At 37.1% G+C, this 116,130-nt stretch overlaps 1 protein-coding gene across 6 annotated transcripts; it reads right to left on the bottom strand.

The window, feature by feature from the left end:
- Nucleotides 1–2,812: 2,812 nt before the first annotated feature.
- Nucleotides 2,813–95,333, bottom strand: LOC126765212 (homeotic protein proboscipedia). Of its 6 annotated transcripts, none has more exons than XM_050482835.1 (8): nucleotides 95,017–95,333; nucleotides 87,701–88,434; nucleotides 55,252–55,266; nucleotides 7,890–8,047; nucleotides 7,699–7,813; nucleotides 5,383–5,514; nucleotides 5,139–5,308; nucleotides 2,813–5,068 (listed from the first exon to the last, which is right to left on the bottom strand). In XM_050482835.1, exons 2-8 carry the CDS (start codon nucleotides 88,218–88,220, stop codon nucleotides 3,542–3,544), a joined length of 2,637 nt encoding a protein of 878 aa, XP_050338792.1. In that variant the 5' UTR covers nucleotides 88,221–88,434; nucleotides 95,017–95,333; the 3' UTR covers nucleotides 2,813–3,541. The 6 variants fall into 6 exon arrangements, with proteins under 6 accessions (XP_050338792.1, XP_050338825.1, XP_050338809.1 ...); XM_050482868.1 differs by having other exon boundaries at nucleotides 7,723–7,813; XM_050482852.1 differs by having other exon boundaries at nucleotides 7,890–8,032.
- Between the last annotated feature and the right edge of the window lie 20,797 nt (nucleotides 95,334–116,130).

Below are 116,130 nucleotides of genomic sequence, written 5' to 3'. Positions count from 1 at the left end.
AGCGGGACCACGCCCACTTTTCCAACTTTTTACTGTGATCCCAGAGTGCTTAGTTATGGCACTTTATAGGTTTTCGCTTAATAGCGTTTTGTGGGCGTGGCAGTGAACCAATTATGGCCAACTACGAACGCGTATTTTTTTATTTTACTGAGAAACGCCCATTCCAAGCTTCATTAAGATATCTTAAGTTACAGCTTGCACGGACGGCCAGACAGACAGTCACCCGGATTTCAACTTTTTTGTCACCCTGATTATTTTAACAGAATTATTTATTCTTTCTATTTAAGGCATGCCAATTGCTGCGTATTTTTAACGACTTTTGAACAGCTTTTTTTCTTAGCAAAATTCTAAGAAATTTGGGAAATGGAATATATCCGATATATTAATGCAATCCGCGAGCACTATAGACATAGATATTGAAAGAGGATTAAATGATAAAAGATTCCTTAGAACACTCGGTGTCATGCCAATATATTCGTTGCAGCTGCATTGTCTTTCTTTAACAAAAATGCTACCAGAGCGCAAAATCTTTGACCATCAATATTCAAGTATATAGGCTCGAGTTTTTGAATTAGAAATCTTGATATTGGATCGCTGCATGTAATGGATTCACTTATGTCTATGGAATAGCTTAGTTCTTTCAGTCAAATTTATGCAAGAATATTACATATTCGGGATAAATTTGGGAGAAGATTCTCACAAATCTCTGAGCGGCCTGCTTTGCGAAATATTATTGCTTTTGGCATTATTTTACTATTATTTTACTTTTGCAAACATTTACAGTTAATAATTATTTAGGTCTGAAACAACGCAGGCAGTTTATTATTCAAAATAAATCTCTACAATTTAGGCATTTTTCTCTATAAAATGTTTTGAAAGTTGGAAGAATGGTTTGACAAGACCTCAAATATATACATATATTTTTGAAATTTAACTCAATTCAATGAGCTGCTGATTTTTTTAAAAATGCTAAATTGCCAGTTTTAATAGAAAACAAATACAAATACAAAACTTGTTTTACATATAGGATCCCTCGTAATATGGCAAGAATGCAAAGTAATGGGTGAAATTGAGCAAAATCCCTTGCCTTAGGACAGCAAAAGCTCCTCTAAATATCAAAAATCACTAGCTCAAAAAAAAATTTTAATATGTATTAGAGGGAACAAAAAACGAACTATAAAAGTTGTGGATTTAAATTAACATAAATACATAGAGTAAGGTTTGTGCAAGGCAGGATTTATAGGCTATTTTTAATAAGATTCGCTGATCATTAAAACTTCCCATATAAATAACACGTCAAAAAAAAACTTACATTATAAATATTATAATTATTAAATCATTTATCAGGTTTATTAAAATCTACTAAAAATCGAACTCGGATTTTTTTTTTTCAATTAACATGTTCATATATTAAAAAGCTTTGAAAAATACCAGAATATGTAGTTTGAGTGCTTTTTGCTCAAAAATGTTCACATTTAACAAAATATTGGATAAAATAGTTAAAATTATTGTTTATGATATATATTTGTCACCAAAAAATTGGTTAAAAAATTGTTTAAGTGTTATTTATTTTATCTTTTTAGGAATTTCTGTGTAATGTATTATATAAAAATTTACGATTTAAAAAAATTGATCCTTAATGGTTAAATAATCATGCTATTTGTAATGAAAAAAGTTTTTGTATGGGAAACTTTAAAATTAAGCTAAAAATTCTGTCTTGCAGCGAGGTTCAATTTGATGTATGTATAATTTCAATAACTGTAAAAACAGTTTTTTTTGATTCCTCCAATGAGTATGCACCATGGAATTTTTACATAATTTTCAAAAGTACATTCATACATACATACAAATATATATATACACATATATACAAGGTCTGTCGCAAAAGAAACAGGACTGTTAAAAAAAAAAAACAACAAAAAATTAATATTTTTCAAAAGTTATATTTTTTTTATTCAAAGTAGTTTCCTTGTGCTTCGATACAGCGTTTAGCCCGGTCAATTAGCATTTCAACTGAGTGTTTAAGGACATTTTTCGGAATGCTCTTGAGAATTTGGATAGCTGAAATGTCCTGAAACCCGTGTCCTTTCATGGGCAAATGAAGTTTTCCAAATAGGTAAAAATCACAGGGTGCCAGATCAGGTGAGTAGGGTGAGTGATTAATAGTTAATATGGAGTTTTTTGTCAAAAAATCAGTGACAAGCGTCGACCGATGACACGGCGCATTATCGTGCAACAGGCGCCAGGACCCTGCCTCACGGTATTGTGGTCGAGCACGATGAATGCGTGACAAAAGACGCTTCATAACACCAAGGTAAAACACAGCATTAATCGTTTGGCCAGGTGGGATGAACTCTCGGTGTACAATACCCTCGGAATCGTAAAAACAAATCAGCATTGTCTTTATTTTTGACTTCTGAAGACGACCGACCGACCGACCGACTGATCGTCACAGAGGTCCTCACGACCTTCTTGGAATCGCTTAAACCACTCATGCACATTACTACGGGATAGGCACTGATCACCATAAACTTTTTTCATCATTTGAAATGTTTCAGTAAACGGTTTTCCCAAGTTTAAAACAAAATTTAATATTTACTCTTTGTTCAAAATTTTACGACCGATGACCAAAAGCTGCTGTCACTTTTTGATCGATAACATCGATTGTAGTTATCCAATTGTCTTAAAATTTTTACGAAATGTCAACAAGAGATCAAACTTTTTATTTTATATACCCACCAATAGGTGGCGCCACCAGAAACAGTTATATTTAAAAAGTTCTGTTTCTTTTGCGACAGACCTTGTATATGTATTGATTTTTATTAAATTTATTTACAAACATACATATATACAGCTATAGAACTATTAGCATATCTTAACACTAACAACAATTGCTGAACATTATTTATTTATGTTTTTCTTATTTTCTTTTTCATTTGAGCAAAACTAACTAAATTTTGCTAATTAGCATTTCACAGGGCTACTACTCTAATTAGCGCTTACATAGTATGCCATATACAACAATTTAAAGATGCATACAGACATATACTCGTATTATATCGATTTTACATTGTTTTGACTTGCTGCTTGATCGATCTAACGTACTATCAACTTTTGTACATATGTACATGGAGTTTTTTCAGATTTTTTTTTTATTCAAAGGTTAACAATTTAATTTTTACTTACAAGAGAAGAAAACAGTATTTTTAAAGGATTCAAATTACGAGAAAACACTGAGGGAATGATAATTAAGTTCAGCGGGATGAAATAATAACTAATTGATAGGAAATATTTGCAAGTTTTAAAACATATACTAAGGAAAATAACTGGTTTCAAAATACAATGAAGCAAACAAAAAGGACATAACTAGAAACTCATTTTTATAACTACTTAACATACATAAGTACATATGTAAGTGGATATGTGCACAAAAAATAATATTATTTTGGATAACACCAAAATAAAACATCAAATGAAGACATTTCTCCAAACAAAAAAATCAAAGTGTACCGCAAAACACCCTTTATTTGCCTTAGATGAACTAACTCAGCTGGTAGTACTCGGGCGCAAAGTCATTTGCCAGATTGCTGAGGAAGTTGAAGTCCGATGAGCTGTTTGAATTCTCCATGCCGGTAAGATTTCCAGCAGCCGCCGCGACGGGTCCACCATTACCTGCCATCGGATAAGCGGCGGCATTTGCCGGCGCACTACCATTCATAGCGAAATTATTTGCGCCGATATTCATATGGCCGCCCGTTGGCTGATGGTGCGCGTGTGAATGCGGTGGATGGTGATGTGTTTGCGGATGATGTGGTGGCATGCTGCCAGGTTGCTGCTGCAGCTGAGCTTGGCCATTCTCGTAAAAAGTGGCGAAATTGCCGTAGCTGCCATCACAGTTCTCCATTTGCACGCCCAGAGCGCTGGCATTGGGCGGCATGTACACATCTGCTGACGTCACTGGCGGCGCTGCGCCGGCGCCAATCTTCATATGCGGCGTGCCATCCACCATGAACTCGGCTGGTATGCCACCAATGTGCTGTTGTTGTTGTTGTAGTTGTTGCACGTCGTGTGCTTGTTGGTGTTGGTGAAAGTCGGGGTGGATTTGTTGTTGGTGCTGTTGCTGTTGGAAATTCAAGTGTTCGTAATAGGCAGCGGTTTGTGACTTGGCTTCGTAGTAATTGCCGGTCGCGTTCAGAGATGTCGCTTCGAACTCAGCGCCAGCATGATGGTGGGGATGCATGTACACACCACCATTGTCCACCGCGTGGTGATTATAGTTCATGTACTGGCCAGCGGCACCTGGCGGCATCGGCTCGCCACCATGATTGTAGAAAACCTGCTGGTGTGGTGGTGGCTGTGGCTGGTGGTGAGTTTGCGCGTGTTGGAATGCATTAACGGCTGCTGTCTTGGCTGCTTGGAATTCATGTTGAAGTTTCGCATTGTGCAGGTCGGGCGAGAGTTTGCTAATGAAGTCCGGTTTGGAGCTGGGATATTCACCATTTGACTGGTGTTGCAGTTGGTTGTTGTTTGGCATTTGCTGCAGCTTGTGGTGTGGTGGCATTGGCAACGTCGCTTGCGGCCCGTGTTGTGGCGAACTTGAGGCGGCGAATTCAATGTCGTACTTGCCGTAGTAATCGTGTGGCGATTGTAGCTGCGTCGACGGCAGCTGCGACTGTGGCGGTGGCGGCTGCAGTTGCGACTGCTGCGCATGGTGTAAGTGTGGCCGTTGCTCGTGTTGGTTGTGTTTCGGGTAGTAGCCACCGTGGAAGTACGCGGCCATGCCGGCACGCCCACTGCTCTCATTATTTGCCGCGTTCGCGTTGTTGCCATTTTGGAAACGTTTTCTGCGCGAACCACTTTCGGTGTTGGGGCCACAGTTCGAATTCACCGCCGATTGTGCATTGTGTGGCAAGGTGTCTGAGTTCCGACGGAATCCACCGCCACCCGACAGCATTGCAGCGGCGTTGCCAGTGACGTTGTTGTTGTTGCTGCCACCATTTCCGACCGGTGAATCATAGGGGAATGGCGACGCTTTGGTGGATGTCGAAACGGCCTCATTCTTAACAACCTGCTCAATGCGTAAGCAAAAGGGGGGTTAACTGGTGAATCAGTAACAACAATTTATTTTGGGCACTTACTTGACTGTCATCTTTTTTCTTCACTTTGATGGGACTGTCGTCAATGTCTTCGTCAAGACTGACGCTGGAAGCCACACTGGAGTCGGCGCTGATCATATTCGACGCGGATACAGTTGAGCTACCAAGCAGATTTGAGGATATGCCTGATTCCAAGGTCGAGTTCGGCGTCACTTTAGAATGGAGGGTACAAAATTTAAATATTTTTTAATAAGATTAAGGGTTTCCTTCCCAGAGTTTTACTTACAACTTCCTGCGCTCGCGTTGTTATTGGTCGCACTGGGTGTATTGTTGTTGTGCCCCCGTGAATTCGAAGTGGAATCTGGTATATCATCCGACGGCAGCTCACAGCCTTGACAAGATTTCTTCGAGTTGGAGTCTATATGAGAGGTTAAGTGGAGAAATGTTAGTTAAGATAAAAAAATGCAAGCGAGGGAAAGTGAATGCGAGGAATAAGGGGGTTTCTAAAGTTATGAGTTGAGTTTACTAATGAAAGATTTTAATTCATTTGCAATTTTTGATTTGATATGAGATTAGCGTTGCATTTGATAAAGGGGGTTTGCGAAGCCTGGGCTCGATGACCATTTTCGTAATATCCGCATGTATAAATCTATGATAGAGGTCCATAAAAAGTATAAGGTCTTTAAATATGAACAAAGAGTGATTGGGGTCAATTCGATTTTGCATAATGTTGACATATCCCTTTTTTAAACTTCAAAGATCGAATTTCCATTTGCGAATAGTCGCTGAAACGAAAGAAATCGATCCATTTCCAAAGCAGGAGATGGATGGTAAGGAAAAGTAGTCGAATCGCGGTGATCCGGCGCAAAACGTTGGTAAAGCCAGGATTGGCATTGAGGAAGGATTGGCAGGTAATCATATACTATGAGTTGCTTCTGTTGTTGTTGTAATGGTTATATAGTCTTCGGTTGGATGTAAGTTTCAGTTAAGTTGTCGTTGAGGTTTTCCAACAGTAGGTCCAGGAACCGTGCTGTTTCGTCGGGGTCGAACCATAGGGAGAGGGGTGTCAGATGTCTAGGGTTAGCAGGATATGCAAAGAGGTGGTTAGAGTCAGACGGGAACTCGTTGCATGCTGGATATATGTCTGTTATAACGGGATCAGTAGGATAATAAGGAGTTTAACCTGCTACAGTATCCAGAACGAAACTGCATAAAAGTCACTTTCGATTCTCGCGGAAACTCGAGCTCTTCGTCTGCAATGGGTGGTGGTTTGACTCCAAGTACGTCATTTACTGAGAGAGGGTCGGTGAAAGCGTTTATGGTTTCACTGTGCATGGCAGTCAGTGCATGTCTGAAGTTAGTTGCGTCCGAAGTCTGGTCGGAGAAATGCGGGCCTCACTGTGCAGATGTTCGATAGGAGACATCAAGAGGCTTCCCGTAACAGTCCAGAGTGCAGTATTCTGACATGTCTGAAGCTTCCTCGTCTGCATTTCACTGCATCCCGACGACCATATTAGGGTGGCATAGTTAAGGATCGTCCGGTCGATTGTCTTGTATGCTGCCAACAACGTGTTTTGAATTGCTCCTGCTCCTCTACGGCTAAACCTTTGGTTCGGACCTGTACTGACAACAATTGGATCGTCTAAAAGAAACAATTGCTCAGAAGCAGCAAGCTTGGACAGATAGGAGAGAAATTATGTTCTGTCAGGACAACGGCAGGAGTCGATAGGGACTCGACAGAATCTTAAGGAGATTGGTTGGAAGGTTCTTATATTAAAGGTGGATAGTCCGGACCCGATACCAAGTTATTCAAGAGAAGATTGTGAATATACCACTTCTTCACTAGAAAATATGATTTTTTGAGTTGAAATAATGGATTTATTTTTACTAGACTAAGTCACTTTATAAAAACTGTTTTCGGTTGAGAATGTTTGATAATTTTTTGGCGACTGCTGGGTCGTCTTGCATTATGATTTCAGGATCATAAAATGTCAATTATGGCATTTCATCCGATATTAATGTATTTGGAACATTTTAGGAACTCTTCCAAACTATTCCATCAAGTTAGTTGGGTGCAAGCAAATATCATGCTTTGCGCTAACAGCCCACCCTGTATTTAAAGTCTTACATGTTTTTAGAAGAAGTTCTGAAAGTGTGTGCTTAATTTTCATTAAAAGGGTTGTAGTGTACGAGGAACCACAGAAAACATTTCGCCAAATGTGATGGCATAAAACGCAGCAGCGAAGTGTCAACGGCATAGAAAAGAAGACGCGGAGCCAATGACAATGATTGATAAGATTATTTTCCATTTCGCCGATTTTGTTACAAGTTGTTCAAGTACCTCTGTACATACATACATATATACATGAGAATATAAATATCTGGTGATAGCAGAAAAGCTGATTTACTGTAGCGGTTTCGCGCTTAAAACTATTCTACGATGGTTTGGGTTGTCTTAAATGATAACTGTGCTTTATGACATTAACATTTTTTTCATGCTAGAAATACATGTGCATGTATGGGTTTGTGCTCGTTACACTAAAGTGCGAAACTAAGTGGAAAACCAATTATCCAAAAGAGAAATTAAGGATAAAGCACTTACTACTATCAGACTGATCATCATCACCTTTTAGACTGTCTTTGTTGTCTTCATCGTCCGTCTTCGATAATGTTTGACGCTTATGCTTCATTCGTCTATTCTGAAACCACACCTTGACCTGCAAAGAGAAAATAAGATTTCACTTTTTACATATGGATACAACATCGAAGAAGTGTAAGTAGAAATGCGCTCACCTGTCGCTCGGTCAGATCTAAGCTCGCTGCAATTTCGATTCGTCGCGGTCGGCACAGATACTTGTTGAAATGGAACTCCTTTTCGAGTTCCAGCAGCTGTGTGTTGGTGTAGGCAGTACGCAGGCGTCGGGGGAGACCATTTTCTGGAACGAATTCAGCTGCAATTGAAAATTGCATTTCCTTGATACTTGAGTAAATGTGATTTTGAATTGAGTGTGTGTACATATTAAAGTAGGGCTCTCGCGTCTAAATGGCGTAGAGAGCGAAATTATGTATTCGGTTGTGGAATAATTTGCATTCGTTTTGTGTGAGGGCATTATATAATGTTATAGTAAATTATTTTTATGAAAATATAATATAAAACATTTTGAAATGCATAATTGGGAGCACAGAATTTACCAAACGTTGTTATTAATAGAATAACGGGAATTATTTAGGACGATGTTGATTTAATAAAAAACAAAATTCCATTTTCTTTTGCGTTACTAAAGCCGCCAATCTTGCCACAAATGAAGTTGTTAAGTAAGTTAGGGGAATAAGTAAGCAGCGCCCAACTCGCACTGCAAAGTAATTAACAAAATTCTAATCAATCAATCAAAAAACGCCAAGCAAGTGCCAAGACGCTCGCAATGTGATGCTCGCAACGTGGCTTTGTGGGCTGTTGCAACATTTTGGGAAGAATGTGTGACAAAATTGAAGGTTACAAAATAACAAACCTCATTTTCAGCTTTCAATTTGAGTAAAATAATCAATAATCCATGGAGGAGAAGGCTCTTCTTCATTCTAAGAATCATACAGGGCTTTTCAATAACTGTTAAGGAAATTCAAACATTTATAATTTAATAATTACAGGGGATACTATAAAAGTAGACCGATAGGAACGAGTCGAAGTTATTAAAATTTACTACCGAAATTCAGAGTCAGTTGACTCAACTTTAAGAACATCAAGAGAAAGCAAGACCCAAATCAGTCTCTCACACGTCGTTCTTATGCCTATCTCTGACGTCGTTGTGGCAAATTTTGCGAAAAGATCTTGGCCTACATCCTTACAAGATCAAATTGACTTAAGAACTGAAGCCGCTTGACCACCAGAATCGCCGTATGTTCGTGAATTGTGCTGAGCAACAAATTGAAAATGATCCGGATTTTCATCAAAAAATCATCTTCAGCGATGAGGCTCATTTCTGGCTGAATGGCTTCGTCAACAAAGAAAATATGCGTTATTTTTTTAGGCAGGAATCCACATGTACTCCATGAGTCACGATTGCATCCCGAAAAAATTACGGTTAGGTGCGGTTTATGGACCTGCGGTGTCATTGGGCCGTACTTCTTCCGTGATGATCAAGATTGGCACGTTACTGTGAATGGGAATCGCTACCGCTCATATGATAACCGAATATTTTTGGTCCGAATTGGATGATGTGGACTTAGACAATATGTGGTTCCAACATGATGGCGCTGCAAGCCACACAGCGAACGTCACAATCGATTTATTGAAGACCAAGTTTGGTGAACGTGTTATCTCACGAAATCGCCTAGTCAATTGGCCGCCTCGGTCACACACACAAACTTCTTGGGGCTCATTCAATGCAACAATTTCTTGGAATAATCGAATCTCCAAACTTTTCTCGCGATAAATCGGTTGTAGCACGTGTTATGTGGCAAGTAGCCCCGTCTTGTTGGAGCGAGATGTTGTCAAGATCAACTTCTTCCAAATGCAGCCATAAAAAGGTGGTTATCATTGATCTATACGCTCTCCATTGACAGTAACGGTGTCACCAGCTTTATTTCGAAAAAAGTACCGAACCGATGATTCCACCAGACCAACAACCACACCAAACTGTCAATTTAGCTGAATGTAGTGGTTGTTCATGAATGATTTGTGGATTTTCTTCGCACCAGGATCGACAGATGATCGACGGGTGAAAGTGAGCTTCATCGGTGAAGATGATTTCTTTAAAAAGATCGTTATCGTTTTCACGTTGTTCCAAAGCAAAATCAGCAAATTCACGACGTTTACGGTGGTTTAGTGGTTTTAGTTCTTGAATGAGATCAGTTTTATATGGATGCAAGCCCAAATTCGTTTCTCAAAATACGCCAGATTGTGGTTTGAGACAGTCCCTATTCTTGAGAACGTCTTGGAATCGACAAATTGCGGTCTTTGGCCACACTTGCCTGAACGGCAGCAATATTTTCATTACTTCGAGCGGTTCTTCATCTTATTGGCACTTGAATTATGAAAAGAAAATTTCCGCTCGAATTTTCAAAATTCAACGAAAAGCGAGCACAGGAGAACGCTTATTACGACCATAAAATGGCAAAAGCCTACAAAAATTTGCAATTGGAGAACGAATGATTTGATAATAAAATTAAATAATTTGTGAATTTTGTTCTGGCGTATATCCTACCATGATGAAATTGCAAGCATTACTGGATACAATTAAAGAAAAATTACACGTCATGACATATTAAAAATGACTGAAACGACACTTAGAAATCATATCATGCTTATTGGAAAACCCGGTTTTACCATGGCTTGAATATGAGTAGTTACGAGCAAATATCTTGAATAACAAAAAAATTGTTTTGAATTATTGAATGCTGCCAAATGAACTTCTTCATCAAAAGAGCGGATACCATAAACCAAAGTTGGCAGTTTTACTGTTGTTGCACTCGTTCACAGCCGATATGCAGCAAGTGTCCTTTGTAGCCGGAACTCGTTCGAAGCACATAAATAGTTGCGAACAAGCTTGAAGTCATCAAGTGCGGAAAGTTGCACAGTTGCATTTGCATTGAATGCTAGCTGCAACAGCACCCCCCCACACACACACACATATCAACTGAAAGCGCCTATTTGTATGCTTAGCAAAGCAGCAGCGCCGCCCTTCAAACACACATACACACAGCCGCAGCAGCACAAAACCAAAAAGGTAAAGTGCACAAAAGCAGAAAATATGATTTCCTTTTTGGCGACGAGTGAAAAGATAATTTTCTAAATATGCCTTCGAGCAGCAGCAGAGCACGTCGTACGAGCGCATGAAGCTTGTGACTTTTGTAAAGCAGAGAATACATAACCTGAAAGGAAGTACATATTTTCCGGCACAAAAGCAAGGATTCACCTGACATCGTGCAAAATTATGGCTTAAAACGACAGAGTTCTCAATAGTTGGCAGTTGGGTGGGGAAATTGAAAAATAAATGATTTGTATGGCAAGACTACAACTGTGCAGATTTGTTGTGAAATGTGCTTGCTGAGGGTCATATATGTACATATATGTACAGAGTTATGTATCTCCTTATGTACTACATATATGTATATCCAGAGGTTAAGCGTTTACATTTGGTGTTGATCTAAAGAGGTTTGACGTTGGAAAATCAAGCAAATAAATTTCAAATGCCAATGCAATATTTGTTGAGCAGCATTCAAGCAAAACGTTCCGGGATAATTGCAAGTGAAAATTGGGTAATCATTAAAATAAGCTAATATTAACTAAAATGTTTATACGATAAATTAATTTTAATTAAATTCTTGTATTTTCCGAGAGATAAACCTAGTTTGAGTAATAGGCAATCCAGTCATTATTCCTACAAAAACACATTATCGTAATATCAATAAATCTATAAATGCATATAGTGGGAAGGGCTTCTCTAAACTTCTATAGCAGGCCTTGTGATCTATGCTCAATTAACCCGGTAAGAAAAAAAATTGGAATTTTATGTGTTTACTGGAATCATGGCTACGAAGTCATTGAAAATGTTGTGGAAATGTTACTTTATCATGAAAACAAGCATTCAGTGAAAATTACGAGGTCACTGGAAACTTGCTTCATTGCAGAGGATCTCAACAGCCCTTTTGAATCGACTCAACCACTTTGATTCATGTTTTGGGTAAGATGCTAGGCTTGTACCATAAAACCTAAATCTTTTGCAAAAACGACTCGGGTAGAGGAAGAAAGAGATGCTCAACAACATAGCTGAGGACCCTGCATTAAACAAACGCATCTTATGAGGTTATATTTGTTTACAGGTTTCAAAAAATTGATTTCTTGTTTGTCTTATTAAATTCCATAATACCTCTAAAATATTATCCTAAATTTTCGAGTTAATTCGAGTAATGGTTTCGGAGATACAGCCTTGAGATTGATTTTAAACAGGTCTTTGAGATACAATACATGTCTTAAAGACATGGATGAAGGTTTTTTTTCGATTACAGCTATTTTGAAAAAAGAAAATGTCGCTAAATTTTCACTGAAATTTTAATTTTTTTGTAAAAATCTCTGCAAAAAATGCAATTTTCATATTATATATATTATTTATATTATTTTTTCACTTTAGATGATCATGTAAGGAGTTATGCTGCCAACGCGGACTCATATTTTTTCCGAGAGGTCATCGGAAATGGCGTCACATTGGCCGAGTTTAAAATATTTATTTTCAAAAATTTCAGAATTTCTTTGTTAGTAGTGTATGTTGATAACAATAAAAAGTTCTTATAAAATACTGCATTTCTTATATGAGAAAAAAATTCTGGAAAAAGGCTGTTTCTACCCGAGGAAACCTATGTAACTAACCCCTTACTTGGTGACGAGACTTGGGTTTATGAATTTGACATCAAAACTGTCCAACGAAGTACAAATGTGAGCCGAAAACGAAAAAACCAAAATTCGCTGAGGGCACTGAAGACCATCAGTTCAGTTCGGGTTCAGTGGTCTATATCTAGGCGATAATAAAGATTTATATTAAAATAACTGAAAAGTTTGTTTCTTCTGTCAGTCCGGATCAAATTTGATATGTTTATGTGATTAATAATTATAATTAATATTCAACAATTTTTCTTGCTAACCGAAAATATCCGATTTTTATCACATGGAATTTTTTTCTGGCAATAAAATGGTGGTAAAAAGTCTCTCATATAATAAAGGACAATGCCTTAAACAAGCTACAGTATTATGTTGGAATATTTAAAGGGTGTCCCAAAGTGAACGCAAGGTTTAAATTTTCTACCAATTATGTAGTAAAGTATAACCTTAAAAAAACACAAATCGGCAGCTGACAGCTTAGGCTTAGTAAAAGTAGGGCCTTACACAATAGAACTACGTGTCTTCAGTATTGAAGAATATTGCAAAAATAATTAAATCTTGTCACTGTTAAATGGTACAATGTCACTGTTTGAGTATGGATTTTGAGCTCGGCCATGCTTTTTTGAGAATGAGGTGATTTAACACAATTAGACTTTTCTATGGGCTCATTTAAAATCACAGGTCTATTGCAACAAGCCCACAACCACACGTGCATTAAAGGAGGAGTGTGTATGTGAATATGGAAAGCCGTGGAGGCCATTATGTTATTCCATAAATAACCTTATCGTAGGTACTTTATGATTCAATAAAAATATTTAAATCGAAAGATTAAAAAGTGTATTTTCTATTTAATTCCAATTTTGCGTTAAATTTGAGGCACCCTTTATATTCATTCATTGAAAATGTCAACCAGGTGGTTAAAAATTTAATTACTGTATAAGGGTCTGATGCTGTAATACCACACACTGTATTGGTGCGACACTCAGCGCAAACAAATTATGGATCGAATTTGCATCTGCGACTAGCACCAAAATAGTTCTATGTCTGAAGCTGATGGTTATTGGTGATGAAAAGCGGGTCACTTAGGACAGCATAAAGCGAACACGTTCCTAATCGAATGGTGGTGAGCCGACTCAATCGGGGGTCAGGCTATAATTTACGTTCAGAAAATGTATGCTATTTGGTTTAGTTTAGTGGGATTTATCTACAATGACTTGTTCCCTTACGGAAACTAAATGTTAAATCTGATCTGTAGTGTCAAAAAATTGAACATCCATTGTGACACGCAAGAAACGTGATTATGTACATAAATGATCTTGGATCTTTAAACCACGCTCACATCTACGAAAAAAGTCTAGCCGCAACATAAAACTTGTGCACCTTTCTTTTCCTACAGGGCATTTTGAAGAATGAGGCACTAATTCACATGTTAACACTTGCGCTTAGTTGCTGGAAGCCCCTCTTTTTATCTACATAACAGTATTTTGCACTTATTAAAAAGCACCCAAAAATAATTTACGACTAAATTTGAACAAACGTGGAGCATGGCAGTTATTTAATTCTTTTTGTAGCTGCGTTAAACATACCATATACTTGACCGTTAACCCAAGTGCACTTTCCAGCCAACACCACTCGACTATAAGTGCAAGTTTAGCATTAAATGCAAAAAACTGTGAGGAGCATATACCTTTTATGGCAAAAAAGAAGACAGAAAGCTTGGTAAAAATGTTGCACGAAATTGAATTGCACGAAGAGGCACACACAACAAGCCACAAACCGAACTCGAACGCTACCTGCCTGTTTGCAGATGCCCAACGCCATCTTCGAGGCCTGATTTTAATGTGAGCCGCAATTCTGTTAACACGCATTGCAAACTACATGTGGAGATAGATGAGCCACGCAACAGCAGGAGGCGATTAAAGTTGCAGCCAGCGCCACAGAAAGGACCCGGGATGCGCACATTAAGGACATGTGCGGAAAATTAGCGTGCATGTGTGTGTGTGCGTGGTTAGCGGTCAGCAAAATGCTGGCGTCCCATGCGCGACTTGCCACTGCAACAGACTGACCTAACCTAAATCTACTACACTTGCGGCTGGGTGTTTGTTGGGTGTGTGGGCCAACAAAGCGGACACTTTGTAATTGTAACAGTGTCAAAGTGGTAGCCACACCTTGGACATAGAAGATATGACCCCAATTTATCTTCCGAATTTTTTTGCTCAACTTACCATTAAGAGTTTTCGAAAACGGCACAGCAGTGCTGGTAAAATATATAAGTATGAGTAAAATATCTAAGTATGCGTATGTTTGTGTGTGTGTATGTTTATGTATGTGGCGCACACGTGTGTTCCATCATAGCTTGTTGGTAATTGTGCGGCAGTCTGTCCGTCTGTCCACTCATTGCCGCCGCTGTGCCACAGTTGGGCGAAATTTGTTGTTGTGGCTTAAATTATGCTTAACTTTGTGGTTTTCAAGACTAACCCCGTTGACAATAATTTAGGTGATGACAGACGGCCCAACAAATAAACGGTAAAGACACACTCTTCGAGCATAAAGCATTTCCTCAGCAAATTTAAGCTGCAGCCCGCTGTGTTGAATTAAATTTTGCGCATTAAATTTATTTGAAAATAAAAACAACCGTTACTGTGAGTAGGGAGAGCGTAGCCCCAGCAGAATGCTGTAAGCTTTGATTGACGGTTGATCAAAATATTAAAATCAATTCAAAAACAACTGATGCAAGTGAAGAAGAAGAAATAAGGAAATATAAATAACAAATTCAAAATCGATTGAAAAATCAAAAAAAAAAAATGTTGAAGAACAAGGAAAAAGTGGAATTCGTTATATAATGCGCAGCGGTAGCAGCTATAAGTCTACACTCGCACAACACTGAAAACATGTGGCAGCGCTTTTGTAATGCCAATTTGACGCTGCCACTTGTGTGCCTCACTCGCCCGTTCAATTTTGCTGCAGTGCGCGCCACATGCCACATTGTGCTCACATGCGGCAGCGGATGTTACAACTTACTGCCGTCGCTGCCACCATAATCCCAGCCAGCCGCAGCGCTGCCACTCCAAGCTGCTTAACTTGGCTTTGTTTCGAAGCGTTCGCGCTGCCGCTTCGCGTGAGATTGCAATACAATGTGACGGACAGATTCGTTGCAGCGGCAGCTCCATCAAGGACCTATCATCGCGGCAAAGCGCATAAAAAAATGAAATAAAGTACAACTGCAGCAGCCCGCCTCCGCGTGTGTGACGGCGCGGCTTCGTCAATGCGCGCAGCGGAGTGTTGTTGCAGTGTTGCTCGCATTGAAGCGGCAAAAACGAGCGAAACCATTAATCATACGCTTTAGGTAAAAGTCGATTTCTCATGAAAATATTTGCCGCTCAAATTGTGTATGCACAATTGCTTATGTATTTGACGGCTGTGTGTATGTATATATACATGTGTACGAAGGTGTGAATGAGTGTGTTCTAATGTTTATAGATATTCTTGTTCATTGTTGTCGGCTTTTTGTTACGCTTTTGTGATATTGCTACCGTCGGGAAGCAACGGCAGCCAAACCAAAACGAATCAAATTGGATTTTCTCCGATTGTCTGAGACTCTTTGATATCTTCAAACTGCTGTTTGACTTTGTTTATACTTGTAGAAGTAGTCACAAAAAGTGTACGTGTTTTTACATATACATATGTATGTGTGTATGTGTTTATGTTTTTAAAGAAGTCAAGTGAAAGCTTCATTTATAAATGTAATGCATATATACATACATATATTAGAGCGGGTCGATTTTTTTTTTAACATAGCAGAAAAATGTTCTCTGATCATGCGGAACAACTTTGCAAAAGCTACTATGTGTCTAAAACCGGTTTCGAGCCAGCGATTTTTAAGGTGAAAATTATCTTTTAGGGATTATAAAAACTGTTTGGTTAGTTTTTGAGATATTCGACTGAAATTTAATATAAAGCTGCATAGAATATTTCACGTATATGCAATTTGTCTGTATTTTTTGGCTTCCTGTAAATCAATCCGCTTTAATATGCATACATATCATCACCTGAAATGCAACATTTTCGGAAATTTACAGTGGTATGAATGAAACACGAAATAAAATGGAACATGAGTGAAACAAAATTTTAATATTGGTTAAAACTGGTTTATATCTGACCGCAGAACCAGGAAATGTTGAACATATGTAGTATTATGTATGTAATTTGAAGTAGTGAAGCGTAATCAATAAGACACTCAATTTCGAATTTTTTGATGATACGTTATTTTGCATTTCAGGTGACGATATATAACTGCACTCTGGAACAAAAAAGAACGTATATCGTAAATTTGTTTGGAAACCTGTCAATTTTTCTACTAATCTTCGAAGGAACAAGATTTTTTGTAACTAATTCGATTTTTTAAGAAGTTACATGGGTTTTCATGGGTAAAAACAGCCTTTTTTCAACAAAAACATTTTAAACTCGACCATTGCGACGCCATTTCTGAAGACCCTTGGAAAAAGTTGCGCTGGCGTTGGCAGGATAACTTCTCATAGGATCATATAAAGTTATGTGTTTTAGTTAAAACCTTAACTAAGAACTTGGACGAAAAAAAACTGAAAATTGGATTTTTGGCAGACATTTTTACAAAAAAAAAAATTAAAATTTCCCAAATTTTTTTTTTCAATTATTTGTAATTGGAAAAGTCCTTCGTCTAAGCTCTTAAGCATGTATCTCAAAGACCTGTGCAAAATTTCATTAAGATCGGTTGAGTAGTTCTCAAAAAATCTTGCCGACTGACTTCAAAAACACAGTTTCGTTTAATGAGGGCGCACTTAGCCTAACTAGCCTTGAGCGCACAAGTTCACAAGGCTGTATCTCCGAAACTATTACTCGGATCACGTTAAAAATTTAGGACAATATTCTAGAAGTATTGTAGAACTTAATAAGGCAATAAAATAAAATTTTGAAACCGGGAAACCCATTTAACCCCTGAAACCGTTTTGAAATTTCAATTTTCGCACAAAAAACGACTTTTTTAGGAAATCGCCATTTTGTAAAGAAAATCAGAATATAATTCGATTAATTTATATTATATATATAATAATAATATTTTTCTTGTGTTTTGCATTTCATATAGTTTTAAGCAGTAAAATTTCTCCCACTGCCAGACACCTTTTTTCGGTGGTCCTCCTGCAGATTGGCTACGGGAACCAGGAAATCGAAATTCTTTCAAAATTTTTGACTCACAAGTGGTTAAAACTGCTTCATGTAAATTAGACAACAATTAAAATATGGAAGGAAAAAGTTTGAACGACATTGATGATTTGTTATATAGTACATTCTCTCAAATTTTTGAAAAAAAATTTACCGAAATTTCATTTTGAAATAATTTTAAGTAATTCATATGTATTGGCTTTTGAAATTTGGTAGTGGAGCATAAGTATGCCAGCTTTTTATCAAAAAAAAATTTATTTCGTAGGAAGTTATAGGTGCCTGCCTAAGTTCTGAAGATCAGAGAAAATTTTATGGAACCCACGAAAGAGATTTTAAAATTTTTAAGATTTTTATTAAATTTTCAAAAAAAAATTACTTCTTAAATTTATTTTCTGAACATTTTTTAGTCTTTAGAAGTTAGCTTCGAAAATTGGAAATTTGTTCCTCCTTTGCTCAATATTACACTACCTATTTTACCGATTTTCTATATTGCGGTTAAATCATCTCAACACTTCGTTCTTAAATGTATCGCTTTTGCCAGCTCAAGGCAAAAGCACTTAGGATCTCATACTTTAAAACATCCAAGTGAAATAGCGGAAATAGAAATAAACCACCTTAGTAGATTTGTGCTTGGTTCAGGGCGCTTTTGCCAATAGCTGATATTCAACTTCAAGAGTTTTCGTTTGGCATCACAAAGGACTGCACATAGCAGTCTAAAAGTGATCCCCCACGCTGAGAGATCAGTCATCCAATTTAACCTATTCTTATTAACTTGATGTTATGTAAATTATTATTTTTTTATTGTTAAACTGTTTCACATATTGTAAAGAGTCTAAAGTTGTATTTCAAATTTATTCCGGGATATAACACTTACATGCATCGCTTAGAAATGTTCTTTCTAACCTCAATTGCAGCTTGTAACCCGCCCAACCGCTTAGCTTCAATGCAAAGGCCAACTCTTCTATGGCAAACTGATTAAATTTAATGCAGCTATTTGCTCGGCTATGAAGCAGTCCACTTTCCAGAGCAAACGAGCAACTTGCATCCCTTACAGTTAACCACAAACATCCCTTAACCCTTTCAATCTGTCAATGCGAAAGATTGAGACAAATTCTCCTTATCACTCACGGTTTTTTTTACTGTTACTGTGCTTTCTTGGGTTTTCTTGTTGATGACTCAATTTTAATGAAAGCCTGAGTACTGGGATTAGCACACTTTTGTAGCACAGAGAGGTTGGTAAGTATGTATGTATAGTAATATGTATTCAATCAATTAATTTGTGGAAGATGTTTGACATTTATGAGAAAAGTGCTTTAGGGAAGCACACTTTTCTCGAAAGTGGGGTAACGGTACAAAACTTGTATGCACAAACAAAGACTTGCTTTTTTATATATCTATTTGTGTATGTATTTTCGATTTACATATATTAGAGTTGCTATAAATAAAGCAACAAGGCGTGTCTGCTGCAGAGCAACTCAAGCCGAACTAAGTATTTTAGAGCAAAAATCTTTTTATGTCGACTATTTTCAACCATTTTGATAATATTAAGAGTTAAATGTGAACAAAAATATAGCGTTAAAACATTTTATTTTTATTTACTTGGCTGCGTCTCTTAGTGTTTGCGCGGCACACAATTCCATTTGACCTGTAAATAGCGCCCGACAAATGTCAACTGTGCTGTTAGAAAGACGAAAAATAGTTTTTTTGAGCAAATGAATTTTAACTCAAGCAAGTATGTAAATCAGCTTGAACATGAAAGGAGCGTGAAAAAATTATGATTAATGTTCGTCAGTGGCGGTGCAGGCAAAGTGGCACCACTTCAGACGCGAGGTCGGACAGTCAGTCAGCCCAAAGCTGCCACGCAGTGCCACAAACGGTAGCATGTTGAAGTTTATTTACAAAATGTTTACATAATTCTCAAGAATTCATTTATAATATATATATTTACCTATGAATATGCAGCAATGGCGATAAGTTAATGGCGCTGAAGAGATTGTAATGAATGTGTGAAATGCTTACATACATATGAGATTGTGTGTGTATGCATTCAGCTCTCCGTAAGTATTTGTGTAAAAGCACGGAGTAATATATTTATTTTTGAAGATTTTTATACCCTAAATCGTGTATATTAAGTTTGCCAGGAAGCTTGCTGGAGACGGAGACCCAATGAAATCGATTTAGCCGGGTCCTTTGTGTATACGTCAACTATAGCCACATTTGTTGAGATATATATCTGAAAGTTTTCCCATGTCTTTTTCTCATCATAAAGCTGCTCATATGCCGGATCTGCTGATATTGGATCCCTACTGCATATAGCTGCCATACAAACCGAGTGATCGGTATCAGGTGCTTGTATGGGAAACTTTTTCATTTGGCAAGATATCTTTACCAAATTTAGCACATTTTATTGTAGAAAGCAAATCTATGATCTCCGTTCATATTGTGCAGATCGGACCACTATAAGATATATGTGCCATACAAACCGATCGATCAAATTCAAAATCTTCTATGAAAACTTTTTTGTTTGCCAAGTTATCATCATGAAATTTTACACAGACTATTATTCAAGGCATTGCTACGATTTTTGTTCATATTGTTTAGATCGAACTACTATAAGATATAGCTGCCATACAAACCGACCGATCAAACTCAAGTCCTTGTATGAAAACTCTTTTACTTGTTAAGATATCTTCATGAAGTTTTGCACAGATTATTATTTAAGGCGTTGCTATGATACTCGTTGATATTGTTCCGATCGAACCACTATAACATATAGCTGCCATATAAACCGATCGATCAAACTCAAGTACTTCTATGAAAACTCTTTTATTTGTCAAGGTATCTTCACGAAATTTTGCATAGATTATTATTCGAGGCATTGCTACGATATCTGTTCGTATTATTTAGATTGAACAACTATAAGATATAGCTGCCATACAAACCGACCAATCAAACTCAAGTCCTTCTATGAAAACTCTTTTGTTTGTCAATATATCTTTATGAAATTTTGCACAGATTATAATTCGGAGCATTGCTACGATTTCTGCTTATAATGTTCAGATCGCACCACTATAACATGTAGCTGTCATACAAACCGATCAAAATCGAGTTAAAGATGTTCTTATACCATTTGAAGCCATAACAAATGCTTTTGTGCAGAGTATAATAGCTTCGTTGAAGCCGAAGTTAACAATTTTTCTTGTTTTATTTTGTTTTTGTTTTTGCAACTACCAATAATGGCATTAACCGCTGTGATATAACTGCAAAACAACTTTTACTTTAATTCTCTTGCATTTATTATAAACAAATTGTTTTTGCACACAAACACAACTGCATAAGCACAAATAAATATTAAGCTTTGCCACGAGCAAAAGCCGCCAACACACACATACGTGCATATATGCTTTATGCACACATTCCTACATACAATACATGTAATGGCGCGCTTTATAGCCACAAATAATGCCAGGAATGCAATTTGCCTCAAAAGAACTCAGCAATTTATCAGTGCAACTATGCTGTTATTAAATTAAAATCTTGCGTGTTTTAAGCCGTCAAAAGGGTAACTTGTAATTTAATGCAATTACTTCTTGACTATTATGCAGTCCATACTGCATGCTCACTAATACATATTAGCGCATGTTTAATAGTCAGTCATTTTGCATGCATCTACGTGTATATATTTGGAATATTTTTGTTGTTTTTGCATGCAAAGCAAACGCCGGGCAGTGCATGTCGTGCCAGAGTGCATAATAAATTAAATTGCCGTTGCACTTTTTCATTGCTCTGTGCGCAATTTCGCTGCCCGTTTGGCTTTGGCCCCAAAGTGTGGCCATTTTCTCATACACAAGCTAGCTTATACTATTTATATACATATGTATGTACATACATACATATAAATGGATTAAACGTTTTGCATGCCGCTGATTTCTTATGCAGTAAAAAGTTATTTGGAATAAATCACATCAATTTTTCCACGCTTGGAATGTGGACTTGAAAGGCGTTATACTCATGTACTGGATTGGCGTAACGGTACGCTAGCCACGCCCAGAAAATTATGAAATTGAAAAATATTAACTTTTTACAAAGAAAGCTAGAGGCTGTCTTGACTTCTTATGAACAGCCAGCTAGATATGACTAGAGGTTTTTTGAGCTATTTTTCTTTAAAATAATAACTAACAAGTCAATTGAAAAGTCCCGGCCTGACACATAGCTGGTGCTACTTAGAATTAAACCCGCATATTTTTGTTTTTAATTTATAAACACGGATATGACCGCATTAGCAGTTTCTTCGCCTGTAAAGAAGAATAAGAAGAATTTATAGTTAACTTCAACCTAACTTTCAAAATCCGTGGATGCCGGATCATTAGTTTTTGATTTACTATGATTAAAAAAAAGAAATTTCGCGTGTTGATAAAATATTGCTTTTTAAAGAAAATAATACAGTTGAAACAAAAACTTATACTTAACTGATGACTTGGAGGAGATGGTTGAGTTTCCGGACACTGCCCCAGGAAAAGCAACCATCAAGGATTAGTATGCTATGTTCAGACGCAGTGAAATGAGTACCGAGCTCGGTGATAGCAGTGAACGCCTAAAAGAAGTTGTTACCGATGAAAACATCAAAAAAGTCCACAAAATAATTTTGGATGACAGCGAAATGAACTTGTTCGAGATAGAAGACACTCTAAAGATACAAACCGAACGTCTACATCATATCGTTCACGAATATTTGGGTATGAGAAAGCTCCATGCAAAGTGAGTGCCGAAATGAAGAAAGCGGCTAAGGAAAAAAACGAATATTTTCTGTCTTCAAGCCTCCAGAAAATGCTGGCTGAAAAAAGACTGAGGCCTATTTTGAACCAAAACACAAATCATACTACAAAGCTGATTCAAACAACGCTGAATTTCGCTAAAATTATATTTTACACTACTCGACGTGGATTAACTCAGCAGCGATGAAAAATTTTTGGCGATGAAACTCCATTAAGGACCTGTATTTATCGATGGTATGGTGAATCCAATCGAGGTCGTAGATCGCTACAAGACGAATTTGGTGAAGGTCGTCCAAAATCAGTTATTGTTTCGAAAACTATTGATGCTGTCACAAACTGAAATTGCAAGATCGTCATGTAACTCAACGTGAGATAGAGACAACTACAGGCATTTTTGGTACCAGCACATCAATATTACATGAACATTTGACTGTACAAAACATTTGTTCTCGTTGGATCCCACGCAATTTGCCAATCACTTAAAAACAGGGTTGTATCGTTGATCGAGCGAAATGTTAAAAAAATACAAGCGAAACAGGTCTATGTAATCGTGATGGATGACGAATGAATTGTATGGTAGTTGCAAAATGAGCCGAATCCAAGAAAAGTTGTTCCTGGACGAAGCACTTCTAAGAAAATGGTTGCCTATTTTTTGGAAAAACTGAACACGTCGCAAACATAACACTAGAACAACGCAGAACAGTAAATTCTGAGTGATGCACAACCATCATTTCACCAGTTTGTCTCTCAAGAAATCACGAAAACCAGCCACTTAAGGCGGATCACTTTATTACGACTGCATTTTTGAGCACTGAAAACATCGATTTGATGAGTTATCCACTATAGTCTTGACTAGGCAACAAATGACCTTTTTTTTTATTTCCGTATGTAAAAGTTAAACCTAGAGGTCAACCCTGAAGAGGTAGTTGATGTGTTCAGAAGGCATGTTTTGGAGATACCTCCAGCAGAGTGGCGAACGTGCTTCGACAATTGGTTCAAACGCATATAAAAATATACTTATAGATCTTAATGGAAAATATTTTGAAAAGAAATAAAGAGATTTTCGCTGATTAATTAATTTTTTTTCTCTTATCTCGAAATATACATATACATATGTAAAAGGCTACTCTGGAAATAAGGAATCCGCATATTCTCTTATAACATTTCAACTTAGTAACTTGTGATGCAGCCTTGAGAACTTGTGCGTTCGAGGTTAGCTAAGCTAAGTGCACCGTCTTTAAACGCGTTTTTCTCAAAAACTATGTTTTTGAAGTCGGTTGGCAAGATTTCTCGAGAACTACACAACCGATCTTCATGAATTTTTACACAGATCTTTGAGATTCTTAAAGGCCTTGGACGAAGGATTTTTTTTCGATTACAACTATTTGAAAAAAAAAATGTTGCGAAATTTTAATTTTTTTTTGTAAAAATGTCTGGCAAAAATCCAATTTTCAGTTTTTTTTTTCCTTGGTCCAAGTTCTAAGTTAAGGTTTTAACTAAACGCCCTATTTTCCTACTTTAGATTATCCTGTAAGGAGTTTTCCTGCTAACGCGAGCGCATATTTTTTCCAATGTTTAAAATATTTTTTTCCAAAAATTTCAGAATTTCTTTTTTAATAGTGTATGTTTGCAACAATGAAAAGTTCTAATAAAATATTTAATTTTTTATATGAGAAAAATATTTGAAAAAATGCTGTTTTTTATATCCGAGGAAACTCATGTAACGCCTTAAAGAATTCCCAAATTTTACTTGGAGTTAAGTCCTTATTGGATTGTCTCAAAGCCATTTCAACTCACAACTCTCAAGTGGCTCCAGTTGACAGCAGAGAAGTCTTATATTAGTCTGCTGCTTTTCAAAGCTTTTCTCAAAATTTGAGTGAAAACCGTTATTCACTCAAATATATTTTATAAAAGTGCTGTAAAAGGAAAGTCATACATTACTTGAAAACTTTTCAAAAAAAAATTGTACAGTTATTTTAAATATTTTTAGTAGTAAGTATTTATGTACATTTGTATGTAGCGATCTCATCGACTATAACTATCTGATGCAATTAAATATTTACGTTGAATGAGTTTTAAAACGGTAATCATTAAACAACAGAAGCTTGTTAAGATAACAAGCAGATAAAAATGAGCTTCAAACACTTTTAACAATGCGCGCAAAAGCACACACACACACACTTTTATTATATATAAGTATATATAGAGATTACGGTATACGCTGATTATAAGCCGACTACCGCACTCGGATTTTTCCCACATTTAAATTTGACTAAAAAACCAAATTTTTTGAAGCATTGTGATTAAATAAGTGTCGTCAATTTCAGCATATTTTTTGCGTTGCTCTCCCAGGTGGGAACCTGTCTCAATGCCACTTCGTGTGTTTTATTAAAAACCCATTAAGTGGGTTGCGGCACATCGGTGGCGATTGCTAAAAGTAGAACCCCAACATCCGAAGCAAAAAAGTCAACACAACTCAACTTATTGCATACTTTCCCCACAGAGACGGACATTTTTTGCTTTTCGCTTGATTTTCTTGAAACTCGTTTAAAACATAACAGCCACTTGCAACGGCTCTGGTGCTTGATACTCGAATGGAAAGTTTTAAAATTTAAAGCGGATGATAAAACTTGCAAGCCGTGTGAAATTGAAAAAGTTACCAACAAATTGGCTTTAAATGCGTGTATGTGTGTGTATATGTAGCCAGAGTGCCTATATTTATTTATGAGTATATGTATATATGTATGTACATATATATAAGTAAATAAATTGGAAATGCTATGAGCAAAGTTGAAGTAGCCAGCCAGCGCTTCTGCTTATATTAAATCATTTACATTTATATACGTTATATAAAAATGGCTAAAAAATATATCGAAACGCTGTATGTGTTTGTGTATGCAAATTCACTTGCATTTAAATTATGATAGAAATGTTAAAAAAAAACACAAATTCGGTAGCTACACACCCAGCGCAGCTTATATTGTCTCTTTATTTCATAATTTTTTCCACCCATATTTGACGTTGTCACTTTCAGATTGACGGGAGATGCTTTGAAAATATGAAATCCATCAGGGATGCATGCTGAACTGTCAATCAAAATGAGGGAAGCTTTATGTACTCATTTTTTTGTAAGTATATAATATGCTAAATAGATTATAAGCGTCTGCTTGTGGGAAGCGAAATGTACAAAACACAATTTTCAATGGCGTAATCCACGCTTTAGGGTTGGTTTCCATGTGAAAGCGTTACAAAAGCTGCATTGTGTGGGCTGTTGATACTGAAAGTTTTTAAAGTGCTTCAGTTTTATATTGAGTGAAAATAAACAAATTTATGAAAATATATTTTTTATGTATTATAAAGTTGTTTCTAGGGTTATTTATTTAATTTTTTATTAAAAGAATTGCTAATAAAAATCGTAAATAAAATTTTTTCGCATAGAGCTGCTAATGAATTTCGGAAATACTATAAAAAAGTATACTAAAAGTTGTGTCATAATGAAAATATTTTTTACTCAATTAGTTGGCATTATGAAAAATGGAATCAAAAATTATCAAAACTACCAAAATTCTCATTTCAGCTAAAGTTCATTTGTGAATATAGGGCTGAGACTAGTGCAGAAGCCTTTGAAAATTATAAAAAAAGAAAGAAATTCAGAGTATGTTGAAACTAATTGGAATCGAAACATAAAATGACATAAACAAAAACAAAAAAGGGGAATTTTGATATTTTGACTTGAATTTTTTTTTTGAAAATTACTGATTTTTCGATATAAGATCAAAATAAATTCAAAATTTCGTGACAGAAAAAAAAATTGTGCTAGTATTAATAAATATACTAAAAACAAAAAACTTAAAAAGTGGAGTATGTACAGTTTTCACATAAATTTTACGGTTATGTGTAAAAAGTCCTCTTAAAAATTCAGCCAAAATCTTCCCTTTTCCCAAACTCAGACCGCCCGTAAATTATTTTTCCTTTTAACAAGATTTTTTATTATCTTATTTAATGCTACAAAACTACTTGAATATTGTCCTAAATTGCCAAGTTGATCCGAGTAATAGTTTCGGAGATACAGCTTTGAGAACTTGTGCGCTCGAGGCTAGCTAGGCTCAGTGCGAAGTCTTTAAACGCGTTTTCCTCGAAACTGTGGTTTTGAAGTCGGTTGACAAGATTTCCCTAAAACTACTTAACCGATCGTCTTGAAATTTTACACAGGGCTTTGAGCTACAATTCTTAAAGACTTGGACGAAGAACTCCAAACACTTGTTGTTATTGTTATAGCAATATGTTTATACCTTCTTGTGCCAATGGAAACACATGAGAAGTGCAGCAATTCTGAGCTCTTGAAAAAAAAAAAAACGATTTTTGACGCTTTTATTTTTACTAATTATTTTTTAAATGAATAATTTTAAATATATTTTGCAAATTCTAGTACCACATATGCACAAATTCCTGGTGAACATGTGTAAAAAATTTAATGGCGATTGCGCAATTTTTCCACCCCATTGACCTTGCCCCAAACTCGAAAAATGTGGCCGCGCGGATCAGCGCGCTTGACCACCCTACACCAAACAGTCGATAACTTTCGTTATAACACATTTCAAATCGAAATTTTGGTACGGAATTTGTGAAACATGTATCTTTCTGAATATGGAAAAGAATAAAAAGCTATTTTGGATTTCACGAGGTAGAAAACCCCTTCAATGATCTATTGACACGCATCTTCATCATTTGAAATAAGCACTTCGAGATCTTCAGTTTGGGAGTCCCTGGAACAATCCAGAACACATTTGTAATAAGCACATCGAAATATATAGTTTGGAAATCTCAGGAACAATCCCTATATTTTACATAACGAAAAAGTTGTTTGAATGTTTCATTTCGGACTTTTTAGTGCACTTCAATATTTATTGATAAATTTTCCATACAATTTCAAAATAATAAATCATCTGATTTAAAAAAAAAAAATATTTTTAGTTCACCCATATTCTCAAATGGCTGTAGTCCGTGACTCATCCAGTGATCTTTGAAAGCTTTAAGCCGAAAGTTCTGCTAATGGAATGAAGGCAACTCTAGCATACATATGTATACAAGTATGTAAATATCAAGTGTGAAAATCAGTTAAAAGCCAATAAAACGTCGAAATATTTTTCATTATTTATTCGCGACACATTTGGAGCGTCTGTTTGCACATTCATTGGCTAATTCGCCGTAAGTACCTCAAGCGGAATGACAAGAATTCGCAATGGTTACTTTAAAATTACGTGACTTTGAGTTCAACGCTTGAATGCGATTACACGCATATTTCGCGGGACTAAAGCGATTCCAAATGCTTGTTCCAATAAGCAGTTATTGTTACGCTGTGGCCATCGATGCGCTTAGAAGGCCAAACTCAGATCGAGCACTAAACATACATACAAACAAAGCACATGAAGACTTAGGAAGCAGCTTTTCTACAAAGTTGAACAATTGAAATTGTACAATTGTAGCGGAAAGCTGATGAAAAATGATCGCGCTTCAAACACAAGCTACAGTCAAGGCTTTAAGCGCGGAAGACAGCTTAAAAATGCGCGTGGCATTCATGAAGCAATATAAAAGTGAATGTCTTTCAACATCAAAGAGAAGTTGTAGTACAAGCCATTGTGGCAACACCTGAAGAAGCGCGCTAGGCCCGCGCAATGATCAGCGGTTGGCCACTGTCCGCTCTTCATTGTCCATTGTTTATTGTTGCCGGCATTGTGTGTCAGTTACTACCGATCATTCGTCGATGTTGTTAACAACAATAAAACTGCTACATATTGTATTAAAAATGGCGTCTTTGATGGCAGAGAAATGCAGCAGTTTTGAAAGCTTTTTGTTTTTGTTTTAATCCGTCAAGCAACATTTGACAAGCGCACAGGCGTTGACAGCAATTTAACAATTGCGCTTACAAATACATACACATTTTTCAGGTATTCATTTTTATGGACAAAGATAAGCTTTGTTGTTGCTACTTGTTTCCTTATGCGTTAAAAAAATAAAAGTAAAATAATTAATGATCGTTTTTTGGAGCGGCGCACTTTGGCATTTTTCTCGTTTTTCACCCTCTCATCACGTTTGTCGCCGTTGCAGTCGCGAGTGTAAAGATTTTGTTCAAATCTCCAATGTTGTGAGCTCACTCGGAGTGATAGCTTAACTATCAAATACAAAGTTATGTAGGATACAAAGTATACCTACATAGAGTCTTTTGGAGTTCACTTGTATACTACAAAAACCTACACGGCTTCGGAATCATTTAAAACGTTGCAAAGCTGTTTTGGAGATTCCTCTTTTCTCGAACACAAGCATTTGAAGGGCACGAATATATCAGTGAAAACCATGAAATCATCGAAAACTGACCTCATACGATTCGTGTACCCACGTCTGTTAATGACGATAACACCAAACAGGTTGAAGAAAAGGTTTTGGAAATCAACTTCTCCTACGGGTCAACTCCACATATTTTGGTTAAAGTTTGGGGTATAATACGTACCAATGCTAGACTCGTACCAAAACATCTGAATCTTTTACAAAAACAACAAGTAGTAGCGGTTATAAAATAGTATATGCTTGAGAACCCTACATTCAGCAAACGCATCATTGCTAGTGACATGACGTAGGTGTGGGTGTATGATAATGACGTTAAAACAAACGTGCGAATAGCGATCCAAAAATTTGCCGAAATCGAAAAAAACAAAGTTCGTTGAAAACATTGAAGGCTATCCTAGTCGAGTCTCAGAACAGGTATGGTATATGGAAGATTCGAATTGGTTCAAAGTTTTTGAAAGCATTGAAGGCTATCCTAGTAAAATCTGCAATCCAAAAAATACACGAAAACAAAGTTTTTCAGGTGATCCCTGTCGAGTCTCAAACAAGTATTATATGGAAGATTGCCGGAATTAAACAGGAGCCAATTTTGAAGGCGATAAATAAAAATATAAATATTTTCTATGGATATTTTACTAAATTACAATTAATTTCTACACTATCTAGCTTTGATTTGTGCTACTCTATATAAATTATGTCAGTTGGTTGCTTTCCAAATTTTGACAACATAGAGACCGCAAATGTATCGTTATGCTGCCATTATCAACATCAACCTCGACAACTAATCGCCCAAAAAGCACTTTGCAGTTTTTATGTCACCCTTTGGCGGCCATTAGTGCCTTAGCAGTGTGCACTGGATGACAGAAATTATATAAAAAAGGTGGTCACACATGAGCATGTTAGTTAGAGACACCAACCACCGATATAGGTTGAGGTTCGTAAGGTTCAAATTGCTCGTAATAAACTTCCACCTTGACCAAAAGCACAAAACACCGGAATATTGGTGGTGTCAAGACTAGAAGTGTCATGATTTACCCGTGTCCATAGATCGGATATTGTTTTCTAAAAAATCACGTATGCAGACAATGTTCTACGGATCGTTCTGAATAACTTTGCCAAACGTACTATAGGTATAAAACCAGTTTCGAGCCATCGATTTTCAAGACGAAGCTTAAACAATCTGAATATTTGGTTATATGGGAGCTATGTGATATAGTTGTCCGTACTGACTGATTCCGACCACTGATCAATATATGTAATATCAAAATGTACCTACGTATTAAATTTCGTTCGGTTATCTAAAAAACTGACGAACAAGTTTGTATGATCACTAAAAATTTCAACTTAAAAATCGATGACAGAACTGGATAACTGACGTATGGAACGACTTGGTGTATTTTACGTCGATATCTTGAATTGAACGCATACGAAATAAAGCTTGTGCAAGAACTGAAGCCGCTCGACCTTCCCAAGCGACATTGCTTCAACCTATGGGCTCTTGAAAATTTCCAAGAAGTTGTTTTCGTGCAAAACTTCCTTCAGCGATGAGGCCTATTTCTGGCTTAATAGGTAAATATGTACACATTCAAAATTGCCACATTTAGGAAGACATTCAAGAGCTGCCGTTTCATCTAGAAGAAACAACGTTATGGTGTGGTTTGTGATGAAATCATCGGTATAGATTTCTTCAAAAATCATGTCGGTGAAAACGTAACCAATGGCGACCGTTATCGCGCCATGATAAGCGACTAATTGAAGCCTAAAATTGAAGCTCGTGATCTCGGCGTCATTTGGTTTCAACAAGATGGCGCCACTTCCCACACATCGCATCAATTAATGGATTTATTGAGAGAACACTTCGGTGAGCAGATAATTTCACGTTCTGAGCCGGTCGATTGGTCACCAAAATCATGTGATATCACACCGTTAGACTTTTTCCTGTGGGCATATGTAAAGTCTAAAGTCTATGCGGACAATTCCGCTTCAATTCAGGCCTTGTAGCAAAACATCACTTGTGTCATTCGCCAGTTACCAGTCGAAATGCTCAAACAAGTCATCGAAAATTGTACTCAACGGATGGACCATCTGAGACCTAGCTATGACTAACATTTTAAAGAGGGAATCTTTAAAATATTAGTACCAAAAAATGTTTTTTTTCGAATGATAATAAACATTCTCCATTAAATTTGAAGTTTCTGTGTTTTTTTTATTGAAAAGTGTAGAGAAGCTAGAAATGGGTCCTCCTTTAGTATATAGGAAGTGCATATGAAATTACGTCAGCGAAATTTTTCAAATTCAATTATATTTTTCTGCCTGCATAATAAGAATGAGCTTAAATCTCGAAGACAACAATCATATGCTTATATAGACATAAATAATTTGAGTCTTAACTCTCCGCTCCTTAAAACAAGTCACATCGCCTTTCGAATTCCCCTCAACACAACTTTGACTTAAATGTTTTTGTCAAATTATAATTAGAAACTCGGTTTAATGTTGTCTAGCCCGCCATTTTTTCAACCGTCTGTCCAGCGCCGGAAATGACGCTTTGTTTTTGCTTTTTTCGCCACAATTTTATGACTGCTGATGTAATTGTTGCTGTTAGTTGTTGTTTTAATTCCCTCACTGCATTCACGCTTATTTAAAATAAAAGCAAGACCTTAGCTTATTCTCAGCAAAAAAAGAAAGGAATAATAATAATAAGTAAATAGCAAAGAGTCTTCTTAAATTGTTTAGCTCTTTTTATTTTGCATTGCGTGTTCATGCGCCCTTGTGGCTGGAGGGAGAGCAAGTGGCCGCTGGGCAGTGCAGATGTTTAGCCTCTTCGCTGCCCGCCGAGTTGGGTGGGCTTCGCCACTGGCGTCGCTTTAGATCGCAACTTTTCTTGGTCCATCAACAATCGCTCCCATCGCACCACCGCAACAGCGCAATCGCAAACATATCTACACGATGGCCACCTTTGCTGCCAACAACAACAACAATTATGAGCATCTTGCATGCTACGTCAGCGACACCGGCGTCGATGTTGTTGCTGCTGTTGCCGTTTGATGCCGCTGAATGGTGAAGTGACGTTGCAGAACTGACAGTGCGCTCTTTTAAACCGAACTGGCCCTCGGCCCAGGCAGACGGTCCTTGTGCGGCCCTTCCCACTTGGCGGTTGACGCGAATGTCTGAGGGCGAATTTGTAGCGAGACAAATGGAAATGAAGCGTTTATTTTGGTTTATTGCATGCGATAAGAAAAGATGAAGCATTTATTTGTACTTTTTTCCAGTTTCTGTATTTGAATTTTTTCCACATAAAGTGGAGAATTTTATATCGTGTTCGGTGGGGGCATTTTCTGCATTTTTTTCTTAAGGTTACAGGCGTTTACGTTTTTATTTATTTCTATTGAGTTTTGCTTTGAGCATTTCTTCGGTGGAAGTTCTGTAATGATGCTGCGATAATCGCAAGCCGAAGGTTTGCGCGTTGCATCAGCAGGCGCAGCAGTGGGGGAGCGAGGTGTTGCGGCAGTGGACGGCAAACGAAAACGTAGGTATTTCCTACGCCGTCATTCATGTTGTTTTTTTTTTGTTCCGTGAAACTTTGCGGTTGCTGCTATCTTAGGCGCAACTTATTGTTGAATGAGTGCGCGTTTTACGCTTATCCCATCGCTGAGTATTTGAATTCTTTGCGATTTAATAGCCACATTACTTGCAAATCAAATATTTGTTAATGGAAACGTAATCGAGCTGAAAAATCGTGTTTCTGGTAATTTAAAAACCGCAAAAAAAGTGTTTGAACGTCTATTCTACGTAGAAAGCAGCAATATTTTTGTTATATAATGAAACAAAAAATATTTAATTTCAAATTAACTTTACGAAAAAAAACGTGAAAGCTATGCTTTTCTAATGTAGTTATTAGATGCTTACATCATTGCGATAAGTTTATTTGTGAATAAAAATAGTAAATATATAAATTATTTCTATAGTTATAACGATCATAATTGGCCTGAAGATTTGAAAAAGGATCGGCACTCAAAGAAATTGTATTGAGATATGAAGTATGTATTGAGATTGAAGATATTTTTGAATTTTCCACTATTTAGAGCTAAATTTTAAGAATCTTACGCTTTGAAACATAATGAAACGCAGAACAAATTACGTTTAGTTACATATTATAGTTTTTTTTTGTTTTTTTACCCGAACATTTTGATTTTCTGAAAAAGAATATTAGCTAGTGATCACTTATAAAAAGAAAATTTAATTCAAATTGATGTTTTTTTGTAATCCCAAAAATCTTAAATAAAATCTCTAAAAATAATTTAAAACCTATAATCACAAATACCAGATTTTAAAAAATAAAAATATATGTTTCCCCTTAAAAATTGGATTAAAAATCAATAAAATTTAAGCCCTAAATACCAGATTAAAAAATACAAAGTTCTGAATGTCAAATTTTTAGTTAATATTATATTTAATATGGTTAAATATCAACACAGCACTTTTTTCTTATTTACAGTTATTTATTCCATTTTATAGTTTTAGAAATATGGAATTCCATTTTTCTTTCAACTTTTGACATGAAAAATAATATTGCTCCAATATTTGACTTTAAAAGAATTTATTTGTTACAACAATTTTTATTTAATTAACATTTATTGTGTTTTTTCCGATTTTGGTTTCAAAAATTTTAAGCTTTTAATCAAGAAAAATCCAATTTTGCTTATAAACATACTTTATATATGTATGTACACTGCTGGTCATTAGGTTAGATACACGCTTACTTGCATTACAATTGTTTTAAATATATTATTTGAATGATGATTGAAAAAAAGTTGGCATGCAAAAACATTGGATACTTGATACTTTAAATATAATATTCAAATGATTAAACTTAACAAAATTGTGTTTTCAAAAATTTTTCTAAAGCTACACAAAAAAAGGTGCCTTTTTCTTGATCATTAGAATCATTAGAATAATTTTTAAACTTAAATTTTTAGTTCGTTTTAATATTTGCTTTATTAGAAATTAAAATAATAATAATATCAGTAATGAAAACTGCATCCTTTTTGGTAATAACTACATATGTATGTATATACGGTTCTTCATAGCATGATTATGTAGGTCAACGAAATCTCGCTCCAAGCACGTTTAATAGCTGCATTAATACTTCCTTATCTTCGTATAAATAACTTTACTACTCGAGCGCTATGAATAGGAGCATTGCCTTGTTGAAAAATCCAATGAATTGGTTCAAAAAGACTACTTAGTTTTGGTAATACCGACTCCAACAATGTTTTGAAGCAATCACCGTTCATCTTCTGATCGAAAAAAATCAATTCAATTGTTTCTTAAAACGTGATGGCACCCCGCACCATGACTCCACCTTCTCGGCTGTGGTGATGACTTATATAGCTCATCTTTCCGCAAATCGTGACAATAGTATCCATCAGGGCCATCTAAATTAAAACGTTTTTCATCAGTAAAGAACGCCAATCATTAAGTCGAGTGTCAAATTGAACAGTCCATGTCATGTATTCTTCCACGAAGCAAAACTGTTTTCCTTTGCGTAATTCATTCAGAGGTGGTTTTTTCTTGGTTTTCAGACGCTTTAGGTGTTCTGCATTTCTGAATGTACGTTGAACAGTTGAAAGACTTGCTTTTACTTCGACTAAATCCTTAATCTTAGCTGCAGGCTTAGACTTTTAAAGTGTTTTCCATGTGCCTCTGGATCTTTCAAATATCTATTAATTGTTCTGGAACTGCGTTTTATCTGTTTGGCAATGTTTCGATGGGATAGTCCTTGCGAGTGAAAAAAGTGTATTTTTTTACTTTTCAATAAGCTCAGAATAGTAGATTTTCCCATTACTTTAAATGTAACTCGAAAACAATAGAAAAACATCACTTGTTTGTGCAAGACAGAGAAATGTAAGGTGCGTCTATTTCAATGACCAACCGAAAACACACGTGATTGCCATAGACATTTGTGGAATCTTCCAATGTACGGTTATTTTTCCGCAAATTAACCAACTATGAGCAAATATCTTTCGGACAAGATTCCAACTTTGATAAGAAAAACATTTTGGACAATAAGAGCACGCATGTTTATAAATAGAACAATTTATTCTAACCTTAGACCAGCAGTGTAGTTAAAAATTACATTTCACGTTGTTTGTCCGGGGTAAACTTTTTAACCACCAAACGGATTTTCATAAAATAAAGCACACTGTGTTCAGTTTGATCCGACTTAAAAGATAAGATAGTTTGTATCTCCATTATGTTAAAAGAAGACAATTCATGAATAAAAAACGTAATATTTTAATACAACAGCATGTTTTCAAAATTCAAAAATAAATAATAAAATAAATTAAAAAATCAAAAAAAAAGACAAAAAAATTTCGATTGATTGATGTTGATGAAAATGATGGCATACATATTCAAACTGAATTCTTAAATTTGGTAGATATATTCGGAATGCTACCAAATAATTTTTGAATAAAGAACATTGTGCAGCAAATAGTCAAAAATTCAATTAAATTAAAAATTTTTATATTTTTGTTACAAATTAAGAACGATCTGACCAACCTACCTCATTCTTAATATGAAATGTTTTTAACTAAAAACTTTGCGAATTACTCATTTGTTGCAAATATTAATATAAAATTAATAAAATAAAAAATGCAATATTTTATGTTGATTTGTGCTTAAAATCAACTCAAACAAAATTTGTATCCATCATTTTCAAAGTTCGATATTTTTACATCCCCTAGAATATATTCTTCTTATATCATAAATAATACTATTACTCTGCTCCGCTAACTATAATATTATTTAATTACACCTTAGCCACGGCGTGGCTGAGGTCATCTATTATAAAATACATATGTATTTCCTAATTAAAAATATATGCATGTGTGTGCCTATAACACATTTTCAGTTGCGAAATTGTTGTGTAATTATTTTGACATCTTGGCACGTTTGTAAATATATTTGTATCCATATACATAAGTATATACTACATAGGTACATATTTCTGCAATCAAGTCCGTCAATAAATTATTTCAAAGATTTCGAAATTTGCATACATACATGTCTAAGACGTACAAACACTTGCACCACCAGTTTGCTTTGACGGTGACATTTTGACTGTGCCACCTGCTCATAACGGGCGGCTAACAACTTATCCTTAGCAAAGACTTCAACTTTTATTTCATCCAATGGCAAAATTTGTGCGCCACATGACAGGCTGACTGCGACATGTAGGAAAGTTTTAGTTAGGCAAATAATATACCAAACATATCGCACACTACATAAATACAAAAAAGTCACAACTCAAAAATGTTCAAAAACAATTATTTTTTGATATAAAAATTCGAAATACACCTAACTACCTCAACGTTAGGTTTACTTTTGTCTTAATTGCGTCCACTACCTCGTGAACATTTGCCATTTTCCGGGTTGTGACTCATTTGTAAAGTCCTTAAAAAGTCCTTGACAGAGATTCTAACAATTGACATAAAGTCAAAAATAGGGCTGCCATAATTTTGGTTTATAAAAAATGTTGCTTATCAGATTTTTCCTACCGGCACATAGTGCAAATTTTACTGGTCACATACAAAACTATAAAATTGCTTGAAAGTGCGCCATTCGCAGCAAATCGTTCCACAGTCCGTAAGAAGCCGAAGAAAATTCGAAGAAAAATCGCATGTGAAACATTTGGCAGGCAACGATTTATTTAATGTCTTAGCACGCGGGCGCATTTGCTTAGATTCACATAAGCTCACTCATATATGCATATCCTACGATTTCATAGTTATGTGCCTGTGTGTACGTGTGTGCATGTTTAAGTGATTTAGATGATTTATGCTTGACGACTTGGGGGCTCGAGGGTTAATATTAGCTTAGTGCATGTACATAGTGACAACATACTTGTACATTGCTCACCCATTTGTCTATATGGTGTATGCTAAAATGCGCAAAGACAAGCATATGTTCCAAGTCAATAAGTTTTTACACTGAAGTAGTAAGTTTGATAAAGTAGTAACACTTGTAACATGCTTGGGTTGGTAATTTCATTACCTCAGCCCCACATTTCTATTCCTTTTATACCTAAATCTTTATAAAAAAATATATTAAAGAAAAAAATATTAAAAGAAGTGTATTCAAAACACAAAACAAAAAATATTTAGCGTTTTAAGAGTCGTAGTAGTCGAACAGAGGATTTGGCGTATAATCGTTTTTTAAATCGCAAGATATTATATTTACTTTTATTATTATATATTTTATATTTTTTATTATATTTTATATTTTTTATATATAGATACATATGTAATCTAAAATCAGCTACTTATATCTAGCCATTGGAATCCTATCAAACATATATTCGCGCGTCTTTCCATCGATCGTTCTATCTATTAGTTCAACGGATAAAAATATTCATGAATCTTGTCTCTAGGTATTATCCTTAGCATTCGGATTCAGACAAATTCAATCTACAAAATAGATTCATCCTTTTTCAAACGCATCTAACTTCTTATAAATCCGATGAAAGATGGTTTAATCGCAGACATTTAAATAGAACAAAAGCGGAACAAAGTGCTAAACTTGAAAAAAAAATGTAGTACAATTTTATGAAAATATTTATGAAGTTTATACCTGGTTTACTTGAATTAAAAAAAATGGTAGTGAGGATTTAAATGACGACCAAAAGCCGGGTCGTCCAGAAATTGTTATTAATGCTGAGTTGGAAAAGGTCCGTGAAATTGGTAACGATGCTACGTGACTTTTGGCTGAGGAATACGCATAGAAACACAATTTAGATGATTTTAACTGAAAGCCCGTTGAAAACGGATTTCGCTCAACCACCCTTCGTATTCGCCTAATCTATCATCATGTGACTATTTTCTGGAACCCACATAAAAGGTGCGTTTTATAATGATACCCAAGCCATTTAGCAGCCGTAAGCGAGGTGCTGAAGAACATTCCTACAAATGACATAAAACAATACACTAAATGCATATGCTGGTTGATCGTTCCAAACATTGTATTGAGTCTATGCAATGAGACCCCCACACATTGTATGTAGAATTATAGTTCGGTAGTGCTTATAATATACATAGGTAATTATAATCTTGTTCTCACTTTCACGTTGCTCTTTAGACATTACCAAAAAAACAATTATTTTTTAGCCAAGTTTACAGTCACTTGCTTGAGATAATTGATGTTGCATGTGTGAAGTACTTTATAGAACGTTTCATTGAGTCCGCGTCTATCATAAAATCTGAGCACGGAAAATGATTTCAATTCAAATTGAGTAAAATTAACAAAGTATCATCAATATTAAAAATATATTGGAAGGTAATTATTTTCTGAAGAACACACGGAAAGATAGGCTGCGTCCGCCACTGATCGGCAAGATAGTAGATCATTTAATTCTACTACCCTCCACGTGAAAAATATCTTATGAAATATTAATCATATTGTGTAATCCCCGTTAGGTTGGTAAGGATTAGATAAGTTTTAATGGAGGTCATCCAACGCTAGGCACAGGAAACATGCTGTTTCGACGGAGTCGAACCATATGGGCAGGGATGTCAGTTATGTGGGTTTATCAGGGCATGCAAAGAGGTGGTTAGTGTCATGCTGGGACTCGTAGCACGCTGAACTTATGTTTGATATATCAGGGTCGATTCTGGATAAGTAGGAGTTTAACCTGCTACAGTATCCTGAACGAAGCTGTATAAGGGTCACACGGCAACTCGAGCTCTTCGTCTGCACTGGGTGGTTGTTTGGCTCCAAGTCCGCCATTCACTGAGAGGGAGTTGGTGAAGGTGTTAGTGGCTTCACTGTAAATGGCGGTCAGTGCACATCTGAAATTTGTTGCGTCCGAAGTCTGGTCGATGTATTTTCCTATATCATCGTCGTAGTTAGGAAAGGACTTCCTGATGCTCTTAGGAGGCGGTTCCGCTCCACGCAGGTGACTACAGAGATAATTTCTGCGAAAGCACCCCAGCAGAAACTGTCTGCTTCTTCTTCTTAATTGGCGTAGACACCGCTTACGCGATTATAGCCGAGTTAACAACAGCGCGCCAGTCATTTCTTCTTTTCGCTACGTGGCGCCAACTGCTTGCAGAGGAGTTAATTATGCTCCTAAACTGGGAGCATACGGGCGCCACTGTGCAGATGTTCGATGGGAAACATCAAGAGGCATCCTGCTGTTGTCCGGAGTGCTGTGCTCTGACACGTCTGCAGCTTCCTCGTCTCCGAGACTGCCTTGTATGTTGTTGATAACGTTTCTTTGTCTTTTCCTCATATGCTGCCGTCTAGCGCCTTGAGGATTTTGTTGCGGCTCTGTACTTTGGCAATAATCGCGGTCGCGGTCGAGGAGTGAAGAAGCACAGAAGCACAGGCTTCGCCATCGACTGAAATATTAAGGTAAAGTCTGTCTGTGTGTCAGTAAGTGGATGTGGTCGCTGTAGATCGATTTCATTGCCAACATCATTACCGTACAATTATCAGTGTACGAGTTGATAGAAAATCCCTCTGGCGGTTAGGGAGTTTCGAGATGTAGAAGTTAAGCCCCAACAGTGAGATAACTTCACCCTGCAGAACCCCCTGTTGAATTCTTCTCAATTTAGATTTTTTACCTCAAAAGAGTTCATAGTTCATATCTTTATTCTTGGAAGGAGCGTAGATTTCGATGCTTCATATAGTCACGGTCATGGAAACTGCACTTAGACTTTGGTCTGCATTTGGTTTTCGTTGTAGCTCTGTTCTTAAAACAAAAAGTTGGCTCTTGCTAAAATGATATTTCTACAAATCAAATCGCCACTTTCTAACAAGTTTCCGATGATAATTTAAATAATTTGTTAATGCATTCCAACACAATAAAACAAAGAGAATATAACACCACAAAATGTATTTTCTAATGAGATGTTTTTTTGTGAATTTTTTTGATGCTTGCATACCATTTGTATTAAGTAACTCGTTGCTAGTCGCGAATTCCATGTAACAGTTTACATTCTCCGGGAGCTACACGTGAAATTGCTTAATTGAAAGCGTTTAAATTGTCATTAATCACTTTGTATCAGCAAGCAGCGCAGTTGTTGCTGAACGGCGAAACGAATATCCATCTGGCAGGGCCCCGAACTCCAACACCTTGCCACCACAGCCGGGAGAAAAAAGGCGCAGCATCGAATGTAACGTAAACAATTGAATAGACGCGTATGTAGATATGTATGTATGTATGTATCGCATCCATACCCAAATAGGCAGCATCCTTTTCCCAATTGAAATAAACTCATTGCTGCAAATAGCTGAGGCCGGGAGTGGCGCCATCCGCGAGCAACTTTCATGCGGTTGAGCAATTATGCATACAACAGTGTCACCAGAGCTTCTAATTTTATCCTTTCGCCGTAATACCGTGGTGCTTTGTTTTGGTTACGTCAGGCCAGCTCAACACCGGAGCCAGTAGTCATTCAACCAATTTAACTGAAATTAAGAGTTCACCGAAAAGCCTCCTTTTTGTTGTTATGCATTCTTTCCACTCTTCATTTGCGTTTAATGTATGGCTCAGCGGGAATAATTGCGTGGCAACCACAAACACAACAAAAATGCACACACATTCAAATGTAAGAGCGCTCTATGAAATGAGAGCGCACGAGCGGGGAGGGAGAGCAAGCAGAATTACTTAATCGCTTTCGACATGCAGATTTAAGTTCTTAAGCGCGCGTTTGCTGCTTTTTGATTAAAAACGACGGAGCCACAAGCAAAATCCCTCTCCCGGTTTTTCGCTCGCCATAAAATCTCTCTTTTTGAGGTTAAATTCGAAGCCTGGTTTGCGTCACTGATAATTGGAGTTATGCTTGGAGCAGCCGCTTTACTTATCGCAAGCGGCGTCGGGTGGGCGTGACAGCGGGAAATGGTGGGGGTCGGTGTCGAAGTGGTGAAGTAACGTTTCCTTTGGCGATAACATCCTTGCGGGTAGTGAGAATCCAATACGCCGTCAAGGCATTGCGCCACATTTTTTATCAAACGCGTCTTTCATTCTTCTTTTTCTTGTTCTTATTCTTATATTGAGTGCGAATAAATTAAAAATGGGTGGAATTTCATTTTGCGGCAAATAATGTGAAGTGCAAGTTATCTCCTTCTCTCGCAGCTAGATTCCGCATTCTTGGTAGTCGATACCAATTACCTACTCGATACTCATGCATATAACATATAAACACACACATATATGTATACTATAAATGTATTGTATAAAGATACATAATTGGTAAACGACTTTATAGGAGCAGTGCATGTGTGTGTGTATATAGTGGCGGTCACACACACACCAATACGTGCGAGTAAAGTATATTCATGAATGGAAGGTGCACAAATAGAAATCTCCGCTTTGCTGCGGCTGCTGCAGCTGCCGCTGAGCTGCAAAAGTTTTTCTATCCTTCTGCGGCAAACTGGTTTTTCTGCGACTGCGACGACGCGCAGCTTGGATAACAAGTTCAACTTTGAAATGCGAATTTGATTAGGACATTTGCATAAAAATCTGCTTAAATTCTCGGCGAAGGTGTCGGTGTGCGTAAATACATATCCACATGTATGTATGTATGTATATATGTACTCCTCTAGAAGTTTGCAATTGTGTGTGTGTGAGCTGAAGTGAATTTAAAATGTATGTATCTCTGCCGGAAACGGAAGTATATAAGTCAACCCAGATTTAGCGGAATATTCCTTTTGGCACAAGGACAAATGGGCTTTTGACAGCATTAAAAGTTTGCAACTTGGAAAGTACACGGCTCAAAGGTACGAACAGCGTCTTTAAATCAATGAAGATTTGTTAGCTTAAAAAAATTCGGTATTTTGCTTGCCTTAAGCTGTAATTTGGGCTTACAGGTATTTAAAATTTTATTTTTAGTCATGAATAACGGTTTTTCGGCTTAAGCGATATACATAAGAGTAATAAATACTTTTCATGATATAACAAACGAAGTTTGCTGCTTTCATAAATTTACTCATCATGCATCAATTATCACATTTTACGTTAAAATATTTATACATAATACTATGATCAAATTGAAAGGTGAATTTTGTCCATTTCATCACCTTCAGATATTCTTATGCCAACGAATTTTCCAGTTATCATAGGCTTTGGAAAAATCCTCCGTCGTGATGGCCATTTTCTATTCAGCTTTTATATCCTCATTTGATTCGAAACGGTGCCCTCGGAGTGGTCATGTAAATTTGCGGAATGATCAGAAGTTACACGAAGGTAAATCAGGCGAATGAGGCACGATATTAATTGAAAATGTAGCGAAATGATCACGAATAACCAATGCAGTATGAGATGGTGCATTATCGCAGTTCTTATCTAACTTATGCAACCATGTCACCAATAGGTGATTGCTTTCAGATTCTTCCTACCAAAAAGAAATTTGAAATTTGTTTTGTCTTGCTCTTGTTCCACAAATGGATCAAAGAATGTATTGTGCAGAAAGTAAAACATGTTTAAGCTAAGAAGAGCACGAATTCTGCCATGAAAGCCAAGGAGTCTATAATAATGAATGCCATATAATTGGAGGAAAAGGTATTGGAAGAACGTGGAACACACCATAATCCAGTTGCTTACTTCGAGCTGGTTCAGGATATTGCTATGCCCATACCTTTTGATGTTTCAACTTCCAATCTACTTGATCCTTAAAGCAGAGAATGTTGCTACTTTTCATTTCAAAATATCTATGTTCAGCTGATGTAGGAGCATATTAAGCGCAGCAGTCGGGCATGACTTAAATGCCCCAGTAACCACTGAACAAGTTGCCCTCCGCATTCCATTTAATTTTTTATACTTTCGCAACAAAGTTGCTAAGGAGAGTACTATAGTTTTGTTTTTGTTCACATAACGGTTGTTTGTAAGTCCTAAAACTAAAAGAGTCAGATATAGAGTTATATATACCAAAGTGATCAGGGTGACGAGTAGAGTCGAAATGTCTGTCTGTCCGTCCGTTCGTCTGTCCGTCCGTCCGTGCACGCTGTAACTTGAGTAAAAATTGAAATATCATGATGAAACTTGGTACACGTATTTCCTTGGCTCCATAAGAAGGTTAAGTTCGAAGATGAGCAAAATCGGCCCATTGCCACGCCCACAAAATGGCGAAAACGGAAAACCTATAAAGTGTCATAACTAAGCCATAAATAAAGATATTAAAGTGAAATTTGGCACAAAGGATCGCATTAGGGAGGGGCATATTTGGAAGTAATTTTTTTGGAAAAGTGGGCGTGGCCCCGTCCCCTACTAAGTTTTTTGTACATATCTCGGAAACTACTATAGCTATGTCAACCAAACTCTACAGAGTCGTCTTCTTCAGGCATTTCCATATACAGTTCAAAAATGGAAGAAATCGGATAATAACCACGCCCACCTCCCATACAAAGGTTATGTTGAAAATCACTAAAACTGTGTTAACCGATTAACAAAAAACGTCAGAAACACTAAATTTTGCGGAAGAAATGGCAGAAGGAAGCTGCATCCAGGCTTTGTTTAAAAATTAAAAATGGGCGTGGCGTCGCCCACTTATGGACCAAAAACCATATCTCAGGAACTACTTCACCGATTTCAATGAAATTCGGTATGCAACATTTTCTTAACACCCTGATGACATGTACAAAATATGGGTGAAATCGGTTCACAACCACGCCTTCTTCCAATATAACGCTATTTTGAATTCCATCTGATGCCTTCTCTCTATGATATATACATTAGGAACCAATAATGATAGCGGAATAAAACTTTACACAAATACGGTATTTTAAAAATATGTAAATAACGGATAATGAAATCTCGATTATCACTTTATCATGCGAGAGTATAAAATTTTCGGTGAGACACGAACTTAGCCCTTCCTTACTTGTCCAGTTTAGTTTGGTTTCGATCTCGACCTCTTGATGTTTTGCCGTATGTGATAGCGAATTTGTTCTACTTTCGAGTGAGGGACGATGAAATTGAAGTATTTTGGTTTTATAAGTGAATATCATCATTACTGACTTACTAGAGTTAACACGTAGTCAGTTATTTGGAACCCATAGGTGCAAACTTCATAAGGCTCTTTTCATTACCTCACTGATTGTGGATGGAAACAGTCCTAATACCATTAACACTAAATCGTTTGCATAAGTCACTGCTTTAACGCTTCCTCCATTGAGTTGGATGGGTATTTCGTTCAGTGCCACCTCCTGTAAAAGCAGAGAAAGGACACCTCCCTGCAGAGTGCCTCTGCTTACATAACCAGTTCATTCAGTAAGCATCAATTGTAACCCTTTACACGCCATGTGACCTAAGTCGCCATGTGTTGGAGACTCAATGGGCGTGCTTAATTCTACTGGTATATTGTTAAAAGCTCTCTCTATATCATGAAAGGAAACCATTGTATCCTGTTTGAGATAAAACGAATTTTCTATTACATTTATTACCTCATGTAGGGCAGTTTTTGTTGAATGACCCTTTATGTATGTACCGTATGTTGTACAGTCAATAAGTTGTCCGCTACAATTGATCTGATGTGTATGTCTATTAGCCTTTCTGGGATCTTCAGCATGAAGGAGGCATTTACATTTTCGAGTGTTCTTCTACATGACTTTGGTAGGAATATTACTTTGATTCTTTTCCAGCTTCTTGTGTTATAAGGTAATCGGATACGTGCCTTTTAGATCCTTACAAGCCTTAGAATCATTGGTTCCTTTAGGTTCTGCAGCATTAAGGGAATGTTCCCATTCAGGACCCAATCAGTTTGCATGAAAGCTACATACGTATATACTATAGTGGTCCTATCTGTAGTACATATTCGGAAATTGTAGAGCTCTCTAGGATAAGAATCTGTGTTAAAGGCCCTTGGACCCATGTTTCCAAATAGGGGTCACATCGCTTCGCTAGCACCCAGATTTTGGAGAGGCCACAGTAGGCATAAGGTCGCTGTGCAATTCTTGTCTTTTTATCTAAGCCAATCTAATCTCAATAATACTTGGATCTTGGTGAGGGATATCATAATCAACCCCAGTATTCACTTTCTGTCCCTTCTTTTTGCCAAAACTTAAGAGATTCGTCGAACGAAGAGTATTCACTATAACTGATGGCATAAAAAATTCCAATTGTTCAACTAACTAAACTAACTTAAATTTTTTAAAATGGGTGTTTTCCCGTACCCAATAGGTGAACCAAATTTAATGGGGATTTTGCTTGTATGCCTCAACCTATAGAGTAAATATAGACTGATTCGGATAATAACCATAACCAACTCCCATATGATTGTTACGCTGGAAACTAACTATATTCGAGTAGTTTGCCAAGAAATGGCGTAACTTGATTATTCTTCTATTGTTCTAATATTCCGATCATGCGCGGAAAAGCCATTGTCTTACGTGTCTGAACTCAATGTGGCATCCCAAAGGACCAAAACTGGTCTATGAGGCACGCCTTTGGCCTACCAGACTAACCAAACATGTACTTATGTCTTTTTCAGTATACCATATACCATTCATCTGAAGCGTAAAAAACAAACGCCAAAGGTGCTGGTCGCGCGTGAAAAAAGTGTTTTGCGATTTCATCATTCAAAAGACGAAGAACGACCTGGACTGACAAAAAAGTGTGAAAACTCCGAGCCGGAGGCATTACTAAATGAATACTGTTGGCATCACAAGAAGAGCTCGCAGAAGCTATGGTAGTCACTCAATCAAACATTTCAAAACGTCTAAGATGACAAGGTAATTCTCTGTATCGTGGGATCTGAAGGGCGTGCGGTATTATTAGCTTCTAAAACCCCGTCAAACCATTAGTGGGGATCGCTAGCAACAACAACTTATCGAATTGAAGCGAACGATTGTTGAAAACGTCCGGAATTCGCGCCTGGCACGAGATAATTATTTTCCATCCCGACAACAGTAGTCCGCATGTTGCTAGACTGGTTAAAAACTGTTTGGAACTCAGCGTCTTTAGACGCTTTGTCTCATCCGCCTTAAAGCACCGAACTTGCTTTGCCTTCTTCTTAAATAAAAGTTAAAATTTTAACCAAAAACTACACCTATATATAGTTATTAACCGAAAATTTTCGAAAATTCGAAATGGTGTCTTTTCTTACTTTGAGGAAAAATATAATTCATCATAAATTACGATACCGATTCAAACCAAATTAATATTTTGATTTCTGTTCCTCCGATAAGGTCACTTATACCGTGTATATTGATGAGACTCCAAGATATCTTAATAAGGTTAAGCAATAAATATGAGTAATTACTAATAGCTAATGATCCGGTCGACTTTAGCGTGAGCATTTCGGCTAGTCAGCAAAATATACAAGTGAAATTAAGTGATTACGTAATGTTAAGTGTGGGTACTATAATGAGCGCAATCGGTTCAAACAATCGATAATAATTTATATAAAACGCAATAATATTTAATTTCCTTTCCCTTCCTTATTCATTAAATTTGTAACTTATTTTTGAGAATATGGCTTTTTGAAGTTTTGTTGGATATAAAAACCGTAACATATGCCTTCATTCAATTTTGTATATTCTCAGATGTGAGCAAATTACCCTTTTCCTCTAGTGGAACTGGGATAAGACTTTAAATCAAAGCGCTGGTCTATGTGAATAATTTTCTTCGTCGTTTTTTTGCCCGTGTCCAGCTAACCTAACACCTTATTACTAGCACAATAAGGCCTAATTAAATTTATCTTCGAAAATTGTAGTAATCACATGACAAATGTTGTTCGCTACCTTTTCTTTGAATGCGGATTGTGCTGTGAGCAAATTTATCTTGTCTCTGCAAGTGTGTGTGACTGTTTGTTGTTACTGCAGCCTTCGGGCCTGTTGCAGCAATTCTAGCACCAGAAAAAAAAAGAATACCGAAAAAATTGCTTTCATTCCGACGTCTCAGTGATGCGCCGCTGATCGGCCACTGCTGTCAGTCTTGAAATGTCATGATTAATGATGTTAACATGTGGGCTTGAACCGTCTGCGTCTATCCGCCAACCTATCTCGATGCATACAACGATGCGCATGTGAAAAAGTACACAACTTATAGTTGAGGGTTTCCTCTCGCTAGCCACATGCATAGTAGGTCTACGGCTTGAGGCAAAAATAAAAAAATAGAAACAAACGAAAAAATACACCAACAACAATAGGGTATACGAAATTGCCGGCGATACACAAACTTGTGGACAAATGACCGAAGAAATGAAGAAATGGACTGAGGGTTGGACGAGCTTAAACACGCGCACACAGCCACACATACATGCATGCAACCATACATATATACGTGTGTATGTACATAAACGAATAGTAGGTGGAGTGGTAGAGAGGCGGAGTGCACTCCATCAAGGTAAATTAAACCGCAACCGTCGCCAATGCCTGTAATGTCCTGCCATCGATAAACAAAGGGAAGTGGGTAAGGAAAAAATGTAAACATAAACGTTGATATGAACTCGTTTTGTACTACAAGAGTATTATTTGAAATTAGAAATTAATCCACACATCAGAGCATTGTGATTAATACACATGTAGAAAGGTCTTCAGCGCTGGTGTGCACCTTTGCAAATATATATGTATATACATATGTATGTATGTATGTGTGTAATATTTTTAACTATAGAGTCTACACAAAACATATGCTTTATATAACTACAATTATCCGAAATAAATAATTTTTATGTACACTTTGATTGAAAGTAAGACATTACATATTTTATCATTATTATTGTTGCGTCCAAAGTGGAGTTACCAATGATTTCTGCTCAAGTTAACATCTTTAAACGGGAAATCCCAAAGATAATATAATACACAGTACACTGGTTAACACTTCGCATAATTTATTTGTATTTCAAACAACATGGATGTAGGATTATATTGTGAAAAAGTGTTCTCAGATTTTTTTTTTTATCAAAAAGACTACTCAAAAGCCTTTGAAAATCATAAAAAAAGAAATTCGTAGTAGGTTGAAACTTATCGGAAATGAAAGTTAAAATAGCAAAATATAAGAGAAGTATGATTTACGGTTGATCTGTGGACGGAAAGAGGAATAGGAAGGAGAGGGAGTGGTTGAATTTTTAAAAATTAATATTGGCTTCTCTCGATTTCCGGCAAAACCACTAGTCCTATAGAAAAGCGTTATAAAGCAAAGTTGTAGGTAAGGCAAGGATCTAAAAACTTTGGATACAGATTTTTTTAGCATAACGTCAAAATTTAAATCAATAACTATATATGACAGAGGCATAAAATTACACACTTGAGATGGTATTAGGGATCATTATGAGAACCGGTGTAAAAATTGGACAATAGACGTGACACCGCCCACTTTTAGGTAAACTAAAATATCTCGGGACCACACCTATTGATTTCGACTAAATTTGGTACGTGGCATTCTTCTCATATTTTTATGCTACAATGGAAAACTGAACAAAATAGGGATACAACCACACCTACTTCCCATAAATTCCACTTGATTCTTTCACTTTCCAGTATACAAATCAAAAAGCAGTTGATATACCGGAATATAACTTTGCACGAATAATTTCTTGAGAGAATAACACCTTATGATCAAAAATTGTCTAAATCCAACCAAAATTGTTGAAGCTCCCAAATACCGGAAATGAGGACTCCAGTATCTACAGTTGACTTTTTCCGCAAATATCGGTCCACTTATGATAATAATATATCTGTGTATTAAAAAAGGGTTGAATAGGGTCAATGCTTTCCTGAGAACCCATTTATATAACTTTATAATGCATATATCGACCAATATTTGAGTTATCTCTCTTTGTGCCTAAAATGAATAAAATTGAATAAAAACTTGACCTAGCCTTCATATAACTAATATCACGATTTTCCAACATCCGGTTGACTTTACTCCATAAGATTAGTAATTGTACCTTAATGAAACTCTGGGAACATTTTTTAAGTATGAAAATGCAAAACTTTGCCACACTAAACAGCTAATAGTTCGAAATAACACATAAATGAAATAAAAAATAAGAAAAAACGTTCACTTCTTTTACACCAAGTTTAAAGAAATACAAAATATCCCTTACAAGGACTTGATTCCGGTTGTTCAGTTTGTTTGACATAGCTACATATACGCTATAGTTATCCCACTCGAACAATATCTTCGGAGATTACATTATTGTCTTAGACAATAACTCTTTAAAAGTTCGTGAAAATATCTCGGCAAATGAAAAGGATTTACATACCAACACTTGTCCCGATCATTCAGTTTATATGGCAGCTATAAGTTATATTGGTCCAATGTATATACAAGGTCTGTCGCAAAAGAAACAGGATTGTTAAAAAAAAAACAAGAAAAAATTACTATTTTTCAAAAGTTATATTTTTTTATTCAAAGTAGTTTCCTTGTGCTTCGATACAGCGTTTAGCACGGTCAATTAGCATTTCAACTGAGTGTTTAAGGACATTTTTCGGAATGCTCTTGAGAATATCGGTCGTCGCCTTTTGAATAGCTGAAATGTCCTGAAATCCGTGTCCTTTCATGGGCAAATGAAGTTTTCCAAATAGGTAAAAATCACAGGGTGCCAGATCAGGTGAGTAGGGTGAGTGATTAATGAATATGGAGTTTTTTGTCAAAAAATCAGTGACAAGAGTCGAACGAGGACACGGCGCATTATCGTGCAACAGGGGCCAGGACCCTGCCTCACGGTATTGTGGTCGAGCACGACGAATGCGTGACAAAAGACGCCTCATAACACCATGGCAAAACACAGCATTAATCGTTTGGCCAGGTGGGATGAACTCTCGGTGTACAATACCCTCGGAATCGTGAAAACAAATCAGCATTGTCTTTATTTTTGACTTCCTCACGACCTTCTTGGAATCGCTTAAACCACTCATGCACATTACTACGGGATAGACACTGATCACCATAAACTTTTTTCATCATTTGAAATGTTTCAGTAAACGTTTTCCCCAAGTTTAAAACAAAATTTAATATTTGCTCTTTGCATTTTACGACCGATGACCGAAAGCTGCTGTCACTTTCTGATCGATAACATCGATTGTAGTTATCCAATTTTCTTAAAATTTTTACGAAATGTCAACAAGAGATCAAACTTTTTATTTCATATACCCACCAATAGGTGGCGCCACCAGAAACAGTTATATTTAAAAAGTTCTATTTCTTTTGCGATAGACCTTGTAAATTCTATCTAAAATTTTTTCCTCGTCCTTTTTCTCCAACTATCCATTTGTCGGAATCACCGATATTGGACCACTAACGGATATATGTATGTTGCTACTATACAAACTCATCAACATTCAACATCAACTCATTATTATATATGTATGTATATGTTGCCTTTGACTTAACATACCAATAATAAAATGAATAAGTCCATAAATTCGCCTTATAACATTAGTTGGTTTCACAATTGTTTCACCATTCAAGGTGCATTTATCATTTTATTCTTGTTAAAATTATGAAATATAAGTTTTATACGCCAAATGAGGCCAATAATGAAAAAACGATTTACCTTGCCAAGGAAATATTACCAAGTAGAATTCTAAGTAAACCAATAAAGCAAGTAAGACTTGATCTGATTCCCTTAAATTAATACATAATCTTCTTTCAAAGCATATCAGTGCACCATTTTGCGGTTTTGCAACGCTCTTACTGCCACCATTGCTGTCTAAAGCCTGCCAGGAACTACAGCCACGCTTTACTTTACCTGAATCGATCAAAGTAACCAAACAGAAGACACGAAAGTTTGTGCATATTCATTTTTCCACGGATTATAACATAAGTAGGAACTTTCATACATATACATATGTATGTATTATATATTTGCCTTCGCCTTCATTCCGCGCTTTTGTTCAAACAATTATACTTTTTTGGCTCTGAACGGGCAATGGAAGTGCTCGCACACGAAAGCTTATGAAAGTGAGTAAAGATATATCAAAACACGCTAGAATCCTCCTATTATTAAACACACATGTATGTATGCACAATTGTGTATATTCGGACCCTACTTTGGACATACATATGTGCTTGTACATACAAACATGCATATGTATTTATATGTCTGAATCTAGATATATGGTTGAATGTTGATATATGCCATTCATTGCGCTGTTCTTTGGTTGGCATCAGCTTTTGACGGTAGTTGTTGTATCGTTGTAATGTTGTTGTTGGTGACAATGGTGGTCGAGGCGTAGCGAAGTGGTTGAGGCACTCAGAGGAAATAATTACATGATTGAGGTACGAATAGCAACCACTTTTTACAAGTGCCCCGCTTTTTGTTGCTATTCTGCCAGCGCAGTTCAGTTCTTCGCTGGTCATGTCATTATTGTTGTTACTTGGTATGTGTAACATACATACATAAATGTACGTCAATGGTGGACAAGCAGGCAATTCAAAAGCGCACATCCGCCGCAACCGTGTTGGCTGCACCGTTGAAGATGACGAAATTGTCGGCCATAAGTATATAATATGTATGTATGTATGTATATACTTATGTATCCATGAGAGCGTTATGCTCCGTGTCTCGGATATGGTGTGTCAGCGGTTGTTATATGCTTGTATGTGCTACCGTCGACCGACCAACCGACCGCCGGACACTTCGATTGCATGACAGAGCGCGCTTTTTAAGAATTCATGATAAAAACACAATCGGACCACAACAAAGGCACCACATAAAAAACCTATGCGCTTATATGCATACATACATATGTATGAACAAAACTTCACAACAACAAAAGCAGCATGCAGTAGCAATTGTTGTCGGGCCGGGAACGACATTGACGTGTTTAGCTTTTCATTTGTTGTTGGGGTTTTGCTTTCGTCGCTTTTTTTCGTATGACCGTCGTGTAGCGTTGTTGTGCTTAGCGCTGACGCCGATTATGGCGCTGGTGATGGCGATGGCGACGATGATGGCAATGGCTACGGGCAATTATTGTATCATTTGTTGTAGGGCACAACTTCTGAGTGAGCGGCTTGGCACGACATGTTGTGTTCGTAGATTCGCGTCGATATTGCCAGGGCTCGTATGTGAAGTTTTTTTTTGTTGCTAACGATTTTATTCTTTATTCTTAATCTTGCCTCCAATACAATGTTGTCATGTTTTTATTGTTTGATAATTTTTTTAGATGTTATAACATGTTTGATATATGTGTATATACGTACATATGTGTATATATGTATGTACATGAGTATGTACTATGTATGTGCAGGTACGTTAGTGGCAAGTTGTGTTCGTAAATGCATTATTGCCATGAATCGCGAATTTTTTATAAGTTTTGTACTAAACAAATACATATCTACATACATACATATGTACATATATGCGGCTTAGATAATTGTTTACGCCCTACCCTTTACCTCTCTCCATTGATTAAACATAAGCGCAATTTTTCCGATGAATAGTATTCTGAAAGATTTGCTATACTACTATACTGTGACAAAAAAAGTATCCCGGAAATTTTAATTTAAATTCCCCGGGTAAATGAATTTTGAAAAATATGTATTTTGCTAAATTGGTAGGACTGTCCTTAATTATGATGGTAAATGATGGTATGTATGAGCGCGATCTGTCAACCAGTACGCTTTCAGAAGCTGTTTAAGTCGGTACACCTCAGTAGAGCGTTGAGATGGATAAATATATCGAACAAAGAATTTGTCTCAAATTTTAAATTTCTAACCAAATTTCATGTGCGTAATCAGTGCAAATGTTGAAAACGGCTTACGGTGATTCAGCTTCACAAAACACAAGCCTATGAGTGCTACAAAGCCTTCAAAGACGGTCGAGAGATCGTTTAAGACGTACGTCGTTCTGAACGACTTTCGGCCCCTTCAACTGATAAATATATTAAAAAATTTACCTATGGTGCTTGAAAATCGTCAGGCATGTGTTAGAGAGATGGCAAGAGAGTTCAACACCTCTCGCGAGTTCGTTTGAATGATTTTGGTGGATGCTTTGGGTATGAAACTCGTTCATCAATAAGAGATTGAATGAATTTAAAGCCAACAAGTAAGGAAGGGCTAAGTTCGGGTGTCACCGAACATTTTATACTCTCGCATGATAAAGTGATAATCGAGATACTGTTATTAGCAACTTTTTTGCGAGAGTATAAAAATGATGACCTCTGAATTACATGAAAATGTCTGAGAGATTTACCGATATTTTCGGTGAAAAATTAGGTTACGTTAGGTTAGGCACTGAGTTCTTCGTGTTCGATATCAGGGACCTTGAAAAGTTATAGTCCGATCACGACAATTTTTCCAAAAGGGTTACCTCAGCTCAAATACTATATTTGTGTAAAGTTTTATTCCGCTATCATCATTGGTTCCTAATGTATATATTATACAGAGAAGGCATCAGATGGAATTCAAAATAGCGTTATATTGGAAGAAGGCGTAGTTGTGAACCGATTTCACCCATTTTCAATTTTTAAAAAAAGCCTGGGTGCAGCTTTCTTCTGCCATTTCTTTTGTAAAATTTAGTGTTTCTGACGTGTTTTGTTAGTCGGTTAAGGCACTTTTAGTGATTTTCAACATAACCTTTGTATGGGAGGTGGGCGTGGTTAATATCCGATTTCTTCCATTTTTGAACTGTATATGGAAATGGCTGAAGAAAACGACTCTGTAGAGTTTGGTTGACATAGCTATAGTAAATTCCGAGATATGTATAAAAAACTTAGTAGGGGGCGGGGCCACGCCCACTTTTCCAAAAAAAATTACTTCCAAATATGCCCCTTCCTAATGCGATTCTTTGTGCCAAATTTCACTTTAATATCTTTATTTATGGCTTAGTTATGGCACTTTATAGGTTTTCGGTTTTCGCCATTTTGTGGGCGTGGTAGTGGGCCGATTTTGCTCATCTTCGAACTTAACCTTCTTATGGAGCCAAGAAATACGTGTGTCAAGTTTCATCATGATATCTCAATTTTTACTCAAGTTACAGCTTGCACGGACGGACGGACAGACAGACATCCGGATTTCAACTCTACTCGTCACCCTGATCACTTTGGTATGCATAACCCTATATCTGACTCTTTTAGTTTTAGGACTTACAAACAACCGTTATGTGAACAAAACTATAGTACTCTCTTTGGCAACTTTGTTGCGAGAGTATAAAAACGCATTGAATATCATAATATCAACCATCGCATTCAGCAGATTTGTCTCCGTGTGATTTTCTCTTGCTCCCAAAAGTGAAATAGCCACTCCGTGGAACACGTTTTCAGTCGATCGAAGAGATAAAACAAAATTCGTTGAAGGAGCTAAAGGCTATTCCAAAACGTGCTTATGAAAAGTGTTTCGAGGACTGGAAAAGTCATTGGATTAAGGGGTTACTGGGTTAGTATTTATTATTATTTTATTACATTTTACAAAACCTCTTGAATATTGCACTAAATTTTCCAATTGATCTGAGAAATAGTTTGGGAGATACAGCCTTGAGTACTTGTGCGCTCGAGGCTAGCTAGGCTGTGTTTTCAAAGTCGGTTGGCAAAATTTCTTGAGAACTACTCAACCGATCTTTATTCAAGGTTATAACTAAAACACGTATTTTTTTTACTTTGTATGATCATATAAGGAGTTATCGCGGACGCATCTTTTTTCCCAGGGGTCGTCGCAATTGCTGTGTTTAAAATATTTTTTTTCCAAAAATTTCAGAATTTCTTTTATAATAGTGTGTGTTTGTTAGAATAAAAAATTCTAATAAAATATTTAATTTTCTATATGAGAAAAAAATTGTTGAAAAAAGCTGTTTTTTACCCGAGAAAACGCATGTAACCCCTTAATGATTATTGCATCAACAATTATACACTTTCAGTTTCCATTATAATTTAATACTAATTATTTTTTATCGCAATAGACCAAATATTTCTCATTCTATCTGTTTCCATTCAAATCGGAAGTACAGCAAACGTTGCATAGGTTAGTTAAGAAATAAATTATACGACTATTTCTCTCTCTCTTGGTCTATATGCCCACTCTCACTAAATGCTATTTTTTCGGAAATAAAAAGGCTAAGTATTTTTATTTATTGCTAACGAAAAGACCAAACCACGAAGCATTCTTGAACGGACTTAAATTTATATTTTCCTTTACGCCGACCAAAAAGTAAATAAGTAAAATGTAGAAAATGTGAAAAGCAAGACGAAAATTAAAAATTGATTATATCAAGTGTAGTTAAGTCTCTATTTGCCTACACTCCCCAGTTATATAAGCTGAAAAATTTGTGAAAGGTTTGCGCAAGTGCTCGAACTGAAATGGGTGTTATAACCGCCCCTGAGCGCGCGGTATAAAGTGTTTTATTGTTTCTTGCATTCCACACAAATTTGCTTGAGACCATAAATGAGTTGGTAAAAACTGCAAGAGACAGGCCAATTCGCCCAAAACGAATGCAAATTATTTATTATTTTACTATACAGACATACTTAGTTAAGTGCTTATTAGTGGTTGCCAATTGGTTGCTTATATTAAATAATCAAGTGTACTTACTTATAGCATTATCGGCTGCAAAAGAGAAAACAAAATTTGATATTAAAATATAATATATTTTTATGCTAGAATAATAATATTTATATTTATGTTATACAAGAAATATATTTTCGTATTCTTAAAAATATTTCCGCAGCTTTAAAGTAATGCAAACGAAACACTTTCAAGTAAGCTCGCTCGCAGCTATTAATAACCAAGAGCACTAAAATTATCACCAACTCTCTTCAAAGCGGGGTAAAGCTGCAGCCACGCCTTCAGTGTCTACGACTTTCTTATCTGCAACATTTCGAAGTGCCGCTGAAATCAATAAATTTTGTATTTTATAGAGTCTCACACCTCTCAGCAATCAGTGCGTAGCGCTATCGAGTTGACATTGCGGAACACAAGTAGATGCAGCCATAAAATTTACAATTTTTTAAGACACCTTTGCATAAAGTTTATGTATCGAAAGGTGTAAGTGCGATTTTTTGCGCCAACTTCAACTTCAACAGGAATGCTAAGAAGTTACTGGTTACTTAACAGATTTAATATAGTCGTTGAAGGAATTTTATGATTATTGGTTATTTGTGTTTACAGATATTGATAAGCAAAGTCAGTTGATAGATAGAGAGATTTTAAACAGCTAAGTTCTAAGTTAAGGAAAAATACTTTAAGAGAACTTTTGCTGATAATTCTCTTTTAATGAAATATGTAATTGAAATATCCACATGTAAGCCTTTTAATATAATCGACCGAATAGACTACGTCCAGTGAAGGAAATATAGGTAGTAGAGAGAGTTCATGAAGACCGTGGAGAGTCGATTCGACTCCGTGCGTAGCAGCTCGTACTGACGTGTGGAATGACTAGGCGCGTTTTACTTTGAGATCTTAAACTGAAAGCTTACAAATATAGCTTGTGCAAGAACTGAAGCCGCTCGATCTTCACACGCGATATCGCATCGCTCTATGGACTCTTGAAAAGGTCCAGGAAGATTTAGTTCAGCGATGAAGCCTGACACAATGGGTATCTAAACCAGCAAAATTGCCGCATTTGGAACGAAGAGCAACCGGAAGATATTCAAAAGCTGCCATTTCATCGAGAAAACAACGATTTGATGTGACTTGTGAGCCAGTGCAATCCATATTTCTTCAAGAATGATGCCGGTGAGATCGTAATCGTCAATGGTGACTGTTATCGCGCCATGGTAACCGACTATTTGATGCCTGAAGTGATCTTGGCGCCACTTTCCACACATCGCATCAATCAATGGGTTTATTGAGAGAACACCTCGGTAAGCCGATAATTTCACGTTCTGGAATGGTCATTTAGTCACCAAAATCACGTGATATCACACCGTTAGACTTTTTCTGGTGTGGATATGTAAAGTCCAAAGTCTATGCGGACAATCTCGCTTTCGATTCAGGCCTTGGAGCAAAACATCACTCGTGTCATTCGCCAGTTACCAGTCGAAATGCTCGAACGAGTCACCAAAAATTGGACTCACGGATGAACCATCTGAGACGTAGCCGCGGCCAACATGTGGAAGAGATAATATTCAAACGATAAAAGACAAGCAATGTTTCTTCAAATGTTGATAAACATTCCTCATTAAATTTTAAGTTTCTGTGTTTTTTATTGAAAAATTGTGTTTTTATCTATATTACATCAGTATAAAGAGAAAAAATAAATATTAAAAAAAAAAATGCATTTGGTACATAAGGAGGTAAACCATGTACACCAAGTTCCTTGAAGAACACAATTTTTAGTTGTTAGTAAATAAAAAAACCGCAAAAACTTGGTTTTTTGAATTTTTCACATAAATCTCGAGGTTAAGTGAAAAAAGTCTGTACACAAAAGTTATAGCTCTTTTCATTACCTAGAACATTTCCATATAACTTCTTTCTAATGGACGCGTAGTTTTGCCGGAAATTAAGATAAACCGTTTTTAACCCATAAATATTCAATCACGCCTCTCCACTTCCATTTCTCGACCACAAATCGCTCGTAAATTATTTTTTGCCTAATCTTTCTTATTTTATCTTTCGTTTGGGTTAGGTTTTAGCAAATTGTGATTTTTTTGTTTTTAAAAGTTATCTACCCTGCTCTATGAGAAATCAAAATATTAATGGTACGATAGATTTATATTGAAATTTTAGTTACATTTTCTAAGAGTTAATATATAAAAATGGAGTTACCTATCGACCCGAGTTTATAACTTTGTTCGCTAAACATTATATCTTATTTTATATATTCTAGATAGCTTCACTCATATATACTACTGTATGTATGTATGTACATCACACAGGTGGCGCTATGCACTTTTTTCTAAGGAAACTCGCTCAGCTATTCTGCATATTCCACTTGGCGAGCGCACATAAATAAATACATATTGCAACCGCAAGTACCGTTAATATTCTTGTGTTAGATAAACATACAGAAGCAGAGAATGGCAGTGTGAAGAAAACGAATTTCCGTTTTTCCTGTCGTTTCAGCAAAGGTTTCCTTGGCGGAAGCGTTGCTGTTTGAGGGTGAAACATAAATTCCGTTGGCGCAAGGTAAACGAGTAGTCGTGGAAAGTCTTTAAAGAGCAGCAGAACTGTCACTGGCGTAGTAAGAAACTTTTTGGAAAGGGAACTTGGTAATTTTTTATTTTTAGCTGAATTTTGAAATTAATTTGGGAGGTGTGTGTGATATAAATATATGTATAACTGAAGTATTTAACTGCTGGTAACTTGGATTTTAGAAATGTTAAAATTTTTGATTTTTCCAAAGGAGGGGGCAAAGATTATGTGTATAGTTTTTTCGATTTAAAAATTTGTTAAATTAATTTCAAGTTCCTTAAGTCGTGTTGTTCCAGGCATATTTAGACCATATCGTATATTTACTGTAATATTGAATAGTTTTTTCCAAAAAACTGGGAAAAAATGCACATCGTGCGTTATACGATGTTATACGATTGAGTATTCAATATTGAATTGATGTAAGGCTATATTAATGTTTCTCAATGCAAATTAGTAGACGCTCGTGTCTTTTCATCAAATTTAAAATACTTTAAAGAACAAACTATCAAGTAATACCCACATTGTCCTTATAACTTAACCCTTTCTTAACTTCAGCTTTAGGTATACCCTCCACACATATGTAGCATGTATAACCAAGTTTATCGAGTAAAGTTTATTGAAGAAGCGCACAAATTGTTCACTGAAAGTTTTACGATCTCCGGCCTTTGAGTGGAAAATCATTAACCCCCGACACGGATACAATTTTCCGCCGCAAATATGTGCATCTCTTTGCACATATGTATGTCCATACAGCGGTGTGAATCGAAGACTTGGGCAAGTGCACTGGTCAGTAATTTCTTTACTCAAAAATATTTACGTGAAGTTTATGAAAATTTAGCTACAACCAACAAAAACTAACCTTTTTGGCAAGAATTTGATGCAGAAAGTACCGAAAAGTTTTTGGTTAGTAGTTCATATACAAATCCCTTAGTTTTTGTAAGTTAAAGCAAGCTCAAGTAAATACGAAGAAAAGTGTGCTTAAAAAGCAACGGATTTTTTGGACACGTGGTATGAGTGTCGATGACGGTGTCGTTGTCGTTGTGTGGTCGACATGACGCTGTCTGTCAGTCTGGCAACTACAACATTATTTGCACAAAAACGGAAATCAAATTTACTGTCGGAGGCGCTGAAGTGAAATATCATGAGTAATCATCCATAGTATAAAAACGAAAGCAAGACCACCATGCCTTCCACACAGAGAGAGCGTGACCGAAAATCATGCTAATGGAAATAATAGTGTCTGCTGGCAAAATTATAAACGCAGCAATAATAATGAAGGGTAATCTGTGGTTGGGATTGATATTTGAATTTGGCCAAGGAAGTGAAATAAATTCGCCGAATGATTAGCAACTATTTCAGCTTATTTATTAACCACTAAAATGGCGTGAGGATAAAACCGTGACTGGACAATGATGGTTAAAGTTTTGGTTAAAGTTTTGGTTAAAGTATAGTTAAAGTTTTAGTTAAAGTTTTGGTTAAGGTCTGGTTAAGTTTTGTTAAAGTTTAGGTTAAAGTTTTAGTTAAAGTTTTGGTTAAGGTATGGTTAAAGTTTCCATTAAAGTTTAGGTTAAAGTTTTAGTTAAAGTTTTGGTTAAGGTATGGTTAAAGTTTTATTAAAGTTTCGGTTAATGTTTTGGTTGAAGTTTTGGCTAAGGTTTTGGTTAAAGTTATTGTTAAAGTAGAGTTAAAATAAGGTTAAAGTTTTGGGTAAAGTAGAGTTAAAGTTGTAGTTAAGTTTTGGTTAAAGTTATGGTTAAAGTTTTTGGTAAAGTTATGGTAAAAATTTTGGATAAAGTTTTAGTTAAAGTTTTGATTAAAATTTTGGTTAAAGTTTTAGTAAAATAAAAATTAGAAGCAGAAACTTTGCGAAAAAATTTAAGAATTTCATTCAAGTAAGCGCTCTTAACTTAATTATTTCGCAGAAACAGAATTTCTTAAAAGTAATATATGTGTATATGTGTGCATGCATGTGTAGGTGACGCATTTTTTTGCTTTTCTCATTTAACGCTCCTTACACACAATGCTTCTTCGTTTATTGTCGAATGTGCCGTTGACTGGCAGTGGGTGTGTCCATGCCTTTCATTCATTCTGACAGTTTCTCCACCCACTCGCCGCCATGGCGTGCGTTCTTCCAAACAAAACGAAATGGCACATTCGCTCGATGGGTTGGTGAGCCCGCCAAGTGCCTTAAAGCATTTTAAGGTAAAAACTGATACCCGCATGAAATGTGTATGTGCAAATGTTTGTCTGTATGCTAAGCATATATTATGTATTACAAACTTGTATATAGGCAGTAGTATGTATGTACTTTCCGTTGAACCAGCACTTGTAGGACAATTGTACGAGGCACTCCGCCTTGTTTTCCGGGGTCGTGGGTTCAAGTTATCGACGTATATGGCGAGTTAAATGCGAATTCGTCACAGAGTGCTGAATATTTTGTGGCGCCAAGTGTGCCATGTTAAACAACACACACCTACAAATATTTTTTGAGACGTCACGTGGGTTACGGAGCCAAATGTGAATACACAAAAATGTGAAAAAGCGAGAAAATATGTTAACTTCGGCTACACCCTGCACAGGTACATTGCTTGTGGCATGTAAAGGTATTTGTACTATAGTACTCCGATCCGTGCAATTTGTTCGGAAATTGTAGCGCTGCTTTGGACAATATTATTTTTCAAATTTTGTCTAGAAAATCTGTAAAATGAAAAATTTTTCATACAAAAACTTCATTCTGATCGACGAGTTTGTATGGTAGATGTCGTTTTTGTTGTTGTTGTTGTAGCGGTACAAAATATTCCTGAAGTAATTTCGAAGAGTTGCCGAGTTGTCAGTCCTTAGCCAAATAAATATCCGGGTCTCTTTCGATTACTTCGACCCAACTGACGTTGGAACGGATGGTAGCTGTATTTTATTCAAGATGGCGACAAATGACCATCTTCTTGAGAGTCATTGTTTCAAAAAGAGGACCGAAGAGTTTGCTAAATCAACTCACCTCGCCACACTGATCATTTATGTATATATTTACATATATAATGCGCCTCCGACTGTTTTTCTGGGTATTAGGAACTTCGTGGCACCCTTTGTATACCCTATTCAGTTTATAAAATCACAAATTATTAGCCGAGCTTATTTTAATAGAGCTTTAAATAGGTCATTCAGTTTTCCAACAGAATTAGCAATATTAGCTAACACCTTTCCTCTTCTAACCCCAAATATTTAACCCTTTCCAACAGTCAAGTACTTTTCTGGTATATTACCAGTTATTAAAACGCTAATACTTCATATGCTTATATAAAATATTTGTCGTGAATAAATACATATAATTACACGCGATGATTGAATGACCTTGCAACTGTCAAGTCCCTAGATGATGAGATGTCAGAAACACTTGTCATTTTTAAACACGTTTTGGAATTTCGAATGGCACTTTTAACTAATATAGTTATTATGTCCGCCCATTACAAACAATTACTATGTAATGACGTTAATGATCATGGCTATAAATATAACAACAATAATAATAGCAAACACGGCGGAAAAATGTTTTCCTTTTGTGCAATTAGATTATGAAAAATACGCAATAAATACTATAATTAAGGAATTTCCATAATATGTGGACAGAATATCAATTCATCGCAAACGAAGCGCTCCGCTCTGGTGCGGGAACGCAAAGTGTGAAAAGAGTTTGCACTAAACTCCCGTGAATGCAGCTATTAACACACCCAATGGCTGACTACTAGCCGAGCAAGAGAGGCGAAGTGACATTCGCTGCGAGGAAGTAAAAATTTTGAATCGCGCTGATATACAAAATTTTAATAATGAAATATAAATACAGTTTATCCTATTACATGCGAATATGATCGATATGAAAGTGTCATTTATGAAGCGGTGCGGGGGTAACGGGGGAAGTAAGCTAAACTTCATGCATGAACGCAGATACAAATTGTAATCGGGCTTTTATAAAGCACAGACATTACTTAAAATAGTTAAATGTACATAAATTTCTATGTACAGTTGTGGGGGAAATTTTAGCAGTAATTGAAATAAAGTTATTTTCCATTTCACGTTGAAGAATTTTAGCTCTACCTTTTTCCATCAAACATTCTTCATTAAAACTTAAAAAATAAAGATAAAAAAATATTATAAAAATATTCACACTTAAAATAGAGTTTTCCTTGATTTTTTCAATATATATTTCTAATTAAATTAATGGCTATATCTTGAGAATTTCAAAAAACCACAACATTTTTATCTCAATATATCGAATGTACTACATATACAGTACATATGTATATATTTCGGAGATATGAGCGTAGTTGTCGGCATTTTTTAACTTTTATTCGGCTCCCAAAACTATAAACGCGTCTCTCTCTAAAATATATTTTTAGAGTCAGTGGAAAAATTTTCTCCGAAACGACTAAAATTTTACCTAAACTTTACGCACCACTCCTTATATATAAGATTTTTAAAATGATTTCGAAAATTATAAATTTTTATAATAATTTTCTAAATTATAAATTAAAAAAAACCGACCTTTTTCATGGGATTCCGGCATCTTGTCAAAAAATAAAATTTCGATTCCTTCGAAGTTTAACTGTATTAATCTATCGTAATAGTACAATTTTTTTGTTTTAAGATCATTTTAAGCAGAAAAATCTTGTTCCACTAGTAACTTTTTTTCGTAACTCCCTCTGAAGATCGACATCAAGAATATCAAACATTTTTCAAAATTAATCACCGATAAAAAAACATTCAATATAATTCAAATCGCACTTGAAAAAAAAAAGGAACATAAAGGCGGCCAATTGTAACGGGGATAAGAACCTAGAAGAGTTTCAGATAACATATCAATGAAACTTTTATTCTTAAATCTATTGTGACATTCGCATGACCACCACGGGCATCCTTGGAACCACATATTGTCCAAGTCCATATCATCCAATTCGAGCGAAAAATATTCGCCAGCTTTAGCGATTCCCATTTATAGTAACGTGCCGATCTTGATCATTATGGAAAAGTATGTCTCAATGACGCCACCGGCCCATATACCGCACCAAACCGAATTTTTTCGGGATGCAAATGGCTCGTGGAGTTCAAATTGTCGCATAACTTTTTAGCCTTCAGAAATGAGGCTCATCTCTGAAGATTATTTTTCGATGAAAATCTGGATATTTTCAAGTTTTTGCTCAGCCCAATCAGCCCAATCAGCCCAATTCACGAAACACCGACGATTCTGGTGGTCAAGCGGCTTTAGTTTTTGCGCCAATTTGATTCGTATGGATGTTGGCTAAGATCTTTTCAAAATTCGCCACAACCACGTCACATAGATGCCCAACGCTTGAGAACGACGTGTGAGTGACTGATTTGGGTCCTTCTCAATTGATGAGCTAGCGGCAGCAATATTCTCGACACTACAGGCACTTCTTTGTCTCACTGGCACCGGAACATATTGCACTGTGCCTGTGGATTCAAATTGTTCCACTAGACGCTCAATTGTTGATCTGACAGGATGATTATGGCGACCATAAATTGGACGTGGCGCCACTGACTCCGAATTTCGGTAGTAAATTTTAATAATTTCGACACGTTGTTGAATCATATATCTTTACATGATGAAATGGCAAGCCCTACTAAAGAGTGAAGTCGAAATAGCGAAAAATATGACGTCGTTTGCTGTCCCTATCGGTCCACTTTTGTTGCGTTCCTACTGAACAACCCGTTAGTTCCAATTAATGAATTAGCAGCAGATGGATTCCGACTTCTAGATGTTGTTAACCGAGTAATTCTCCCTATAATTTTTTATGAAAAGTCCCAGCTCCAGGAGTAAAGGTTGATGGAACTCTGCGAAACTTCGAATCTTGGAAGCAGCTCAACTTGAGTTTAAAAAAAGAAATGAAAAATACCTTGAGAGTCTTCAAATAGCTGAAATATTCTAAATGTTTTAAATATGGTTCACGAAATTGTATGTGAGTTTCTATACTCAGTTTTGCTATATGTAACCCTTTACATAAAGTGCTAAAAATTTGCGCAATACTGTGCGCTTATAAAAACATGAAATCCGCGCAAAAAATTAAACGCTAAAAGAGTGTAATTCGTGTGCATTTGAATTCAATAAACGTTTTAAAACGCGGGATGTAAAAACAATTACAGCTGTACAATGGCTATTACAGTTACGGAGCGTGCATAATAACAACGATTAAAATATTTGTTGCAATGTAATGAATTGTATTAAAAAAATATTTAATAATAAATAACTGCCGCTACAGCGGGGTGGCGTTATTGAATATTTTATGCGCAATATGCGCGTCAATACATATTTCAATATTATATAACAATATGCACAACGAAATGAGCTCAAAAATAAAAATCATTTGCAAATCGTGCAGGGGAGCGTTGAGCCACAAATCAACCAATTGCAAATCCAATAACTGAATAGACTGCTATATATGCAGACGATTTGTTTTTAATATTTTTAAATGAATTTCGCAAAACGTTTAAGCACCTACCAACACATTCAAATTTGCGCTGCCCTCCGCCTCGGCAATTGCGGGTGCAGCTGCTTGACTTGGCGTTGGCGAGTGGTTGGCGCACACACCCGTTTCCGTATTGCAAATTTGCATTGAAAAATAATTTGTCAACACATTAAAGGCATGCCAGGGCGACCAACATCTGATGGCGTCGAGCGGTGAGAATGATTCCGCCGCTGGGAGTGCTAACCGTAGCGCCATAACCGTGCATTTTTTCTCCCCGCTGAATTTTATTTTTGCTGTCATTGCTGATGTCGCCGCCTCGCAGCGTCGCGTTTTCTTCACAGTCAACAACTGCTGCGTTTAATGTGTTTTCGATGCAAATGAAATTTTATCGCACTTTTGTTTTTAATAAGACTTATAAGTGCCAAGAGACAATTTAAAGTTTTCTTTTTGAATGCGACAGCGTCAGCAGAAAAATGCTGTAAATATGTTTTTGTTCAAAGCGCATCGGGAAATTCAAGTAAGCTTGCATACTACTCACTAACGATTGTTGAACTTTTGCTAACAGTAATATCTGAAATTTTCGATAATTTCGCGTTCTACAATCGCCGCTATCGGACGTAACTAATATCGACTTTTATGCATTATTTTTCACTGGAATTCAGAACCACCTATCACTTTTCATTACAAGCATTGAGCTTATTGTATTATCAGTCAAAAACCTTATGTAATAATAATAATAGTTGTGTTCGATTCGCCATTTCTCTGCTCGCCATCTTTGCGTGCTGCTCCCTTGTCGAAAAAATTTGCACTTCAAACACACGATAAAGTTATCTAGTTCGTTTTTCTAACAAACCTTAAGTATCTGTCAGCATATAAGTTATATATAGTATATGTCTATATAGAATTGCTTGTATTCCGATCCTCTGGTTGACATTTTACACCTTAACGTATTTCCCTGGCTTTGATTCCTGCAAGTTTCAAGCGTATAAAATGTTCGGTTGTACCCCAACTTAGCCCTTCCTTACTTGTATTCATGTATTTTTAAATTTTAAGACTTAAAATCGGCTGTAGTAGTTTACAGAAAAGAAAAATAATATATTCTCCACTAAAAAAGAATCATAACACTATTGCGCATGCGTTGGAAGACAAGTGCAGCCCGTTCGTTTAAGTATTTGATACAGCTTGTTACTCAGCTTAAACCCTTGAATACCGAAACCGCAATAAACAAAGAGTTGGATATGCGGCAAGCTTGCGAGAAAAGACAGATCTTGCCGTTTAAACAGTTGATTTGAAGATTTTTTCAATAAATACTCGAACATGTCCTTGTAACTTCAAGCTGTTAGCGATTCCTGGACGAATTAATTATGTAGGCGGCGTTATCACAAAAACGGTCGATGAGAAACTGATATGCATAACCGGATATCCAAAAGGAGCGCTGATTTCGACAGGTTGAATAAAAATTGTTTTCCCCGACTTTCCCGTTTACTGCGCTGAGCCGCCAGTTTCTACACTTTTCTATAGATTTCTCTTCTGCCGCCAATTTTGGCTGATATACTCTTGTTTCGATGAGTTTTGAGTAGCCCGGGCTTCTTCGGTGTTGGCAGCTGGCATGCTTTTCCCTTCTCCTTGTTTTGCGGAACCTGCTTGTTAAGCTGAAGTTTCTCTTAAGGCTGTCTTTTCTCCAGTTTGGTCCGATCGTGTTGGAGTAGTGGTTAGTATAGGGGATCTAAATATCCTACTTCTCTTACGGAAGACGGTCCCATATTTCTCACCTTGACCATCTTTGTTTATTTCTGTTCTTGAGGTCTATTCATTTTGTTCTGCCGTGTCTCCGCTTCATGCCGCTATTTTCGCGCATTGTAACAGTTGCGCTATATGAACCCCGTGTTGATGTATGCAAGCAGGGAGGCCTTGAGGGGATTACCATAAGTCTTTATTGGAGCTTATATACATAGTCTAGTTCGGGTACTAATGAGGAGTTCGTCTCAATTGAACCTGTACTACCAAAAATGTGGCGACATGCATTGAACGTAGTTACAGACCTACCAAAGTTTCAACGAAACGGAGATGACAACAGCGTTAGCCAACCAGGCATTTCGGTGAGATATCACTCTTACCTATTGAGGTGACAGAATGCTGTTCTCACCAGCCCTTTGTCATAACAGATCCATTCCGTCTTTCCAATACACCATAAACAGAATCTTGCTGGTGTCTATTCTAATTGGTCCTTGCCCAGGGTTTTGTTGACTTTGCATTCACAATCCGCCAACCGTGACTCCGGTAGTAGCTTGAGCTCAGCCTAACACTTAAATGGCGCTAATAAAATTAAATCCATATAATTTTCGCCATATACTTCTAAAAACACCTGTCGCATCATTAGATTGTGAATTATATCATTGAGCTTGAGTGAAACAACTTTTGTTATTGTGAAAAATATGGAAAAAGGAATTTCGCGTTTGATAAAATATTGCTTTTTGAAGGGAAAAGGAACAGTTGAAACGAAAATTCGGCTTGATGACGAGTTTCCGAACAATTCGCCAGACAAATCAACCATCAAGGATTTGTATGCTAAGTTTAGACGTGGTGAAATGAGCCCAAAAGAGGTTGCTATCGACGAAAATCATAAAAAATTCCAAAGTAGTTTTGGAAGACCCTGAAGTGAAGTTGTTCGAAATAGCAAGCGATCTAAAGATATCAACTGAACGTGTACATTATATCTTTTACGAAGATTAGGGTATGAGAAAGTTCTGTGCAAAGTGGGTGCCGCGCGAGCTCCATTTTGGCCAAAAATAACGACGAGGTGATGATTCGGAGCAGTGTTTGGAGATAATCAAGCATAATTAACTCGAGTTTTGCGCCGCCGATATGTGATAAAGCATAAAACATTGAAGTCCCAAGCCAAATCAGCAGTCATCCGAGTGGACTGCACACGATCAACCCGTTCCAAGACGTGGGAAAACGCCACAGTCGGCTGACAAGGTTATGGCGTCTGCATTTTGGCATGCGCATAGAATACTTTTTATCAATAATGAAAAAGCAATGATCATCAGCAGCGACTTTTACATAGAATTATTGCATCGTTTAAACGACAAAATCACCGAAAGAGGGCCGCATTTAAAAAATAAAGAAAGTGGTGTTTCTCCACCGTGACCCAAGTTAGTGAAAATGATGGCAAAAATCCATAAACTATGCTTCCAATTTCTTCCGCATCAACCGTATACTCTAGATCTGGCTCTCACCGGCTATTTCCTGTTCTCAGATCTCAAAAGAATGTTCGCTTGGAAGAAGATTGCGGACTGGCTCGAACGGAAATTAGAAAGAGAATTGGAATCCAAATTAGTTAATTTTTTTAAGGTTATTACTGAACATTTTTCAGTTTGCCTACTAAATCTTTCTCTTTACCCCTTGAATTGAACCCAACCACGAGCTAAGTAATTTAAGTTTCACAGCTTTTAAATCATTTTAAATATGTAGTGCATTCTTACATATACATATCTATGTATATAACATATGTACATATGTATGTATATCTATTTAAACAAGGAAGGGATGAAGTAAAGTTTTTGAATCGTGAAAACATTTATCGCTGCTTAAAAGAGCATGAAAAGTCAACAGCACCGCAAACACATGCTTAGCGACAACGGCGATATGGCAATCCTTGTGCCTTCCTGTGGGTACCCCACACAAACACACATGTGTGTGGTTGTGTTTGTGTGATTGTTGAGTGTTTATGTGACTTTCGAATGATTCCAATGTGATTGTGAATATGCTTCGGATTTTCCGTTTGTCATCGTGCTCAACGAATGAATCCATTCACTATGTTTGTTTGTTGTAGAAACTTTAAATATATTTATTTTCGTGTGTGTTGGTGTGTTAGCGCTGCATTCGAATATGCGAATATGCTTAGTGTGGCGCCGCTCATTTTATATTCAAACATGAAACCGCAGCACAAGGACTTTTTTATTTAAATTTCAAAACAGATTTTAGAATATCCGATCTATGCAAAAGGATGCGGCCAAAGGGGAAAGTTAGGAGGGGGGTTTTTGTCGCGTCATGCATCATATCTACATAAGGTGCGGCACACGGAAGCGCTTTGACTGCTGGTCTTGGTGCTTGGTGTTGGTGTTGGGGTGCAGCGCGTGGTTCGCACGTGATTCGGAGATCATAAATTTTCGCTGGATTTTAAGTGTTTGTAGTTTTTGTATTTAGTGCGCGTTGAAAGTTTGATGAAATTTATAACCGCTCGTGCAAAGGTATCACATTTCCGCAAGCGGTTGCGCGCTACTTGCGGTACTTGAGTGCGCCGAGGTCGCTGAGGTCGCGTGTGAACAAATCAGCGAACTTCTTGCAGCGTTTTGGCACGGCAATTTTCGAATGGGATACAAATTTGCGCTGGAGATAGGCTTGCAGAGAAATAAATAAATAATGAAGCACGATGCGCTGGTGATACATAAATCTGCATATATGTATGTATGTGTATGCAAATATATATTTTGTGTGCTAAAATTAAAATTTGGTTTCTGGCATGGAAGACTTCACTACAAATTTGATTATATACATATGTACATACTTATGTATGTGTGTATATATGCATTTTTAGTACAGCTATCTCTGTTAGCAATGTCACTCAACCAAATCATTTTGCTATCAGTCGTTTAATGTGTTACACCAGCGTCAACACCGCAACTGTTGCCGCCGCATCATCAAAGTCTTCAAACGCTTTCACATATTCGTCGATGCTGTCTGGGTCGCTGTCTGCTTAACGGCAAATGTCGAAACAGCATCATCCATCATTCTGGACTTGACCTTTTTCCCCTGCACACATATGCACATTGGCCTTACATAAGCGCGCGCACAAGCGTGTAAAGCAACGTGTAAGCTTTGACGTGGCATGAGGAATCTTGCATTTCATACCTTCAACTCCTGTGAGCGATGCTAAAAAAAATCTGTATGTTGTTAAACAAACATGGAATAGGCCGAATTAAGATTATAATAAGCGCTACGCTATGTATGTATATGTGTGTGTGTCGCTGTGACCAACAAGTCAGATTGTAATAAAGAGATTGTCGACTCGCTAAACGATTGCACTGTCAGCAAGGCATCATCTAATACACAGAAGCTTACAACATAAATACATATATACATACATATGTACATATGTATAAGTATGTATATTACATACACACATTTATTTATAAGTAAAGTGTTTTGTTTGACATTGTCTTTTGGGGTCTACCAAAACGCTGAACATCAAAGCAAAAGGTGTTTTAAGTTGTATAAATTGGATGTAAGAAGTCGTCCATTTATATATTTGCAATTGTAAAATGATCCCTAATATTGCAGTGCGTACGGCTTTCGCTTCGTTTTCGTCTGTTGTTGTTTTTGTCTTATTAGACTTGTGTACTTTTGGTGTCAGGCGAGTTAAAAATGAATTTGTCATCGCTAAAAATGTCACATGCCTGCTGGTTTTTTTTTTTTTTTTTGTTTTCACCGGCAACTCTCATAGTCTCATCATAGTCAGAACAATACATCAAATCGTTGTGTCATTGCTGATTGATTTGCATTCAAAATTTCATTATATATGACATGATTGAATTGGCCTCTGGTGACTGCTGCATAATGTGACGTCTTTGTGTTTACCCTCCAATATTAAGTTGCTATCTATATGCTAGGTTATTTATACATATATTTATACATAGAAATAGCAGATAAATGCTTCTAAGATTTTTTTTTTTCACACATGAACTGCAACTACAAAATATAGTCGCAGCATATTGACTTTTCTTAGTTTTTAAGCTTTGCTGGGCAGTAGTATTGCTAGTAGATGCCTGCTCTAAGCGAATTTTACCATAAATTAGTATAAAGTAAAAGTCGTAGAACGGATGACAGATCAATTTGTAAAGCATTTTGTCTTAACTGCAATGAATATGCAAATCACTTAGAAACTTGTTCTTGATTTGAAAAAAAAAATCGGTAAATTTATTATGCAGCACATATATATATGCTTATACATATGTATGTAAGTAAAATATAATGAAAATTTATGTGACTGGATTTTTATATTTTACACAAGCCTTTCTAACACTAATTACCGTTAGTTTGCTTGTTTGCTACCTAAAGGTCGGTGTCATTGTTTACCCGGGTTACATGAAAATTATGTATTGAAAAAATTAAATGATTTAATGCTGTTATATAACTAACGTTATGAGGTTGTGGTATCTCTTGATGGATCTTTAATTATTCTACTATTATTAAAAATTATAAATATTGATATATAATAAATAACTATACTATGCAGAAAGAGTTTTTGAAACTACCGTCAGTACCAAAAAGTCGAGTTTGCATGAAAACTAAGTATTAGTTTTTGTTTTACTTAGCTCTCTTGCTTTAACTCAAAACTACACCCTTTGACTGGAGAATTAAAAACAAAGCTCTATTAGCTACGCGCTACACTCTAAACATCTATGTATATGGATGGCTCGAAAACAGACGATGGAGTTGGTTGTGGAATACTCCGTACAGAGTTAGGCATAAGGCAGCCGTTAAAGTTGCCGGACCAATGCAGTATACATATTTCAAGCTGAGGTCTTTACTATAGCGAAAACCGTGTAGCTGGGCTCTATTGCTCCTGCAGGCATTTCCAGTGTCAACACCTACGTAGACTACTGCCAAGCAGCAATCTTACTGACTATCACATATCGGCCAGAAGTGTCTTGGGAAGCAGGGCAGCAGTGGAAAGTGTTGCCAGAAGTAAGAAAATTCACTTCTACTGAGTGCCAGGTCACAAAGACATCTGAAAACGTGATCAACATTGGGAAACCCATGCATTGTATATACGTCGATCTCGGCAGAAGCATGGTCAAGAAAATCAAAAGCCGAAGGGACGAGTTACCTGGGTGCAAAACTGCAAAAGTCAGGTGCAAAACGGTGGATCGGAAGTGCACAAATTTGCTATTGACACTCGATAGAAGAGACTGTTGGAACATGATGGAAATACTAACTGGTTACTGTCTGGCGGCGATATACGCCTGAAGGAAAGAGCTAACAGTTCGAGAAGACTTCAGGAAATATCTAAAGCAGGGCACCAGGGAAACATTGGTGCATTTCTTGTGCACTAGTTCCGCATTGGCAAGACTACGCTAGAAGCGTGACGGATCCCCTTGGTATGATACACTGGAAGAGGTATCGATAGTGTGGCCGCCAAGTCTGTTAAAATTCGAGTCAAACACAGGCATCATAAAGCATAACTACTCCTCTTCCTCCATCTAGTATCGCAAAGAACCAAAGCTGGTCTATGCGTGTCTTATAGGCCTACCAGATTAACTTAAACTAACATTTTCATTTGGATATATATATATTCTAATTCTGATGTTTAAAATATTATGTACTTAGTATTGTCATAAATTCTGTTATAAAATTTACAATTCATACAGTGAAGACACATTCGCGGAAAAAGTGCAGTTTTTTTTATTAAAATTTATATGCTGTGTGTCTAATAACATATAATAGTCACCAGCTATGCTACAAGTATAATGGTTTTGTGCGGCGTTACATCTCTTTACTTTTGTGAAAAAAGGGTAAAAGCGGCAAACAATATAATCTTCGACGGAGAGTATGAGATCTTCAAGCAAGATTCTGCTCCAGCACACGAGGGAAAACCGGCAGTAGCTTAAAAGCAATACTCCTGTTTTCATAGCTGCAGCTGACGGGCCGTCTGTAGTCATCCATATTCGAATCTATTGGACTGCACTTTATGCTCATGGCTGGAGGTCTGTCACAAACCGCACCGAAACTTGAAGGGTTCCAAAAAATCTTTCGTTATAGAAAAATTAAATATTGATTTACACATTTACCGCTGATGATGTCCAGAAATCTATTATTCGTAAACATAGTTTACCATATTTCTAGTGGTTTCGTCTTAGATCTACTCAACTGCTCTGTGTTGTGCGAAAAGCAATGGTCTCTTACTGGCACATGTGCCTGAAAAACAGCTTTTGCAAAAAGCTCTGCTTCTTTACTTTAATATGAAGAAAGCCCGCAACTAGAAACGAGAAACGAGACGGTTAAAAACTATTTAGAAACCAGCGGCTGGGAAGATTTGCTTCACCTGCCTGTAACTTCGCTCATTTTGAGTACTTTACTGGAATACAGTGCACATGAGAACAAGGTATGGAAAATTTGTTTGATTCATTTTTGGTCATCAAGCCCCTTTCTTCTGCTAAAGTGTCCACAAATTGCCAGAAATATCGGAAAATGGTACCAACTTTCTATTAGTAATAATTTGAATAAGACGTTTGTAGATGTTTTTCTTAAGGGTTTACATGGGTTTACGAGTTTCCAAAAATCGAATTTTTTATTGTCTTATTAAATTCTATCTCTAGAATATTGTTCCAAGTTTTCAAGTAATAGTATCAGAGATACAGCCTTGAGAAATTGTGCACTCGATGCTAGCTGGGCTAAGTGCGCCGTCTTTAAATGCGTTTTTCTCGAAACTGTGTTTTTGAAGCCGGTTGACAAGATTTCTCGGGAACTACTCAACCTTACTTAAAGACTTGGGTCAAAATTTTTTTTTTCGTTTTTTCGATTACAACTACTTGAAAAAAAAAAAATGTCGCCAAATTTTCACTGAAATCTGAGGGGTCACCGGATATGGCGTCGCAACGGCCGAGTTTGAAATATTTGTTTCCAAAGTTATGAAGCGTCTAAAAATTCAATTTCAACTCATACCCACTGCTCATCCACCATGAAAATAGTCACTTTCTAAAACTGCAAATCCGACGAGTTCGTTCTTAACCACTTAATGTTAACAAATCACTTAAGAAACGATGTTCTCACATTGCTCACTCACGAAATTAAGTAGTAAACAGTGACAGAAAAGCCCGTGCAGAGATGGAGAGTGCAGTAAACATAAAAGTAAATCGTGTACAAATTGAAAATTATTTCAGATTTGGTTCGTTCTTTTCATTTACGGTTATTACACTAAACGTTTTACTACAAAATCTACCAACAAAATGCAGGCGGTGACGCTCGTAAAATTCAACGACAATGAAGCCCGCACAGCGCACAGCGAGTGCCAGCGTGGCAAGTGCAAATACAAGTCGCCGAGGCGGTTGGAGAGTGTCCAACGACGCGTTGGCTGGACGCACCGAGTGCCAAATAATAAAATATGCGGAATGTTTGCGGTAAAATCCACTTAATTCTGGCGAAGTATGAGTTTAAGTCCCACACTACTTCATTAGAACAGCGCCAGCGGGCGAGGGTTGCTTAAGAACAACATTTAAATATACTCCACTACTGTGCAATTGGGAGTGGAGTACGCAATACAACCACAACAATGGTAGTAGGGCAAAGGACCAAACTTTGTTTATTTTTTCGGCGCTTTTTTATCGTCACCGCGCTTAACGCAATGTGATCCGCGGCGATTAAGTGTGGTTTTTGTGTCATTGCCATTGGAGTGAGTTATATAAACGCGGCTGCACGCCAAACAGCGAGAGAACTCTATTTGCCAAGGGTGACCCCACCCACCTCTGTTAGCCGACGCAATGTTGTGTAATTTACACAGAAGAACAGAAGACTCTAAAGAACAAAAAGAAATGATATGCCAAAATGTGAAAGTTGAGAGCGCGGTGAGGGGTAGGCGCTACTGCTTGCTCAAAGCGCTATTTAAATTTTAATCGTGGACAAATATTTTCATTTCCAGTACAGTTTTTTCTTGCTTGTACATAATTTTTTTATTTTTTTATTTCCGAAGTTGGCTCCTTTTGGTTAAATGAAAGAAATGAGCATGAAATTAAATCGATATTTGCGAGGTTTGGTGGGAGAGCGAAAATAATGGCCACTTCGTACGCTGATGAAAAAATTGTTACTTAAATGCATTTTGAAGGTCAATTTCAGTCAATTTGAGAGGCAAACGTTCGATTTCAATAAAAAAAAAAAACTGAAAAAAAAAAATAATTTAATCCAAAGCTTTCATTTTGAGCACTTTTGAGCCTATTTACATATATCTGTTTGCTTGTATTCGTATATAAAAAGGGAAAATCCAAACTTTTCCAATTTTCTAAATGAGTTCATTATCAATTGCGGTCGCTTTTCAAAGCTCGCTTAACCGCTTAAACGGCCTAATTCAGCGCGCTCGCTAAATGAGCATTTAGAAAAACCGCCGTAAAAAGCGACATTATTTTTCATAATTTCGTAGATAAACAAAAATTATTATTGCCGTGCACAGGCTGGCTTAAAATAATGACAAATCACCGCTTAGATAAAAATTAAACGAAAAAATGAAGCACAACGCGGCCGCCTCACTGGGCCAAGCGACCATAACTAATTGTAACAGATTTTTCCATCTACAAACAAACCGTTGTTGCCACCATCTGCGCACCCACACATACAAAAACCGAACTCCTAACCTCAAAAAACGCGGCATTTGAAGAAAAATAGCATTAAAAGCGCAAACCAACAAATAACCCTTAAAAACCACAAAATCATGGCCGCCACCACTTTCGCGGCCGCTTGCCGTCGCGCCCTTTAAGACCACATGCCAATTATATCCTTTTGTTCGTCTTGAGCCGTTACACAAAAATGCATCAAAAGACAATATTGCGGCGAAAAATTGAGGCAGCGTTAGCGCCGTATGAAGCCCGATGTGAGCTGTGTCTAGCGCGCTTTGCCTATGGCGGGACACTTATCTCCACAATGAAGTCGTAACAATTAATTGCGCGACCTTAACAATTCGCTGACTCCATTTTCATTTTTTTCTCATCATTGCTGTTGTTACTTTCAAACAATATTTGCCAGCGCTCAGTGTTGGCACTTCTGTAAAGTCGCGCCTTTGCGGTAAGTGGCGCGCGGCTTCGCGCTGTAATTAGCCAAGTTATTTGACGTGCTCCATTAATTTAATGTACTGCAACATGCTTTTTACGAGCGCTTCAAGTTCATCTTAAAGGGTTTTATAAAATTATGTGATTAACTGTCATCGCTTTGTTAATGCAAATTATTATTTTGTGTTTTTTTCTCCCAGTAGGCGCACGTTTTTCAACGCAAATTGTCGTTAATGCATGCAAATTGAAATATTCGATTCATCCTCCGGGCAATATTAAATTTAATTTACAGAATTTAATGATGATTTTATGTAAAAATTTGTTGTTACTTGCACTTGTAAGCTTAGGATTATAGGGGAATGAAGCTTATGTCACTATGAAAAATAACAAAAGTATTTAAAATTATTAGACAATCACTTGATAGTTTTTCTACATCCTGTTAGGGGGTTATATACAGTTACGATTTTCAAATAATCAATTTTTTTTTTCTTTAACTACATACTATATATTGTATTTAAGAGTATACACAGAAAATTTAATATCGTTCCGGTGAATATTTTCGAAGTTACACGTCAATTTGAAACGACATTTCAGAGTGCTTGGAAGACAAACTTTAAACGCCATTTTGTCAAAAAACCTTATTTTCGATTACGATTTCGAGTTTTAACATTACTTTAAAGAAATCTGTGTGATTTTTAATTTTAGAAGATTCAGTCCAGAGTGGTCACCAAAAAACGATTTTTTTGAGAGGAACTCCCGGAGATCATCTGTAGTTCCTTTCCAAATAAATATTTTTACTAATACTCTGTTTTAAAATAGAACTAAAAGATACCACAGTATGTGTACAAATCATTGTACCAGTAAATTTTAAAGTTTTCTCAGAAAAAATTCTGGAAAATTTGCTTTTTTCGACCTTCTAACTGTATGTAACTCCTTAAGTACGAGTACAAGTATATTGAAAAAATAGTAACAAAATTCAGAAATAATTTTATTGTCTTTTGAACACAGTCTTTTCCTTAATAAGATACCGCTTACGCGATTATAGCCGAGTTAACAACAGCGCGCCAGTCGTTTCTTCTTTTCGCTGCGTGGCGCCAATTGGATATTCCAAGCGAAATGGTCCTTAAAGGTCTTTTCTATTCCCCCGGCGGGTACTGCTTCGAATACTTTCAGAGCTGGAGTGTTTTCATCCATCCGGACAACAAAGCCATGTCTTTTAATTTGAACTATGTCAATGTCGTCATATATTTCATACAGCTGATCGTTCCATCGGATGCGATATTCGCCGTGGCCAATGCGCAAAGGACCGTAAATCTTTCGCAGAATTTTTCTCTCGAAAACTCGTAACGTTCATCGGTTGCTGTTCGCCCAAGCCTCTGCACCATATAGCAGGACGGGAATTATGAGCGACTTATAGAGTTTTGCTTTTGTTCGTCGAGAGAGGACTTTACTTTTCAATTGCCTACTCAGTCCGAAGTAGTTGTTGGCAAGAGCAATCCTGCAGGCTGACATTATTAGTGGTGTTAATGCTGGTTCCTAAATAGACGAAATTATCTACAACTTCAAAGTTATGACTGTCAACAGTGACGTGAGAGCCAAGTCGCGAGTGCGACGACTGTTTGTTTGATGAAAGGAGATATTTCGTTTTGCCCTCGTTCACTACCAGACCCATTTTCTGTGTTCTGTCCAGCCTAGAGAAAGCAGTTTAACGGCGCGGGTGTTGAGGCACGATGATATCAATATCGTCGGCATACAACAGCTGTACACTCTTATAGAAGATGGTACTCTGTTTTTGCAGCTCGAACAATTTTCTCCAGGAGCAGGTTGAAGAAGTCGCACGAAGTCGCCTTGTCTGAAACCTCGTTTGGTATCGAACGGCTCGGAGAGGTCCTTCCCGATCCTGACGGAGCTTTTCGTGTTGTTCAACGTCAGTTTACACAGCCGTATTAGTTTTACGGGGATACCAAATTCAGACATCGCGGCATAAAGGCATCCTTTTCGTGCTGTCGAAAGCAGCTTTGAAATCGACGAAGAGGTGGTGTGTGTCGATTCTGAAGCCACACTGATAAGGTCCAATCAGTTTGTTGACGGCAACTTTAATCTTTCACACAATACGCTCGATAGAACCTTATATGCGTTGCTGAGGAGGCTAATCCCACGGTAGTTGGCGCAGATTGTGGGGTCTCCTTTTTTTTTTGAACACAGTAATATTTCCATAATAAGATATTTTCTGCTTATAGCCAAAGAACTTCTACAATCAACCAATTCTAAGGTTAAATTATAAGTCCAAAAATTCCCAAAATTTTCTATTACGTCGCTTAATATTTGAAGTCTAAAAAAATGTATTGAAACCAACAAATTTAAAACTTTTGAAGCCCCAATTTTATTAGGCAATAGCCCTTTTAATCTTTTAATTAAAACCGATAAAGTAAAACTACTTGTTGCCAAAATCTTATAGTTCGGTCAGTCTAACATGCTTACTACTAAAAAGTATGGCAAGGATCTACGACGATCTCATCAAACGACAAATGCCACCCAACCGTTTGGAGTTCTGGTTGGAAATCAGTTTGACACCGCCCTACACGAGGTAGTTGGCAACAATTCCCACAACACCCGTTTTTACGTTACCGGAATTGACCCGGATTGAATCCGGCGAAGGACTGTATTTTCGGAGATTGGAGGAGGAGTTAGTTAGGGCTATCAAAAGTTCTTTACACAAACGAAAACTCACCCTAGCGGCATTCATTGAGGTGAAAGTTGCTTTCAATAACGCCAGTACGGCTGCACTGATACCAACTATCGAATCATTTGATATTAATCAGAACCTGCTGGCCTGGTTGAGTCACATGTTAAGTAATAGACAAGCCATATTAAATGGGACGGTATAAAAATCGCTCATCAGATTTAATTATGGCAACCAGCAAGCAGACAACTTTTTCCCTTGCTTAGTGTCGCTTTGATCAATGACATGATCTCAATTCAACAAGGACGACATCACTTTCCATTGTTCAGGAATGAACCTTAAGCGCCTATCTCGACTCATAGAAAGGGTCCTTCAGATCTCCACTAACTAAGGGGGTCTCGGCCCTACTGTCAATTCTGAGAAAACAGAAATATGTCTTTTCATCTTCGAAACTCGATCTCGTCTCTTTAAGATGTAAAACTATTGTAATCTCGAGCTTAGTCATATATTTCGCAGTTATCCTAGATATAAAACTAAGCTGGAGAGAGCATATTGAGAGCAGGGCTTCCAAAGTCCTTCGAACCTGAAACTTCTACAGAAGAGTCAATGACCGAAAATAGGATTTACTACCCCACATACTCTATTATTTCTACACAATTGTCATCCACCACATACCAACATATGATGCGATGGTATAGTGGATGGCATTATCGAAAAAATGGTGTATTAAACTCCTGGAACAGGTGCAAAAGCCCGTTCGCTGTGGTTTATGGGCGCAATGAAAATTACGTCAGCTAAGGCTCTGGATGCTGTCCTTACATTGGTCCAAAATACACACAAATTCAGTTTAAGGCAATGCTTACGGCTAGCCGGTTCATAAATAACTTTTGATCATTGGAGTCAGACTCGGCATCATTAGTGGCATGTTATTACGGATAATCAACCTTATTAATCAACTCGGGCTAAATTGACAGTGATACCGAAAAAGATTGACTCATTAGAAAATAAACACAACGTTTTCATTCCCCAATAGAGAAGAATGGTCCAATGGTTCTGTGATCGACAGTCCCAACGGTGAAGCCTACATACAAGTATTTAACGATAGATCAAAGAATGAAATAGGAAGGCCTCTGTTCTAATCAGCAAGTACATAAACCTTCTAGATAGACAAGCGGATATTAAGGCTGTCCGTAGCGACAATACTAAGTCTCATTGCTTTCAAAAATTGGGAAAAGTGGAGTTGGCCAAATACGAAGCATACGCGGAGGAGGATGAGACGCTGAAATACTATCTATGCGAATGCCCAGCCTTCCGCCGTGCGAGACGAGACATATTCCACGACTTCCAATGCTCCAAATAAAGAGATATTGGGCAGCTGAGGAGGAAAATAATCTGTTTTTCTTATCAAATCCACATCCCTCACCTGCCATCTTCTTCAACCAACCAATCTTAACTCGAAAAAACACTTGCCGCTAAATATTAAGGAATCTTAGAGAAATTGGATTTCCAAATAAATGGTATAACTAGGAACATCAGTATTAATATTCATCGATATAAAAGTATATTCTTATTAGTACACGCATCGAGAGGGGTCGATAATGACCCTTTTTTAGAAGAGCATGCCAAACACTCAGGATCGAAAGTCAACAAGTTCCACGACTACGTTTTCAAAAAATTTCTGCAACTTTTTCTTTCTACAGATTTTGGTGATTGAATAATAAACTCGTGTTAACCGAAAGGATCGAGGAATTTAATTCTAAAGAACTACTTGGCAGCCTAGCTTTGTACATGTATGTATATGTTTGTGTGCCGCTCGACTCTGTTGAAGGCTGAAGTCAAGTTCAACAATCGTATTCAAAAACATCAAAACCAGTATAAATATGTTTATGCACACTCCTGAACCTAGTAAATCACAATGAAATCTGACATGAAAAAATCGCTGAATGAATTCAACTGTAAAGGTTAGAAATGTAAACGTGCAAATGACTCATCATAAATAAAATTAATAAAATACTCGTAACAAGAAGTGAACGTGGTGAAGTTGCGACTTCATTGAGAAAAAGTGCGCCGCATCAACATAAATATTATGATAAATGGTTTGTTATAATCATAATCCGCAGGGGGTGGATTTAAAAGCGCGCGTCGGATTTTTTACTCTCCCTTGCCTTACAAGCCGGCGATTCAACCGACAACACACAGACAGTATATCGTCCAACGGACCAACCTACAAGTATGCGTATAGATGAATGGATGATGTTTTGAATAGAGTTGTGGTGGTTTAGGGCCTTTTGTCAGGACATTCACGCGCTGCGGCGAAGAGCAGTCGCTGTTGAAGGCGGTGGTTCAGACGCACGTATGCAACATATGCTCGGTGGGTGGATGCCACAGCTGGCGCTCAATATGCGCATATAAGCACATATAATATTGTTTCGACAGCATATGTACATATATATTTATATATGCATGTCCAGAACCGTTTGCTTACCTTCGCAGCGCCAATAAGAGGCAATTCGTTATTCGTTCGTTCTCATATAGAGCGAACATATTGTAATGAGTGTTGCGGCAAAATGTGGGTTAAAGTTGAAAGGCGCATAAATGTTAAACAAAATAATTTTAATTCAACTTGTTGCATTGCAGACCAATATTGTATATAATAGGTATGTATGTAAGCATGCTTCTAACACTGTTCGTGGATCTAGTTGAGTTACAAACTCCTCCTTCCCTTCATCCTCAACAAACATACTTAAGTTTATGGCCGTGTTTATGTGCCATTTAACGACTCTTCGTACGCACCGCAGCGTTGTTGTGTTATTTTGTATAATTTTCGTGTTAGGGGAAAGGCATTAGAGATTTGTGGAGCAGTAATCAGCTCGTAAATAAGGCTATTCATTCAATGGTACGATGTATAACTTTAAATAAAATTAAGATGTGTAAATATTATGAGTTAATTTTACATAAATCTATTGCCGAAAAATCATTCGCAGTGATAATATGTAACAGACAATCGACAACACATGTTAAATACTGGCTATTCAAAAATATATTAAAGAAATGTCAACAAAAATTATTTATACTAAAATTTTTATTGTGTATTAAGTATACAATGTGATCAAATTTGACTAAGCCCAAAAAAATTTTTTCCAGATGAGTTTAACCTTTTTGTGATTTTTACTATGAGAAATAAGTCAGCTTGCAATTTTATATATAACGGTGTCTACTCCAATAAAGAAGAAGAAAAAGTAGAAGTATGGAATCGTGGTTATGGAATCGTTGAAAATATTGCTGAAGTGTTTCGAGGAGACGACTTTATCACGAACATTAGCAAATGAATGACACAAAACATACAATGAAGCTCGTGAAGCCATCGAAAACTTGCTTCATGTGAAAGTACTAGTGCTTCAAAGTGGTCTTATTGGCATCAAATGATAGCAGAGGATCTCAACTTCTATTATGGATCCACTCAACACATTTTGGTTACTTATCATGCTAGACTCGTACCAAATAACTTGAATCTTTTGGAAAAACGACATTGAACCGAAGTCGCAAACAAGAAGCTTGACAACGTAGCTTCTAGAATCAACAAAGTTATCATTACAGGTGACGAGACGCGGGTTTATGAATACGACTTCATTGCTTTACAAGAATCTAACCAATGGGCGTTCGAAAGAGGGGAACAAACCCAAAATTTACTGGAGGCACTGAAGACCATCCAAATCGATTCTTATGAAAATTGTATGGAAAATTGTTCTGAATATTAGAATTGGCCTTCGGTGATAAGAGTTTGTCGCGAGCAAGTTATTCAAGGAGGGTCGGAAAACTTTGACGACCAACCGCGTCCAGTACGACCATGAACATCAACTGATGGCAAAGTCGTCAATGAAATAAAGTTATCGCCGCTTTATAGTCAGAGATCTTACTGGGGTCGTTGGAATTCCGGAAGGATCAGTGAAACCCATTTTGAAATATCATTTAGGTCTAATAAAGTGGAAGCACGATAGGTTCCAAAGTCTCTAAACATTTTCGATAAACAGCGTCGCGTTAATGTCTGTGAAACAATGCTTTCCGACTACCAGAATGTCATTAAATGTAGTATTACTGACGAAATGTTTTGGATCTATGCATACGGCATGGGTTTGGGTCTCTTCGACTAAACAACTCAAAACTAAAGTTGAAACAGACCACCAATCGCCCGAATATCGTGGCAAAAGTGAGACGAAATCGAAAAAAAAACGTCAAAGCTGCTCAAAAATCAAGGTTATGTTGACAGTTTTCTTCGATTATCAAGGTGTGGTGCACTCCAAACTCCCTCCGACCGGCCAAACTGTCTACAAGGAATACTATTTCAGTGTTATGCGTCGTTTACGCAAAGCTACTCGTAAAAAGAGGTCGAAATCTGAACCGACAGTTTTTGCATCACGACAATGCACCAATGCATACTGCATTGATTCTACGCGAGTTTTTCGCCAATATCCTGCCGCAATCACCGTTTTCGCCAGCGAACTCGAACGAACACTTTCTTGAAGCATTGAGTCAATTGAAGACATTAAACGTGATTCGGTACGCGAATAGAAGATTATTCTGGAGATGGACTTTAACAACTGTTTTGAAGATTGGAAAAAATATTGACAATGGGATTATTTTGAAAATTAAATCGGGAATTTTAAAATTAAGAACGAAGTCTTACTATTTTTTGCTCATCGAAAGAATGCGACTTAGCTAACCCTAAGCGCATTTCTTTACTTGCGTATCAATTTTTTTGTAAGGTCAGGTATTCTATAACAAGAAACATGATTTTTCAAGTCTGTTGTTTTTATGTTAACATATTACGTGTGCCATATTTGCTTGGCTTTCAAAGGCTTTTATAAGAAAATCCGCATGATTTACCTCAGAACATATGTATATCTACAAATAGGAATTGGACTTCTCTCCTTATAATACTCAACAGATTTTTTATTATCTGGATCTCTGGCAATAAGGATATCGACAGGTGTATCATTACACTGTTGTCAGTTACTGGGATAAAATACTTAACAGCATCTAGCCGCTATTAGCGTCGATGAAGATTGTCATTGGAAATAGTGAGAACCATAAAATTGATTATGATCCTATAACATTTCATCAATGGAGCAGTCCACGAATATATAGATACGTAGTTCGAGGTATTGAATACATCAAAGAATACTTATCTCTACATCCACAGCACTCGAATGGCATAAATGAAGTCAGTAGCAACCTCTCTATATTTATGTATTACTGACCGTCTATTCTAAAGGTCATAATGACAATTTTCCAGATATCCCTCGATTTATACATGCGCCAACCACTTTGGTCGCAGTCTTCTCGCCCGAATGTCATGGCATTGGTTGAGTTAGAAATTAATTCACACCCAAAAAATTGTCCAGAACTGGAAATGATCGCAAAATGAACAACTCGCTTCATATGTCAAAATTCAAAACTATATTGAGAGCGTTAATAAAATACCGTTATTTAAAATCCACATAAATTTACTTTTTTGATGCTGTTCCTATATCTTTGCTACTAACAATTCGTTGGAAAACATGCTTTTATTGCAAAAGGAAACAGTAGTCCAACTCATATGAACACATTCCCTTACTTATGTAGGTATGTATGTCTTCATTTACCGCACTTGTCGACGCACAATGAATTAATTTGACAATATTAACAAATTAAACTGTTGAACGAACACTCACACACACACATATATACTGCGGTATAAGTGTTACAACTTCATGCACTTTGTTAACATCATTTGTAATTTATCCCGCTCAGCAGGCAGTCTGTCTGTCCGTCCGCATACACACATTTAGCCACTTTTCATCGGCGTAAGGTCGCGGCATGGTGTTGTTGCCTTGGTATTCGTAGGTGAGATTCAGCGTGCGCGTCGCCACCACAGCAGCCAAAATCCGAGGCCGAGTCTACAAGTGTTCGTGAGTATTGCGTTAAATAAGATATATTGACCCTCCAGTGTGAAGGGCGAACGCTATGTGGGCATAATTGTATATGTATGTGTGCTAATGTTTTTTTCGTAGTGTAAGCGTACGTGCGTGGGTGGAGCATGACAAGTTGCATTGCGCACTTAACGGTATTTATTTTACGCACTCCAAATCTGCTCATGAGTGTTGAAATTCGCACTATATTTGAGTGAGAAAAATTTTAATGTAAATACTCTTCTAAAGATGTGCAACATTCTTGAATTGGTTTTATTCTGATGTTTTCTGAAGATGAATTTTTTTCTGAAATTGAGTTGTTTTATCACCATAAACAAATCTAACGAAGAATGAAATTATTCAGCTTACGCTTTATTAGCAACTCAGAAACCAATGAGAGAATTTACTTATGGTAGCTGCTCAGCAAGTTCACAATAAACTGAAAGAATTATCTCAAAATCTAACACATACTCACAGTACAATTCATAAGGCCTTCGAGTATGAAAGGCGATGAACAGTTACATGTACACAATACTTTCGGTTAGAATTATCATTAGAATACATAGAAAATCGAATAGAAATTTCTGGTAGCACTTTTGGCTAGTTACCGGTTATTTTACTGATAGGTGGCTTGCAGAACGGCAATGTAACTACAAAGGAATCTGTAAAGGTCTGCCAAAAGCAGTTGTTGTACAGTTCGATGCTTTACGCGAAATGTAAGAGCAAAATACTCACTTTATATGAGGAACTCGTAGCCACCAGTGTGACAAACTTAGCTGTATATTCTTTATGGAATGCAATTAGCTTGAAAAACACTCGAAAAGATATTCGGTCGTTTGATTTTATACTATTCTGAAATAATGCGATCAGTATGTATTAAAAATTGCTATTAAAATCTGAGCAGTTGTCGAACTATAGATGGACAAACGAGCAAAATACCTAAGCGCGCTAATTGTTTGAGTCTTCGAAATTGACCAGTATCGAACAAGAGTTGACCACGTATATCACAATTCGAAAAAATTGGTCTTCTATTCGTATATTGCAATGAACGGAATTTTTTTGGGCAATTCGTAGAGTGAACGAAAGACAGCAATATCAGTATCTGTTGGAAACGGAATTGATAATATTTATTTTAATAACTTTAAGATCTATAATTTTTGTCTGAGGTAATTTTTTGACACAGCTTACCGTTTGAAAACTGAATTTTTGAACCCCGGTCTTCAAATATTTTTTTTTATATCGGAACGTTGAGGAATTTTAGGATATTATTTTAAGGCATTACATGGATTACCGGGTCTCAAAAAATCGATTTTTTATTAGCTTATTAAACTCTACAACAACTCTACAGTTTTGTACTAAATTTTCAAGTAGATCCGAGTAATAATTTCGGAGTTGCACCCTTGAGAACTTGTGTACTCGAGGCCAGCTAGGCTAAGCGCGCAAAGACTGCGCGTTTTCCTCGAAACTGTGTTTTTGAGATCGGTTGGCAAGAAAACTACTCAAGCGATCTTCATGAAATTTTACACATGTCTTTGAGATACAATTATTAAAAACATGAACGATGGATTTTTTCAATTAGAACTATATAAAAAATTACAAAAAAAATTTTACTGAAATTTTAATTTTTTTTGTAAAAATGTCTGCAAAAAAATCAATTTTCAGTTTTTTCCCATAGTTTTTAACTAAATACGTATTTTTCCCTTAACATGATTCTGTAAGAAGTTATCCTGCCAACGCGACGTATTGTTTTTTCGAGGGTTGACCGGTAATGGCGTCGCAATGGCCGAGTTTAAACGTTTTTTTTTCAAAAATTTCAGAATTTTTTTTAAATAGTGTGTGTTTGTAAAAATAAAAAATTCCAATAAAAAATATTTTTTTTCATTGTTGAAAAAGGCTGTTTTTTAACCGAGGAAACCCATGTAACCCCTTAAGATCGCGAATTAATTTTTTTTTATCTTTCAACTCGAATATTTTTTTCCACATATCGGAACGCTGTGGAATTTTAGGTTATTATTTCTAATGAAGTTTTGAACATATTCACTAACTGTCAGATCGTTCTAAATTTAAGTAGCCTTGAATATTTTAACCGAACTATATGATAAATATATATTAGCTGATTGTATTATATAATATTTAAGCTTTTATCTATGACATTGGAAAATAATAGCCAACGCGCTTAAGATTTCGTCTCAGAAAATAAAAATTTTGGAATCAAATTTTATTTTTTTCGTCAGTCTATTTATACCAACTTATAATCTACAAAATGAACAATGAACTACAATTGATTTTCAGCCGATATTTTTGGTACAACGGCAACTTTTTTGAAGATCTTTAAACATTTTTACACGCATAGAAAAAATGAGAGACAGAGAGCAGTATAAATGAAAAACTGCATTAAATGCCTCAGGATATGTGAAGAACCGGCGAAATGTGAACTTCCTAGGCACACAATATTTTTTCATATTTTTTTTTAATTTCCACGCACAAAACACTCGTTGTTACAACCTTAAACTTAACTCCTGCTTTGGATTACATACTAAAGAAGCAGCAATGTCAAAATCAACAGCCTGTTTACCCTCTCCGTTTGCCAACCCCAGAGCAAAATAGGGAGACAGCAAAATATTTTGACAAATGAATCCAAATAACAGGTTGCAATCGCACACGGCCTTTTCCTGCTGCTCAGGTTGTGGCAGTATTTTTCTTTTTCCCTTACATAATGAAGGTTGCAAGATTTGGGTACTGTGCCAAAGTCAGCTAACCGTCACTCCGAGTGACTGGTAGCAAACATTTTCTTCCCATTGAAGAGTTGTTAAAGAATTGAGAATTGTTGGTAAACTGCAATACCTTGCACAGTCGAGCGGCAAGTAAAGGCCGAGCCAACGGATACTGACGGCGGGATGGGCGAATCACAAGGCGGTGAAAAAACAGCGGATGGATGGTTGGCTTCCATACGTAATTTATTATTTTTGTACATATGTTGTGGACCTCTATGTATGTTTGAGTGTGTGTACATATAAGTTTTTGTTTTTTTTTGTTTTTTTTAGTGACGGTATCCTCGAAAGCATATGTTATTCGTACATAAATGCGTACCTACAATCACAAATACAAGCTGTACCACGTTTGTTGGTAATTGGCCGACATGTTTCCGTCAAAAAAATAGTCCGTCTAAAGAATAGCCACGTTGATACAAATATAATTTTAAGAAAGTTAAAAATACGAGCAACCGCTCACATACGTACACACACATCTACTCGTATCCACGATCACATCACGCTCTCACATTCTATGCGTTAGCGAAGTCAGGTCGGGGTCGCCGCAGCAGAATTGCCCGTTCACAGCCGCAGCCGCAGCCGCAGCCGCAGCCACAACCTTCACGTGTGCAGCCACGAAAATTGTTACAAATGATCGCAAATAACAGATCTTTTGCCGAATGCCGCCGTGCAGCCACAACCGCACGAAATGTTGGCGAACGGCGTACAGTCCGCTTGGGCAATGGGATCGGTCAGTTGACTGGGAATTTTTTAAATGTTGGATACTTTGACGGTTCATCAAAGATACCGTCTGTTCGTCAGTGTTACCTCAACATTGATCCCTCTGCATGGCGGAGCAATGAGGGCCGTCTGTAAATTGTGAACAAATCGATTGTGGCTTAATTCTAGAGCGACTGCGTAGTGAGTTGGGCGCCGGGCACGTTTTCGGCTGCAACTACATAAACACACGTATTTGTTGTTGTTGTTGTGTTGAGGTATATTGTACTGATTTATTGATGGATAGCATGTACATAGGCCACAGACCAAGCAACAGTACACAGTCACACTTATTAACACTTACATATATGTATATATATATATGTACATACATATGTATGTCTATATATGTATATTTGAATCTAGCCCTCATTACCAGTTGGCGCTGTTCAGCCAAAGCAATTTTATTAAAGTAATTAATCTTTACGCTTTACTTTGCGTGTTGCCAAGCACTTACCTTGATTGTTGTTATTTTGACTTTTTCGCGATGTCTTTTTCTCCTTCATCCACGGGTACTCGGGCACCGAATCCATGCCGTCCGCCGACTGTGGCACACCAATACCAACACCAACCGGATATCCGCCACCACCACCACCGACAGGTGTACCCATCTTCGGACTCTCCGGACTCAAATGGTTGAGAAACTCAGCCATGGACGGTTGTGAATTGATGAAACCCCCCTCGGAGGCGGCCATCCAGTACGCTGTATCGGCAGCGGTCACACGTTTATCACAGTTGCTCGGTCCCATTTTGCCGCTGACAAGCATGGCCGCTGATGACGGCGGCAGCGGTGGCGGCTGTGGCACTAGCGGCATTTGCGCCGGCGCTGAAACCGACACGGGCACCACCGTCGGTGCCACCGGCACTATTGGCACTATCGTCTGGCCGCCCGTGGACACATGCAGCGCATTCAATGGCGATTCGGATTTGATTTGTGCGCCCATTTGGGGGTCCAAGTTGCTGCACACTTCTTGCATTTTTCTACACACACACACACACCGCACAACAGTTGTTAATCGATCGCACCAGTTACCAGTTACTTAGTTAACACAATAGCACTTAACTACACTACACGACACTAGACTTCATCAAATGTTAGAAGTATCCACATTCATTTATAAATCATCACTTAAATTTCGTGTGCAAGCAGATGCGTGGCTGTGTGGTTTCCATGGTGTACTACCGTCTCACCTGAAACGAGAAAGAGAAAAAATGTGAAATGCTATAATCAGCCGAAATCAATAATTTTGTACAAATGACTAATGAATTTTCGCTAAGCCCACACCGATTTAAGCCTCACGCGGCGCTGTTGGTGTGGCGTTATGAACATTTGTATATAATTTGTATTTTGCTACTGTTTTACTTTTGGGGCAAATGCTTAATGATCATATTTTGTTTACTTTGTTAACCGTTTTGTAATGAGTGCTTAATGCAGTCATCGGGTGTCTCACCCATTTTAGCTCAGATTTTAGTTGGATCTCAAGCAAAGTTTTTGAATTAATTGTTTATAAGAAAGGCGAAAATTAATATTAGTTAATATTAACGCGCGATTCACTTAACATTTACAGCAAATAAAACTAAGCACTCAACTTAGTAATTAACAATTAATAAAATAGGCGGACCCGAACACTTAATACTCACGCCAAACACAACAACTTGAGGAGTATGAAATTGCACCCATTTTCTTTGAAAGCTTTACTAACTAACTTGGTTTAATTCAGTTTGCTCACTTATATGTCTCATATGTCCATTCTAGTCTTCGGTGAGGATTCCATATCAACCATTTTCAGTAACAAATGCCATTTTCATTGAAATTATCATTCGATTTCAAGAGATAAGCTCGTATATTGACCGATTTACGTCACTTAAAATTAACCAACATTTCAAAAATCATCAAACTTGGGATCCCAAGTAAAAGTTTTTACGAATTTGCTATATATTCGTCAAAGGATCAAATACAGGTTCGAAAATAGTTCTGTCAAAAGCTTGAACAGAAATTTTTAGTAGCACTAACATTTCAGAAATCATCATATCTTGGAATCCCAAGTAAACATATTAATGAATTTTATTTTAAATTGGTCAAAGAAGCAAACACAGGTTCGAAAATAATTTTGTCAGCAGCTTGAACAGAAGTTTCTGGTAGCACTATTGGTTAGTAACCGGTAATTTAACCGATAGATGGCTTGCAGAACGGCAAACGAATCTGTAATGGTCTACCAAAATCAGTTGTTGTACAGTTTGATATTTTACGCGAAATGTATGAACAAATTCTTCATTTTATATACCATTATACTGAGGAACTCGTAGCCACCTGTGTGACTAGCTTCGCTGTGTACTTTCTTTGGAATTCTCTTATTTTGAAAAACGCTCGAAAAGATGTTCGGCCAATTATTTTTTGTCAGAATATGAGGGATAGGAGGATATTAAATGCTATTTCGCCCATTTTTAAAACCAAACCGAGATCGGATCAATATAGCATATACATACATAGTTACTATACAAGCTGAACGAATAAAATCAAGTTCTTATATGCAAAATTCTTAATTTGTGGAGGGTATTCTAGCATCGGTGCAACCGAAGATTATTACTTTTTATCCTTGTTTTTAAGATGTCCTACACTCTGACAGTTATGTATGTACATATATGTACCTTGCGTAGTCGAAAAAGTTGTTTCGTATTTTGTCAATGTCTCCAGTGCTACCAATCATTGTGTCGTACCATATAGCGTTGGAAAGGTGAGATCTTAAGCTTAATTTAACCAAAAAAGTCGGGGAAGCTGAAAAAAAGTTACAGCTGTTCAAAAATTAATGAAGAAATTCGCTAAATTTTGAAATTTTTGAATTAACATCTGCGATTTTTGCGAAATGAAATCGAACCATTTCTGAAGCGAATGGTAACAGGAGACGAAAAGTGAATCAAATAGGACAATAATGTGCGAAAAAGATCATGGTCCAAGCGTAGCGAAGCTCAACAAATGGACGTAAAGCCAGGATTGACGCCTCGAAAGGAATCATCCACTATGAGCAGCTCCAGCCAGTTCGAACGATTGATCTTGCATTTTGTCAACAACTAATTACATTGTACCAAGCAATCTAAAAAAACTGTCAGAACTGATCAACAGTAAGGGCTTCGTGTTCCATCAGGAGAACGCTAGACCACACACATCTTTGATGACTCGGCAAAAACTGGGAGAGGTTGGCTGGGAAGTTTTGATGCATCCACCATATAGCCCTGACCTTCCACCATCGGACTACCATTTGTTTTGGTCAATATAGAAACCCTTAATTGAGTAAAGATGGCTTCAATAGAAGCCTGTGAAAATTCTTGTTGCAGTTTTTCGCCGAGAAACCAGAAGTTTTACACTGATGGAATAGTGTCATCCCGTTATGAAGAATGTATAAATTTCAGTTAGTTTTACCAAGAGATCTCATGCCACCAATGTATTTTAAGTGATCTGCGGTCTGTCTTAACTAAAAACGGGTATATTCCAAGTACATAATATAATATTTTACTTATCCATGCGGGGACTTATTCTGTTCATATAATATAGGATTGTAAAGAAGTTTTCAGGAACTTATAAGCCAATACAGCATACAAGCACCGATTCTGATTCCGAATATTGACAATGCTGGTTTCTTCAGAGTGCTCTGATACAATCTTCCACTAGCAGATCAATTCAACTCCTCAAGGCTGATCATAAATTGAAATTCTACAAATTTATTTTTACAAAATATTTCCAATAGTATTGGTAGAAAAAGTTATTCTCTTTCACTAAGCTGTTCTTAAACGGTCAAATATTGGACACGATATAAAGCTTTAAAACTTTAACAAAAAGTTGAACTCCTATATCAATGTATTTTACTTTATTCTTCTTTATTATTTTTTAAAATATTCTCCATAGCCCCCAAAAGTAGCACACAAACACTTTGCCACTTTGTATTAATAATTACCACTCTTAAGCTTTCAAGAAGCTTGAGAATTTGAAAAAAAATTTGCACTTACAATTTTCAAGCTGTAATTGCACGATTTTTGTTTTATCACTTTCTGCTAAAAATTAAACTCACTCACTAAAATCGGACGCGACAGCGAGCTAGCCGAACGGTGCGGCACTTTACAGAATGGCGTATTGTTTACTGAAGCGCAACGAAACCAAGCAGACCACCATTATACACAATTACCAACACCAACTGCCATCACTATGACACCCGTTGTGGCGTCTATGACGACGCCCGAACGCACAAGTGCCAAACAAATAGCGCGATAAAAGCTTAAGTTTTGCGGCGGCCAACGAGCTGCCAGCCAGCGTGTGTCAAACAAAGAAAATGCTGCTCACAGCGCTTGCGACAACATCTCACGACGACGACGACAATGGTAACAGGGTTAACGGATACTACATGCATGGCAATGACAAACTCGCTTGTGGAGTACAAGATGTGGAGACAAAATGAAAATGTTTTGGAGACGCTTGGGGGTGGTTGGTGGTTTGGAGAGTTGATGTTTTGTTGTAGCCTTGTAGCGGCTAACGAAATGCATGCGATACATACGCGCGTCGATCATGTAAAACAACAACAACGCATGCTGGCTGCAGTTGTCAATGAGAGTCAGTAGAGACTGACGTGAGCACACACATATACATATGCACATTTGTGGAGTATTCGCACACTCTGTGTGAAAATTGTGGTGATGTTGAATTTTATTAAAAGAAACTTTAAGGATGTGAAAAAAACGACATTTATGTAAAACCATTTTACCATCTCTTCCACAGCTATAAACGAAACACTAAAAAGTTTCCTCAGAACCAAAAGTTGTTGGAAGTGGCGATCTCAATAGCTTAGATTGTGGGAGTAAATACCTCAATAGGTTTACGGCTCCAGTCAGATTAGTGGACAATTCCAAAAACAGTAAATTCTATAAGTAACATAAATATATTTCTGTCAATAAGAAGCTATTCATAAAAGTAATCGGCTTAGCAATTCCAAGAATTTTCCAAGTTTGAAAAAGCTAATTATACGCTTCAAAAAAGGGAAAAAGAGAGCAGCTGATAACAAATACATATGTGCATACATATATAGAGGTATCTCAAAGATCTGTGTAAAATTTCATGAAGATCGGTTGAGTAGTTCTCGAGTAATCTTGCCAACTGACTTCAAAACCACAATTTCGAGAAAAACCCTTTTAAAAACGGCGCACCTACCCTAGCTAGCCTCGAGCGCATAAGTTCTCAAGGCTGTATCTCCGAAAATATTACGCGGATCAACTTGAAAATTTAGGACAATAGTCAAGAGGTATTTTAGAATTAAATAAAGCAATAAAAAAATAGATTTTTTGAGACCCGAAAGCCCATGAAATCCTTTAAATGGAGTAACATTATATTATTGTGTGTCCTGAAACTGTTCTTAATAGGTCCTCACTAAAGTGTAAATATTTTCACAAAAAACGTTTTTTTCGGAAACCACATTTTGTCAAAAATCAATAATTGCACTAATCCTTCGTTCATTACCTGTATTCATCTTTTGGATCAATATTTTTTTTTAATTTTTGGATTTGAGATAATTTTAAGCAGAAAAATCTTCCTCACCGCCAAAGACCTTTTTCGGATTTCCTCCTAAAAATCAGCTACAGTATCAAGGTATCCAAAAATCATGCATCACCAATTATTAATCAACATTACTGTAAAAGTACATTATTTTTTATTTTTTAATACATTTTTTTGTTAATTTAAATATATTAAACTTAATGCATCTTCCAAAAAAGTCACAAAATTTTTTTTTTTTAATTTTTCTAAAAAATCATAAAATTTTTTTTGGTTTTGCTTTATAATTAGATATAATCCGTTAACCCCTTTTTATTCACCAGTCTATGCGCTTTAAAAACAGCAATACTTGCAATTTCCTGCAGGGCAAGTGGAAAATGCAATTGGAATTTGTGTGATGTTGGTAAAAGGCTGAAATGCATTTGTTTGTTGCTATTTCGTTTTCCCTCGCCAACTGTCATATGCGCTGCTTTCTCTTTCTATCTTATGTTAAAGAAAGTGCTCACTTGCTACAGAACCACACGCATGCACACACACACACGTGCTTGTCCATGGGGAACCGGTTCAACTGGTAAAGACAACAATGGTGGATGATATTTTGTTATTCGTTGCTGTGCTGTTGTTATTGTTTACTTCTTTTCTATTGCGTTTGGTTCTGGCTACTGGTGTTGTTTTTTTTTTTTTGTTTTTATTTTGGAGAGTTACACATGTTTACATATTGTACAAATTTATCGGTTTGATTGTGGTACTCGTACGGGTTCAAATTTTCATTACCTTTGCATATTGCTTGCTCGAAACAATGGAGATTGGTTCAGAAGGGTATATAAAAATGGTGACAGTTTTCTGAAACAAAGTCACTGTATAACATCTCGTTTTAATCTTTATATCCTGAGCAGTTAAGTCTTAAGTTTGCCGAGAAGTTTGTAAAAGTGAGTAGATAACGTCGGAGGCTCTTTAAAATACATATTCAATGATCAGCGTGATGAGGTGAATCGATAAAAACATTTCGATCTGTCTGAGAGTCTTTCTGTATAGTACTGAGAGACTAGCTCAATTTTTAAGTTTTCAAACTGAAATTTTGCTCACATTCTTTTCTCCCCAAGACGCTGCTCATTTGACGCAACCGCCGTTATTGAACCACTTATCATATAAGAACGATCAAAATTAAGTTCTTGTATTGAAATAGGGAATTCTGATTTCGGATTTCAGTGTTACCGAATTTTAATTTTCTTTTTATTTGAGGATTTTTTACTCTACTCTTTGAACAGTTAAGCTAATTTTCGACTAAAAGTTCTTTTCTTTAAAATTCCACACTTTTTCAAGGAAAAGAACATTTAGTCGAAAGTTTGAACTGAATCGCCTTACAAAAATAAATATGCAGTTTGGTAGAACTCTTAGAAGAACTAGGGCTTTCATATTATTATAGAATTTTTCACTACTTCTCAATTAAGCATAATTTTATCCAGGCCTAGAAGAACTCAGTTAGAACTGATCCAAGCCTATCTCTCAAAACGCGATGGCTTAAAAGATCCCTTACTTGTGGAGATCTTTTTAGTTATTATTTACGTTTTAATATTGAATCTATCTGTACTGCTTCTAGATATTGTCTTCCAATTGGATTTGCTTAAAGGTTTGGAACAGTATCCGAAATACTGATTATTATTCCAAAAACATTTTCCCTTCAAAATTTGATATCTTCCACAGAAAACGAACTGTTTGAGTTTTTAAAAGTGAAATTTAATAGAACTCAGTTCTAAAATCACAGAATCCAAGTTTATAAATCAAAACTCGATTCACTGATTCATGCATGACATGGTTTTAAAGATACATGTAGCTTATTGAAATCCTTTTGGTTATTCTTTATGTTTTAATACCGAATTTCATCTGTTCTGTTTCTAGATGTTGTCCTCCAATTGGATTTGCTTACAGGTTTAACGTCGTATCCGTATCACTGATTACTGACTATTATTTGAGAAACTTTTTCATTCCAAAGTTTTAAATCTTCCACAGAGAACTGATCGTTTGAGTTTTTTAAAAGTAATAGTAAAACTCGAGTCAAAATAACCGCTTTAAGGGCACATACTCTTCGCAGCATTTACTCAAGCGAACAAAAACAAAAAAAAAAATTATATAAATTTTCCGTTATAATGTATATGCACAAAATTATACACTGTTTTTTACGTACATACATATGTATACAAACATTTTATTTTCGTTTCTAAATTTTCGAAACTCCTTACATTTCTCAATTCAACCGCATCACTTCGTTTTAATTTGTGTCACAATTTCATAAACAACCTTTATTTATTATTATTTTCCGTTTTTCGCTACTTTATTTCCGTTATAATATGTAAATTCATAAATGTATTTCTGTTTTCCGCACAAATCGCATACACGAATATTGTTGCTTTTATATAATATAAGCCCAGCCGTTATCACAAAACTTTCCGCAACTGCTCGCTGGCATGCAAACGACTTCTATTCTATCCAATCGCACCGGACGCACTAAGCGCCACTTCATACTTGCTGCATGCACTCGGGCCCACCAGCCAGTCAGCCAAACGGTCTCACTGTGTGTTACAATAAAAACATCCACTGAAATGCCGTTGTGGGGAGTGGCTTTTGTGTGGCAGTTGCCATCCATCATTTTGGTATCCACCGAAACGCACATTAACAGCCGGACATGCGCACTGCCGCCATGCTTACATTCACCACTGGGGGAGGAGTTTGCTGCCTTCAACCACATCAAACAGCGCCGCCGCCAAGCAAAGCCTAAAACAACAACACACGCGCCACGAAAACTCTCCGCTCTGCTGATTGGCCAGCAGCTGTGTTCGTAGTGTGTTTTTTCATTGTTTGTGGCTTTGTCGCACAACTCATTGTGGCTTTGTGGCAATAGCGTTGCTGTTGAGCATTGTACATGTTGATTTTATGTGCTGGCATTTTAGTTTATTCGCATACGATTTTCGTTCGCAATTTTTTAGCTTTCTCATTTGGTTTGCTTCGTTTTTTTTCATTTTTAATTTCAGTTTTTACTCTCTCGCTATTTTTTGTTTTGGTATTTGATAGCGCATACTTATTTATACCTGTATGTTATTTCTATATTTCGCGGGCATTTTTGACATTTCGCTTTATGCACATTCCTTTGCTCGCTTTCCACATTTCGCAGACTTTTTTCAGTTCCAGCACCGCCATCCGCCGTCCGCCGTCCGTCGCCTGCCTGTGTTATCTATCACCCTGTCAATCATTGTGGCAATGCTTTTTGTTGGACTCTTCACTTTTGACCATATTAGTTTTTATTGCCGTGCGCTGAAGCTCGCTTGGCATTATTTTGCTTCTCTTTGCCACTTTTAATGCGTTCAGCACATAGCACAGCAGATAGCGTAGCCAAACAGCAGTTTATTTTAAGTCAAAGTTTTTTTCAAGTTGCAGTGAAATCAAAACAAAAGTTTTCGCAGAACTTTGCGAAGTTTTGAAATAATAAATTGACACATTTAAAAGTTCGAAAGGGGGAAATGAATAAAGTTGGGCAAAGCACATAAATTGCATATTGTCGATTTGGAGCGCCAAACTAATCAGTTATGGAATACTTGATTTTGTATAAATAAGCACATTTAAACACATACACACATATGTATGTATGTACATGGGTTGGTGGTACGTTATATACGCGTATTCATATTCGTGCACGAGTCTGTTTAACGCAAAACTGTCGTTACGTTGGAAATTCGAATAATATATTAAATCGATCATCAATGAACTGAATTTTTTTTATAAAAGTCTATTCAATTTTTTAAGGCGTTACGCTTTTATATTTCTAAAATTTTTTTTCATAGTACCTATATATCGAATGTGCATACATACATACGTATGTATATGGTATTTGAGTGTATTTTCGGGATATTTGAAGTTGATCCAGAATTTTTAACTTTGTGTAACAGGTTCCCAAAACTTCAAACGCTTCTTTCGAAGCTCGGTTTTCAAAGTCGATTACAATAGTTTCTTCGAAATGGCGGACCGATCGACTTGAAAATTTCATACGACCTTTTTAGATAGGTTAAGTTAATTTGATAAGCCAATGAGCCACGCATAGACCAATTTTGGTCCTTTGTTATACCAGATGGAGCTCAGTTACCAGGTCCATGAGGATTTTTGCGATTGACGCGAATTTACACAGATTCTGTGACCTCAATATCGACACCTTCTCTAGTATATCATACCGTGGGGACCCCAGATGGTTACAGCGTAGTCTTGCCAATACGTGACAAGTGCACAGGAGATGCTACATTGTTTCCCTGGTGCCTTGCTCTTGACATTTCCTGCAGTCTTCTCGATTTGTCAGCTCTATTCTATTCTATTTCTAGGAATTTTGTGTACTTCCGATCTACCGTTTTCCACATGACTTTTGCAGTTTTGCACCCAGGTAGCTCGTTCCATCGGGTTTTCATTTTCTTTACCATGTTTCTGTCCAGATCATCGTATAGATAATGCAAAGGTTTTCCAATGTTGATCACATTTTTGGGTGTTAGCCGTACACCGTTCTTGGCAATCTCGTCCACTATTTCATTGCCTTCGATGCTTGCTTGCTTCTGGCAACACTTTCCACTGCTGCCCTGCTTCCCAAGACACTTCTGGCCGATATGCGAGTTGTGTCCCATTCATCGAATGAACCTCCATAGAGGAATTTTGTGCTTTCTTATGAACACAAGCAGATTCGTTTTCACCGGGTTCAACCGCAGACCCTCTTGGGATCCCTAATTCTGTACTGTATTGAGAGTGGTAGTAATAATAATGCTAATGGTCTGTAGACACCTACCTGTTATAAGGATGTCAATGGACTACATTGAAATGAACCATATCCAGTTGTTTCTTCTTTTCGCAACTTAGCGCCAAATGGAAATTCCAAGCGATGCTAGGTCCCTCTCCACAGAATAATAATAGAATAGAAACTGAATAAAATACAGTGTTTCCGAAATATAAAAATAATTATGTGTGAGAAATGTGTAGGATACTTCCTGTCGATTTCTGTTCGGTTTCAAGTAATAAATGTTGATGTATTACCTTTGCTTCACAACAACAGCTTACTACCTGGTATGTAAATAGTTGCAGAGCATGGCTTCTGAATGCGGGCGAAGTCAGACTGCTCTACTGCCTACCCGATTAATTAGAGCAAATGAAACTATTATATTTCATGGAGAATTATTTAAAGAAAACGCATTAGTTACTATTTTTATCGAATCCTCAAAAGCTTTTTCTCAGTATGTTCACGAGTAAATACCTCAAACAGTACTTGCATCTCGATTTCAACCATCTCATTATCTGGAGACCAGTGGTCGATGGCATTGGCATTTGATTTGCATGTCATAATTTTGACCTTCGTGAAACCATAACTAATCTCACCACCACTTTTCACCAACTTTGGTTAAAGCGGCTTTATTAAGCTGGACCATCAGCACGATGCTTATTCCCCTACCTCACCTTAGCAGGGTCGTGTTTAGTAGGCCATTCTTTAACGGATGCGCTACCGCCAATTCCACTTTTGGTAACTGCTTCACCTTTCTGCTTTCTAGTCAGTCTCTGGTTACTCAGCTGTGTTCCAGTAGCCACTAATATAAGTTGGTTTTCTGGAGCTAGGTTTAGCTGAAGTTTCAGTGCTAGTGCTAACCTTTGTTCCTAGATCAAACCTAGCTCCTATCTTAGGGCTGGCTGTCATAAAGCTCGTTGGCAACAAAACTCTCTTTTGAGAACAAATAATTTCATCGGAGAGGAGAGTCGGACTTCACAGGATTTTATTTATATTGTTACCATTAATTTGAAATCACGAGTGTAGAGAAAAGCATATCCGCTTGCGCTTAGCACCTGATACACAAGTACGGTAGAGGCAGGGCTCTTTAGGCCTCAAGTCACGCTGATCCTCGGCTCAGGCAGCATTACATCTTGATTCAGCCCTTTTATGTTCCCCTTACAATAGTAAGGCCACATATTCGAAAGCTATGCTATCGAGGAGCAACGAACACCCCCCTATGAAGTCAGATCCTAGCTAGATACCTCCCAACTGAAGATAGAACTGTATCCAGGCAGTCCCTGACACATTTGCAAGTCCAAGGTAAGTGTGGACCTATGGGCAATAAGTAGCAATATAATTTGAAATTCTTTATTTATTCTTCAAAATCTGTGATGTCCTCCTCAAAGTAATTCCCCTTGATGCCAATACACTTGTGCCGACGTTTTCTCCAATCCTCGAAACAGTTGTTATTTTTCACTTTCCGGAACAGCCTTCAATGCGCGCAGCAATTCACGTTTAATATCTTCAATTGAGTTAAAAGGTTTTCTCCGGAGCGGTCGTTTGAGTTTGCTGAATAACCAGAAGTTACACGAAGCTAAATCAAGCGAATCAGGTAGTTGCGACATGATATTCGTTGAAAATTTGGCGAAAACTTACGAAGAATCTATGCAGCATGCGACGGTGCATTATCGTGGTGCAAAAACTAAAAGTTGTCGGCCCATAATTCCGGCCTATTTTAAGCATTGCTTCGGACAAACGACTCATAAAACTGAAATAGTATTCCTTATTGAGAGTCTGCCCGATGGGAAGGATTTCGTAGGGAAGCACACCTTGATTATCGAAGGAACCTTTATTTTTGGCCTGCGTTGACGTAATTTTTTTGTCTTCGGCTCACCCTTGCCATGATATTCGACCAATTGATCGTCTGTTTCCGTGTCGTAAGCATAGATCCAAGGCTCATCCCCAAAAATAATATATATTATATGACAACCTGGTAAACAATGCTTTCCCTTTCACAGACGTTATCGCGACGCTGTTTTTCGAAAAAATTTTGTGTTTTTGGAACCAATCGCGCTTTAATAGGGCCAAATGATCCTTTAAAACGGCTTCTATTAATCCTTACGATATTCATAAATTTTATTCCGCACACAAAATTTAGTGGTACAAATCAACGAATGCACTTTATGTTCTTCAGAAAAACAATCGTATACAAAAGACTAATGACCCTGAACAAGGTATATTAAATTTGTCACGAAGTTTGTAACACCCAGAAGGAAGCGTCGGAGACCCTATATGATCAGTATGTTGAGCTGAGTCGATTTAGGCATGTCCGTTTGTCTGTCTGTCCGTCTGTCTATATACGAACTAGTTCCTCAGTTTTTAAGATATCATTTTGAAATTTTGCAAACGTCATTTTTCTTCAAGAAGCTGCTCATTTATCGGAACGGCCGATATATAAACTGAACGATCGGAATCAAGTTCTTGTATGGAAAACTTTCACATTTGACAATGTATTTTCACGAAATTTGGTGTAGATTATTTTCTAAGGCAACTATGTAATCTCCGAAGAAATTGTTCAGATCGGTTAACTATAGCATATAGCTGCCATACAAACTGAATGATCGGAATCAAATGCTTGCATGGGAAACTTCCTCATTTGACAATGTATCTTCACGAAATTTGCTATAAATTATTTTCTAAGGCAACAATGCAATCTCCGAAGAAATTGTTCAGATCGGCTGACTATAGCATATAGCTGCCATACAAACCGAACGATAGGAATCAAGTGCTTGTATGGAAAACTTTTGAATTTGCCAAGATATATTCACGAAATTTGATGCAAATTATTTTCTAAAGCAACAATGTAATCTCCGAAGAAATTGTTTAGATCGGTTAACTATAGCATATAGCTTCCATACAAACTGAACACATAGTTACTAAAAGAAATGCACTTGTGAAGGGTATATTAGCTTCGGTGTAGCCGAAGTTAACGTTTTTTCTTGTTTTGATATGGCATTCATACTAACCTAGAAATAAAATATTTCGACGAATGGTTTTCACGCGAAATTTAAATTCACAAGTCTTACTATTTTTTGCCCACACTAGTACTTTTTTGACTATATTAATTCTCGCCTGACGTTGGAGCCCAGGTTTTGTATAAAGATCAGTTCAGTATATTTCTGATATCTGTGGTAATTTCTTTCTACAGAATTAGTCAGGAATATTAATAATTGTTACAATTATATAATTAGTGTAATGTATTCCACAGGGCTTCTAATCAAAGGAAATTTCAATCTGTCATAATATTGTTCGCTAAAATCCAAATTTTCAAACAAACTATTAAAAGCATGCTTTATAATTCTAAACATACTAATTTTCCTATGATTTGAGCTTTACATACCTATGTACATATATACCTTACGCACACCCAAACAAACATACATAAATATTTAAATGAAATTGCAATTTCATTAACTCAATTCGCATTTCAATTAAAAACACCGGGAAACTTAATTATTTAATTCAACTCATTTCAACAGAAACGGCAATAATTTTAATCCCTTCGACAATTCAAACGCCTTTATTTAGATAGCTTAACGCAACACGCCACGCCACGCCACTTGCTCAAAGGCAATTCTAATTGTAAATCTTCGCTCAACCACAAATTCAAAATTCACAGCCAACTGCGACAGCGATAAACCGCCGTGGACCGTGGAGTGTGGTCCGTGGGACTGCTGCCTTGCGCGATTAGCCAAGAAAATTATAGATTCCATCTATGCACTTAGAAAATACTCCGATTTGCACGCTCAATCGCCTCTGTTACGTGATTGCACATGTTGTTGTTGTTTTGTGTACGTTTGTTTGCCGAAATGGCATTTAGTTTTGTATTCGAGCTTTGCAGCTCGTTCGCGGTTAGGTTGCGCGGTGAAATATGTATGTTTGTATGTTTGTTGGTGTTGTTGTATGTTTCAAGCAGCTCTGCGCGCTCATCGACTCCGCAAGCAATAGCGGCGAGTGAATATTTAATTTAATTAACAACAAGACCCATTTAAATTGTATCTGGCGAGTTGGCTGTTCATTACCACGGCCGCAGCAGCATTTGGAATTTATTGTTATTGCTGTGCGCAAACAAATATTGTCATCGAAACAATTTCTGGGAATTGCAGGCAGCCAAATGCAAATGAAAATGGTCGAACACTATTTTCTGCTTCTATTTTCTTAACTAAAGGAATTTTGAAATGAAAGCTTATTTCGTTAAGGGGTGTTCAAAAGGCTAGAGGCATGACTTTTGGGAAATTTTTTACACCAAAATAAAAAACGTCGTAATTTTAGTATTAATTATTAATCTGTATTCCATTAATATTTGAAGAGTTTATAACAAAATGTTGAAAGCACAAAATTACACGTCAAACGTTGTTGAAGTACAGGCTGGTCCACCTTTAAGGAAGCGACTTGGCTTCGTCGTCACACCAACAACAATGGCAGCCTCGACATCCAATGCAGAATCACTCTTGTCAACTATTGAGAAGTAAAGTCCTCTCTCCACGAACAAAGACCAAACTCTACAAGTCACTCATCATCCCGATCCTGCTATATGGTGCAGAGGCATGGACGATGACAACAAATGATGAGAAGAAAATCATCTGGAAGAAAACGGATAGGTTCTCATTTAGAAAAGTTAGTGATATGATGGGAAAACTTATAAGCTGAACAAATAATAAATTTTTCAGTAGTATTTTAATTGAATTTAAAAAAAGTAGAAAATTTTAATTATTTTGTATTTTCACGCCGTAAAAGCGTAAATAACATAAGAGTGAGCTGACCAATTCTGGAATCTCTCTAGACGAATCCAAAACAGAGACCATGCCGTGGCTGTTAGGAACGATCAAGATCAAGATTGAATAAATTGCTCAGAGCAGACGCAAATCTATAGCAGAGAAAAGATTAAGACCAAAATATGAGAATACAAGAACTAAGAACCTATTACATAGGTCCAGGAAAAGTATATACAGACTTACAGCAATCATAACGAGGAATTGGAGAACATAAGTTAAAAATGAGAATGTCATATAACAATACTTGCCATAGCTGCCAATTCGAAGGGAATAAGTGGACGGTTCTACACGTCCTCTGCGAGTGCCCAGCTCTATGACTGACAAACCCGTCATAAAACTTTTAGAATACCATCGGGTCCCAAATCTTGAATGTCTACCTACAAAAATAATAATGAAGATAAGTAGTCTCATTGAGAAGATCGACACACACCACATCCTCGTCGATTTTGAAGTCCCCTTCAACATGAAAAAAGGAACAGTCTCTATGCCAGTTCAGACATAGCGAACTTGATAACACCGCAAAGCTAATACGTCTGTGTAAGCTGAGTAACACCAAAGCTCTATCATCGGGAAGGACCTTTTCGAGCCATTCGATAAAAACGAGATTTTAGACTGGTTAAGGAAGCGAAGCGTATGGTTCTGGTTGTGGACGAAATAGCTCCTGTCATCAAATAAACCGTCATCGCATTCGCGACTTGGCTTACACATCCCTGTAGACAGTCATAAAAAAAGACTGAAAAGGCAATAAAGAAGTAAAGTCCTCTCTCGTTAAACAAAGACCAAACTCTACAAGTCACTCGTTACTCCCGTCCCGCTATACGAGTATGCAGAGGAGGCGTAGACAATGATTCGACCTTAGAAGTGTTCGAGAGAAAGGTTCTGCGCAAGATTTATGGTCCTTTCCGCATTGGCAACGACGAATACCGCAGTCGATGGAAGGCTGAGTTTGCCGAGATATACGGCGACATTGACATAGTTCAGCGAATCAAGAGACAGCCACTGAGCTGGCTAGATCATGTTGTCCAGATGGAAGAGAACACTCCAGCTTTGAAAGTTTTTGATTCAGTATCCGCTGGTTGTAGCTGAGAAAGAGGAGGATCTCCACTCCGTTGGAGAGATCAAGTGGAGAAGAACCTGGCTGCACTTGGTATTTGGAGTTGGTGCCAAATAGTGAAAAGAAGAAACGACTGGTGCGCAGTTGTTAACTCGGCTATAACCAGGTAAGCGGTTCTACGACAATAAAGAAGATAAAGAGGTTATCTTAAGTCGTTCAAAAATTCTTCCTTGACGTTGACTGTCAGAATCTTTCTAAAAAAATTTTCAGCACAAGAACTTACGCATATTACAGGGACCGGCACTCGAAGTGCCAATTAAAAAAGCCATAAATTCGGTTTGGAAAATTATTTTTATTTATTTTAACGTACAAAATGTGTGAAAATAATCATAAATTCAGGACCAATTCACTTTTGCTCGATACGACCACCTTTTGCCTTTACTCTGAACTGTCATTCAGCAAATTTATAAACAGCTGATTCTAGTGCGACGGATGCGCGAACGGTCTGAAGTTGGTTACACTTCGAGTGCCGGTCTCTGTATTTAAACTTTATTTTATATTAACCAGATCATTTTTAACCTTTGCAAGTTCTGAAATATTTGGCAAATAATATAGAAACATAAAAAACAAATTCACCTTACATACAACTAACATTCCACAGCCCTGCCACACAACATTCAATTTGGCAGACATTCAATACACATTAAAGCAAATTCATATTTCAATTGACTGTTTGGCTAATATTTGATTTTATTTGATTAGTTGCGTTTATTGCCAAACGATTAACCACACCCTTCAAACCAAACTCGCATCTATATTCATTACAGTGATTCCGATGTGGCGTCCAATGCATGTGTGCGCTATTTCCATATGTGCTGCCGAAGCAATGCTCGAGCGAGTGTAAAAAATTACTCTCACCACGCTTCCGTATCCGGTTCGCATTGCTCGCTGGCCCCGCGAGACCAGCACATGTTCGAAAATGTCAACAATCTGCTCAACTATGCCACAAGCAAGTTAACGATACTTAGCTCGCCAAATACACGACTACTCGTGCAATGTGTCCGTCCGGCAGCGGTTTGGGGGGTGTGAGCGCTTTCGCTTCCTTTGCTTTTCTTGCCTTTCGCAGAAAATAACATTTAACCGCACTTGAGTTGTAGTTGTGCATTTACTCAACCACATCAAATTCCCGAATTCTCCCAAGGGACAGTAATTTGCCACAAGGGTTAGCTGCAGGAGCATTCCTTTGGGCATGCTGCCACTACCAGCCACACCGCCGCAACGCCACTGTGCTGCCGCCGCCCAGCGTTGTGTGAAGCGGCGGCGTGCTGGGTACACTTCGACACTCGTAAGTAGTGCGTAAGTGCGGTGAAACGGCCATAAATCAAGTGAGCGTTGTCGCTTCGTTTAGCCGGCGAATGTGCGGTTGTGCTACATACTAACGGTATAAAATGCGTGAAGGAATGGTCAGCAGAATTCTTGAAATGTCGTACAAGTGCGGTTATGTGTATGTTTGCAGACGCTTGTGATTTGTTTGTGTGTGTGTGTGTGTGTGAGCTTGTTGCGGTTGACACTTTTACTGTGTTAATAATAAATAAAAAGGATAAATGCATTCCTAAGTGGATAAAAAGGATGCTGACACAATGTATGTACTTGACTTTTCTTCATTGGGCTTTGTCAAAAACTGACCTCGAACCGCAAATGGCCATCGAAAAGTTGAACGCAAATAATAAAGTAAAAATAAACAAGTTCACGACATTTTTTTATATAGAAATGATAAGGTTAGACACTCGAGCGCATTTAACTAGTAACGGAGACTTTTATTTTAAGAATAACACTCCTCGACACAAGAAAAGGACGATGTGACCAAAGACGCTTTCTATGAGCGCTTGGAGCGCACCTATCAGAGCTGCCATTCCCATGATATAAAAATTGTGCTTGGCGACTTTACCGCCAGGGTGGGCAAGGAAGGTATCTTTGGCACAACGGTCGATAAATTCAACATCCATGATGAAAGATCACCAAATGAGTTGAGAGTGATCGACTTCGCCGGAGCCTGAAATATGGTTATCTGTAGTATCAGATTCCAGCGTAGACAAATTTATCAAGCTACCTGGCTGTCTCCGAAAAGCCACCAATCAGATCGATCATGTTGTGATAGACGGAAGACATGTATCAAGCGTTTTAGATGGTAACCGTAGATGTGCGTACGCTCCGAAGTCCAAATATCCACTCGGACCACTATCTTGTTGCAGCCAAGACACGCACCCGCCTCTGTGCAGCAAAAAAGCACGTCAATAAACACAAGGAAGGTTTGACGTCGAGAAGCTGAAGTCACAACAGACAACCGAACGATTTTCTTCTCTCGGAGAGCCCTCGTCAGCAACTCGGTATAAGGGAACTGTGGGACGGCACTTATAGCTTCTTACGTACAGCTGCAAACGAAATCATTGGATTTCGGAAAGTGCAAAAGAAGAGCTGATATGATCACGAGTGCCGTGTCGCAGTGGAGAGAAAACAGACTGCCTACCTCGCAACATTCTGATCAACCACAACACGTGCGGGATGGGATAATTACCGAGAGTTGAAGAGGGAAGCGAGACGCATTTGAAGACAAACAAAAAGAAAACGCGGGAGTACGAATTGATTGACAAACTGGCTGAAGGAGGTAGCTCTCGATAATTCTACGAAAATATGCCGATATCAACATAAGGTTTCAATGCCGAAGCATATACTTATAGAACCCCCAGAGGTGATAAAGTCACTGATGCCCAGAGCATACTAAAATTATTTAGGGAACATTTCTTCAGGCTGCTAAATGGCAGTGGAAGCAGAACACCAGGAGATGGTGAACCCGATTCCCCAATCATTGACGATGCCGGCCGATGTATTCAAATTCGCCGGCAAAGGACTGATAAGGAGCATGCATCCGCTTCTTTGTAGAAGCGAAAGCATGCCCGACGATTGGAATTTAAGTGTGCTCTGCCCAACCTACAAAAAGGGAGAGGCCACAATCTGCGCCATCTACCGTGGGATAATCCTTCTCAATATCGAATATAAGGTTCTATTGAACGTATTGTGTGAAAGATTAAAGCCCACCGTCAACAAACTGATTGGACCATATCGGTGTGGCTTTAAGTCTGGGAAATCGTCAACTGACCAGATATTCACCATGCGCTAAATCTTGGAAAAGACCCGTGAAAGAGAATCGACACACACCACCTCTTCGTCGATTTTAAAGCTGCTTTTGACAGCACGAAAAGAAGCTAAAAGCAGCTTGCCGCTATGTCTGAATTTGGTATCCCCGCAAAACATCTCTCTTTTTGGAGTAGAAGAAACTCTGTTCTCCGAAACGACTGAATCGATAGACCTGAAATTTCCAAAAAAAAATTCTTGGATAGAGATAATAATATGTCCGGCAATGATCAAAGAAATACGATTTTCGATAATAATTTTGATTTTGTAAGCCCCTCAAAGCCTTTCGCAAAAAACTACTTTTTTTTGACTATTTCTTCAATCATTACCTACATTCATCTATTGCAAAATACAATTTTTTTATTAAGATATTTAAAAATTTATAACTTAATTAAGCAAATGAATTAATATTTTCAGCAAAGCGGATCCGTTAAGAGCACGAATCTAAATGGAACGATACACTTGAAGTATGAGGAGAACACTTCCCAACGCTCCCGAATATCGCCATGATGAGTCACCTGTTGAACAATTTTTAATTTATACAAGTATTAAAGGAAGGATTAAGCTTCATAAAAACTGCTGACATTCAAAGAGGGGTAAGAAGACTTTCTTCACATTTGTCAATTTCAAAACCTGTACGTCTCCATTTTAGCCGGCACAGATCAATTATAATCGGAGTATAAACAATAAGCATTAGCATGCGCTTCCTCCGCTGATAACTAAAACTTTAAATAGGATTTTATTGTAACCAATTCATTTTCTAAAAAGTTTCAAATCACCTTTTTATGGTATTAGTTTTTAAAGCGTTGAACTCGTGCATGCGCCAGCTCAATTGCAATCCCAAGAAATTCGTAATACAAGGAAATGAAAACATGCACAGCGCAAAGGATCAATTATGGTCTATAAAATGTAATGATATCTAATAATAGAGTACTGGCAAATGTTTGTAATGCTCGGGCGCTGGTATGATTGCACGACAATGACGGTTGCGACGTGTGTATGGCGAGGAAACACGACCTTTCCGCGCCACCGCGCATATGCTAGCTTTGACGTAAACATAGATGTAGATATACCATACGTGAACATGAAAGCATATGCTTTGTATTGCACCTCGTCCTGCTACAATAATATCACTGGGCTTGAAGGAACGGCATTTATATAATTTATTTACATACATATGTACATACATGTAAATAAAAAAGCAGGAGTACACAAATGCAGAAATTCATATACATATGTCTGTACATTCAAAACCGGATATGGCGAGGCCACGAATTGAGCGCCATGTTCTTAAATACAAACAATTTCAGAACACATACAATTATATGTATACAGCAGTGTTCTAAATAATAGCACTGCAAAGCAAATTTTGAGAATTTCTTGTATTTAATGATGAGTATTTAAAATTAGTTGAAGACAAATTTTCATATCATCGCTGTTGGTACTATCCCCGCTTTAAATCTGGACCTGTTTTTAGAGCAGGCACCATCTAGCTGAGCGTCTAGCTAAGGAAAAGCTACATATACACTCCCCCCTAGAGGTAGAGGTTCCTCGAAAAACAAAACTCAGCATGGAGGGCCCCATGGAGGGCTGGGATATCAGCCCAAACGTCGGTAGGGGAGGGACTGGTGAAGACTCAGAGCTCGAAAGCGTTGTAAGCGTAAATACAATGGAAGAGGAAGCTCATCCTCAGCAGAGTAAAATGGAAAGCGGTAGAGATGAAATTGCTTGACGCGCTCTTCGACAGACTATGTGGAGAACCGGGCATGCCTATACCAACTTTCAATGGTGTGGACTGGCTCTTCAACGGAGTCAAAATATTAAATTGTAAGAACGACCCCTCACTGCTATGTATAAAGGAAGCGGTTGCAAAGCTTCAAGGTCGATGGAAGGGAGCCGTTCTCGACCACAATTGCATTCCAATCATAGGCGAAGGTCGTCATACCTCGCAGGAGACAAAATCCAGATGTGTCGAGAAGCGCAACCCAGCCGACAAAAATTAAAACACACTAGAAGAGCGAGAGGTTGGAAAAAATTTAGAAGAGGTCCTAGAAGCCACATTAAAGTTCCACAGAGCAGATGGAGTGCCGAATCCTCAAACCGACCCCGTGAAGAAAACCCGGACAAAAGAGTGAAGGTTCTTTAAATAAATCTGCACAAAAGCAAGTATAGTTTAGGAACCATGTTGGTGAAGCGCCAAGAGTAGAACTCTTGAGGTTGGTGGACGCTACAGGTAAAACTAAAAGACCACTGGTGATAGGCGCAGTCGCCAACGACGAAAGAGGTGAACCCTATAACAGATGCAAAAGGTGGATCGAGGCCACCTTGATGCTAAGGAATTCTTCAAACTTACCGGGCTGACTGATGAAGAAAGCTAAGATGTAATTAAGGAGTATAACAAGAAATTCGTAAAGCGAAGAGGAGGTTCTGCGGCAAGTTAGAAAAGACAAGCGAAGTAACGATAATTAAGGACAATATTTATCCAGTCCTGATGGAGCCACGCTGGCTAGGTCATGTTGTCCGGATGGATGAAAACACTCCAGCTCTGAAAGTATTCGACGCAGTACCCGCCGGGGGAAGCAGAGGAAGAGGAAGACCTCCACTCCGTTGGAAGGACCAAGTGGAGAAGAACCTGGCTTCGCTTGGAATATCCAATTGGCGCCACGTAGCAAAAAGAAGAAACGACTGGCGCGCTGTAGTTAACTCGGCTATAATCGCGTAAGATGGAGAACGCATCAAAAGCGCTGATTCCTTACTTGATCATAATATACGAAGGATGTTTAAAGCTTAACTATGTACCTATCCTTTAAACAGAGGCGATGGTCGTTTTCTTACCGAAGAAGGGCAAAGCAATCCTCTTTTATTCGAAAGTTTACGGACCAATAGGTCTAACATAGCTAATGCTGATGTGGAAACTCAATGTAAAGAAGAGAGTGAAAAAGGCCAGTGGTGCCCTATACGCATGTAAGGAAATGCTAACAAAATTTCATACAGAAAACCGATCGAACGGGTACTTGCCTATCCCAGCCAAATGAACATAAACATCTAAGAAACTCAGTATTTGATTTTTATTATTTTTAAATAAATTTCAAATTACTTGCCCTGTGACCTGTGAACGAGCTATTTTTAGGTATGACATGTCCATTGAACAACAATAACAGTCTCCTTTAATAATCAAAGTCTTCACATAGTCGTATTCTTCAACGTCGATTTTCAATTATCCATATAAGAAAGGTTTTGGATTCTCACATTGTAATTTTGCAAACAAAACAATATTTTGTTTATCGCTTTCTCCACATGCTGGTTATGACTTTGCGACGATATTATTTCTGCTGCTCCAACTCATTTGAATAAATTATATTATCTCTTACGAACTACAAACGACACTCACACCAGCAGTAATCAGCGCACATTGCTTTCAATTGTGCATCGATAATTCCAGTCTATATTTACCTCAACTTAGGTTGAAAAAAGTACAATAACACCAACGGTAGCATGAGCCAAAGCATTTGAACGCAACAGATGCTCCGAACTACGTCACGCACCACCCCTTCTTGGCTAAATTTAAAACTTTCAAAACAATAACGCAAAAAAAACAGCTAGAATTGCACAGTTCAAAATCTAGAAGGGACACAAAAGATGGTGCCAAAGGATCGTGCCGCGAAAGGTGTGTCGCCCGGCGCAAAAAGCCACTTGGCATTCCCTCGGCTCCAATCGGCATTCATGCGCTTAAGTGATATTTTTTTCACGCATTCGCATATATTTCGCAAACACGCCGTGGAATACATAATAACCGACGACGGCCAACAACCTGACACCCGCGCTGAGCGCATAGCCTACACATATCCGAGGCATTCGCGGAAAGACGTGGTCATGTATGGCGCCACAACGAGGGTTGCTTACATTTCTACTGCTTTTTACACGAATAGACCGTTACCAATACAACCAAAAAAAAACACATATTTACTCGCTTTGCATTCACCTTTTACTATCGCACCTTTGCTGCCTCGACGTCGTCATGTGGCCGCCCGGCAGGTGTTGCACAAATGAAAAAGCTCGTGAAAATCTTTTGAGAACACAGCGATGTGTGTGAGTAAATGTCATAACGCTTAAACGTGTCGAAATTTCCAATTCGCCTTGCAACAACAACAACAACAACTACGTGTGACTTTAAAGTTGTTGAATATTTAGCGAAAGGCATCGGTACGGTTGCGACCTTCGCTTTAAATCACAGCCGGGCATATCTGCTTTCTAATAATTTCCATATTTTCAACAACTCATTAAAAGTTTGTTTGCTGTGATTTCAGCGCGGCTTCGGTGGCTTGTGCGTGTGTTTGCACTCGAACATTTCGTCAGCGCCAAATTCGGCATTGTCACATGTCACATGTGTATGGTGTGTCACCAGCGCCTAACACTTTGCCCTTTACTCTTGCAATTTCACGACAAATACAATTCAATCGAAAATCCAACCACTTACCGCCATCCACCGCAAGGAACACACTCATTTCTGCATATGCTTTCATGTAAGCACACACACACACACTCACGCAGGCACGTATGCATGTGTGTATTTTACCCTTTAAAACGAGCGCTTGTCCGTCAGTTGGTGATGTCCCTGCACTCACCCGCCCGCCCAGCCATCCGTGTTAGTCGAAAGACAAACACAATTTCATGGCGGTAATCAATCTTCTTCTACGCACTGAACACTGACAGCTCAGTGGTGTAGAGTCAAATTGCGAGTCTTGTGCCACTTCCTAACATTCTGCGAGTACATAGTGCTGCCAGGCGAGCACTACTACTTCCCTTATACTGACACGTACATGCATTTGTGTGTGCATATTTCCTTGTGTATGTGTGTGTGTGTGTGATGGCCTGGAATTTGTTCCGGAAAGGGATGTATTGTACAATGATGATCGGTGTCGTTTCTTGTCCCATTTATGCGATACTTAAGTACATGCACGACTCAACCTTGCGATGAAAACACTGAGAATGCAAAACTGAAATACTAGTTAGTTAACAGTTAACAGTGACCATGTCCTAACTGGTTCGAAATGGTTGCATAATCCGGTAATTTTTACGGAAGTACTAGTTAAAACTCCGTGTTAATAATATTAGAGCTTGAAATCAAATTCTTAGCATATGATATAAATTTTGTTGGCGCTTTTTTACAAATTAACACATATTGCATGATGTTGTCATCATTTGCTATTTTTTGTTCAAAAACTTTACTGCATGTAGTATTTAGCCCAAAATTTGGAAAAGTTGGATACCTGAGTGCGTGAAGAACATGCCGTCGATTCAACTTTTTCAACACAGCAAGTTTTTCCTTGCCAATAACCTCACGAATATTAGTTTTGAACTTCACTGACAATCCTGTTTGGTGTATTAGCTAAGACTATTAACATTTTGCATTCCGACAAAAAAGTATTATTGGTACGCAAAGTTCATCTCAATAAATTTTTTGAAATGTTGGCTAGAATTACCGATGCTAGAAATTACATACTCATTTATGTATTTACCGGTGTTCAATAAGATTTGTCGTTTGATAAGAAAAACACAATTTTATGATTCAAAATACACTTTATTTTTCAGTATAATCTCCCTGAACATTAATACACTTGCTGCAACGATCCTTCAATTTGTGGCTTCCATCCATGAAGTGAGAATCCGAAAGGTCTGCAAAATACGCTTCAATAGCCGTTATGACGTCTTCATTTGATGAAAAACGCTTGCCACGCATAAATTTTTTGAGTTCTGGAAACAAATGGAAGTCGCTGAGAGCCAAATCTGGTGCATACGGTGGATGATCCAACAAATTCGAACTTTAATTCATGGATTTTAGCCATTGTCAAAATGCTATTGTGACACGGTGCATTGTCCTGATAAAAAGGGTTTTTTTCTTCTGCAAACCGGGTCTTTTTTCACGAATTTTTTCCTTCAACTAATCCAAAAGGTTGCAATAATATTCAGAATTGTTTTTACCAGTTTGCAAGTAATACTCAAACAAAATTCCTCTCGCATTCCAAAAAACTGATGTCGATTTCCGGACACGAACTCGTTTCGAAGCCGAACTACCATGTTAACAACACTCCTTACCCTCTTGTTTTGATTCAGGATCATGGTGATAGACCCAAGTCTTATCCATAGTGATAAATTGATGCACAAAATCCACTTTATCCTTTTTAAAATGATCCCAATGTTGCTGAGAAAGTCGCATTCGAAAATGTTTTTGTTCCATTGTTAGCGAATGCGGCAACCATTGTGTACACAGCTTTCTAAAATCCAAAATTTCACTTAAAATATGGCTCATGCTGCCTAATGAGATGTGTAGAGCCTCTACTAAATATCTCTCAGTCAATCGATGATCTTCCCAAACCATATTCTGTATTTTGGCTATGATTTCTGGTGCTGATGCGCTTTTTGGACGTCCTTCATGTGGATCGTCTTCAAGGCTTGTACGACCACGTTTAAATTCAGCAACCCATCTTTCTACTGTTTTGACTGTTGGTGAACAATCATTACACACTTTTAATATTCGTTCGTGAATTTCTTCCAAAAAAATAAGAATTTTATCACTGCACGATATTCAATTTGTTCCATTGTAAAAAAATACTGTGACTCGGCGACACTAAATGGCTTGTAAACAAAGAATGAATTGAAACTTCACATATGTACGTTCATATGAAGAGTGTAGCGACAAAAAAAAAATATCGTACTTAACTCTTATCGAACGACAAAACTTATTGAACAACCTGGATTGAGGATTTTTAAATGTTGTCCAATACATCGTCTTTATAGCCACTTAATAAGCACCAGTTATTAAAGATAATCAAAGAATGTAAGAAGTTATCAACGAGATGTAACTACAGTATAGTTTGGTACTAGGTTCGCCCCCAATGGTACTACTTTCGTCATAGTTATTGACTGCTGTGATTAAGTGTTTGGTTACTGCTACACACACTTCAACCGCACACGAGCTTATTCTGTAAATTTATTTCCATACAAATATTCTTAAACTGAAAAGTGTTATCGAATACTTATCCCTTTAATAAAATGTCAATTACGAGTGTTAATATTGTGGCTGTAGATTCTTAAAAACAGCCTCCAGGCACCTCCTTTATTCTTCCTTTTAATTTATTCACTGTCTTTCATTAATAAACGGGTTGAGCCAATCAAATATTAAATATGCAATGAAAGTAAACTTTCAGTAAACCTTTCTCTAAAAATCCAAGAAAATGTTCCCCGCATCTCCCCACTTTTAAAAATTGTTATCAATAATTTGCAGCGTTTCAAAGGTAAATTATAACTACTTATGTGTATAAACAATATTTTGGCAAACATAATTTATAAATAATTTTCCACAATATTAAAAAACAACAATACCTTTCACTTACACTACCACACCCATTTGAAAACAGGGTTATATTTGTAGTAGTAACTGTTTTAACAAAATATATCCAAATGGTTTGGTTAATTTAATGTTATTGGCATATGTTTTCCTGCACACATTCTGGTTTTTGTTTTACATATATTTAAGAAAATGACAGATTGTATGCATACACATGTGTATAAATGTATGCATGCGTATATAAGTATAGGTAGTCTTGTGCAACTGCGGCAATTCGCATAAATCGGTGTCATCAAATCATAAACTCATTTTGGCGAAAACGCCACTTTTATAAGAAACTCGATGAACAAATTCATAAGCGTTAAGAATCGCCATTAAGCTCAAAATTAGACTTTCTTCAATCGGTTGATAACAGATTGCAGTGATTTGATGTCTACACGCACCAACAGCTGTTGGCCATGAATCACAATTCATACACTTTATGGCCTGAAATGGTGGGATATTAAGTTGGGATATTGTTAAAGTTTGCGATAAACTTTTTGTTGTCCCTTTTATTAGTATTTTTTTTAGTTAAACTATAAGTTTATACATATATGTATGTGCACTTGTATATACATACAAGTATAAACACACATATATATGATATCGCACGAAATCAGTTAGAGAAAAAACAAACGGTTAACAAAGAGTTAATGAAAGAAAAGCGAAATTAGGTGATTAAAAGCGAATCTAATTTATTGGAAAGCATTGCAAGTCATCCAGTTGATTATGACTTTTGCTTGCAGGCAACAGCGAAAACTTTTCAACGTATTAACAATAAACATGTTTAGTTCATTTACTCAATAAATGACAAACTGAAACTTTTTTGAGTTGCAAAAAAATATTATAGATACCAATATACATATGTACGTACCCTTAACTTATAGGTGATTAGAAGATTTCATATGGAAGAGTAGCTTAAGGGGCTATACCAGTGTGACGCATGAAAAATTAGGGGATTTTCGTGAATTTTTTTAAAAGAAAGTACTAGATTGAATGTTTCGACGTTCTATGGACGTAATAAAGTATATTTTTAGCTATATTAAATTTTTTTTTTTTACAAAAATATTGAAAAATAACAGAGTTATGTGCTGTCTGCGGACGTGCCGAAAAAAAAAGTGCCTCAACTGCTGGCACGATTCCGGTCGAATGAGTGGCTGAATCAAAAAAATTCAAAATGTTTGTTAAACTTAAATATATTTTCTATACAATGAACTACGATCTTTCAAAAATATCAAAAATTAAGAAAATGGCGTAATTTTGAAAAAAAAAATCGTTTTTTTACGAAAAAAATGGTGTTTTTTTTAATGCCAAATTGACAATTTTCAACCAATCAAAAAGATCGTAGTCTATTGTATAGCAAATGTATTCAACTATATCCAGTTTTAATTTGAAGTCGATCGGTCGATTTCTCGTTGAGTTATGATGTCAGCAATTTTGAAAAATGTCGTTTCGAGAAAAACGCGTTTAAAGTTTCACTTATACATATATGTTTGCACCTCAGAGCGGTCGCTATTAAGAACGCTGCTATTCAAAAACTATTGAAGATACGACCTCGCCGATTTCACAGGATATTTTTGAATATATAAACTATCGAAAAAGCAAAAAAAAAAAAAATTTTTTTTGAAAGTGTCACACTGGTATAGCCCCTTAAGTCGGGTTATATAAAAATATTAGCTATATTGGTAGATATAAACATTGACAAAAACAAAAAAGAAGCTATTTTAAATAATTAAATATTTTTTTTATAATTTCATTTTGTTAAAAATATTTTCTGTATTCATCTCTACCTCTATCTTCGAATTAAATACAATAAGTAACAGTATGAAAAATTAGAAATTATTTTAATAGTATTATTCTTGCTAGAATGTTTTCATATCAATATGTCTGACACTACTCTTATTCTGTGACAAATTCTGTCTTAATAAGCCTTTTTCCATAGAACTAAACTTCAATAAAAGTCTGCATGTAATTAACATAAATATGTATACACCTCTGATCAAATTGAATTTTGCCCATTTCATCTCCTTCAAAGTAATCCCCTCCCGCTGCAATACACTTATGTCAACGAATTTTCCAGCCATCATAGCACTTGGAAAA

Source organism: Bactrocera neohumeralis, chromosome 2 (genome assembly GCF_024586455.1).
Source record: "Bactrocera neohumeralis isolate Rockhampton chromosome 2, APGP_CSIRO_Bneo_wtdbg2-racon-allhic-juicebox.fasta_v2, whole genome shotgun sequence".
Classification (NCBI taxonomy): Eukaryota; Metazoa; Arthropoda; class Insecta; order Diptera; family Tephritidae; genus Bactrocera; species Bactrocera neohumeralis.
The sequence above is the reverse complement of the archived record's forward strand: the minus strand, read 5'-3'. Positions and strand labels throughout refer to the sequence as shown.

Excerpts from the sequence above, each read along its gene's own strand:
- LOC126765212 (XM_050482835.1), bottom strand. The coding sequence starts at position 88,220 with ATGCAAGAAGTGTGCAGCAACTTGGACCCCCAAATGGGCGCACAAATC. Across the intron at positions 7,814-7,889 it reads TAGATCTGACCGAGCGACAG|GTCAAGGTGTGGTTTCAGAA; the intron begins GTGAGCGCATTT and ends TTCTCTTTGCAG. Across the intron at positions 5,309-5,382 it reads CAACGCGAGCGCAGGAAGTT|TGACGCCGAACTCGACCTTG; the intron begins GTAAGTAAAACT and ends TCCATTCTAAAG.